The sequence below is a fragment of the Perca fluviatilis genome, chromosome 10 (genome assembly GCF_010015445.1).
Source record: "Perca fluviatilis chromosome 10, GENO_Pfluv_1.0, whole genome shotgun sequence".
Classification (NCBI taxonomy): Eukaryota; Metazoa; Chordata; class Actinopteri; order Perciformes; family Percidae; genus Perca; species Perca fluviatilis.
The window spans coordinates 4,616,172-4,760,350 of NC_053121.1; the positions used below are offsets into that span (position 1 = coordinate 4,616,172).

The window sequence follows — 144,179 nt, forward strand, 5'->3', positions numbered from 1 at the left end:
AAGCACGACAGACGGAACACGGAAACAGGCGGAGAAGCAGCCAGGAGATCGGACGAAGAGACACGGAAAAAGAACCTTAGAGCCCTGAAGCTACAACGAAGAAAACACAAACACGGACAGCTAGCGGAAAAAGTGGGAGAGCGTAAAAAGTCCCTTTTGAGACCGGTGTTGGTGGTGGTGAAGTGTATGAAGCGGTAGCAGTTCTAAGGACGTTTTACTGGCCAGAGTTTCTGTTGCAGGTTCTGCCCCAAGGAAGGTGACCGATGTAAAGGATCCTTCCTGGCTGAGCCCTGTGGACATGTTAAAGTCGAGACTCCTGTTCCTTTTGGAGTTTTTTAACTTTATTTTTAGTGGGTTTTTTTGGTTTATAAATCCTTTTTTTTTAAAGTAGTTTTTTATTGTTTTATTATTTTTTAAATAAATGTGTTACTCCTCAGTTTGTTTTTTTGTCATTGTTTTAAATATACCGTTCTTACTGCTCTCCCCCGGTACAAAGGACCTGTTTTAATCTGACTTTTTAATTGGAATTGTTATAGTTTTATTGAGGTCCTAGGCCTCAAGTTCAAAAACCTAGGTGGCGTTATCGGCCCTTTTTTTTTTTTTTAATACCATTTTTAGTATTGGATATTTTTCATTCGCGCCATACCACCCCCCCCCCCCTCCTTTATTACAGTTCCATACAATGCTTTTATAACATTTTAAAGATTTAAAAAAAAAAAAAAAAATTGTTTCAAAACAGTATACTAACCAAATGTTGTGACAATCCATCAACATCCTCTGATCTTAACTATCAATCAAAATAATTAACAATTTCTAACTCAAAAATTAGGTATAATTTCATATAAATGAGATTTATCGACAATAATTCCAAGTGTAAAACTTGTGGTAACAAGATGGGGTTAGTGGTGCATTTAAGTGACAAAAACGTTTTTTAAAGTGCCAAAAAAGGACAACCTATTCATGGTTGACGGGAAGACAACACAAGGGTTAAGTCGTGCAACAGAAAACTCAGATTGGACCGATAGTCTAGCTAGCTGTCTGGATTTACCCTGCAGAGATCTGAGGAGCAGTTAGCCATAGTCCTCACAAATCCACCGGAGGTTAGAACGCCGACACAGAGAGGAAGGTGACGGACATCCAGCCGAAAATGAGGGACATCCGGCGGAATTTCCGGTGGCACCTGAACAATCCCGGAAGTGAAACGTTGTCGATATAGACTAGCGTTGAACCAACAGGACACTCTTTTGTCACAATGACATGCTGTCAGAACAGTGTGTCAGGGTTTCAGAAATTCATGGATTAAAAGTGAAATAAAAGCTGAGGGTAGATAAAAAAAAATACCTTGTCAGTACAACCTTTGAAGCAAACAGCAACAACAAAACACCACTTAACATATTTTTATTGTCTCACTGTCTTTTGCCTTTTTACATGGAAACACAAGTTAGTGTGTGTTCATCTCAAAGCAGGAAGGCTACAGTATATGATGCATCAAACACAGGTCCAGTGCAAAACAAAGAAAACAGTATCAATGTTATAATGGTAAAGAAATTAAATGGTCAAAGGGGAATATATATTCTTAAATATATATATATATTTTGATATCTTACAACATAAGAACACAACTGTCCTGTGTGTTATATGTATATATAAAAAACACTATTGCAAGCAGTGTCTTTTTCGAAGAGTTGGGTCAGTATCAAGAACGTCCACAAAATACTGATAGTAATAATGAACTGTTGGCTAAATCCACACTTTTGGGAAATATCACTCATCAACAGACAATACCAGTCTGGCGTATATCACTAACGGCCTATTGGTGCTTTACAATGAACGCTATCAGGTTAGACTCATTGGGCCAATGGAGGGAATAAAGGTAGAAATCTACACCTTAACAGGATATAATCACTGTCTCTCTCCTTCACATCCTCTTCCTCCTTCTCCTCCTCACCATTCTCAATCCACGTGTGCAGTTTGGCGCCCTCTGTTGAAATGCGGGCCCCATTATCGGCTCTGTTAGCAGGCTCAATATATTGCTTTCAACAAGTTCTTTTCCATCGAGCTTTTGATACCAATGATCACTGTAGGCTACGGCAAAAAAACATTACAAATAAAATAAAAAAGCAACGTTCATTTTCCTTCTATTAACAGACACTTGACTCAATCCACTAACTACCTCCCTCTAGCTCTATCCTTCCTTCCCTTGCAAGACTGGATTCCTGCATTCTGAACACTTTTCCCCATCTACAGCACACCCTCCCACACTAACACAACTTTGTTAAGAACTGCACAGCTCATCCACAGACTTTTGCTCATACACAGGCTGGAAAAGAACTGTAGCGCAAAACAATGCAACTTTTGGAACACGTTTTTCCTCTAATTAATAAGCAATGAAACACACCATTGATCCCTTCAATGTACTCAGGGGGTTTGTCTCTACAGCCTTACTCGCTCTGCTGTGACCAGTGGCTAAATGGTAGCTAAATGGTAGCTAATGTTAGCGAACTTCAGATAGATATTGCTGTGTAACTGGCATTACAGTCAGTTCACTAACTTCATAAGTCTTGTGATTATTGCGCTGTTTGTTGTGTAGCCACAGTTTAAAAACTAGAACTGCAAGCAGGTATGATTATGAACGGGGTCCAAGCCCCCTTGGCGCAAGTCGCCCCCAGCGGACCGAGTAGACTTATTGTCATGAGGTTCCACCGAGTCTACATGCAATATTTCATGCAGATCGGATTCACGGTTAAGGAGATGTTTCAAAAAGTAGGTTTCACATATGTCGCAATTTTGCTAAAAATAAAATCAAAACAGCGCCATCTAGTGGCCGATTGATGCCAAATTTGGTACGGAGCCTCAGTTGAGCATCAGGAAAAAGTGTGTAGAGTTTCGTGTTAATCTGAATAATTGTTGCCAAGATATGCAATACCCAGCCCCCTCAGGCTTGGACCCCTGATCATTTTTGCGATTAGAATAGGGTTCCCAGCTCCGCTGGTACTGGGAACCGTGTTGCCTTGCATTCGCAGGTTCCCAGCCCCTTGGGATTGGACCCCTAAAAAAAGTTACAGTCTTGCTTTAACAGAACCTTTTGCAGAATATTTAAACCGCATTGGGTTTGTGTTTTTCTGCATCGTGCTTCATCCCACTTCAACAATCAGCAAAAACCAGGGTCTGGACCAATCCTGTGGTCTGTTTTAAAGACTCTTGATACTCTTTAGTTGGTAAATTCCTTTTTTTTTTTATATGAGTGTATTTTGGAAAGTGTGGTCAAACAAAACCCTCAAAAAACTTCCTGAATTGATTGAAGAGTCCAACAGGGCTCGGGGGGTGAATGGAGAGACTTGAGACGAGAGAAAGAGAGACAATGGAAAACTATAGAGAGAACAAGACATGGGGACAAGGAGCCATATGATGATAGAAGATGTTAGAGAGAGCAAGAGAAAAGCAGATGGGTAGAGAAGAGAGAGTTGAGCACAAGACACAAAGGGAATAAAAGGCAGCGTTGAGAAGAGTTGTGTTGACAAAATGAGAGGAAAAGAGTCGGTGGGAGAGTTGGAAGTCACCCCGCAGGCCTGAAACAGAATCTTTTATCATCGTAACCGGTGGAAGGTGTAGGCGGAGGAGCACAGATCTCTCTCTCTCGCTCATTAGTGTAGCTAGACTCAAAGTGCAGGCAAGACAGAGAAGTTGGTTTTCTACTAACTCACAAAAATGTACTCATTGTGTCTCCAAACTTTAGCTTTAGATGGCAAATGGTTAACCCACATACAGTATGTGACACATCATTAGGTGTGACGCTGGCTCTGGATAGCTTGCAGCAGAACGGATTCCTATGTTGTTTCTTAAAAGCAGGATGAAGAACGATGCAGATAAAACGTGACGTTGAATGGAAAATTGGCACATTTGGAGTAATGGCTTTTAAATGGAACAATGTGGAGAAAATAAACTTTCCTCAGAAACCAAACAACGTAACCTTCGTGCTGAACTATAACTCGACAGTATAAGGACGGCAACCTGTTTAAAAAATATATATACTGTCATGTTTCACTCATTACAAGACTACATTTACAGATTTGCCAAATTATAACTCATCTGATCACGGTATAATTGCATAACAACGACAAACCAGTGGTTCTCAAACATTTACATTATTGCTTTAAAAAGTAGGTGACGTGAAATCAAACTGTGACGACATTCTCACAAACTCTGACCTTGCTTTGAAATGAGAGAATTAAAGAGTTAAATAAAAAGGCAGATTAAAGAACGGACTAATTTTTTTTAGCTTGTGCTCATTTGCAGCATGTGTACTGTTGATCAGCAGACATCTGTGACGGTGTTGTATAGTGCAGCACATCCAGGCATAGCTACTGTACATAACTACTGTACAATGTCTGTGTAAATGTAAGGTGGAGCTGAACAAGCTGAACACACGATGGAACCACTGTGGTAGTTTAGGACTAGTTGTGGTCTGGTCTCCTGACCTGTCTGGACTAATGACTGGGTCTTGCTCAGGGATCTGGCTAAACCTGCCGGTGCTGTGCCGGCCAAGATGTAACCGCTGGCCAGAACTGACCCCAGCTAATCGCAAGCTAGCACGGTGCCTGATTCTAAATATGACGTGTCGTTGACATATACAGGACATCTGGATGCATTTATGTCAAGATTTCAAACTAAAAATGTCAACACTTACAGTAGGTCTTATGTGACATTCGTTTAACATGTATTTTGAGTGCCAAGAATGTATTGGCCCAAATTTATTTTGATCACATTTCATTTATTTTTTATTCATATCGTTGCAACTACACATTGGAATAAATGTATTTCCAGTGTCCAAAATACATTTTGAATTAATGTCTAGGAAAATCCTTTTTCCAATTCTATATCATTTGAATTACAGCTTGTGAAATATAGCTGTCATATTTTTTTTGTCATATAATATTCTTATGTGGAAAACTGTAAACAGCTAAGCAACTGTGTACAAAGAGAAAAAAATTGCAGATTTTGTTGCTGCTAGCCAAACCTCTCTACTATCTTAGCCATTTGTTAGCTAGCAATGCTAGCTACAAACTTCATTGCAAGCTAGCTCGCTTGGTCCTTAAATGTTCAGCCCCTGTTAGCTAGCAAATAAGGTTTACACTCCTGTAGGCTATTCCCATGCACTGTTAACTAGCTATCTGGTCTGGCGTCTCAGTTTCACACTGAAACAAACAAATATGAAATTTGCTAACAACTTAGCATTGAGACGGTCATTATCAGAAAGTTCATTTTCCAGTTTAAATATTCTCACAGAACCAGCTGCAATATTTATACTGTATCAAGTCCATAATAAAAACTATACTAAGTATCACGGAATATAAAACATTTGGCGCAAATTTTGATATTCAACATTCAAGAGTAAATATAATATAGAGGATGATGACGTTAGCCGCTTGAGCAAAATCTGATGAAGGAGAAAACGGTATAATGAAAATGGATCAGAAATAGACAATTCACATTTGAAAGTAAAAACGATTATTTCTTCACCGCAGGACTGTCTAAAGCATACACGTAAGCCATTAAGTATATGAACACTAGCAAAATTTAATTGCATATTTTTTTTGTTGCGATTTAGCGAGACACTTAGCTCCTGGGAGATCTTTCGGGCCTGTGTCGGATGGGTTGGTCTAGTTGGCATCTTTTGTACGGTATACAATAATATATGTTCCACTCTAAGTTTTGAAAATATAGAATATCTTTCCAAATCAAATAGACAGTTGTGACTTGGTAATTACCTTACATAGTTAGATTCAAGGAAGTAAATGTATCAAAGCCTTCTTCTTTGGTTTCTTGAAGCTCATTGTTTAAATACCAAAAATATCAGAGCAAATACTAGACAACAAGCCCAGCTCAATGCAGCTCATCACATCCAGGCCAAAAAAAAAAATATATATATATATATATCTCAAGATGACCCATCAAATAACAGGTGTGCGTCCCATGTTGGGTAGTGTAAGAAATACTGATCCAATGCCAATGGCTGTCAGTTAAATCTTCAATACTGACTACAGAATGGCTTTAAACGTTTCCACTTTGAAACATCATTTCAAAAGGAGGACAGATTACAGAAAACATGTACAAGGTGGCCATTGTGCAAAGAGCCTGACTTCTACACGTTGGTAGAAAATCAACCACAAAACAGAATTCCCCCGATACATTATTGGATCTTGAACACGTCGACCAGGAGCCTTCAAGTTCACTGTCAAGTAGCTCGTGTTCATGTTCACATGGAAACAACATGTATGAACTCTGTTCTGGGATGGGGTTTCACATTCATAAGCCTATAATTCTGTACACATACATAATGATGGCTTGTCAATTATAAAATATTTAGAAAACAGTCCATCTTACAAGAATATATACATCCTAAGGTGTACGGAAAAAAAAGATGCGGAAAATAATTCTAAACCTGTTACTGTGGAGTTGTTTTGCATTTTTTACTTGTGTAAAAGTACAAGGCTCTTGAGGTACTAGAAATAATAAGACTAAAATGACGTGGGAAAGATCTGTGGTGGACAGAATGCTTAAAACTGGGACCGAAGAGGACTGGTGAGGTACTGTGTTGACTGTGTATTGTATATATATATATTTAAGACTGTTACAAAATACACTGCTCACATCATTTTAATGCCAAGTGTGAAATGCAGCAAGAGATAATTGTTGCCTCATTGGCGACTAATTTCAGGCTAGGCAGAGAGCTGATAATAAGGAATGAACTAATGTATAGTCTAAAGTTATTTAACTGTCTTCATGACAATAATTCAAATTTGACGTTTTGCCTTATTAAAAAGGTTCACATGGACGATATATTTACAGCTATGATACAGTTAAACATAACTGATTGGCTCTATACTGTGTGGGCTGCTATACTGACCAACTGTCACTCTCAGACGACAAAAAAAGGAAACTCTTCTTTCAATCATATAGCATTTGATAGTGCATGACATAATACTGTCTACTAATACGATATGGAAATCAACAGAATAAGGCCTCCTGCACACTGCCTGCGTGGCGTGAGCGCGGCGTTTCTGGTGCGTGGATTTTTCTATGTCTGTTGCACACCAGAAACGTGTCTGATGCGGCGCTGCTGCTGCTAGCCTTGTCTGTACACATGGATGTTTCCCATTGATAAAATCAAACATTAAACATTAATATATACTGATTTGATAAAAGCAAAGACAACATCGGCAGTATTGACGGCAAAAAAGGCTACAGAATATTTCGTTCTGTATTGACAATCGACAATTATTATTATTTTTTTTATATTACATTTATATCTGCATTTATGTCAAAACCTAGTGACTTTCAAACATCAAAATGTCATTTATTACTACGTATTCGTGTCAGAATGACATATAAACATCTTTTTGTATTCTATTTTGCCTGGAAATGCTTCCAACACGCTTGCGTGTCGTGTGATAAATAGGCGTCGGTTCCATTTCTAGCATGCACGCGTTTTCGGCGCGGCTCGAGTCACGCAGGCAGCGTGCAGGAGGCCTAAGGATTCAGTACAGTAATTGACCAATTTGTTTGGGTGTTTGATATATGATTATAGCAATGAAGAAGAAGAAGATACTACTGAAAGCCTTCATAAAAACACTGCTGAGGTATTGGAGACACGGGCGGTTCATGGATCTAGAAATTGATTAAAGAAAATCAAGAAATAATGGCAAGCAGTAGCGACAAAATGTAGAATGACATACAGTTCTTGTCCTACTTGGTCCACGTTTTGGCCCCAAACCCAGTCTTTTTAAATGCCCAGATGATGACAGATGATGTCCGTGGAATGAATGATGGATCTCGGTTTTCTTTCTCCCCTGGTCTGCACTAGCAGAATAATTATCCAAGACTCCATCAGACCAAAAGGAAGCAGTTGATCCAGTAATACACAGAGGCCTGGCGTTGTTGAAGCAAATATGAGTAACTGATTTACACAAAATTAGCTGATAGGACGGAGTTCTTTAAAGAAAGAGAGAGAAAAAATAGTTAACCGATCCAGGAGAGATGAATGTGGAACAAACTGAGCGGACTGCTGTGGTCTCCAGCGCTGACAGATGTTAGGAGGGACGGGATCTTGAGGCCAGATGTTCGCCGATGATCAGGTGTTTATTAGAAGTCGCCACACAATCACCTGAATCAAGCCATCGGTTTTGCTTCCAGGTAGATTTGGATATAGCAGGACACAAAAAAAGGAGTCTTGATTCCGGCCAACACCGGTGCGCCGCTGGTAGGGTGACCTTGCACGGCAGCTGGATTCTCAAAAGATCACGCGTGAACCACCAAAACAATCCATCTTGTCAGGCTTCAAGTAATGCGTTTGTGTCCGAACTACCAGCTTACCGAACCAATCAGCGTCCGGTAAGGAGCTACGGGCAGCTACGGGCGTGGTTTAGGTGTGTGTGACGGCCAGTGTTCAGTCAAAACAGTGGCGGACGTGATAGACAGATGGTTCATCCAATCACCTGCCAGGTATTTTTTTTTTTTTGAAAGTGCCTGCCCTTTTTCCAAACTGTTTCCAATGACGAACGCATCTGGCGCGTCAGGTTAGCGGTGATGGTTTGCAGCCTGAATCTTACTAGGAAAAGGCTCCAGCTAGCTATGGAGTGCAGACATAAGAAAAAGGCTTTGTGTGCTTTTCACATTACGGATGCTGACACTGCTAGTTGTACCTTTTAATAACGCTTAGGTGGATGGGTGAGGTGGTGGTGAACTAAAGCTCTTATTTTGCCGAATTTCCGGTGCAGATGTTTTGTGTCGCTGCAGCCGAAGGAGTGATGATTCAGGCTTCAGCGTTCATGGAGGGGATGCATTCAAGCTGTTTTTCGCTGCAGCCGGAGTTATAATCAACTGCTGATCCATGCACATTTACACAAACAACTAGACAAGATCCAGTATCCATGGAGATGAACATCAGTCGGCAGCATAATAAAAGAGGCATCACCAGGCAAACCCAGAGTAATGAAGGCAGACACCACCAGCTGATCCCAGAGGGGACCTGTTGTCCCCTCGTTACCAGTTGAACAGTGAGTTCTGTCCAAGCGTCATGAAGTAAATCTGACTGCTGCCTCCGGACTGCACAGAGGCAAAGAAGACCTGCAACGGGAGAAAAGACGCAGGTTTAGGAATTATGCTACAGGTTTACACTATTTTCGTGAATACATCTTACTGTGTTGTAGATTTAAGCAGATGCTTAAAAGTACATCTAAACAGACTTGAACTTGTACCTTGTCATTCCTTTCACAGAGGAACTTGAGTTTCTGGGCCTTCTTGTGCATGAAAACTCCCTCCAGGTTCCCTGTGTTGGCTGACCTCAGCTCTATGGCCTTCTCTCCCCAGCCCATCACCTGGTTAGACTGAAGGTAGGCTGGGGAGAGGGAGAGAGAGAGAGAGAGAGAGAGAGAGAGAGAGAGAGAGAGAGAGAGAGAGAGAGAGAGAGAGAGAGAGAAATCAGGCACAATTGAATCCACTCCTCCTGATTCCTATTTAAGACGGCTGGGGTTGTCCATTCTCTCTCTGTCCACACAGCCAGCAGGGCTTGTTTTTGGGTTTAGGTTGTCTTTTCGGTTCTGTTTTGCTTTTCCACACACTATACATGTGTTATTCTATTTTGAAGTAATATTTAATGTGGGTTAAATAAAATGGTTTTAATTTAATACTTTGTGTGGTCTGCCTTATTTTGTCGAAACGCTGACCTGGTTCATCACACACGCGCGCACACACACACACTTATTTTTAGCCCACCCTGTCCCAAATCTGTCTCCACAGAATCCGGGTCAGGGTTAGTTCTCAGGGCTCAGGACAACTGCAGATCTAGAATCACTAGGTCTGACACTAGGAACTTAGGAATATGATGCAGTTGTTAAAATGTGTGTGAGAGCGAAGCTTACCGACCGACGCAGGCATCTCCCCCCATTGCAGCACTGTATCCTTGGTGATGCGGCCGTAGGTGTCGATGTAGACGCCCTCGTCTTCGTAGCAAACCAGAACCTCTGTTCCAGCGCTGTTGGGCAAAATGATGATGGCATGGGGATGAATGGAGCCCTGGATCTAGGAAACAAACACAATATAGACTATTGAACAAAGTCACGAACAAAACTATTCAAATTACTGCAAACCCAATCAGTTGAGTGTGTTTAAAACATAAAGGCACACCCCGACTATAAATGGTATACAAACTCTGACCGTGCAGGTCCACCTGGCCGTGCGACATTTCTGTCGCGCCACGCTCCACTTTATTCCTACGGGAGACGTCAAGCGACTTTAGCGTGCCTGCAAAGCATCCCGGGAAGGCGGCGCTGCATTTGAAAGAATGCTGCGGTCAAAAAGCTGGCCGATGCCCATCTTTATGCAAATTAATCCGTTGAACGTGACGCGACTATCCAACAAAAGTAGAGCACAGGGGAGACTGGAGGAAGTCTCTTGCGGGCCCTTTGTTCTAGACGTCCTACTACAAAAATGCTCAGGAAACTTTAGTTCCGAGTAGCGAAAATGGAGGAGAACATGTCATCGTCAAATCGGAGCTCCATCACAAAGCGGTGGTACTCCCTACACTCCCGCCGGGCAACTTCACCCCGGATAGGGTGAACACAGTGGCGACGACGTGGCTTCTTCCTGCGGAGGTAGAGCAGAGCAGCTACAATGATCCTTCCCTGTTTTCCATATTTATACGCATCACTTTTCCCTCCAAATTTCAAAATTCGAGAGGGAAGAAGTTGGTTTCGAGCAAATGTTTTAAAAACACAACATTCCCCGCTGGCTCAAAACCACGCCCATAGCGGTAAACTTGAGGAACGCCCATCAACGTACAAATGAGGGGAGGCGTCACGCGACACCCAGCTTCAGTCTTGTTGCCAAAGTGGATCCGCAGCGTGAGATGCAACAGCATTCTGCCAACTGTCTGAGAGTTGACATTAAGATGTTATCTGACAATGACTTTCAGTTGTAGTGCCAAAGAGAATAAGGTCCAATTCTTAGGTCACAACACTTACAACCAACCAAAGTTGTAAGACAGTCAAAGGTACAAGACTACAGAGAAAACATGTTCAGACAAGGACAGATGGAATTTTCCTGAAATACAATGAGATACATTTTTCTGGGAAGAAAGATGACATGTGGTTATTCTTTCATAGATGAGGTCTATGGATTCCTAGCCTGGCTCCGCCCTCCTATGTACTTACGCTAAATTTTCATTTCCCTTCAGTACAACGTCTGGGTTTGCGGTATATTCTTGGGTTTTCTCCAGCAAAATTTTTGGCGGTCCAATCAGCGAACAGAGGGAGTGGCTGAGAACGATGACGTTGAGGTTGTGCGCTAGTTTGAGTTGTAGTTCCGTTATGGCGGCGGAGAAAGATGCGAGCGAAGCCATTCGGTCCGTTGCAGCAACGCTGCCGAATATCCAGAAGTTAAAGCCCGAGCAAGAACAAGCTCTGCTGAGTTTTTTTGGTGGCAATGATGTTGTGGCCCTCCTACCCCAAGGGGTTCGGGAAAAGTTTGATTTTCCAGCTCGCTCCGTTAATGGTGAAGGAGTTGGCTAAGGCGAACGCTAGCGATGCTAAGCCGATGTCACGACCAAACGTTAGCGATTGGTTACGGCAGATCCAGAGTGGCTCTGGGCAGATCCAATAGTTTTAAACTTGAACGGAGTACCCGCCTTCAAGGAAGTTAACACTTGTCAGTGGAGAGTGGCCAGACTCTCTGGACAAATGAGTCTGAGACCAGAGTCTGGTAGGACCAGGCTAGTGGATTCCCTGACTGAAGCACAAAGGTCATTTAAATATAAAATTCACTGGCATTGTGTAGAAGGTGACTAAAACTCTCCTGCGGCCAATCTATTATTAGGAAAAACCTTGTGACAGTATAATAATTCAACAAGTCTTTTGCATGACAGCACTTCTGCAACACTCATCTAACAGAAAGGTCATCAAGGTACCACTATCTAAGTTGATGTTTATCAAACCAGTACCAGAAACATGCATCTAACAGCCCAAATACATTCATCTCAGCAGCTTAGAAACATTTATCTTACCAGTTCAGAATTTTTTTTATCTAGCCTAACCAAAACAACAACACATTGAAAATATGTATCTTACAACTGCTCCCATCTAAACAAGGTCACTGCAGAAACCACGCTCCTCCGGGGGAAAACAATTAAGTTCGGCATCACTGTTTTGTTATGTTATAAAAATGTCAGAATTATAGTTTGGCGAGCGAGCTTCATACATTACCAGAGTGTGAGCCACCACAATCCTGAGCATCAGAACAGGCATCCACAGACGCAACGCAAACTTAATCCTCTGCCTTGGAATCAGCATTGTTTGCAGGAAACAGTGGAAGATGCTTGTGTGTGTGTCTGTGTGTGTGTGTGTGTGTGTGTGTGTGTGTGTGTGTGTGTGTGTGTGTGTGTGTGTGTGTGTGTGTGTGTGTCTTTAAGTGGGTGACTGGTGCATGTTGTGTGTGTGTGTGTGTGAGAGTGAGTGAGTGAGTGTGGCTGAGGCTTGTGAATAGGTGAATTGCGTTTAGCGGTGATAAAGAAAAAAATCAGTGTTTTAAGTGAATATGTAGTTCTGTTGATGCAGCTGTGTGTGTGATTGTGGGAAGATGCGCACATAAGAAGAGGTGTGTGTGTGTGTGTGTGTGTGTGTCTTTCAGAGTATGGATATACCGCTACGAAGAAAGCCCGGGCGTGTGAAGGGTCCTCAGGAGTACTTACAGAAAGTGAACTACGAAGATGTCTGAGAGTGAGTGGGTTTTAAGCGCTCTGTAACTGAGTGTGTGTGTGTGTGTGTGTGTGTGTGTGTGTGTGTGTGTGTGTGTTTGTGCCTGTGTGTAAGAAAGAGTGTTGAAAGCTTGACTCTATATGTAAGAGAAAAAAAGGAGAAGAAGCAAGGTGGCTGGAGAGCTGAAATGATATCACAGCAGCAGCAGCAATGTAAGGCACCAGTGTAGTAGGGAGCTGTGTGCAAACTGGCTTAATATACCAGAGGAGGAGTGAGAAAAAAAAGAAAAAAAAGAAAAAAAAACTCTCAACAGGAGCAAGAACAAGTCAAGGACACAAATAGTTAATGATCGTGAGAGAAGGAGGACAGGAAGGATGTATTTTTAGAGCTTATTTCTCTTTTCGTATGTCCGTCTCTCTACCTCTACATGCTCCAACAGCTCGTGTTTATAGAAAGTAGCACACAGTAAGGGTGGCTGGGGCAGTGTGTGTGGGTGGGTGGGTGTGAGTGAGTGAGTGAGTGAGAGAGAGAGAGAATGAGAGAGGGAAAATTGTTGAGAACATGACTGACAGCTGGAGAGGCAAGAAACCCATGTAGTAGACGTTTTCCGTCATCCATGTTAATGGCATGGAATATTTCAAAAATTGTTGAAGTATTTCCAAAATACACTCCATCCTGGACAACTCCTCCCACCCACTCCACAACACACTGGTCAGTCAGAGGAGCACCTTCAGTGACAGACTCAGACACCCACGATGCACCACAGAGCGCAACATTAGGTCCTTCTTTCCTGTGGCCATCAAACTATACAACTCCCCCCTCTGATTGTTACACACTTGAGTGTTAAAACTGGACTCACAATACATATTTCCATATCACATCTCTAAATTGTAAATACTTTTGGACAATTATGTGCAATAATTACTCAGTGCAATAGTTTTCTACTACTACTGTATACTCTATATTGTATGGCAACATAATCTTTTAACCTAATTTTACTTAAATGGTAATTACCGTTTTTTTCAACCTAGACCCTATTTCCCTATATTTTGGTGTGTAAGTGACTGATAGGAATAACAATCTTTGAAATTGGTCCAGTATTTAGTGTAAACGCTGTAACCGCCAGCCACATACCGGGCTGCAATGTAACCCTATGGGGCAAATGCTCACCATCAGTTTGGTCCAGTAAAAGTGCTTTATTTTGCCACTGAAAGGCTCAGATTATTATTATAAGTGTCTGACAATATTATGGAAAGGATCCCTACAGAGAAAGGCCTTTTTAAAACCTCTTTAAGATCTTTCTGTTTAACCAGAAACAGCTCTGAGGTTGCTAGTGCTAAACCCACCAGACTCCATTTAAAAAAACAATACTTTTAGCGTGTATAGAGCCAACATATTTTCACATGTAAATCGGTAAATTATGTGTTATTTCAACCAAAACTAGAGTTGTGATGGTTGGTAAAGTGGAAAGGCGACCCAAAACGCCTTTTCATAGTTTTATTTAGTTTCTGTCGACTTTGTATTTTACGATGCTAAAATGATGATTATTTACAAGGAGTCTGGTGGCTTTGGCAAACGCAATTTCGCGGATGTTTTTATGTTTAAAAAAGGATCTTACTCTTACAGAAAGGTCGACCTCCTTAGAAATCAATGTTGTCAGACACTTTAGTGAACGTAAATACAAGCTGCACAATTGCCCTATTAACTTACGTTGTAGCTTGTTTCTCCGCTGCCGACTGCAGCGATCTCGCTTAACACTGGACCAAAAAGATTGTTGTTCCCATCAGTCACTTAGACACAAACACATAGGAAAATAGGGTCCAGGTTGAAAAAAAAAAAACGGTAGTTACGCTTTAACTTTTTTTTTTATTTCTGCACTTTAACTATGTTACCTTATACACTTATTGGCTTGTTTCTTCTTACTCATATTTTTTATGCCTTAAATCTGACTGGGCGCAAACTGTAACTGAACATTTTCCCTGAGACGATCAATAAAATCAGATCAGATTGACCCCTATTTAGCTTGCATTACATTAGCTTGATTGCCACACTACCACAAAATGATTGAAAGATGAGGAAAATCTTTATATAAATTATTAAGAAGACATACTTTATTGATTCCAGGGGGAAAATAAATTTTTTCACTCAGCTATTTTTTACACATGACGCACACAGGCTTGAAACACACACACACACACACACACACACACACACACACACACACACACACACACACACACACACACACACACACACACACACACACACACACACACACACACACACACACACACACACAACCTATTAAACCATAGAAACCAGAGGAACCTTGTTACCTGCTGAAGCCACCCACTCAACACCATATGTACTGTATGCACAGCACTCATAGGGCACAAACAGTGTATGAACCAAAACAACTAACTACCTTGGAAATGCTGGTTTATACTTTTTACTGTATGTGAAAAAGAGAAGTGTTAAGTTAAAATACCTCGTCATATCCTGAACCTCAAACCTCTGTAATTCTTTCTAAAAAAATAATTATTTAAATAGATGTCAGAATGTGAATGTGAATATGACTCACCAGAGCCTACACAGCGGAATTTACATGCCTACAGACGGAAGAGGAGAGAACAAAAATGACATGCTCCATCTCTGATTGTACCGGCGGTGGGCGATTTTGTTCACATTTAAACACACAAATTCATTCACACAAGCGTCTTTGGAGAAGGAAAACACTTCCATGACTTCTATAAGCCATCATTACTCAAGAAAGTTTGAATCTTATAATTACATTTCATATATTACCAAGACATATCATAATGCTGGGGAAATGCAAGCTGCCATGTTTTGCTAGCAAATGCAGTCAACCCTCATATTAACTAGTCAGTACCAGTACATCATACTATAATTACAGACTGATGTTGGCAGCTCTGGTATTAAGCCCTTTGGTAATTACTGTCCGTCTCTGCTATAGATACTGTAGTGATGGATAAAAAAAATCTCAAACTAGTAATAATAAGCTCTATAATTCATTTTTTGGCTACTATTATATAATAGCAATATATATATATATTGTTTATTCATAGACTGTGTTCAGCACTTTGGTCAACAGTGTTGTTTTTAAAGTGCTTTATAAATAAAGGTGGATTGGATATACATGCTTCTGAAAATTTAATTGGCCGTAACTTGATACCAGAAATGACCACCATGCCAAGTGATTCACAAATGCTTGTACCTTAGAGCCTGAACAAGGCAAAGAGCCACACTAACTATGCTATACTTTAATAGGTTACATTTTGATAATTGTATTACATTTGCAAATCTTAAACTTGTATATAAGTGCCTACATAGCCAGGCTCCCCAGGTGCTCAGTGACCTAGTGGTTCCTCTTACGCCACCTTCACACTGGCACTTGAAATCAGCTCTGATACGGCGGCGAAACGACCGGAAGTCATTCATTTCCTAGATTCACAGACCGCATGCGAATGGGTCAGAACCGATGCAAACGATTGCGGTGCAAAAAAAATGGTGTCCGTTGGTCATCCAGATGCGTTCAAAAAATGTAACTCTTGCGATGGTTCCTATCTGACAATTCGAGCGGAAGTTAGCATTGCTATGGTACTGATAAACAATTCTGAATTCTTTTAATAAAATAAATTATGATTTCATAACGATATGTTGTCATGTAATTTTTTTATTTTTATGATTTCCTAACGTTGTTAGGGCAGTTAATACAATTGCGCGCATTGGCTAATCGACGCTAGTCAGCTAGCCTGAGCTCGCTAGCTGACGTTAGCTAACGCTAACTAGTTAGCTAGCCTGAGCTCGCTAGCTCAAGTGAATTGACGTTATTCATTCAGACAGCATTCAGAGTAACACTTTTCTTCACGCAGCAGCCTTTCTGTTTAAATCTCTAGAGCTCTCAGATGAGAGGTCAGAGAGAACTGGACATTCGGACACTAGCTATGTTTCCATCCACACGTTTTTATCCGAATTAAGTGATATCAAATGAAAAATGCCTTATGGAAATAGTAAAATTCGATTGAATTTCATGAATATCGACTTGTTCGGTCTCATCGGATTTTCTCTTGATCGATATACGGCTTATGCGATAAACGTTGATGGAAACGTTATTTGCCGAATAAATTAATAAATTGTGATTAAGTTTTAGGTCATTTTATGGTTGCGACCTGCCACAAAACGAAGAAGAAGAAGTTTTAGTTCATTTCCGCCCAGTATTTCTGCTCTGTTTGCACACATGACAGGCGTCAACAAAGACAGATGTAGGTGGACGAACGAGGAGACAAGAGACTTCTTGAATTTAATTTACGAGCAAAATATAACGGCTATTTTAGATGCCATAATTTATCAGGAACTCGCGAAGGAAATGACCAACAAAGGTTACGACAAGCCGTGGGATGTCCTGCGGAGTAAATGGAAGGCGCTCAGACAGCGATACATGTCTCAAAATAGACAGTTGTCTCGCAGCGGTGCCGGAGGGAAAATAAAAGGCAAGTTTGGCCAAAGGCCCATCGGAGCTTCCTTGGCCTCTTATATTAACAACTACTTTTGGCTAGCAAAACTTTGTTCGCAAATGTTTGCTTGAATGTTGTGCAATTCAGTGCAAAAATTAATGGAAACCCCTTAAAATGTCTCAAATCAATTCGATATACCAATTCAATCGCAAAACAGCGTGTGACGTCATTACGCACAGGTTTTTATTTGCTTTAAAGCTGTTGGATGGAAACACACTTTCACCAGCTTTATTCGCATGAGTTTTTTTACCGAACTTCAGATAATTCGATTGACAAGTGGATGGAAACTTGGATACAGACAGAATGAGTCGTTCTCTCTGCCATTTTTTTTTCTACTCCCGATTTCTACTATTCTGACGCTTTCAACGGTGTAGTACGACGTCCACTGGGGGGCGCATTGCGTATTACGGAGCGGATTTCAAGTGCCAGTGGGAAGGCGGCGTAAGAGCATTGGCTTCTGTATCGCGTGGAGCATCCAACGGGAACTGTTAGATGCCCTTACATAAATCCTCCTTAGAAAAAACAGCCTTTTCTGTTTGGGGGATCAATATGTGGAATCCGTTACCTACTGAACATAACACTGATCCTGACTGGGATCATTTTAAAGTGATGGTTCGGAGTAATTCACCATAGGGTCCTTTGCACCATGACCTCGAGCCAAACACCCCCCCCGAAGCTTTTTTCACCTGGGTCTAACATTGGGCGAGTTAGCTAGAGTAGCGTTAGCCGCTGAATAGCTTAGCGCGGGGCTAATGGACCCACGTTTGTATCTCTTAAATGACCCCACTAATAATTCCCGAAATGATACCAAAGGTCTACACTAGTATATATAGGTTATGCTCTCATAAAACGATGGATTGTAAAGTTTGTAAGTACACCAGAAGGTTATGTAAATAACACTTGCCTGCTGTCTTCTGCTCTCTGCTGTTGTTGTTGCTGCTGTGAGAAGAGTGCTTAGGGCCGTCTACAAATTACAACACCGAAAAGAGATGCAACAAAAATATTTTTTTATTTAACTTATTTTTTAAAGTAAGTGCTGTAATATAACTAGCAGGAGACAAGTAATAATTGAGGTAAGTTTGGAGACATTACCTTATTTAATCATTAAATTAATAAATATTTTTGTTGTATCTCTTTTCGGTGTTGTAATTTATAGACGGCCCTAAGCAGTCTGACTGCAGGTAGCAGCAGCAGCAGCAGCAACAGAGAGCTGAAGAGAGCAGGCAAGTGTTCATACACTTCTGGTGTACTTACAAACTTTCCAATCCATCGTTTTATGAGAGCATAACCTATATGTACTAGTGTAGACCTTTGGTATCATTTCGGGCATTATTAGTGGGGTAATTTAAGAGATACAAACGTAGGTCCATTAGCCCCTGCGCTAAGCTACTCAGCGGCTAACGCTACTCTACGCTAACTCGCCCAGTGTTAGACCCAGGTGAAAAAAGCTTCTGGGGGGGTGTTTGGCTCGAGGTCATGGTGCAAAGGACCCTAGGGTAAATTACTCCGAACCATCACTTTAAGCTTCTTCTGAAACTGTTTTTGAAGAGGGAGCAGTCCTGTAGTCATGATGAATACTCTGGTATTCCTGTTGTATGTATGAGGAAGAGAGAGAGAGAGAGAGAGAGAGAGAGAGAGAGAGAGAGAGAGAAAGAGAGAGGAAGAGAGAGAGAGAGAGAGAGAGAGAGAGGAAGAGAGAGGGAGAGAGGGAGGAAAAGAGAAAGAGAGAAAAAAGAGAGAGAAAAAGAAAGAGAGAGCGCAATGATAGCTTTTTAAATTAAGCAAAAAAAGAAGATAAAATGTGGAGGAAAACATCTGAACAATGCCACATTGGGTTGGACAGAGTGGGAGGAAAAGAAGAGAAGAATGAAAGAGGAAGAGGAGAGAGTTTGACAGTGATAGACTGAGTGGGAGGAGAGTGGAGGGGGGCTGGTGGTGAAAAGAGGAAAACAGGAGAAATAAAGGAGAGCAATGACTGACATTTGCAGACTGTGAGTGGGAGGAAGAGGAGGAGAAGTGGATCCCGAGAGATTGAGAGGAGTGAGGTGATATGGTTGAATAGGGGATAACAGCTGATGATAGAAAGACAAAGTTAAAGTCAGGTATAATAGAGAGCTCCAGCTACAGAGAGAATAGAATCTATATCATGTACAATCTGAGATCAGAGATCTCTAAATACGTAATACTACAGTTAGTATCTACTGGGTTTTCTCCGTCGTCATAAGGCTTAGGCGCGGAGCATCAAAGCTAACTATATGACTTTTTCTCAGATCTGATGATTGAAGTTGGTCCCCAGTCGACTTCTTTAGCAAGTTTTGTGTTTATATATTATCTGCCCTAGCTTTTCCAACGTTTTAGACACAGATATGGCAATAATAATGGTCCAAAATGACCAAAAATTTTACCTAATGGTCTATATACAATCGCCCCGCTTTCCCAGCATTGCTCGCTAGTGGTATCTCCACTAGCAGTTGTCAGTTTCCGGCTGCTCCTCATTTGCAAAAGGTTGACTGGATTCAACTTTATGCAAATGAGTAGCAGGCAGCTCGACGCCCCGCCTTTTTCAGAGTCCCTGCGACTCTGAAAAAAAAATCGATACACTTGAGTATCGCAATATTTTAAGGCAATATCGATTTATTTATTTATTTTTTTACGTTCAAAAATATTCATGTAAGACGGTGGTGTTAAGTGGTTCACGTTAATGTTGCGTTTAAACCCCCTACTGCTAGATGGCTATGCTGAGACGCACCACTAGTGTCCTTGGCTAACAGCGCCTAACAGTGCAGATTAGCACAGTTTTATGTCGGTTAGCCTTATAACTGGTTTGATTTGCATTGAGAGATGATTTTATGGAAAGTACCCCATGCCAATCTCTAGGTATGGTGAAGGGCATGTGATGATGTGGGGGCTATTTTAATTCCAAAGGCCAAGGGAACTTTATCAGGATGCTGGATCCATGAAATAACTGGCCTTTAAAAATAAACATCTGCCTGCCTCTATGGGAATTTAACATAGGGGTGTACTCAGTTTTGTTGCCAGCGGTTTAGACATTAATGGCTGTGTGTTGAGTTATTTTGAGTTTGAGGGGACAGCACATTTACACTGTTCTACAAGCTGTACACTTAATACTTTACATTGTAGCAAAGTGTCATTTCTTCAGTGTTGTCCCATTAAAAGATATAATGAAATATTTACTAAAATGTGAGGGGTGTACTCACTTTTGTGAGATACTGTAAATGCTGTTTAAAGACTTTAAAAAACATTGGTATTTTTAAAGTCCCCGGGGTCCTTATGTGTCTTCTTCCCTGCAATGCCCAGCCGCGTCCTGCTGCGTCCACCGCATCCACCCGTGCTTTACAGCGCCATGTTACATCCCGCAACGCCCTGCTGCGATGTTCATACACACAGAGTAGTCAGGATCCGGTATAGGAGACTGCACTACTCGATGACACGATGTGCCCTGCTATGACATGAACTACCACGACTACCTTCGAAGTCACTGTTCCATTATCTTTAATGTGACTATTATCGCCACTGTTCATCACACCCGCAACCGGCCCCGTCAGACACCGCCTACCAAGAGTCTGGGTCTGCCGAGGTTTCTTCCTAAAAGGGAGTTTCTCCTCGCCACTGTCGCAACAGCCACTGCTAATGCTTGCTCTTGAGGGAATTACTGTAATTGTTGGGGCTTTGGAAATTATAGAGTGTGGTCTAGACCTACTCTATCTGTAAAGTGTCTCGAGATAACTCTTGTTATGATTTGATACTATAAATAAATTGAATTGAATTGAAAGTGTAATGGCCAAAAATATTACACGGCCCTGATGATAAGATGAACCCCCTTTTCCAACACCTGTTTTTGGAGAAAGACCTTTTTAAGATTAAAAGCATTTTAGAGACCTTGCTCCTTAAATCCTTTTGGGAACATTTCCCCAAGACATTAGCAGTCTTAAATTTGATCACAGGCTCTAATAACAGTAAAACATAACATTCAACTTCACTTTTTTTTTTAAAGTAACCTATTTTTTCAGACAGACGAGACACCCGATCAAATGTATGGAGCAGAAAGAATATGACGTAGACTCTTACATGTGTAGGCAGGTAGAGGTCGTAAGGTGTTCCAGAGTCGACATCGATGGCGTGGAAACCAGACAAGGAGCCGTAGATGACCTTTAACCTCTGGCCTTCCTCCACCGTCAGGTCAACAGACATTGGTTTTTGAGGCAGAGACCTGAATGACTGGGTAGACAAATGCACACACATCAGCAAAACAACTTAGTAGGGAGGTACACTTCAATCGTTACCTTAAAAGAGCCCCTATTATGCTTTATTTGGATTTTTCCCAAATTTTAGTGCGTTATATAGTTTTTTGTGTATGTAAAAAAACACATTTCACGCCAAATGGAGCTTTCTCTCCCACAGACAGCACTGTTTCTCAACTGCCTCTCAACGCTTCGCCCACATTCCCCTTTGAAATTCCTCAACTAGTGATGTCACTGACTGAGAAAGCCAGCACAGTTTTTCATATGTGCCCAGTGGCTTGTTTGAATTTGGCTGATCAATCACAACAGAGTGGGCCAGCTGACCAATCAGAGCAGACTGGGCTTTTCAGGAAGGCGGGCCAAGAGTGTTTTAGGCAGAGGAGCTGCAGCAATGGGCAGTTTAAGAAACATAATATGTTTTTTGAACATCAAAACATGTAAACCTATTCTAGTAGACCCGGAGAGTACAGATATGACGTTGAAAAGGAGTATAATAGAGGCTCTTTAATGACGCATTTTAAAAACAAACAGCAATCTGACTGGAACTAATCAGTAAATGACTAAGAATTTGGAGAGCAGTTGCATTTAAATAGGCATCCTAAGATAGTCATCCTATTACTTCCACAAGGTGGTATATTTTGGGCCTTTCCTGAGGAGAGAGGGTTAAACTACGTAGAAGAAAAAGTAGCTCAGGCCACGAAGGACGCAAAGAAATGGGACACAGCTCTGCTGAGAATGTGTGTGTATGACTCTCACAGCCTGGATGTGTCACGTCTACGTGTATGTGCATGTGTCTGGCTGTTGAAGTGACCCTATTAGATTTTTTATGTCAATGTCTATCAATGTTTTGTCCCAGATGTGCAAAGATGTGGTAAGGAAAGGAAAAGACAACAGAGGACAGCATAGGTAACCTGTTGGTGGTGGTTTAACTACAGCAAAGATCCCAATCAAGGATAAAACTGAAGGAATTAGGAGACTATCTGAGCAAGTTGAATTGTACATGTAACTTCATATGCTTAATTAGGATTTGTCCTCTCGGGATCACGGATGTCTGTATCAAATATCATGTCAATCCATCTAGTATTTCTATTTCTACTTCTATTATATATTTTACTGGTGACGAAAGCGTTGGACAGACGGGGTCAGCCCTATGTTCCCACAGCCCTATGTTCCCACATTTCTAAGATTTTTCTTAAAATTAGGCCCTATGTTAGGTTTAGGGTTACATTCCATTTGTAGTCTATTGCTACTGGATAATAGGTTGGGTGTAATTGGTGAGAAAGGGGGGATAAAATCTGATACAAATTTATGAAAAAGGAACTGTGGGAACATAGGGCCTAATTTTGAAAAAAATCTTAGAAATGTGGGAACATAGGGCCTAATTTTCAGTGACCAAAAAAAAAAAAGAAATCTTAGAAATGTGGGAACATAGGGTTGTGGGAACATAGGCACGCTCCCGGACAGACAGACCAACAAGTCCAACATTGCTATTTCTTCAGCCTTGCAGCTAGTGTAGCTAAAAGAAGATCATTGTATAACTTAGACTGTAGTACACAGTATGTGTGTGACTGATAACACAGAGGATACATTTTCCATTTTATTTAAATGTTACCAACCTTGAAGGCCATGAATTTGTGGTAGGGTTTGGGGGCCCAGGCGTACACCTCCACGGCGTTCTTCAAAGCAATCACTAAGAACTTTATCTTATCGTAACGCACTGGAGAAACAAGATGGACAGAGGACCGTAAGGAGGTGATCGCGGACTCTGCACATGTGGCTCTCAAAGACGTCTACTGAAACAATACTTTTAGCTTACGTTTTGTCTAGTATGTAGCTTGGAAGAGATTGTAGGCCTACCATTTAATGGGCCCTTTGCAGGATGTACTTACCCACTTTATAGTGTACGCAGCCTTCTAGATCCCCTACTGAGGTCCAACCCTGTCTCTTCTCCACCTCTGGGTCATTGTGCAGGATTTTATTCCTTAACCAGGACAGATAGTACAGACGGAGCTTGTTCTTTTTACCTACAGACAAACCGAGAGAGAGAGAGAGAGAGAGAGAGAGAGAGAGAGAGAGAGAGAGAGAGAGAGAGAGAGAGAGAGAGAGAGAGAGAGAGAGAGAGAGACAAGGATGATGGTGAATCCTGTACAGATGAAACTTGACAGAGTCAACGTGAACAGAAAGTAATGCTCTCCTTCCCATTTATCCAGTTACATGCAGTTGTACAAAATACCCTGGAGTATTGATGGTGACAGGAAGGTTATTCATTCCTCAGTGTCTTAATAATAATACATTTTATTTATATGGAGCTACACATGGTACTCAAAGACATTTTACAGTAAAACCAACACATAAAACAAGCATATTAAAAGCAATTAAAAACAATAAAACCAGTAACTATCAGGTGAGAAATTGTGGCACTGACAACTGACTGGCAAAATATATATGTGACATGCTGCTCTGTTACTAGCGTTTCTGTTGCGTGTCAGCTGCGTGGATTGTTTTTATGTCTTTGCACACCAGAAACGTGTCTGACGCGGCGCTGCTGCTGCTAGCCTGGTCATGTATGTTTCCCATTGATTTACTGCACTCAAGCAGTAGTATACTTCATGTTAAACATAAATATATATGATTACGGCAAAGACAATGTCGGCAGTCTTGACGGCAAAATAGGCTACAGAATATTTCCTTCTGTATTGACAGGTGCAATATTTGAAAATCAATAATTGTTTATCATTATTATTTTTTAATTACATTTATATCTGCATTTATGCCAAAACCTAGAGACTTTCAAACATCAAAATGTCATTTATTAATATGTATTTGTGTCAAGATGACATATACGTAAACATCTTTTCCTATTCTATTTTGCCTGGAAACGCTTCCAACATGCTTGCGTGTCGCGTGAAAAATAGCCGTCGGTCCTATTTCTAGCACGCACGCGTTTTCGCCGCGGCTCGAGCCGGGCCTGAGACGTGCGTGTCACGCAGGAAGTGTGCAAACTCTAAGCTGTTAACATGGGAGCTGAAATAAAAACGGACACGCAACGCTCACGCCACGCGGCCAGTGTGTGGCCGGCCAAAGATCATCTGGGACAGGCTTACTCACCGTCCCCGGGGTCAGAACCAAACATGCAGAAGCAGCTTTTAGGTTTTTACGCACCGCATTTATGGAATGAACTTCCTGAACACTTACGATCTGCCCCAACCTGGTGTTCTTTTAAACAAAGGCTTAAAACCTTTCTGGTCGACATTGCTTTTCCTGAGGTCATTTAGAGATGGCCATTTCTCCTGATTTTAAAGTCTTTTAAATTTACTGTTTGTTTGCTTTGTTTTTGATCGTTGAATTTTATGGCATATTTGCTTTGTATGTGCATGCTTATGTAAAGCACTTTGAATTGCCTTTGTGTATGAACTGTGCTATATAAATAAATTGCCTTGCCTTACTGTATGCATGTATTCTACTGTGTCAGTGTGTCGTGTATACCGGAACCTACAGTGCATGTACCTGATATAGTGATCAGCACGTTGAGTCCTTCCAACACATCCATCTGCTGAAACCTTCGTCTGCTGATGAGGGAGTAGACTTTCCCCTGACCACTTCGATCCAGCAGCCACAGACCATTCTCTGTCCCCACCAACAGATTCACACCTGCACAACACAACAGACACACACACACCTTACAACCCACACCCAACATGCTGGGTCATGCATCCATCTACTTTATCTGTAAAACACCAGTAACTCTGTATATTGGTGTGAAAATCCAAAATAAACAATATACATATATGGAGTCTGCGCAATGTCAAGAGGAGGACATTGTCCAGAAAACAAATTCAATAAAGACAGACAGACAGACAGACAGACAGACACACAGACACACACACACACACACACACCAATCCTCCAGAAACAAGCAATTTTTAACTACAAACCCCATAGTCCAGCACAGAGAACCTCAGTGTTGAATTTCTTCTTGTACTTGCGGATCTCTGGAGTGTCGCTCTGCGGACGAATGTTGGTCGGGTTCACATTCACCACAGAGCCCTTCCTGTGGTTCTCTCTCTTGATTTGCTCACCCTTACTGCCCACTGCAAGGGGACGAAAAACTAATTGTGTGAGGCCCTTGGTTGCAAAATTACAACATCACTTTGTAGCTTAAAAGTGTAAGAAAAGAAGAAGAAAAAAATCGGTAAATGTAAAACCGCATTTACATAGTCATTTGGTCCTACTGTCCTTAAGTATGATAACTAGAGAGTATTATAGGCTAGCCGGACAGAATTGTGTGAATTTTGTGTTTATGTTTGAATAGGATTCAGAAAGGACTTGGGCTTTAAAGGGTTAACAATGCATGGTGTGGTTACATGAGCCCAGTGTCTGACAGGGCCCAACAGTAAAACTGTGTTCTCTCATGGAGACTACTTTGTATTGTGTATTGTTTATGTGAGTGGATGTATAGTGTGTGTGAGTTGTGTGTGTTTTTGTGTGTGTGTGTGTTTGTGTTTTTGTGTGTGTGTGTAAATGTACTCACCAGGGCTCTGTGGTGGCGATGATATGGGGATCAATCTTGGATCGATGAATGACAGGAAGGAGGAAGAGGAAGATGAGGAGACGTTTTTACCAGTAGGACTGCTGGCGGCCTGATGATGAACAAGAAAAAAAACGGTTTATTCCACACCCTCATTCTTATGGTTTGATTTTGGCTATTTATGGCTTCATACGTCAGTGACAACAACTCTGCCACCTTCTAACATCACCAACAACCCCTGGGTTCTCTTTCAAGCCTTCATTTATTTCACTCTCTAAACATTACTGCTACAAATGCATTCTACCAATTCTCATACGCGATCTGTGCTGCCTGCAGCAGTCGTGTCGCCTGGCCGTCAAACGTTTCAACGCATGCGTGATACAAATAGTGTAGGGAAGCCGTCACAGATCGCGTACCGACAGATACCGTGGCAACTAAACTGTGTCACCATCTCCCTCTGGCGGACAAACGTAACTAACGCAACTAGTCACCTTGCTTTTCAAATGCTCACGAACACTGCTCTCTACTCCTTTGAGGTTTTACAGCCTGCTTTTATTCAAAATGCTATTTCTTGATAATTTCGGGACAAAACTCTTAAAAAAAAATTTAAGTAAACTTATTTTCAGGTCAATGAGCGAATTGCTTTTACTTTCTCAATCAGTGTCAATACAAGACACGATGATGTCCTATCGTTGACTTGGGCTGAAAGGTTAATCGTTTTGAAATTTGAAACTGCGATTTGAAAGAATGTGATTAGCTAACCGGAAGAATAAATCAAATGTGAACTATTTAGTTGAATGTTTGGTGTAAAAATTTTTTAGTCCTCTTTCTATTATTATATTTACTATTTAATGTTACATATCAGAGATTGTTTAAAGAAATGTCCTATTTTCAGCGGATTTAGTTTGTATTACTTTATTTAACATGATCGTAGTAGAAGGTGCAATATGTATTAAATCGTTATCGCAATATCTGGCAGTACAATTGCAATGAGATTTTTTTTCTCCCAAAAAGTTAAATGTGTTGATTAACTAAAATATTCTGTCTGTCTACCTGTGTCTCTCTGACCGCACATTCTTCCAGATAAACTCACATGTAGGTCCTGGTGTGTGGGGGATCGAGGGGCTGTGGGTGACTGCGAGTAGTTGAGTTCACGTGTTTGCCGCTGCTGGCCCAGTGCATTGTGGGTAGGACTGGAGGAGGACGTTTTCTGCAGAAGGTCTGGTAGCAGGTAGGTATCATCTGAACCTAGCCGAGAAATCTGTAGGACATAGTAAGAGACGAAGTGTAACGTAAGGGGGGGTGGGGGGGGCTTGTTGTCATCAAGGTAGGAATGACCCCACAGGTTTAAATGCCTGCGACTCTCTCCCAGTAGAACAGAGAATGGCTAAATCCCAAGTCTCTTGTTTGAAAGCTCCTCGCTTAAAACCGGAAGTTGTTATTGACCTACTTCGTGAAGGCCGTCTCAGAGCGCTTATTCTTGCCCTGGGGAGCGAGGATGGAGGAGGGATCTCTGAGGAGCTATGAGCGAGGATACACGAGAGCAGCCTTCCTGAAAGCCGTGCTAACTCCCCCCATACAGCCGATGCGCTCACGTGACGCTCCAGGGGAAAGGACGTCTCCACCATCTAAAGATGCATTTCCTCGTTTCCTCTCTCCTTGCATGATTTCCTTGCGTCTCTCCCTTGCCTCCTTGTGGGATTTCTTTTTAAATTTAGTTTATTTTGGCACAGTACAGGCAAAAACAACAACAACAAAAAAATCCGCACCAAACACATCTTTCAAAAATTAGTGTAAATGATTCAAACAAGGATTCCCATGTTCAAAAAGTAGTAGTTAAATAAACTGTTCTTGTCCTACCACCTTTTTCTATTTTTGTACTTTGGTTACAAGTTAATTCTTCCCCTAATTGAATGTGTATACACACACACACACACACACACACACACACACACACACTCACACACACACACACACACACACACACACACACACCTAACATTTATTTCTTCTTTCCATGATGGACTAAGACGCAAGGAAGAAGCAAGTGAAGGAAACGTGGATTCAATTTAACGAACTGAGACATAGCCTATGTGTGGAATTCATCGTTCCACCATCTACATCAGTCACCCCCCTCGAAGAGTACGACTATTGCACCCTCTAGCTAGTGAAAATATCAATGCAAAGGGGAATTTGGAGGAGAAACAGGGGAGCAGTGTGTGTGTGTGTGTGTGTGTGTGTGTGTGTGTGTGTGTGTGTGTGTGTGTGTGTGTGTGTGTGTGTGCGTGAAGGGTACCTGGTTAAGATTGTGGTGAGGTTGCAGTACGATGCCATCAGGTATTCCTCTGAAGTATTTTCCCTTTCCATTGGACAGGCCAGACCTTGAAAAATACACACGGGTCGAGGTTATAGACCAGAGCCTGACCGCAGGGACTGCATTTATTAGTTGGAAACGGCATCAAAACATCCTCAAGATCAATGGCCACGAAAACCAGGCTCATTAACTTGCTGGGATCAAAAGTGAAACCAGAAGAGACATCATTTATGTCAAAAATAATAAAACCACTGTAATCTATTTACCCTCGCCATAAGCAGGCCTAAAATGCATTGCGTCACAGTAATAATCCAATTCACTTTAAAAGGGCATGTTTGTGGGAATGTAAAGTGCAAACCAATGACAAATTTAGCTTGACCCAGCCCGATTCAAGGTTTAGACGGTCCAATAAATCCTAAATTAAGACAAGGGATTTAAGCTTCCATTTGAACATGTTCAGTTTTATTTTTTTAAAGGGGTGATAGAATGCACATGGGGACATGGGCACAGAGGGGAACGTGTGTGTGTGTGCGCATGTGCGTGCTAAGCTCAACCAATCAGCATGCAGCTCATCTAAGTATTCATGAGCAGACCATATAAGGCAGAAAAGCAGCAAATGAGACATTTTAAGCCTTAAAAGGTCTCTTTTGCTGTTTTTTTTTTTGGCCCATGACAGCTATCTTTTCCTATTAGGAGACCTTAAGGAACAGCGTGAAATACCGTATATAACCATTCTACCACCCCTTTAAAATATGTCAATTAAATGTGTGTTTTCTGTTTAACTTAGCCTTGGTAGTCAGCATAAACATTTGCACATACATTTCTAAGTAGATGCAGCGGAATTCTGAGTAAACCTAGCGCATTTTTTACCCAAACCTTTCTCCGATTCTTAATATTGGTTACACAACCCATTTTGCAACAGGACATCTTTCATAACAGCGTTGTTTGGAAACAGTGAAAGAATGACTCAATTCTTTGTCACAACTGTCCCCAGCCAATCTGATTTTCAGTTATTTGGATTAAAAGGAAAGACTGGGTGAAATGCAGCGGGGGTTTTATTTTAATTTTTTTTAACAATATGATACGCACAAAGGAATTATTATACTGATGAAGCTCTCACCTGTTCCGCTCTTCATCATCACTGCTGCCGACCTCGTCGCTGGATGAGGAGTATTCCGTGGCCTTGTTAAGCCGACTCAGAGCAGATCTAACACCCTGCATGACAGAGGTGAGGAACATTATGCAAATGAGGTAAGGTGAGTCCGAAGATCAAAGACAGAGCGGAGGGAGAAGAAACAAAAAGTAGACTTTTGTTAAATGTGGTAGAGATGAAGACGCGAATACAGAAAATGGATTCTACATCTAAGGAAGAGGGACCTACCGGAAACACTCTGAGGTCATTTGAAATTGAACATAGAAAGGGAATTTTGTGTTTCGTGAGGATACTGCTCCTTATTGTTAATCAAGATCATAGGTTGATTTTTTTTCTGATAATGTTACTGCCAGGGCTGCAGCTACTGATTATTTTAGTAGTCGAGTAGTCTACGGATTATTCCATTGATGAATTGAGTAATTGGATAAGGCATACTTTTGCTTTATTAAAGAGCAATAGTAAATAGTGGTTTGTTTGGCTGAACATAGAATAGGCAGTGCCCTACCCTTCCTAAAGGGTATTTACAATATCCCATAATACACATATTTAATATTATTACATGGTTTTAAATGCACAAATAAAAAATTCTAATTCAACATTTCACTTTTTTCACTTCAAGTGTATTTTATGTTTTCGCGTGACAAATACATTTGTATTGATTGATGAAATATACAAAAGAGAAAAGATGTCCGGTCTCTTGAAATGAACAACTAACCCAATCAGCCTACCAGTTCTTTGGACCTGCCAAGTCGGCCGGGTGATGCCAAAACTGGGGACCCGCGCCGGACTCGGCGCATGAGCTCTCATCTCAACTAGCAATCATATTGAATTGACGTTAAATGCACGGCCCTACCCACAACACTGTAAGCGTGTTGTTTTGCGGCAATACAAAAATCATCCGTGCGGAAATACAGTGGGCTGTATATATAGTTAAATGGATTATAAAAAGCCCAAACATTGCATCAATAATTTTTTGTGATCGAATTACTCGAGGAATCGTTTGAGGCCTAATGTGTAAAAAATGGCCTAATGTGGCAAAAATTCCAAAAAATAAAAAAAATAAAAAAGCATTTACTTGTGTATGTCCACTGGTCACGTTTTCTTGTGCCCTCCGGTGCTGCTGGAGACGGTGCTGTAGCAGAGGACTCTCCAGTTTGAAGTAGCCTACAAAACACACACACACAAAATTAGTAGCAGTTGTGAAAATAGCAGCAGGGTGTGGTTGAGCAAATTACTGGTAAGTTATAATGAGGCCGTTGTCAACAACATTATCATTCATTTGGATTTGACAAACCCCTGAGGGAAATATCTGACTCTTAAAGGGGGCAACCATTATATAGCATTTTCAGGATTATACTTGAATTTTGTGTTTGTACTAGAACAAGTTTACATGCTTTAATAATAATAATAATAATAATAATAATAATAATAATATAATAAAACTATATATTTTTTATATTTTTCACATACTGCCCATGGCTGCTGCACCTGTATTCACCCTCTGTTTGAGACGCTCTGTAGGAGATCCAGTCTCTTTAATCCCTCCCCCCGAAAAAGCCCAGTCCGCTCTGATTGGCCAGCGCGCTTCCTGGAATGTCCGGAGCTGTAGCTACTGCAACAGGGTATATAGCAGGACTTTGTACCGTGAAAAATCACCAATAAAGGCTTCTAAACCAAGTGCTACCCAATCAGACATGTTTCAGCAGTAATGCGACCCGGAATTGGGGAGAATTCAACAACATTGGCAGCCAAGATGACATTGTTTACTGCCATTAGCCATGTAGCTACTTTAGTTAGCAGTTGACACTAATAGAATATAGCAAATGAAGGATTTTAAAACAAATACCACTAACAGAAAATGTTTCAGGAGTAATGTGACCCGGAATTGGGGAGAATTTAACTAACTAACTAACTGCCGTTAGCATGTAGTTACATGGGACAATGTTAACACCGCAGTGGCTTAAAAAAAATAAAAATAAAACACTCCAGTCCTGTCTTCTTCTTCTTCTTCTGGCCTTCAGGCAGATTAGAAGCCTTGCGGCAAATTGCTGCTTCTCACAGGACAGTTTAAGTTACATACGAAAGTATTGTCAAATTCAGTGGAGTTGTCCTGTTGCAGAGATATAATCCATGACGACATCCACTATCTCAAATTGATATTCAGGGGGATTTAGTAAGGATCTCAATGTCATGTTCTGTATTTCCATGTGACACAGCGCAGTGAACAACTGTTCTCTTTCATTTTTGTATTTTAGACAGTCCAAAAGTACATGTTGAACAGTTTGTTTCTGTTTGCAGGTTCCACAAAATCCATCCTCATGCTTGCCCATCTTTGCCTGATCCCATGCAAGTCCACAATGCCTGAGTCTCAGCCTTGTCATTATTACAGAGTGTCTTCTTTCTTTGCCCAAATAGCACTGCTCTGCCTGTACCCTATTTTGAATTGAAAAATAATGACGACCCCTCTTTTCCTTTTCCCACTGCCTTTGCCAAACTGCTGTAACATTTTTCTTAATGACATGCCGGCGTTCAAATATCCCAACACATACCCTTAAATCAATGTCTCTTTTCTGTGCCATTTTATCTACCTTATCTGCTATCCCGTTCCCATCTATCCCAACACGGGCACGCACCCGCAGAAATCCCACCAATCCTCCAGCCTTCGACCTTATACAACAGAACCATCACTTCCATAACAAGGTCTGGCCTGGCTCCCCAATTGCTTCCTATCAGAGTTTTTCAAACGGAGGCCGAATCTGAACATATGACCGCTCTCCTTGGCAGCACTTCCTCCACCCACTCTAGTGCCCAAATTATAGCTATTAGCTCGGTTGTATAAACTGTCGTTTGAGCTGTACAATTTCAAGTTGAGGGATATAAAAAGCAAAGGCCAGTTTGTGGATCTTGAGATCCATCTGTGTAAATCTATGATATGTCTCCCAATGCTCACCCAGCCTTTGTTTAACCAACACAACAATACACTACTTTCAAGAGGTTTTATATTTTCCAATATACTGAAGTCTGTTTCTGGGGTGGGCAGCAACCATGGAGGTATAACTGCCCAGTACACTTGCGGGGCCACACCGGCCTCTCCTAGTCCCAGTCTCGCCACCTTTTTGCGCATGTTAAACAAAAAAAGACTCTTTCTTCCTCTTCCCTGATGCCCATTCCCAAGCATTATTCAGAACTGCTTTTGCTGGGTGCTCTTCTATATCCCCACAATTTAACAACATACTGCATTGCCAGTTTCTCTCGCCAAATTAACAATGGCAACTCCCCCATCTCAGCCAGTAAAGCTGCAACTGGGGTTGTACGAAGGGCCCCCACAAGTGTGATTCAGCTGCTATTCCATAACATATACCGTACAGCCATAGGCTATTCTTGACCTTGTTATTGCTCTGTAAATCATTAGTAGTGAATCCCTGTCAGCACCCCATGTACTACCTGAGAGGGAACGCATTACATTCATCACTTTCTCACACTAATTAACAACATTATTGATCTGTTATCCCCATGTTAGCCTCTCATCAAAGTGCACTCCCAAGAATTTAAATCCTTAGCCCTTTCAATTGCTTGTCCATTACATAAATAAACCATTACATCACTTTTCTTGTTACCAAATATTACATATTTTGATTTATCCACTGTGATTTTAAATCCCCATTTTTCACCTTGATACCTTGTTTAGGGCTACCTGCATTTGCTCAATTGTTTTTTTGATATTTCTGCCCCTTTTCCAAATGGTCCCGTCATCTGCAAACAGGGAAAGTCCGAAACTGGTCTCAATATCCTGAAAAATATTTTGCAATTTTGTAAGCACATAATGTAATCTGAAAACTGCTGCCCTGATTAAAAAAAAAACAATGCACCTGATGTCAGCTGGTATTCTGTCTGTAATGGAGTGGAATGGAAATTTCTAAGTGACCCCAAACTTTTGACTGGTAATGTATAATTATGTGTAAAATAATGAAAATAGTTAGTTACAAAATGGAGAGAAATGTTATATTTTAAATTAGAACGGACGAAAACGGTATAGCTACTTGTTTTGCGCAAACACGTCAGCTCTAATTGTGCGTAAGAGTGCTCTTGAGTGTGCGTAGATTCTGTTCTTACCCAAGAACAAATCCCTAATAAGAAAACATTTGGTGAATGCCAGAGTCTTCGTGAAAACTGCGTAAGTGGGGTTTAAGAACACAATTGTTCCTAAGAACATTTGGTGAATGAGGCCCATTTATCATAGCAGCTGTACAGTAGGTTTTTGGAGTGACGCAGTAAAGCTACCGGAAAACCAATCAGCTGAACGAGTGCACACACTAACTCCGTAGCAGGTGAGAGGAACTGAGAGAGAGTTAGGAGATAATTCTTTGTGACCACTCTGTCAATTCCAACAAGCCCTTTCAAACTACATTCAAGTCATTTGATTGGAGCAGCTTTAATGTGTTGACAAATGGGGGTCACATTAATGGATTTGTTGGCCATCAAGCTGTTTGAGAGCTGGCCACTAGATGGCACCAGAGTTCCTGTCTCTGTCGCTGCTACTACTGGACACTGGCTTCAAAACTCTGCTAGCACAAAAATGATGGCCACTGTCCTTCCAGCACATACCAAGAGTTTCTGGAAAAAAATAAGTAACACCTTCCCTGGTTACACAAATCATATATACAGTATATATCAACGCTGCCAACACCCTTTCCAAGAACAGCATACTTCAAAGAGGAAAGCTGCTTTTTCTCAGTTCCATCATGAGCAGATAAAAAGCTGCTATTTTTTTTTTACCACGGTACATGTGTGTGAGTCTCTAGGAGAATCTGTGATCTGTGGCTCCGAATAAAGAAGGTCGAGGCCCGCTGCCAAACTGAGTGGGCGGCATCAAAAGCTGTTACCTCTCAACTACACACGCGCAGGGACACTTTGAAATACTAAACATATTCTCCCCATCGCCCTCTCTTCCTTCTGTCTCTTACAGCCACAACAAGAGCTTTGTTGCTGCTACGCAAAGATGACACGGAGAGCAGAGCTTTGAAAGAGACGAGTTGCTTCGAGACACACAGGTATAGCTTTGAACTCATTACTCTGCTCTCGCTGCTTTATACTAAGTGTGATGTGGTGCGGTGGGCTTTGGTGTGGCTGCAGAAAAAAACTAATGTGTATATGTATTTGTGCATGCATGTATGTATGTATGCATGTGTATATGTGCGTGTAAGTATGTACAGTATATATGCATTTATGTGTGTGTGTAATTCTTCACTAATTGATTTGTATTTACCTAAAGTACAAAAATAGAAAAAGGGGTAGGACCTTAAAGGTTTTTTTTAACTCCATCCTACTCCTTTTTGATCTTCATGTTCATTTACAATAATTTTGAACTGTATGTTTGTTGACGATTTTTTTGTTGGTTTTCTTGCCTGTACTGAAATAAACATGTTGTTATTTATCTTTTTTTTTCTTTTTCTTTTTTTTTTTTTAACATGTTCAAAATAAACTAAATAAACTATAAAAGCTTATGGATGTTGTAGGTGTATGAGCATGTGAACTGGGATGGTAGATTGTGTGTAAGCAGAGAACCGGTCAAATTCAATGCTTTTTAAGACCACGCCAAATATAGTATATATAAGACCTAAAAATGTTGGGGAAAGTATTTGACAGGAAAGATAATTTATTGAGTCATTAATAAGATTGTTAATTAACTTAATAGCTTAACAATGTCCTTATAGTCCTTGTGCATCCCTCAAAAACAAAAATTATATAAGTAATTTCGAAAAGGCAATCTGAATGGTCAACTAGACACAGCCAATAAATCCGTGAAGACAGCACACCGTGCTCATCACTTAAAATATTACTCCGCCATTTCTCATGTCAACATCACAGAATTGAATCAAAAACTATTTTACAAACATGTGTATTCATGACAATAAAATAAAATAACATCCTAAATAAAATAAGGATGTTAAAAATAGCTTCTACATGTGAATTTTCTAAGACTTTCAGAGCTAAATCAGCCAATGAAAAACAAAAAGAATCTGCAGATTTCTTAGTTACACCACAATGGGTTAGCAAAGCAGTTTTGTGTAAATATGTGCACTATTTATTCGGTTTGGGAAATCCCACGAGCTCTACAGAGCTAACTTTTATTTTGTTGGTAACGTTAAACGTTGTATAATCGTGTCTGCTTACCGCATGAAGAACCCACAACCGCTCTGCCCTTTGAGTTTCTGTGAGTTGAGAAGCAGCGAGGCAGTCTGACATTTTAGCATAATAGCCCCACTAGCCACTGCTGTGTACCACTTATTTTAGCTATTTTGTTATTCAAGTGTTTTTTTAACAGCCCTAAATTGCACCTCGTTGTTTCCTGCCGACTTCAACCGCCCCTGAAACCTATTCTCATCAAACCATTTTTCATTAAACTTGCACCGTCCCATCCTGAACGTAGCACACACTGCTATATAAAATAAGGTGAAACATGCGTCACCGTCACTAGCTAGCTAACGTAACATGAAACTCCTGAAAATGCCGCAAGGCCTCATCTCTAATAGACTACAAATGGCTACCGAGGTGAGGTAACCAAAGACGTATTAGGTGATTTACGCGAGCCCATCGGCGACAAATTACCCCATCATCTTAAAAACACTGTCAGCAAATGTAATACCTACAGCAAATGTATCGTAAATTTAAGACATTTTATGACCTTAATTTCAAGAAATTTAATTTAAGACATTTCAAAGTGTTCATATTATGCTTTTTGACTTTTTCCCTTTCCTTTGTTGTGTTATATGTCTTTTTTGTACAAGTTATAGGTTTACAAAGTGAAAAAGCCCATCACGAACGTGCATCACTTTGTAACACACGTTATAATGCTCGCCTAGCTGCTAGCGTGGCACGCCCTCATACTCTGTTTCTGACTGGCTAGTAGTCCTTACCTAGCTACTGCGCATGTGTGACTCCCAACAAAGATGGAACACAAGTGAGATGTCTCACTCTGTAGCTAAAACAGAGAGCTCAACACACAGAGGAGCTGCAGCAATGTGCAGTACAACAAAAATATGGTGTTTTTTGAAAATTAAACCATGTAAACCTTTTTTGATATAACCTCTAAATACAATTATGAACCTAAAAATTATGAACCTAAAAATTAACATAATATGAGCACTTTAAGACTTTTGAAGGACCTGCGGGAACCCTGACTCATACACCGCATTGGTTCACACCTGTGCAACATCTGCATTATTACTTTTACATCTTGAATCTTGTATCACAGAAAAGAAGACTGTATATGCTCAGGCTACTGTCATGAATGCATATTAATATAGAGTATATTATAGAGTTCAATTCTGATGTCAAAACAATTTAGGCTCTAGTTTTGTTATATAGAAACCCAAACAGAGAACTGGGACCCTATTGTCCTATGTTTTTGTGTGTAAGTGACTGATAGAAACAGCAATCTTTGAATTGGTCCAGCATTTAGCGTGAATGCTGGAACTGGCAGCCACAGACCGGGCATTCTTTTGCCACTGAAAAGCTCAGATTATTATTGTAAGTGTCTGAAAACAGTATACAGTACAGAGAAAGGCCTTTTTTAAAACCTCTTTAAAACCTTTCTGTTTAATCAGAAACAGCTAGCAGGTCGCTAGCGCTAAACCAACCAGACTCCATTTAAAAAAAAAAAAAAAAGCAATGCGGGGTGCCTGGATAGCTCACCTGGAAGAGCATGCGCCCCATGTACAAAGGCTCAGTCCTTACCGCAGCGGCTGCAGGTTCAACTCCAGCCTGTGGCCCTATGCTGCATGTCATTCCCCCCCATCTCCCCTTCCACATCTTCAGCTGTCCTATATAATAAAGGCCTAAAATGCCCCAAAAATAATCTAAAAAAATATATACTGTATGTATATACTTTTAGCGTGTATAGAGCCGACATATTTTCACATGTAAATCGGTAAGCTGTGTGTTTATTTCAACCAAAACTAGAGTTGTGATGGTTTGAAAAGTGGAAAGGCGACCCAAAACGGCTTTTCATAGTTTGCTTTAGTTTCTGTCGACTTTGAATGAAGTGTATTTTACAATGCTAAAATTACTGTTTATGTACTGTGGCTTTAGCGAACGCAATTTCACAAATATTTTAGGTTTTTAAAAAAAGGATCTCACTCTTTAACAGAAAGGGCCACCTTCTTAAAAAGCCTTTCCATAATGTTGTCAGACACTTGGAATATTAATCTGAGCCGGTCAGTGGCAAAAACAAGCATTTTTTTGAAGGTAAATACAAGCTGCACAATTGTACATTGTAGCCTGTGTCGCCAGTGCCGACTGCAGCGATCTCGCTTAATCAGTCCTTCCAGAAAAATGCTTTGTTGAGTTTTTTTGCGATTGTTGCGGGCAAAAATCCTTGATTATGCAGCACGTTTTCTTAAAAAATGCGATGGAATATTCGGGATATTTATGCAATTTTATGCGATGAAATTGTGGGAACTTGCAAATATTGCGGGAACTTGCAAAAACTGCGGTTTGATGAAAAAGAGAAAAAAACAGTGATTTCCCAACACCCTGCTTTTAGATGATATTCACGTCGCGTAATTACGTCACTTCATAACATTCCCATGGCAACAGGGGAAAATGGCTGCTCTTGTGTGAAGTAAACGCAACATATTTCAACTTTCTGCTAAGATATATTATGGGACTTTTTTGCAACGAAAATGCGGGGATTATGAAATCATGCAAGCCCAGCATATTTTGCGCGGAAATCGTCAATTTATGCGGCGAAAGTGCGCCGTATTTGAAAAAACGCGGCCCCTGCATACATATGCAGACTTTGGCTGATTATGCATTGAATTTTGCGATCGCATAATCACGTTTTTCTGGAGGGACTGCTTAATACTGGACCAACATCAAAGATTGCTGTTACCATCAGTCACTTAGACACTAAAGCATGGGAAAATAGGGTCCAGGTTCAACAAAAAAAAAAAACTGTTGTTACCCTTTAAGTCTCATTAAAACTTACTACGTCAAACATTGTCATTTCAGAAGCCGCCAGAGATGACATAACTACTAATTTGTATATCTATGAGCAGAGTTGATGAGCGTGTGTTTGTATTACTCATACAGCAGGTAATGGCATGTGGCTAACTGAGCGAGGTGCTGCACAGACCTGGGTGGTTGCTGCTGCTGGAGGGGACTCCGTGAGACACAGACCGTCCACTCTTGTCTGCGACAGACCCGGGACTGCCACTAGATGGAGAAAGAGACACACGTACAGAGTGGCACAGATGGAGAGTGGATTGCACGTTACTGTATACACTTCTATACGTTTTCATCTTGAGTGTGTCCTTCACACTGCCACCGCAATGACCCGATTGTCTCGGCGTTCGTTTCATCTAATTGGAAATCATCATCCAAGCTTAACTAATCCGATCTACCCATGACCGATTGTTCTTCAATAGTGTATGCCAGTATGCTGAATCGTAGTGTGATATAAACCCTCACAATAAGTAAGGTTCCCTCTAGCTGAAAGGATAACGTGTGTGCATAGGATGGTTACAATTAGGGGTGGGACAAAATATCGATACGGCAATATATCGTTTGTCCTTCGTGTGATACGAGAATCGATACGCTGGCGCCAAATATGGTTATTTTAAATAATGAAATAAGGTGCTTTAATAGATTTCCCTGCTCTCGGCATCGCTAGATCATGGCTCCTCGAGGTGGCACTCGACACATGAATGAGGGAAACTTGAACAGAAGTTAACTCGCCGAAAGAGGAGGAGGTTTTCAACAGGATGGCGCACAGCAGTTGGAGGAGAATAACAGACGCCCCCAGCCACGTCTAAGTCCAAAGTCTGGACCCGTAGTAGCTCTACAGTTGTTTCATTTTAATTTACGGACTGAAAAACGTGTGCTGAAGAATTGTGCTGTTTTCTAAGAGTTTGGACTTCTTTGCGAATGAAGAGAAAAAACACTTTTCACAGGCATTTTGTATTCGTGGTTAGACGGTTATCGCGATGTATCCTTATGGGATTGTCTAGCAGAATTGCTGTATCGTGATATTATCAGTATTGTGAGCCATACAACCTCTAAACAGAACATTTGACATGTTGACACGGCATAAAGTCGTCCTGGCTAACGTGTTAGCAAACAGTTGCCTATTTACATATCCAGCAGACATGGAGCTACATTAGGGTCATTTGGAGTCGTGTTTCTGACCACCTGACAAATGGAAGTAAATATTCACTCTCTTTCAATATCCGACTGGCTCACCACTAACTCCTGAGGGAAATATCTGGTTCTAAATGCTCCACTAGCTACTCCTGACTTTGGGGGTTTGTCATTTGGTGCTGAGCAGGTACCGTATAGTAGGTTCTTTAGAGCTTTTTTTGTTTCTTTTGCTGAAAACAGCTGACTGCTGCAGTCAAACAAACACCGAACCGTTACAAGGACCTGAAAGATGCTAAAGACGGTCTGTAGAACTAAGTCAGGGGATGATTCAGTTCCATCCACTGTCAATCTAAAATACTCATCTCATATAGATTTGTTAAGCTCATGACAAAAAGTGACATTACTGTAAGTCATTGGCTTATGCACAAACAGTCCAACCTTCATGAACGACACATATCTCTGGGTTGCGTGTTTAGTGTTTAGAGCCCTACATGGACAGACGCCTCAATATATCGGAGACATGTTGACCCCTTACTCTTCTTTCCGCACTCTTCGTTCCTCAGGTCAAAATCTCCTAATGGTTCCTAAAACCCACCTTAAAACTCGGGGACACCGCTCTTTTCAGGCAGTTGCTCCCAAATTGTGGAACGCCCTGCCCCTGTCGCTGCGTGTGGACGATTCTACGGTTTCTTTTAAAAAACAGCTGAAGACACTACTATTCAGACAAGCTTTCAGTTGACTGAGCTATCATTTTTTATGTTTTGTATGATGTTTTTCAAATTGTTATATTCGTTGCTTGTGAAGCACTTTGTGATTTTACCTGTGATAGGTGCTATATAAATAAAGCTTACTTACTTAGTGTGCATACAGTGTAATAATAATAATAATAATACCTTTATTTATGTAGCACCTTTAAAAACTGAGTTTACAAAGTGCCTTGGCAGACAAAGCAAGGATATCCACAGTTCAACATAACAGTGGGGACAAACAATAGCAAGACAAAATATGGGTAAATAAAAACAAGAGAAAAAAACCCCGCAAAACATAGAAGAGAGAAGACTAAATATAGAAATAAGAAACATGACAAATAAGACAAAAATATGCACAAAAAAAAAGAGTAAAAGCAAAAAAATCAATACGTGGATAAAAAAATAAATAAAAAAGGGCAACAAAAAGATACAAAAAAACAAAGCGTGTAGTTGTGTTCTACCTTGAAGCGGCCCTCTTGTGTCCCATCACCAGCTCTCTACAGTAGAACTTCGAGGTAGTGCGTTCTGGGACCTGGAGCAGAAGAACAACCAATTGGACCGACTTGACAGGAACACACAGTTGGTGAAACTTGACAGAAACTCATATTAAGTGAATACACAAAGACGGCAGTCTCCTGGTTGTCCTGATTACTTGTTTCACTTTTTATGTGTTTGAGAGGGCTCTTTACGAGGCTCTCACGTCTAGCCAAGCAGGGTTTCGGCTAATTATAGGAAGGTTTTTGCAGTTAGGAAACCTTTATGTACAACAATCTCTAAACTGCCTGGAAAGGCAGGGAGACATTTATTACTGAGAATCTAATGAGACCATTTGGGCTTTGCTATTTATTAACACGACCGCATTTGCTCCTTGAAACTCTCCAAAGCAGTGTCCAAATCTCACATGTGGTGTGGAAATGTGATCTGACTCAGGGATATTTCTTAACCTTTTTCTCTTTTTTTTTCCCCCAACAGTGTTGCATTCATGATATGTCAGCATTGTGAAATCAATACCAGATCAATCTGCGTAAGTGTTGCAAAGCACTGGGTTTCGACACTTCACTCATTCTTCTCAAACTCTCAGTCGTACCGGCCAGCTGGTGACTTTTTCACCTCTCATCTCCTGGGTCGCATGGCCTACTTACAGAGAGGAAGACACACCCAGCAGAGCAGGAAGTTGACTGTGGGAATACCTGTCATCTTTCGGACAAGTTGCCCACATCCTGCATCTGGATCCCCTGAACACGTGCGCACACACACACACACACACACACACACACACACACACACACACACACACACACACACACACACACACACATACACACACACACACACCGCAAACTGGGTGTCTGTTGTTTCCTTTCTATTATTGCGGCACACCCACAAAATCAAAATGAGAGCCTTTCGTCTACGAAGAAGGAGCATGGGGTGAGATATGTCTCATTAAGTTTGCGTGAACAAATTGGCAATCTGTGAATCCATGGGTAATCTGTGAATATAAGACACATATTCCACTCATATAAAAGTAAGTAAACTCACAAAATGTATAATAATTTGCAAATATAAAAAAAAAAACGGATCTGCAAAGAAAACAAGCAAGTTCCACAAATTAAAGAAATATCTGCAGGCGCGTCACACAATTGTGCAAAAATAAATGAAAAGCATTTGTGAACGCCTCCCTAACGTTTGCAACTTTTCAAATGGACATTTTGTGAGTCCGGGGGATGTCTGAGTGATCAAAGAACCCTTAGATTGAGCGTTAGACTACTTAAGCTTATACTTAAGATTATTTGAATTTGTAATAATCATTAAATGCCTGGCTTTGCTACAGCAAATTACCAGCAAACCATATTGTGGTGTAGGTCCCCGAAATGTGAGAGCTTTAAAGCCACGCCAGCGGTTTTAAAGCAGCCACCACACTGCAATCACAGGAGAGAGTACAGAGTTATTAACTGCTCTAGCGACTCCATATGGCCTCCAGTTAGTTAAACAACATAACACAGCAAACAGACCGCTTTACTGGGCTCCCCTCCTCTCTCTGTAGCAGTTATTAGTTGTGTATTAACTCCATATGGTGTTCGGTTAGTAAACACACCTAACAGCCTATTCGGTTTGTCAAACACCTAGTGGGGGAGCAGTGATACTAGACAGTGAATGTTGTGCTTTTTTTTAATAAGGTGTGTTCATCACAGAGCTGTCGTTAGTTAAAGGCACTTTATAACAAGCCTCGAGGTAAAGCACAACCCCTCTCCTCCCCCAAGCGCACACACAGCGTTGGGAGTAACGCAATTACAATGATGGTTTGCTTATTGTTGTAACGCGGTAAGTGTTTGTTTTTTGTTTTTTTAAAGAATTCACCAACGCCTGCAGCTTGTCCAGAATGCGGCTGCTAGATTGTTGACTGGTACCAGAAGGTAGGGATCATATCTCCCCGATATTGGCTTCTCTTCACTGGTTACCGGTCAAATATAGAATCGGTTTTTAAGGCATTACATGGATTGGCCCCTTTATATATTGCTCTAGATAGATCTCCTTGCACTACATCGCTCCTCCAGGAACCTAAGATAGTGTAATCGGTTCCTTTTAGCTGTTCCACAGTCTCGGATGAAAACAAAGGGTGATCGTGCCTTCTCCGTTGTGGCCCCGAGACTCTGCAACAAACTCACCCATTCAGATTAGGTCCCCCTCTACTGCCGAGATCTTTAAATCTCATCTTAACCCTTTTGTTGTCTTTCCGTTGACCATACAATGGCCTTTGTGTTTTTATGGGTCGAAATGTCAACATTTTGTTGTTCTTTTCTACACTTTTTTTGTCGATTTTATTAAAAAAATTTTGTCACTTTTTCCTCTTTTTTTGGGTCACTTTTTTCCATTTTTTTTGTCACTTTTTGGCGTTTTTTCCACTTTTTTCAACAAGTTTTGTCATCTTTGGCGAAGTTTTTCTTTGTCCACTTTTTTCAGTGTTAAAAAAAAGAAAGAAAGAAATTGTCACTTTTTTCAACGTTCTTTTGTCGTTGTTCTGATATAGAAAGTTTTTGTAAACTCGTCAAATTTGACCCGAGAACAGGAGGATTAAAACACATTTTTATTCTTTGGCGTATGATTTAGTTTAGGGACATTTGTATAGAAGTGTGTTGTTTGTATGATGTTCATTGTGTCTTCCTTTGTTTTTATAACATAATATAACTTTGTACGGCACCTTGTTCAGCCTAGGTTGCATTTAAATGTGCTCTATAAATTAATTGACATGACCAACACCGTGAAATGTTTCGGCACCAGAGAAAGAAAAGCTGTGAGTAAAAGAGAAACGTCATTTCCTGTTGCTGCATTTTCAATGGTTGAGGTGATTGCAAAGACCGACTCTACATTTCCGAGATGGACACACGAGCGTGGGTGCTGTGCCGTCACTCTTCCCGTGGTCAGAGCCAGGACCAGAGACGGTACGGACAACCGTGTCCCGCGGTGTGGATGAATAAATAAAAGATGAGACTTTGTTGATCCCGTGGTGGAATTCACAAGCTGCCTGCTCACATTTTACTTCCACTGTTATTTTGGTGAAAGTAACTCAAAAGTAATGCAAAAGTAGTGTAAAGCATTACAATTCAAAGACAGCTATATTGTAATATAACCAATTACTCAAATGACAGTAACTAGTGATCTATAATGTATTACATTTTGGAATCTAGGTTGCAACATTTCCATGTCCCTAGAACAAACACACAAACACACACACACTGTCCCAACCACTTGCTACGACCACAACACAGGATGCTTAGCACACACAAACACATAATGCCAATCTCATGTGATGCAGGCTACATCTTGCGACTGGCATGACTCGGACAACAACTTCCTCTTTCGATCGCTTTAATTTTTGCCTCGTTTATGCGATTCCTCGAACCTGCTGGCATGTGACCCTGACGTGTCATCCAGCGCATAATAGGCCAGTCGTTGCTCACCTTCGGTGGCGTCCCGGAGTCCCAGAAGACATCATCAGTTGGGGACGTGGGGGAGAATGGGGACAACGGGGAGATGGCCATATCTGACATAGAGCTGCTGTGAGGGGAGTCTCGACTGGAGCGCAGATTGGCATTCTGGGAGATTAAAATAAAAGGTTCACCCGTGGTCATTTGTTACTGCAAGTCATACATTATCACGTTTAGCCACATTACCAAAATTAAATATTCACCTGCAGTATTGTGAGTGGTAACCGTATAAAGGATCATGTGTATAAAAACATCCTAACACTCATAAGTGAAGCGGGTAATAGAAAATAATTGACTAGATAAAAACACTGCTTAAATATATGAAATAGAGGAAGAGGAAAGCACGATGCATTCAGTAGAGAAATAGTGAGCACAAATAACTGTGTATACCTGGTTGAAGTGAGCTCTCTGCAGGGCTGGAGTACAAGGACTAGAGCTGCTCCCCGAGCCCAGCCTAGAGTGCATCTGGCTGGGCAGACCAGCAGCCAGAAGCAGCCTGGCTAGGTTTGATTCTTGGAAGTCCATCTAAAAGATAACACACATGTAAGGCGCGTGTGTGTGTGTGTGTGTGTGTGTGTGTGTGTGTGTGTGTGTGTGTGTGTGTGTGTGTGTGTGTGTGTGTGTGTGTGTGTGTGTGTGTGTGTGGATTCATAGAAAGATTGACTCAGTCCTCCATTTAATCAGTTAGTCACACTAAGATCAACATTTCTTTTTCTCATACACAGTACAAGCCCAACTGTACCACACATATATATACACCTACATGCACTTCATACTACACACGCACGCAAATGATCGAACGAAGTGTGCATAAAACTGTAATGCAGCCATGACTTGAAGGCTCACAATTGGCTGATTCAGTGTTTAGGGAGGGTATTGTGGGTAGACATGATTGCAGGCCATAGTTTACAACACTTTGGAGTCACTGTAGTCAGCACTTTAGAATGACCTTAAAATTGGTGTTAAAAGTTACTCAACTACTTTATACAAATTTTCTTGGCCCAACTTTTAGTACAAATTTTTCTGACTCCTAGGTCAAAGTTTAGGAACATTCTTAGGACTATTTCAAAGAAGTTTTAAACATACTGGCACAGACATGAAGAGAGTGCCACTAATCATTGTCACATAAACAAACAGCTAACAGCTCAGTGGTTTTCTTAGTTGCCAATTCCAGTTGTACCGTAGGTTTGCTGCTAAATCAGGCATTAACATCGTCTGCATGAACAATAATGGCTGAATTTTGAGCACTTTGATGCTGATCACTGGAAGATAAGTTACAGGGGACGAAAGCTTGGATGTTCGAATAACCACATACAGTCACAATAATCTGCTTGGCCAAGCAGCGTTCTGGATCAAGTAATACATAAATAAATAAATAAATAAAACCAGATTTTTTTTTTAAGACTTAGTCAGCCATTTAGTCGGCTGTTTAAAAATGCCTTCTTCTAGAAATGGCACCTTTGGTCTGTTTCCTGTTCAAGTTCCCTGTGTGGTTTAGCTACTCTTCTAAGAATAGAGTGTATGGACCACACGTTGTCTCCCTACACACACACACACACACACAGTCAGCATACGCAACCATGCATATACAGTACATGAAAAATCTAAAAAAAAAATACAGGAAGCTGAGGATAGCTTCGTGTCAAAAAATGGATGCTTTGAATTGAGATTTTAGAGATATCAAAACAAAGCCAACAAGTAGAGAAGTCAGCGCTGGCAGCATTGTCACACGGTGAGCACCGGTGCCAGGCTCTGCCCTCCGGTCTTCCTTGGGGAAATGTCCTGGTGTGAACTCTGTCTACATAACATTTGACTTTCTTCCTCCAGACCTTTGTGACCTTTAGGTGAAAGTGGCCCGTCGACTGAGATAAAGATGACGTGACAAACAAATGGTAAAGGAAAAGGATTGAGAGTACACAATAACACAAAAGAAAATGAATAAATATGCGAGAAAAATCGGAAGAAATAAATCCTCAAACTCAATCAAGTGAGAGACAGACTGAAAGATGTGGGATGTAGAGGTGACAAAGGGTTCTAGACAGCTGTGGAAGGCAGGCTTTTACCGCTGAGCGCTGGCTGTTTGCAGGGCGGCTGGGCGAGGAAGCAGCAGCAGCAGCAGCAGCTGTGCTCCCACTATTAGCTGTTAGCTTCTGGACAGCTGCCACCGGCTTTTCTCTCTGCCTCTGCCTCTCCCGCTCCCTGTGTCTGTGGTCGTGCTGCAGCGACAGGAGCTGGGTTTGGTCCTTGGGCAGGGTGCGGTGCGATCTCCTGCCCGCTGAGGGCTGCTGATGCTGAGCCAGAGGCTGGGGCTTGGCTTGTGGTTGGAGCTGAGGCTGGGAGAGCTGGGCCTTGTGCTGAAGCAGCTGGTTTGGAGCAACGGCTCTCTATGTAGCAAACATGAAAAGCACACATAGAAACTGACAGAGCCTGGGAGTGGATATATGAAATAACATACTGTATGTACTGTATGTATGTATTCATGTAGAGCTGGGCGATATGGAGAAAATGAAATATCACAATATCTTTGAGCAAATACACTACCAGTCAAAAGTTTGGGGTCTCTTAGAAATTTCCATTCCACTCCATTACAGACCGAATACCAGCTGAGATCAGTTGCATTGTTTTTTTAACCAGGGCAGCAGTTTTCACATTACATTATGTGCTTACATAATTGCAAAAGGGTTCTCCAATGTTTTCTCAGTTAGCCTTTTAAAATGATATCAGATTAGTAAACATAATTGGATTTGCTGATAATGGGCAATGTAGATATTGCATTAAAGATCAGCCACTTCTTTCTAACAGTCGAGAACCCTTTTGCAATTATGTAAGCACATAATGTAATGTGAAAACTGCTGCCCTGGTTAAAAAACCAATACAACTGATCTCAGCTGGTATTCTGTCTGTAATGGAGTGGAATGGAAATTTCTAAGTGACCCCAAACTTTTGACCGGTAGTGTACCTCGATGTCGATATTGTGACAATATTGTAGGTTTGACAACTGGTGCTTTAACAAAATATTTACACAAGAGAGTTTTGATAAGTAATGATCAGTAATGTGAATATAATAACTGTTGGTTATTGGGCCAAAAGTGGTTAAGGGCCAATAATAGAGCAGCTAGTGTCAGAAAACAGTCTGGTCAGAAAATGACATCACTTTACTGTACTGCAGCCTTTAAAACTAGAAAAAGTGCCATATTACAATATCTGAAATTTAAGACGCTATCTAGCCTTATATATTGATATAATTTCGATATATTGCCCATCCTTGTATGTATGTATGTATGTATGTATGTATGTATGTATGTATGTATACTGTATTGTGAGGCAATAGTGAATGCACATTTGTGCCCTCAATCTTTCTAGCTAGTTTTGCATGAACAATTTGCCAACACATGCCCTATCATAAAACATTCAGTTTTAACTGATGTAATTCATTTCATTTAATCAGATTTAATTAAATTTTCCATATTTTTGTTGAATGGCAATATTTTCAAATGGCCTACATACTGATACGGTAGAATAGCCTAATGTTGCTAATCAAATTTGACTTCAGAAGGAAAGTCACTTTAGATACAAATCACAAGGATTAAGAGAGCGACATCATGGCATTTCAGCTTCAAGAGTCATTATGTTCTAATTAAGGAACAATTGACAGCGACAATAAGAGCTAACAAGTTCTAACAAACAGAGTGTAAATTATAATTTCCCCATTGGGGATCAATAAAGAGTATAAAATTGAGAAACATGTGGTGAATATGCTATCCCTAAGTTTTCAGTTCAAAGGAAGTGGATGTTGTGCATGTGTATGCTAATTTTGAACACAATGGACACTCCCAGGTTCTGTAGAAACTGACAAAACAAGCCATGGTTGTTGCATGAAGACATTATAGAGCATACATTGGATCATCACGCTTGTTGTGACACACAATCAAAGAAGCACATACAGTAAGGAAGACAAGGCTGATTTGATTCACTTCTTCGGTGTAAAACGGGGACAAACAGAAAACATTCATTAAATGGCAATCAGTCGAGCGCTGGCGATGCAGCGTGGACGTATGACAGCAGCTGGCTCTCTGGCTGGAGAATCTGATTTGCAAGCACAACTTCCTCCAGAGGAAATGCAATAAGAGCACAAATAAAGAAGCACTGCCGTCATCTACATCTCACAACTCTTGATCGTGTTAGGGTTACAGCTGTAAAATAACAGCCATTTTTTATTTCCAGGAGGGTGAATTAAAAAAAGAAAAAGAAAAAAGGATGGCACATTTTTCATAGACGTTGCATTTATGTACATTAGTCATAAAATGATTTGAAGTTTGTGCAAATCAGCACAGAGACTGAGCTCCAGGTTTGCCTAAACAGCCCAGTGGATATAAAGTTACACAGAAGCCTTTTTGGTTTGATTTGCCCCGAGGCTAGGCACATAAAAATGAAAAATATATTAATGCAAGACACTACTGTATATCTCAGTTAGTAGGGCAACAGAGGCAAACTCTCGGAAGGAGTCTGTGTACTATACAGTATGTATGCACTGCACTATGCACAGTATTCACTCATCCAGGAAGTTCAGAGATACACGCACACTCCAATTCATCACTACTATCGTAAGTAGTTTCTCTAACACCACTAGAGTGGAGAGAAACACTTGAGCTCTGTTTGAAATCACATACTAACATAACTAAGATATTCATACTAAGGTTGCTGGAGTACCTAGTGCCTTCCAACGGCACAGTATGTAGATTATGTGTATGCGAGAAATGCCCGGCTGTATCGGCATGTGTCCCGGATTAGCGAAAATGTCTAAGTATGAGACGTGAGCCTAATCGACATTCTCAACTGCCCCAAAACGACGAATGATGGTGAGTGGCGTTAAGGTACAGTAAGGGGAAAAGCGTGGGAGTTCACATATATGATGCACTGTCGCAAACATATTTAACACTTAAATAGTTAATCATTTTAATTTGCCTGAAAATAATACTGGAAAATATAAAATTGAGTGGAAGAGGTAATGTTGATGTACATTTGTGATCTACATTACTCGTCATTTTGCTTGAGTATACTTCAATGTAAACTGTATTATTCGTGACATACAATCATACAATCTCTGCATTTAACCCATCCGAAGCATTAGGAGCAGTGGGCAGCCACATACAGCGTCCGGAGAACAACTTGGGGGTTCAGTGTCCACATGTGGCCTGGTGGAGCCTGGGAGGGCCGACCCACTCTACCTCTGAACCGCAGCCACCCCCAAAAACGAGCCATGCAAAAAGATTCTAATCTTGCATTAATCATTAAGGATATTTTAATTTTAACAATGTATTAGTCTCCTTAGAGGTTCGGTATACTCGCCGTTTCCGACGTGTCGCGCGCCAATGTGACGTCACGGGAGCGCCGTAACTGTTTATAGTCACGCGTGGCGATCGCGACGCTAGTTGCAGTCTTCTCCTGAACAGAGGTGGCACAACTGAGGAAAGGCTACCGACTTTGCCATTTCTACGGACTAGAAGAAGAAGAAAAAGGTAAACAATGGCGAAGAGAAGCACTTTGAATACTTCAGAATGTCTGCACAACGATTCGATGACCTACTTCGTTAGATCGAGCCTTTCATTCACCATAAAAAGAACTCTTCTTAACCCAGTAAGTTTACAAGAGAGACTCTCACTCTGAGAGTCCTGGCATCCGGTTGCCCTCGAACTCGTCCATGCTTCCCGTTTCCGCTTCGTGATGCGCCGCTGAAAAAAATAAGAGTGGTAAATCCTGGCGCACCAGCGAGATCTACGTCATTTTGACGTCATGTTGGGGCGTGACAGGTCGGGTGCGGCGACTGTAAAGAGGCCTTTAGAGCGAAACATTGCCAACTATATTTCACGTCGTCACGGCAGGGTATTGGGTAAATTTTAACTAGGAATAATCGCGCCTCGGATAAACCTTATAGGCCAGGGATCTTCAAGAGGGGGTCCTCAGAGTCAATGCAGGGGGGCTGCCAAATTATTGTTTTTAAAGTTTATTCAAAAATGTAAAAGTCATATTATTAGCTAAATATATATCCCCACTGATGATAGGCTGTGTGGCGTATTGCCACGGTAGTCACTAAGACAGCCATCAACAGATAGTTGATTAATTAATTAATCCACTGTGCCACATGTATGTTTTAACATTAAAACATGATTTATAAAATCATGCCAACAATAATTAGGCTACCGTATTTTAATAGCTTAGTATTCTATGCAAAAAGGCTACATATAAAGGCTTTAGGCCGCCCTACAGGTTATTGTAGGCCCAGTTTAACACAATATATGTAGGAGGGGGTCCCTGTTCGGTCTCTCTTTCAGTTAAGGGTTCCTTGGTTTAAAAAACATTGAAGACCCCTGTCACAGGCTACGATACTGCCTCTGCGCAAAGCTCTTTTAGTATGCAGTATGCAGTAAATGCTTAGAGAATGTAGTACGCAGTACGTTAGTATGCAATTTCAAACACAACCCTTGTGTGTCATCATTCTGTCCACTTCAGGCATGAACATGGCTGCCACATACCAACTAGATGAGATGAGATTCACGGGAATGCTGCTGTAAATGGGAAAGCACCAGATATTTAATGCCGTTTCTTGAGAATGAGAGGACAAACAGTCAACTAACAACAGCACCCTAGCCATGGTAACGGGACAGCTTTCTTGGTCCCCGGGAACAAGACCTTTTTTCACAACTATATTACCAAACACTCAATGGCAGCTATCTGCAATGTAGCATCCAAATTACAACTAAAGAATGGTGACTTGAATAAGAATGCCAACTTGCTCTTTATGGTAACTTACACAGTGATAAAGAATTAAAAAAATATATATATATATATGGGCTAATACTCAAATTAGTCCATCTGATATTTAATTTAAAAGGTCCCATGGCATGAAAATTTCACTTTATGAGGTTTTTTAATATTAATATGAGTTTCCCCAGCCTGCCTATGGTCCCCCAGTGGCTAGAAATGGTGATAGGTGTAAACCGAGCCCTAGGTATCCTGCTCTGCCTTTGAGAAAATGAAAGCTCAGATGGGCCAATCAGGAATCTTGCTCCTTATGCCTTCATAAAGAGCAAGGTTACCTCCCTTTTCTCTGCTTTGCCCACCCAGAGAATTTGGCCCGCCCATGAGAGAGAGAGAGAGACATCATGGCTTGAAAACAAGCAAAGCATGGCAGTTGGTCAAGGCCACACCCCCACCCTCCACCTTGCCCCCCTTCTCTCCTCCTCAATAGCTTTTAAAGGTAAAGACACAGAAATGGTACATCCTAAGGAAAGCTCATTGTGGGACTGGCTCTAGTGGCTGTAATTCTGCACCAAGGCTGAATTTCGGGAAAGAGACTTCAGATACAGTATTAGGGGACCACTAAGGTCTATATAAAAGAGACTTCAGATACAGTATTAGGGGACCACTAAGGTCTATATAAAAGAGACTTCAGATACAGTATTAGGGGACCACTAAGGTCTATATAAAAGAGACTTCAGATACAGTATTGGGGGACCACTAAGGTCTATATAAAAGAGACTTCAGATACAGTATAAGGGGACCACTAAGGTCTATATAAAAGAGACTTCAGATACAGTATTAGGGGACCACTAAGGTCTATATAAAAGAGACTTCAGATACAGTATTAGGGGACCACTAAGGTCTATATAAAAGAGACTTCAGATACAGTATTAGGGGACCACTAAGGTCTATATAAAAGAGACTTCAGATACAGTATTAGGGGACCACTAAGGCCTATATAAAAGAGACTTCAGATACAGTATAAGGGGACCACTAAGGTCTATATAAAAGCATCAAAAAAGCAGCATGTCATAGGACCTTTAAGGCTAAATTACGGTATTCACAGCTCATGTGACACACACTGATATTAGAGCTGTTAAACCTTTATGCATACAGAGCTTAGCAGTTAAAATTAAAAATACAGAGCCTCCGTGTCTCCATTAACAACGGCAACAGAGGACAAACCAATAATTGATGGTGTGGTGACAACGGAAGCAGCTAAATATGCCATAGCTGGCATGACAAGTGGGAGAAATGAAAGTCAGAGAGAACAGAGGGAAGCCCCAACTCACCACGCTACTGTGCATGTACAAACTATCTTCAAATAAGTTGGGTAAGTATTAAAAAGGACACACACTAAATGGCAACAAAACTCTCCAAAGAAGAAACAGCATATATGTTAAGTGACAGTAGTTTACTATAATTATTGCATATTAGAGATGAAAATCATACAGCCAAATGAAGAGTAATCTCAAATTAAATCCCTTTTTTCAAAACAGTTAGACATAATACTGTATATCCATGCTTCCATCTGTGTAGTTCTGCAGGGGGCTGGAGCCATAAAAAATAATAATAATCACAAAATGAATCATCCTTTACCACTTTTTTTTTTTTAAATTAATGATGTTCAATTTCTTTCATGTTTTGAATCTACAGGAGAAATAATCAAAAGGAACTCTCATTATACCACGCAATCATAACACCGGGGCTCGACGTGTCAGACAGGAGGCGAGAACAGAAAGATGAAGGACTTGGGGATGAGAGAAAGTGTTTGAGAACGAAAAGAGGCACGGTTTAGGGATTTGTATGTCTGAAACACCTACTGAGTTACATAGTCACAGTTTTGGAAGGAAAAACCGAGAGACGAGTCGAAAGAGCGACGCGGAAAATAAAAGAGGTGGCACGCTGTGAACGACGGAGGGAGGGGATAAAGGGAGGAAATGAGGGAGGAAAGGAGAGAGAAGGCATGCTGGGATCAGTGGAGAGACAGACAGAGAGATGGAGAGGGAAGGCTTTAAAACAAAAGTGATGGCATGCTGTGATAAGCACTGGCTTAAAAGCTTGTCAAGATCCGACTCTGCCGGTACAGTGCCGTATATGTCATGGTTGTCTGCGAAATTTCAGACTAATAGAGAATTAAAAACTCCGATCTTGTACTGCCTGCTCGAAAGAGAACTTCAAAATGCTGAACTTTTCCAGCCCCAGCTGGGGTTTCAGGCATCCAGAGGCTGACTCAAACACACCGTCTGTCTCTTTATCATTTAAAACATGTACAGTATAAAGACGCTCGGAGATTATTTATTTAGCTTTTCCCTTTTTATTCTCTTCCCTGCTCCACTGCAGGGTCTTATCATCCTTTCCTCTTCGTCTACCAGCACCCTTTCAATTCCTTTCATTTTACTTAGGGGTCAGTGACAAAGTGATCTACTCGTATCATCAAAGTGGGAGCATCGCTACTTCAGAAGTCACTGCATCTTTTTTTTTCCATATATAAAAGCCGCAGATCATTTTCTACAATAATCGATTAATCGTTTGATCTATGAAATGTCAGAAAAATGCTCATCTCAAACTCCTTAAGCCCCAGACGATGCCTTTGAATGTCTTGTTATGTCCGACCTAAAGTCCAAACCCCAAAAATGTTGAGTTTACTATGGCAAGAGACAACCAAAAGCAGAACAGTCTCACAATTCAGAAGGTGGAACAAGAGGTTTGGCATTTTTGCCTGGAAAATAACTTAAACAATTCAATAATTATAAAACTGTTGCAGATTTTCTGTCGATTAACCAATCCATTATTCAACTGATTAATCATTTCGCTTGTACTTCTTGTTCCAGCTGGTTAAGAAAATGCAACTATATATACTATAGTTTTTACCATTAGCATTACATTGTTCCTTGACACACAAACGCAGCATGTCCCTTGTTACGTTAGGGGTTAACGGGTAAAACCGGCAACATATAAAGTAGGGAATTAGGCCGTATATGAAAAACATAAATGTTGGAGGACATGCAGAACTGATGAAAAACAGAAAAGAAACCATCACTAAGAGATAGAAACCTTCCAAAAAAAAATCATCCACAAAAGAAAGAACCAAAGTAATAACATCCACCTGACAGGTTTGCACACACACTCGCATACACAAGCCCACACCGCAATGTGTGTTACTGACTAAAACCATCAGCAGCATGAAGAATCAGCCCGCAGTCGGAATATTTAAAAATAAATTCCACCTTCCCTCACTCATATGAAAAATGGAGGAAGTCGTGACAAGTACGTAAAAAAATATAGAGTGAAGGTTTGTTACCTGCTCTGTGGCGGAGTCCAGAGGCCTCACTGACACATCGGCACTCGGCTGTCTGCCTGCCTGGTCCTGTTGAAGACACACACAGACACAGACATTCACACAGACACACACACGGTTGACTTAAGACTTGGATGAATTTTTTTTTTTTTTTAACCCTAACAACGAAATTTCACCTTAATTCAAATTCTAAAATCCTCTCGTTCCACACTGTTGTATTCCTGTACGGTCCTCGCAAGAAGAGCAAAACACTGGCAACAACAAAACAAACACACGCTCAGAGGCTTACTTTAATTAGGGTATACTGAGGTCTTGAGCAGAGTTCTGAGAGGTGGGAACTAAAATATTCAGAGTGTGCAGGATGACATGCAGCTTTTAGCCAACGCCCTCAAATCTAAATATTTCATTATGACCTCTTTTTTGAAATTTCTCCTGAAAAATTCTTGTAGGTTATTAGTCCCAAAAGGATTATATTCACATTTACAATGTTTGATACAATCGACTCTATTTAAATATTTGCAGTTGCTGCACTACATTATGTTCATGTTGATGTTATGCTACTGGTGGGGGCCTCTAAATAATGTTTGTTCAGCTTGGATCTTAAGAGTCACATTCGACAGAGCGTACGCTGAAATGGCAGCTTAACTGGATGACAAAAGTTCCATGATGAACTTTGTACTTTTGATGACAAAAGTTTGAGTCATAACCCAAGGTGAGCATTAGGGCTGCAACTAAAAATGAATCGATTAATCTGCCGATTATTTTCTAGATGAATTGTTTGGTCTATATAAAACTATAAAAAGTCAGAAAATAGTAAAGAAATGTCTCAGTTTGTCAAAGGTTCAAGGTGAGCTAAATGCTAACATCATGTTCAGCAGGTATAATGTATACCATATTCACCATCTTAGTTTTACGTGTTGGCATCTGCTAATCAATTCTAAACCAAAGTATTGGACAAATGGCTATTTTGACGCTAGATGAAAAGTCAGGGAATCAACAAAGTGATTACAATTCATCATGGCGATCCATGCAATTCTTTGAGACATTACGCTCAAAAGGGCCCTATTTTAACGATCTAAGCGCACGGCGCAGGTGCGTTTAGGGCGTGTCCAAATCCACTTTTGCTAGTTTGACGGCGTAAAAAAAGGGTCCGTGCGCCGGGTGAATGGTTCAAAAGGGTTGTACTTAGTGTCTTCATTAATTCATAGGTGTGTTTTGGGCGTAACATGCAATAAACCAATCAGAGATCATCTCCCATTCCCTTTAAAAGCCAGATTTGTACATTGGCGCATTACTATTATGATGGCGAATTTGCAGCGTAATATTTTTATTTGTAATCTTTTGCATGATCGTGTGCTGCTGCGCTTCCCTTTGTGTGTAACAAGCATAGTGTGCGCGCGCTGTGCACGATCCTAGGCTCATTTTATTAATTTGCTGTTAAAATAACAATGAAATGCTGCGCTATTGACTTTAGACCAGGTTTTTGTTGGTCAATGGCGCCATCACTTCCCGCTGCCTCAAGATAGCAATACGGCAAGAATGCACCTGAACACACCTCCCTGTAAGATGCCCATGGGCGCAAAGATGGGCGCAGGTGCATTTGCTATTTAAACGACGCGGGCGCTGGACGGAAATTGACAACTGCGTCGGTCTTACACTAGCAAAGACACTTGCGCTGCGCCGGGTGCAAGATAGGGCCCAAAATCTCAACCTCAAGGTGGCGCTAGAGGAAAAAAAACTCAGGGGATCACCAAAGTCGGTAGGACACATCCGTCTGTTGAATGTTTGTGTTTCGACAAAAATGTAAAAGCAATCAATCAATATCAAATGTCGTTGATATTTCAATATGACCAAAGTGGAAAGCTGAAAAGACCACCCTACTTCTGCCATCGCAGAGACGTGCTGCTAGCGTGGCTAAAACTGATACTGTTCCTTAAATTAGTAAGAAAGAATTAATTTTATATTTAAGAAGAAGCAGAGATTAGAAAAAAAATGGTTGCATTTGACAAGCTATAACCAGTCAAAGTTGAGTAATAGGCTTGCGTGGATTGGCGATCAGATCGTATATCGACGATTGTTTCCTACGCATACATTAAAGTGATTTGAACTAACTTACTGTCAGAACTAATATCTATAATAATAATATAATAATAATATCTAGTGGCCTATTGTTTATTTTCTGGTGGAGTGGTAGGTCCCTCTGCTGAGCCATGTTAATCAGCATGAGTGACGAGTCAATTTTAAATTAGGGATCGGCCGATCATTAGTAGTTAATGAAACAGATATGCATTTACAGTGAAAATGAAAATCTCTAAGTTAAGATTTTGGAATGTTACGAACTCCAACACAAAACGTAGTTTAAATGCTTTAAGCAATTATTTAATGAATTAGAAACTTTCCACATAATACGCAGATAGAGATAGTCAGATAGTGTTGTGGGCGGGACTTTAAGTCAGACTCAGTTGTAAGTGAAACAGAAGCAGAGGGACAGACAGAGCTGCAGCGGAGACAAAGTAGCACACTTTTTAATGAACTTAATCGGTTATCAGGCAAATAAAACACGGATACAGATCATCTGCAAACTGCCCGATAATCGTCCAGGGGCCGATAATAGGTCTATCCCTATTTTAAATCCTTGACGTTAATTACAAACCAGTTCGCTGTCTCTTTTCCATGGAACTGACACCTGATGGTGTGCTGCTTCCAGACAGCCAGCCAGCCTCCCTAACTTCCCTGCTACTGCCAGGGGACGGGAGCTACATTAGGTCAGACCGCTCCGGTTAACGTTACTGGGGGGCTAAGATACAGCAGCGAACATTATCTGTTATCAGGCAAATAAAACGCTGATATTGCTGCGCTGCGCCCTGCTATGCCTTGCTACACCCTGCTACGCTCTGCAGTTCCCTGCCACGCCCTGCTAAGTCCTGCTATGCTGTCCTATGCCCTGCAGTGCCCTGCTAAGCAGTGCTAAGTCCTGCTACTCCCTGCTAAGTCCTGTATGCCCTGCAGTGATCTGCTACGCCGTGCTAAGTCCTGCTACTCCCTGCTACGTCCTGCTATGCCCTGCTACTCCCTGCTACGTCCTGCTATGCCCTGCTCTGTCTTGCTATGCCCTGCAGTGCCCTGCTACACCGTGCTAAGTCCTGCTACTCCCTGCTACGTCCTGCTACACCCTGAAGTGCCCTGCTCCATCTTGCTATGCCCTGCAGTGCCCTGCTACACCCTGTGACACCCTGCAGAGCCCTACTACGCCATGAACTACTGCAACTACTAACATTTCTAGTCATATTTCCATTATCTTTATTGTCACTGTTCATCACACCCCCAACCGGCACCGTCAGACACCGCCTACCAAGAGTCTGGGTCTGTCCCAGGTTTCTCCCTAAAAGGAAGTTTTCCTCACCACTGTCGCACTAAATGCTTGCTCTTGGGGGAATTACTGGAATTGTTGGGTCTTTGTAAATTATAGAGTGTGGTCTAGACATACTCTATCAGTAAAGTGTCTTGAGATAACTATTGTTATGATTTCATACTATAATTGAAATTGAATTGAACATTAACGATCGAGGTCACCTGGTGCAGAGCTTTGCCTCCAACACGACTACTGTAACAAATAGCAGCTCTAGTGACACTGCACACCACATAACCAACCAGCTATTTTTTATACAGACTTATCTGGGTCGAGGGGACAGGACATCTCCCAGCATCCACTGAGGCAGGGTAGACCATAGACAGGCTGCCTGTCTGTTAAAGGGAATGCACACTAGGCCTACACGATTCGGGGAAAAATATGAATCAATATAATAAAATATGATTTTCTGCCAAGATGTTTTTCTCACGAAGTGTAATGTTTATTGCACACATGAACCATGACAAAACAGAACAAATTGGTAGTACCAAACATAGATTTCTCTTTTGGCACCTATAGCACATTGCGCATCACCACAAGCCTGTAAACATAAAGGCTTCAATGAATAAAGAAAATAAAGTACATACTGACCATTTAAGTACAGCAGGCTACCAAAAATAGTGACATATAACACATTAAACTAAATATGGCCCTGATACAGGCTCTATCTGAACTCCTTGAACATGTCTTTACATAATTAAGACATGTCAATGTCAAATGCTTTCAATAAATTAACTGAAGGAGAAAAAAAATAAAAAAAAAAAATCGAAGTCATTTAAAAATTAAATCGCGAACAGGGGTAAATCGAGATCGCAATTTTATAATGATTTATTGTGCAGGCCTAATTCACACTATCCCGTTTTGCAAATGATAAGGAAGCGGTTAAGGGAGTGTTTTTTTGTTTGGTGTTTCAACACAGTTGATCAGCCACCGTCCCCGAGCAGCGTGGCGATTCCAACCCTGCACCCGGCCACATCACTCATCTTTAAGCCACGGACACGCCCCTGAAATACATTATGTGATGCTCGCCAAATCAATCAATGTGTGAAATGATTGGAAACGCTGCGCCAAGGCAAGTTCTTCCTCTGACAAAATACAAGGCATCACATCACACACTCACTGAACCTGTCACATAATTAAATGCAGATGCATTAAAACTTAATGAAGCGTCAGAGAGATCCATCAAGCATGCTGAACTTAATGACTTAGAGGCAATTTGTGTAATCAGAATTTAATACGTACATATAGCTCTCTGCCACTCACACACACACATAAGCCCACAGACAGACATATAGTATAACTAGACAGATATTAATAGCATTGAAATACAGTGTCTTCTACATGAAGAAATCATATGCACCTATTGAAACGCACTGGGGTGTGGGATAGATTCATTACGCACGTGTTGAAATGAATGACTTAAAAAAGGAACCTCTGATGTAGTAGAGAGAGCTATCTGTCTTTTTTTTTTTTTCTCTCAAATAACTGGAATTGGCAGAGCCACTTTACCCTCACGCACACGTCGTCACGGGCACAGTTGCTCTGTAACACGTTCTCACAGTAAAGGTGATTTTTATTTTTTTGTTTCCACCTATCTGTATGATGTTATAAATTACGTTTTAACAAGGTAAAAAATATTTTCATAGAAACTTTATGGAAATAAAAACTGCAGAATAGAAGCAGAACAACAGGATTTATGAAACATATTAAATTGTTACTATATATGGAGCCGCTTTTCATATATAATGAATTCTTCAGGGATTTTATTCAAGCAGCACCCCACGTACTTGTAAAATGTATTAAAAAAAAAAAAAAAAAAAAAAGAAGAGAAGAACACTCCCGTTTCTTGCATTACGATGGGATTAAAAGGTGATGGAAAGGTGTCCAAAAGGTCACTTTCCATCTCAGAAAGTCTCGTCTTCCAATGTTCATAATTATCAAATTATGAATTATAGCGTCTGCCCTCAAAAACTCTCTTCTGGCTCGCCGCGTCGAGGAGAGAGCGTTTTAATCAGCTGGGTGACAAAGGCCGACAGGTGCAACCGCTGCATCAGTGCAGCATGCATCAAAACACACCTCGAGCTTACAGAGTTTCTGAGCAACACGCACTTATGCACGCACGCAGGCACGCACGTATTTCTAGTGTGAAAGAATTTTTTGGGATAGTTCAGACTTTCGGACCAAATACAGGGAGCTCTGGCAGGCTATTGTCGTGTTATAAGACCGGGGAAGCTCGTGTAGTGTATACATGATAGCGAGAGCGACGGTGAATGCGCTCAAAGCAGACAGCGGTCGGCTATCACAGCAGCAAATAAACTGGCAGTTCAGTAGGTTGTGTAGTGTAGGTTTCAGTGTGTCTCTGAAGAAAAACTGCAGCTCTTCAAAACCCAAGTCAAGTCCCCGTGTCTTGCTTCTCAACAACGCAACAGAACAAAAAAAAAAAGAGCCGCGGTAGCACGGGGAGAGCAGCAGTCAGTTGGAAAAACTGACGCAGAGAGAGGACACGAGTACGTCATGTATTAGTTCTTTAGTGCGCTTGCGTAACTGTGATGTGAAACCAACACGAACCGGATCAAATGATACAATGTAACGAAAACGTGAACCTTGGTCCGGACTTTCGGGTGCGAAAAAGGCCCTGAATCTGACGAGCAAAGTCATCAGACTGAAGTATCGAGAGATTAGCCTGACGTCGTCATACTCAGGGCTAGATTTATCAAGCCGTTTGTGCCTGTTTCCAAGAGCGCGCCTCTATTCTGCGGGGGAAATTCTCCGTCTCTTAAAAGCAGGTCTAAACCAGCCGCAGTCCAGTTTCCTCGTAGACCTTTATGCCGCTGGTGAAATGGCAACAGTAATTTGAGCAAGACGAAGACATAGGCGAGACTGAAAATATTTTTAAACACAAGAATCACACTTTGTCAGTGAACACAACATCATTTAGCGTTACAGATCAAGCAGACATGCAATATTAGAGTTACTGGAAGAAATCAAAGATGAAATTGAATCTCCCACTCAGCGTTCACATTCCATTCCAGCAGTTGTTAAACTCCTCGCTACATTACAAATATTGGCATCAGGATCATTTCAAACAGTCCTAGCATCAGCAGTGGGAATATCGCAGTCTGCACTCAGTCATATCATAGCACAAGTACCGCTTTGCTACAGCGCAATTTACGGTATAGTGGGCGGAGAAAGACGCTGATTGGCTGATGGGTGTCAGGGTTGATAAATACTACGCAAAATGTGGAAGCATAGCGTGCGCTATTACCGAACTCGCATAAACGGACGCAGCAAACTGTGCTAGTGTTAGTAAATCTAGCCCTCAGATTCTAGTCAGAATAGGAGTCTGATACTGCTCCATCGGGCTGTGATTGTGGGGCGTGTTTCAACTGAACCAGGAAAGAAAATGCCTCTGCACTTAATTGGATAGGCCTACAACCAATCAGAGCAACGGAGTATGTGACGTATGCGCCCCATCTTCTTAGCGACCATCGGGGCCAGCTGATAAATAAAATTTTTGCGAATTCCTGTAGGAAGGACGGCAAAAACATCTTTCCGATGGACAAATGCCTTGACCGCGGTTCTCTGTTCCTCTTTTAAAATGAACGCGCTGTCGATATCTTCTACAACAGACGCGATGGCGGAATATCTACACATCTCAATTCTCCAGCGTCAGCCATCTTTGTTGTAAACGAATTCAACCCAAGCGCTCTTTGGTGACGTGGTTGATTACTCTTGATCATCTGTCCATCGTCGTATATAAAGCCCGCCCTGACCAATTTTGATTGGTCCGAACAGCTCCGGTTCAAGCATAGTTGCTCCACAACGGATCGAGTCCAGACCGAACTGCCCGACCTCAAACGTTGTGGGCGGGGCTAAGTTCGGCTGGCATCCAGGCTAACGAGTGATATGTACAAAACCAGAAGTTCATCTTTACCTGTCTCCGGTCACTCCTCCGGTTTCTCTCATCCAATACGATTCTGCCGTCATGGGGATCAGACTCCTCCCCAAGAAAAATCTCTTGAAGCTCCGCCCACTGGAAGGCGCAGTCTGCCAGCTGCCGCCTCTGCTGCTGGAAACAGCAAATAGTACTGGTGATCGCAACAATATACACCGTGACGAGCCGACATCATTTACAAAACTATTTCTTGGCATGTGTGAATGGTATTGTTCACTTGTGTATGAATTTTCTTTTTGTGGGCATTTTGCTGACATTCTTAAGGAGTACAACCTGCTAGGGCTGCACAATAGATCGTTTTTATTGACATCATGATATCAACTGGTGCCATAAACACATCGCCAAAGACACTCAGAGATTTTTTTGTGTTCGTTAAAAAACAATAAAAGCAGAAAACTGCGCTTTAAAATGTAATTGTCATTCTGTTTTTTAGTGGTGCCTTTTATATTCAATGTAATGTTAACTTTGTTACATAAAAAGACTGTTGGAAAGGATTTCCTTTCATTTGTTTTAAATTTGTTGTACGTCAGCAGAATACTGAAAGCAGCAGATATGCAGAACTGGGTACGCTTTAATATCGGTTTTATTTAACGCAAATAATATTGTTAGCGCGATATTCAACGTTATCTCATTGCACATATTTTCCTCATATCGTGCAGCCCCACAACCTACAGTAAAACTACAGCTCACGGATCATCGACATACACATAGGTGCAAGAGTTGCAGGTTATTGTGGGGTCATATTAAATCGTACAAATACAAGCTTCTGAGCTGGTGGATTTTAACTGATCTTCTCGTCCTGTGAAAGTTTTTATTTCCCGCATACTGACTCATAAAAGGCCGAGTGAATACAGAAGGAGAGTGTGAATAAGCAGCACTTACGTCCTCTAGCTTTTGCCGCTGCTCATGTTGCTGTTGGATCCTCTTCTGTCTGTCGGCCAGCAACTGCTGCTTGTATCGCTCCTGCTCCGCCAACTGCTGCCTGTGCTGCTGCAATGCCTCAACAGGAAGTATGATCAGAGTTAAAATACATATAAGAAAAATGGCACAGTAGGCTTTTCACACTCTGAAGTCTTTGATTGAAAAGGTGAAATATCAGGGATGCACCGAATCCAGGATTTGGCCGTTTATGGCTTTTTGACGGGGTTCGGTTTCTGCCAAACCTTCGAATTTTTTTCCACCAAACCCTACGCTGGTCGACGTGATGACGCCGCCGTTGATTATGGGAAGGTGTTTACGTACAGTACAGGCCAAAAGTTTGGACACACCTTCTCATTCAATGTGTTTCTTTATTTTCATGACTATTTACATTGTTGATTCTCACTGAAGGCATCAAAACTATGAATTAACACATATGGAATTAATTACTTAACAACAAAGTGTGAAATAACTGAAAACATGTCTTATATTTTAGATTCCTCAAAGTAGCCACCCTTTGCTTTTTTTGATAACTCTGCAAACCCTTGGTGTTCTCTCAATGAGCTTCATGAGGTAGTCACCTGAAATGGTTTTACCTTCACAGGTGTGCTTTGTCAGGGTTAATTAGTGGAAGTTTTTCCCTTATTAATAAAAAAGCAAAGGGTGGCTACTTTGAGGAATCTAAAATATAAGACATGTTTTCAGTTATTTCACACTTTTTTGTTAAGTACATAATTCCATATGTGTTCATTCATAGTTTTGATGCCTTCAGTGAGAATCTACAATGTAAATAGTCATGAAAATAAAAAGGAAACGCATTGAATGAGAAGGTGTGTCCAAACTTTTGGCCTGTACTGTAGGTCACATGTGTGGGTGGTAGCCTGCTTAGAAAATGTAATCATTGTTTTGCTCGATTTGCTAAATTCTAGGATGGCGGTGTGTTGTTTGGCAGTACTTTCAGTCAAAATGAGGCCATTCAAGTCCAGCTACATGATCAATTTGCAATGCCGATTTGTCTCGTGGTGGCAAGGACCCTAAACTATACACAACATGGCCGCTGTTACAACATTTGGTATGAAACATCCGAAAGAATACGAGTTGTGTATGAAGGAACCTACAGACAGCAGCCAGAATGCAGCAACTTCAGTTACGGCAAAGGAAGGACAGTCACAGCTAAAAACATATATGCATAATGTTGCCTATTCTTTTTTTTTTTTTTAACAGTTCAAATAAAATAAAATGAAAAATGCACTGCTGTGGACGTTGTTTACTTCATTAATGCGTTTACTGTGTTAATGGACTGAGGATGGGAGTAGGAGTCGGTATTCGGCGGAATCTTAACCAGTGGATTCGGTATTCGGTGCATCCCTATTAAATATATATAAATTAGTGCTGTCAGTTAAACGCCTTATTAACGGCGTTAACGCAAACCCATTTTAATGGCGTACATTTTTTTCATTGTAGTTTTTTTCACATGCTGTTGCAACAACTAGTAACGTTAGAAAACTACAACACCACACCGGATCCAGCTAGACCGGAAACTAAACAACTGGCACGCCGCACACACTGGTTTGGGCTCGCGAGATGCCGAAATGGATGCCAATAAGATTCTGAATGGAAAGTTTACTTTTAAAAAGTTGCCAAATGGTTCCATTGACAAGACCAAAGTGATGTGTGTGTTTTGTCGTTGTCAAAGCCAGGCGACAAAAGCACAAAGCAAGCCGATCCACTTTTCCATGTTGATAAGAGCATTAAAATGAGAAAAAAAATAATGGGACAAAAAGAAATCAAGGGACATTTAGAATAGCTAAATATGTACAATTAATGGCATTAATGTGATTAATCGTGATTAAATATTTTAATCGTTTGACAGCACTAATATAAAGTCAACCAAGTTAACTTCTGCACTAGTAAAACCAACAGTGTATAATGTTTGACTTTGATCCAGGGTGAAATGGCCTGCTGTTCCAACTGTGACATGAGCCGGTTACACCTAAAACTTTAGCAAGACTAAATTGTGAAATAGGATTAGAGCTCAGAGTGGACATTCTGGGCGTCACTCTACTTTTCTCACTAATATGACTTTCCACATTTGAGTTGAGATGATTTGTAAATTTCTTGTGCGATTAAACGGCTAACTGAATGAAATTAATAAAACTCAACTTGCTCCTCTGAAAGCACAACTTGTAACTAAACGACAGTGTGACTCCATTACTAATAATAACTAACTAAATTCTTTTTCATCCTTATCGATTCATCTGCCAATTATTGTCTCGGTTAATCATTTAGTCTGTGATTTGCAAAGTAAAAAGTGAAGTGGAACAATGCCATTCACAACTTCTGAGAGACCTCATGGCGTGGTCTTTGATTCGCTTGTTTTGTCCAAAACCCACAGATTTACTGACAAATTTCACCCAAACAAAAACAAAACAGAGAACAGGAAATCCTCTCGATTGAGAAACCAGTGGAGGGTTGACATTCTAGCTTGAAGCGATTTAGCAGTTATCCACGGATATACACACACTTGACTGATGCCATCATCACCAGGGTTGGAAATATACTGCTTATTATGAACGGGGAAAAAAGGTCGCACATGACCTCGACACCTACCTGTTGTCGTTGTTGACCCCCAGCTCCCCCGTGGCCCCCCTCTCTGCCCCCTTCACGATCCTCAGTCTGCAAACGGAGAAACTCCCGTCTCAGCGTCCATTCACCAGGAACATTCACTATGGAGCTGAAAGAGAAAGAGAGGGAGGAAAACGGTGTGAGTGGCAATAACGGCGACTGTCACTGTATGTACTAAAGCGCTGTTAATTCACCACTGAGATGGCCATGGGCACAGTTCCACACACAAATACACACTTAAAGCTCATCCTAGGAGAGAGTGCTCAGCTCCTAGTGCCATCTGCTGTTGGACATCCAGGGACAGCCAGGGGCCCGCTCCTCTCTCCCCCTCTCTCCCCCCCCCCCCCCCCCCCCCCCCCCCCCCCCCCCCCCCCCCCCCCCCCCCCCCCCCCCCCCCCCCCCCCCCCCCCCCCCCCCCCCCCCCCCCCCCCCCCCCCCCCCCCCCCCCCCCCCCCCCCCCCCCCCCCCCCCCCCCCCCCCCCCCCCACCCCCACCCCCACACACCCCCCTAGTAGTGATCCACTAAACTTTACTAACTAACTTTCTGTCATATTTGCTGAAACTGACCATATGTTCCAATAGAACTACATGAAGCTCCCTGTTCAGAAGCACCAATCAGGGCCAGTGGGTTGTGTCTAACTGCGTGTCAATCACTGCTCATGCACACGCATTCATTCTCCCTTGTGGGGGGAGGGGCTTAGGAGACCAAATTTTTTGGGCTCTTTTTTTTTTAATGCTTTTGACACTTTAAAACGTTTTTGTCACTTTTTTCAACATTTTGTTTTTAAATTCATGGTCAATAAACCTAATTTATATGATATTATACCAAATTTTTGAGTTAAAAAAGCAGAAATTCTGAATTATTTTGACTAATAGTTAAGATCAGAGGATGCTGAGTGAATCACAGACTGGTTTATGTCAAAGTGTAGTCACAATACTGTTTAAAAATAATTTAAACATGTTTATAAAATTGAATAAAACACCCAAAATTCAATAAAAGTAATCATTCATTTTACGTGCAAAGATCATCCATGCATCCATGTTATTTTTGGGGCATTTTGGTTCAAAGAAACCCCATTTGACCCGAGGACAACACAAGGGTTAAGCAGCGGGAGAGTTGATAATGAGGTGAGTGGTAATCTACCGATAAGCACTGATAACGATGGTGATTGGCCATGATACATTTTCACACATTTCTGAGACACCGTTTGCATGTTGGCCTGGATTCACTGACCGTGTACGCTTGATACCACATACGCTCTGCATATGGAAATCTGCGGCCACTGCTGCAGCTCTGAATCAGTTACCCACTGCACGGGTGTCTTTCATCACACTCTTGTGATGAAATCTCTCAATCTCATCATGCCTAGTGTGAAAAAAAGGCTTTTACCTGGGCTCTCCTTCCTCCTCTGTCACCTCGTCATCGTCTTCTTCACTGCCACTGTACTCATACTCTGGACCCTCTGAGAGAGACAGAGAGAGAGAGAGTGAAAGATTAGTAATTTATTTAGTAATATCAGGTCATTAAAACCCATCAAATCCAATATCTCTTTGCGAAGATCGCAACTGATTGCGATGGAAATGGAAAGTTAATAATTTACAATGGAGATGCAAAGCAACGGAAATGGAAACTTAATAATTTACTGCCCATTTTTCTCTTCTTCTATTAGAGCTGAAATAAGTAGGTTCAGGTTACTTTATTTGTACCCGTAGCTACATTTGTTTTGCAGCAAGATGATTAGTCAATAAAAATCGATTATTCGATCCAGAGAATATTAATCGGAAACTATTATGGTAATGGTTTTCATCATTGATTGGGCTATTTCTTCAAACCAAAAGGCCGTCCATTTTCCTGCCACAGCTTCTCCAACACAAGGCTTTTTCTTTGTATCATACTATTTTGAACTAAAAGTATGTTTGGGATTTGGACCGGTCAGACAAAACCAGACAGCTTAAGGGCGTTTACACACCTTAAAGTCTGAACCAAGGTCCGGACCAAGGTTCATGTTTTTGTTACATTTTATACATTTGATCCGGAAAGTTTCACACTGTACTTATGCAAGCGCACTAAAGAACTAACGGTGACAAAACTACGTCCTGTCGTCGTCACATCCGTGCGCTGCGCCTCCCGACGGCTGTAACTGATTGGTTTGTAGACGGGCTTCCCCGTCCTCTCGTATCCTCTCTCAGTCAGAGTTTTTGGCGGCTCTTTTTGTTTTGTTGCGTTGTTGAGAAGCGAGACACGGGAACTTTACTTGGGGTTTGAGGAGCTGCAGCATTTATTCAGAGACAAACTGAAACGCTGCACATTTACTACCACTTAACAAGTAAACTGCTGATTTATTCTCTGCTCCGATAGCCGACAGCTGTCTGCTCCGAGCACATTCACCGTCTCTCTCTCACATACACGTAAGCACTGAGCTATTCCTTAAGGAGCTTCCCCGGTCTTATAAAACGATGATAGCCCGCCAGAGCTTCCTGCAATTGGTCCGAAAGTCCGAACCATCCAAAAAGTGTTTTCATACTGCAAACGAACAGAACCGTGATTCAGTTTGGTCCGGACCGAGACCACCTCTTTTGATCGGACCAAAATTTGGTCTTTTGATCCGGACCATGGTCCGAGGCACCTTTCTCACCTGCAATTTTGGCTCGGACTAGAGATGTTCCGATACCGATACCAGTATCGGTATCTGCTCCGATACTGCCTAAAACGCTGGTATCGGTATCGGGAAGTACTGGAGTTTATGCACCGATCCGATACCACGTAATGAAGCCCTAAAGAAAATCTACGTTAAAGTAGTTTATTTATGTTCTTTTTCATTAAAACTATAAAAGAAAGTTCTGGGGCATTCCTTGTTTGCGTTTGTTCATGTTTCACAAAGAGTTTAACCTGAGCCAGACCGACAACAAAGAAAGAAATCATATCACATCCATACAGAGATAGTAGTATACAGATGTTAAAACATAATGAAATATATGACACGCTGGTATCGGATCGGTACTCGGTATCGGCCGATACGCAAGTTCAGGTATCGGAATCGGTATCGGGAAGCAAAAAAGTGGTATCGGACCATCTCTAGCTCGGACCAAACTGAAAAGTCCGAAAGTCCGGACCAAATGAGGTAGGTGTGAAGACATCCCCATGGACTCTGGGAAGATGTGACACTATTTTTTTTTTTTTTTCTTTTAATCTTTTACAGACTAATTGATCAATCGTGAAAATAAGAGTGAAGGCCTCTGTGTTTGCACTGGTGGGGGTATTCTCCTCAGGCGCACGGTACTGCGTCTCTGTCTTTCTGAGCCAGCCACTGTTTGATTAAACATTCCTCCATGCCTGCCGTCTCGTTCCTTCGTCGTCTACTGCCAGTAGCAATTTTGTCATTATCGAAGCCACACAAAAGTGGAGTGTGGGCAAACTTGGGCAACAAGAAAGTAAATGAGAGTCTTGTTTAGTGGAAGACATATGGCAGAGAGTTGTTACACCATGGCTTTCGAAAACAGCAATGCTGAATCATCTCAATTCTGCCCCGATGCATAAACCAAAAAGGTTTTCTCGCTCTTTTGCATGCGCCTCCTAACATGGGAGCCGTAACACATGTGATTTAGTGTCTTTTCCTTCCCACACACATCATAGTTATGGAAGTATTGTTTTGGTGCAACTGTATTTAAATGTATATTACACCTAATAGTTTGGATTGTGTTTCTGAGAGTCTTTCTACACCAAAATCACTGCCCAGGCCAACGCTGTTCCAGCGGGCTTATTGTCCAAAGGCCAGGAAGATGGGCCAGCCAGCTTAGCATAACAACATTTGGCCAACATATGGTGTGAAAGTAGCTCGGGCGAACTCGGAACATTCACTTGACACGCCATATGTTGCCATTAACACGCTGAAAGGTGGGTTTGTTCAAGCCAGAAAAAGAAGGCGGAAGACTGACAAAGTCTGCTTTCGCAATGGACAGAGGAAATCTCTGCTCTGTTGCTGTGATGTCATGTTTTGAAAGTTTTTGGCTTGTGGCGCGTCTTTCTGAGCCAAAGCTGCAGGAGAGCAGAGCAATTTGAGGGTTAATGCCACTTTTGCTGACTGAGAAGTGGCCTCTTTTTGCGTGTGTGAGTGATTCATCTTCCAAAACATACTGTAGACCATCGTTGGCCAAACTACACACTTGGGTATGCTGAAAATGACACATCCTTTTTACATCATGTCCGGAGCGTTGGTTTTCTTTCTGCAGCAGTGACTTTTCCCACACGCACTTCACAGACTACCAGCATTTCATTACTCTGGATGGGCATAGGGACACACACACACAAACACACACAAATGTGGTCTTGAACACTGGCATACACACACACACACACACAACACATGCAGAAAGTCTACCAGTCATTAGTGTGTTTTTATAAGCTAACAGAAGATTAGAACCAGATGGCCATTCTGTTTCCTCCTTCCTTCCCCTCTTAGATATTTTTTTTTTTTTTTTTTTTTTTTTTTTTTTTTTTTTTTTTTTTTTTTTTTTTTTTTTTTTTTTTTTTTTTTTTTTTTTTCCCCAAATAAACATAAGTAAATCTAATGGACAATATGAGGATTTCTCGCACTGCTTGAATGAATGTGAACAAAAGAGGAGCGAATTCATAAATTCTCCTCCCCTCCCCGAACTCTTTTTCTCACAGTATGACTGCCATCACATATTCACCACATGTAACTCATCCAGGGTATGATAAAAATAAAATGTTTGTCTGGCCGTCTCGCTGTCACCCTTCCTCTGTATTCAACTCAATTAAAATATCTGGCATAACTGGTACAGCTCAAATTGGCACAAGAGGGGAACCTGTTGTCCAACTAGTGGTAGTGTTTTGCATTTTTAGAGGCGCAATCATATGCATATGATTGAATAAATAAAAAAATAAAAAAAACCTTCATAACTAAATCAGTGCTTTCATGCCTGAAACTTTCTTTTTACGTTTCAATGCATTGCAGTAATAGTGGACAGATTTAGGGGTTTCTATACTTATAAGTGCTGGGTTCCCCGAAAAAGTGAACAAAGTATAACACACGCAAAATAAGCTGTGTAAATTGTGGGTAACACTAGCAACCTAATGAAACATTTCCATACAGAGCATGCTATAAATTAGCAGAAACACCATGTTTTTAACAGTCTGAGAGAAGCAGCTGCTGTGCCATCAGTGCAGCTGGTGCACTCTCTCAGCTCAAGTCTGGTGTGATGGTTCTTATTCCACTACAAGCGGCCTGAAACCCACCTACTGCGGTGGATTAGTGAGACATGAAGCAACATCTATCTTGCGAAGTGGCCTACTTGTAAAATGTTCTGAAAAGGACTCTTCCAAAGAACTCCAAAAGAAAAGTTGGAACGACGCAGGGCAGAGAATAAATGTGGGTGTTAAATCGGGCCTGGTGTTCTGCACGCAGTTCTCCTTCTGGGTCTCACGGAGTCAAACCCTGTGGGGTTTGGTTTAACAATTAGCGTTTGTGCGTATGTGTTCTATATTCAAAAAGCATGTCTTTATTTGAATTTGTGAAAGTATGCGTTCACTTATGTCTGCTTGAATGCCTCTTGAGTTTTTAAAACGCAGTTCTAGCTGGACCACCCTGTGACTGGAAGTAAATAAAAACCGTACTTTAGTCTCTCCTTAGGCATGATTTATGGTTGCGCGGAGTCTAGGCAAGTGGCCTGAAGTTTATACTTGTGTGTTGGTGTGTGCGTCGATCTAATAGCAGGGCCGGCGTGTGTGTGTGTGTGTGTGGGTGGTAGAGCGAGTGAGAGAGTGACGGGGATTAGCTTCGGAGCGAGAACCGACTCTAGAGGCATGGTGAGAGAAACAAAGTGTCTCCCCTATAGTAGAAAAAGTTAACCCTCTCCTTGATTTCATGTTGTTTATGAAGTAGGAGAACCTGGAAACGAAGTCGGGGATGCAACGCTACCAAGCCACGGCCGAGCGACGTGCGTCACACGTGGTTACATTTTTCGAGAGGTGCACGTCAGGCGTAGATTTAACGTGGAAGCATAAATCACAGAGCTACCTGCCCTCCCCACAAACAAACACGGCATCAAACAGTGAAATAATATCAGCACAGGTTCTCCATCAGGACCCCAGCCCATCGCACATTCCCTAGGATCATCCCCATCCCTGTAAGTCATCCTACAGTACATAAGCACATCAGCTGGATAATTCCACATTAAAATACCAGAACGGAATTATTACTGACTCGCTGGAATCAATTTGAGTCAATCAGTTTTGCTGCTGTGAAGAAAAACTCAGAAAAACACAGTTCAGGTTTTGGTCTTAATAAAACTAAAACAGCAACCATAACAGCTGACTGCATTTAATGTTCAGTGCATTCATCCAGCTACCGTACACGTTAGTCCCTCTAGCCATCCTTCCATCTATCTCCGCCTCATTGCCTTATCCCTTCACACGTCTGTTACAGGTATATCCGTTTCTCCTCACCTTTCTCCCTTTTCTTCCTGGTTCGGTCCAGGTGATCTTTGAGCATGATGCGCACTTGTCTCTCATTGGCCAGATCTCTGATGAAAGCGTGCCTCAGCAGCGTGTCCGTGGCGGGCCGATGCAGATGGTTCTTGACCAGACAACTGTCGGCAAACGACAAGAAACGCTTCGACCTGTCGGAGACACAAAGAGACAGCCGAAGAAAGAGGGCGAAAGGGAAAACAAACCATGTTAGCGTGAAAGAGATTGTTGTAAAAACCTGCGCTATTTAAAATCTGTTTAATGTGCCCTAATAAATGCAAATGTAATGGATTTTTTTTTTATTAATTTAGGCATACTATTTAGGGACTACTGAGGTCTATATAAAAGAGACTTCAGATACAGTATTAGGGGACCACTAAGGTCTATATAAAAGAGACTTCAGATACAGTATTAGGAGACCACTAAGGTCTATATAAAAGAGACTTCAGATACAGTATTAGGGGACCACTAAGGTCTATATAAAAGAGACTTCAGATACAGTATTAGGAGACCACTAAGGTCTATATAAAAGAGACTTCAGATACAGTATTAGGGGACCACTAAGGCCTATATAAAAGAGACTTCAGATACAGTATTAGGGGACCACTAAGGTCTATATAAAAGAGACTTCAGATACAGTATTAGGGGACCACTAAGGTCTATATAAAAGAGACTTCAGATACAGTATTAGGGGACCACTAAGGTCTATATAAAAGAGACTTCAGATACAGTATTAGGGGAGCCACTAAGGTCTATATAAAAGAGACTTCAGATACAGTATTAGGAGACCACTAAGGTCTATATAAAAGAGACTTCCGATACAGTATTATTGAGACCACTAAGGTCTATATAAAAGAGACTTCAGATACAGTATTAGGGGACCACTAAGGCCTATATAAAAGAGACTTCAGATACAGTATTAGGAGACCACTAAGGCCTATATAAAAGAGACTTCAGATACAGTATTAGGGGACCACTAAGGCCTATATAAAAGAGACTTCAGATACAGTATTAGGAGACCACTAAGGTCTATATAAAAGAGACTTCAGATACAGTATTAGGAGACCACTAAGGTCTATATAAAAGAGACTTCAGAGACAGTATTAGGGGACCACTAAGGTCTATTTAAAAGAGACTTCAGATACAGTATTAGGGGACCACTAAGGTCTATATAAAAGAGACTTCAGATACAGTATTAGGGGACCACTAAGGCCTATATAAAAGCATCCAAAGAGCACCATGTCATGGGACATTTAAACACAGCATAAACATGAACCACTGTCTTGCATGAATATTTTTGCACTTAAACAAAAAAAATCGATATAGTTATTGCTAAATAAAAAATTGCGATACTCAAGTGTATCGATTTTGTCTTACACCCCTAATTCTTAGTTCTGGAATCCAAATGTATTTATTCTAAGTGGTCAATGGCCCAATTTAACTTTGAGCTACAGTTTGTATTGTGTGCACTTTTTATTATCATGTTTGGTCAGGTTTTGGTTAGATGCCATCTGTAAAGCACTCTGCGGTAAAATGGCCTACTAAAGCCATCTATGAATAAACTTGAGCTAAGAAATGGTAAGTGGCTTAACCGAGTGGAAATTTAACCCAAAAACCCATATTACATGTTATAGGTTGAGGCGTTTTTATTGACTCGAGTCCTTATCGTGATATTATTGAAAATTTCAACTTTGTTTTTAACCTAAACTCTTAAACATTTGTTTAACAAGATTGGTTTCTTTCAATTTAAACACCTCTTCTATTAAGGGAACGTCTGCATAATTAAAGGTGGACCTATAATTAAAAAAAAAAAAAAAAATTTAAAAAAAAAAAAAAAAAAAAAAAAAAAAAAAAAAAAAAAAAAAAAAAAAAAAAAAAATAACAACAAATATTTTTAAAAAAAAAATCCAATAAAAAAAAAAAAAAAAAAAACAATTAAATGTAACAAAAAGACACGAACAAAAAACCAGCAGGCTCATTAGTCAAACAACATTTAATAAATGACAGCCTCTAAAACATGCCACAAAATTCTTAAATAGTTGTTTATAAACTCACCTAGCATGTGCAAGCTAGTAATCACTTGTTGAAATGTTATCAAGGAAAAATCCTGTCAAAGAATGGTGATGACGTTTTACTCAGGAAATCTCTGCATACTGAAAGACTCCTAAAACTCAAGAGGTGTGTGTTGTCTGTGCTCTGAACACACAGAAAACAGGGTAGGAATATGTGTTGCTGCTTAGTTTTTGGGGTGTGTGTGTCGCCTGCGGGAGGGCCTGAGGTAAAAAAGGACTAGAGAGCACTGGTACCCATCGGAGCTATTAAAAGCTGCCCTATGAACTAGTGCTTCTGTTTACATTAATACTGAATGAAAGACATCCCCGGGTGCAACCTCCAGTTCAATCTGAAGAGTTTATCCATTATGTATGGAAGAGAAGGACACAGGATGACAGGAGAGGAGGAGAAGACGGAGGAGAGAGAGATGGAGAGGGGTTAATAATAACTCTGATTGAGATTAAAAATGGCAGCAACAACTCTGTGTCCATTCTAATAAAGCCAAGGCCGTATGTATTACAGGTTGTTGTCTTGTGGCCTGCTGAACATGCCAGTGACTTTGAGTTCTCAGTTTCAACGTGGGAAGAAAGTGTCGAGATATCTTTTGTCTGATTGCGTGACGCATGAAACCCACAACAAAGACCACTTTCAAGCCCTGTTTTCGTGTGTGTGTGTGTGTGTGTGTGTGTGTGTGTGTGTGTGTGTGTGTGTGTGTGTGTTTGTGTGTGTGTGTGTTTGAATCAGTGAGTGTGTTCCCACGGGCTTACCATTTTTTTGATTTAAGTTTGGGTGGAGGGTTTCGTGGAATCAAAAACAGCGCTCTCATTGGATGCATGTCACACAGAGCTGCAAACAAAGATAGAGATTAAGAGAGGGAAACCGTGTGTGTGTGTGTGTGTGTGTGTGTGTGTGTGTGTGTGTGTGTGTGTGTGTGTGTGTGTGTGTGTGTGTGTGTGTGTGTGTGAGAGCGAGAGAATGGGGAATGAGAAAAAGAGAGGACCAGATGGGGACAGGAGGGGAAAATGAATCCTGAGTGGAGATACACGTACAGAAAAACAAACGGTCTCAATCAACAATGCGTGCATGTGTGAGTGAATTCCTAACTTACGAGGGGCTCCTTCAGCCATCTCTAAAGCGGTGATGCCTAAGGACCAGAGGTCACTCTGAGAACGAGAGGGAAAAGGGAAAAGGGTTAAGACTGGTGCACACACAAAACTTAAGCTCCAGTTCTGTTCATTTCCTGTAAACTTTGGATCTCCCCTTTATATTCAAACAGTAAATCAGTCAGTGCATAGTGTGTGAGAGCACATATCCAGGAGTTGCACAAACCATTTCCAAGACTTCGAGCCAAACGTCTGGCATTTGACAAAAGAATCAAAAGAATCGGTGGATTCCTTTCAATGATGCACTGGATTTTATAAGTCAATGTCTAATTACTTCCAGGAAAGCATACAGTTAGGGGAGATTCCATTGGAGGATGTCTCCGCGAACTCCAATATATCTAGTCAGTAACAGGGAACGGGAACGTATTTTTGGTCAAAAGTTAGGATGACGTTTGCTCGGCATCGCAAAATAGCAGCGCATTTGACAGTGTTTCTGTCAGTGGTGAAAAAATTCTGTTAGGATAAGTATTGGAAACTCTTCTGTTGATGTAGGCTTAGACCCCATTAACACCTCATGCATCTTGGGCAGATTGGATAGATATCAGAGATAAAAAAAAAGTAAATGAATCCAAGACACATTTGAGACGGATTGAAATCCAACTACATACGTAATCTTTACTCCACCCACACCTCACATGTCAGCTGAAGTTGCGCTTGAATCAGCCGTCATTGAGTATGTTTACACGCACACCAACATTCCACTATTTCTCCAAATACAATATTCAATATTCCGAATTAGATACGGGTTATATAAACAGCATATTCCGGTTGGATATTCCGAAAAAGGCCATTTTCCAATTAAGACGTGTGGGATATTCATTCATCTGTTAGCAAACAACAGAAACATGCCTAAAAGCTGCTGTGTGGTGATACTAACCACCAACCGGATAAGTAACCCATGACTTAAGTTTTTAGAAGCTGCCGACCCGAAAAACTGAGTTTTTATGAAGACAAAAGAGAATACAGGCGTGAGGAATCAGCAGGGGAGAATGGGAAAGAATGTGGGATCCTGGCTCTAACCTAACGATACGTCCGACAAGTCAAATATCCAAATGTCAGTTTTAGGCCAACTACATGTGTGTGAGTTAAGCTAGCACATGTAATGTCGGACATAACGTTAGGTTAGAGTCTGGATCCCATAGTCTTCCCATTCTTCCTGCTGATTCCTCACATCTGTATCCCCTTGGGTCTTCATAGAAGCTCAGCTTTTCGGGTCGCCAGCTTATAAAAACGTTAGTTCTGGGTTCTTTACATTGTTGGTAGTGGATATCACCACACAGCAGCTTTTAGGCATTTTTTGTTGTTTGCTAGCAGACGAAATTGACGAGGAGGCACCTTCGCACAATACAAGTCAATGGAGAGAGCAGAGAGTTTTTTTCTCTGTCTATATACATTCAAAAAGATAAAAGATGATGATGAAAAAGGTGCTTAAAAGTTGGCCAGAATTGAGTAATTGAGTACCCTGTAGTCATATGTGGCCTCCGGGTTCTCGTCACAGGCTATGACCTCCGGAGCCATCCAATAGGGAGTGCCGATGAAGGTGTTCCGCCGACCGATGGTCTTATCCAGCTGTGCCGAAACTCCAAAGTCAACTGAAACATAAAAAAAATAAAAAAATAAATATGTGGGACGAGTCCCAAAACAACCACAGTCTTTGCATCTTCATGAGGTGTTTTTTTTGCGGTTGTGTGATTTATGCTTGCGTGTATTTATGACTGTGTGTGATTGTCCCACAGCCTTGCCTGGAGGCATGCGGATGTGCTTGAATAACCACAGTGCATGTGTCGCTGTGTCATACCCAGTTTGACTTCAGCATTCTCTGTGAGCAAAACATTTTGTCCCTTAATGTCTCTGTGAATCACATGATGGGAGTGGAGATGGGAAAGACCCTGGAAGACAAATATACACCCACGTGAACACACAGATACACAGTCAGATGGCCACTATCACTATAAATACCAAGTCGCAAGCATTCCTTTGAAAGAGGAGAAGCATTATGGGTTTATTTAAAAAAAAAAAGGAATAACGGACAAAGAGTAGGTTTTATTTGAAGTTTGTTGCCCTGCTTTTCCCTTCCAGGCAAATTCTAAATATATGAGCTGGGAAGATCTGCCTTTGTCCTGATTTGATTCTTTCACGATACACTGGCGCCGATGCAATTTGTATTGCGATTTTCATTTAGTGCGAATCCACAAGTATTGCGATTCTAATATTGAGAATTTCGATTTAATATAGAGAATCTCCTTCTTTAACAACAACAAAAAAAAAAAGTTGAATAATGAGATATTTCTAAAAACGAAGTACATAACATGTGTTTTCTGCATTTTCTGCTTTCAGTTCCGTTTTGCTGGAAATTGATATGATGTAGTCGCCGTTGGCGGCACCGTATTAACAGAAAATATTTAGCTGAATCATTATTTAAAAAAAATCAATAAAAAAAAAAAATCATCAATTCTTGGGGAAAGAATCGATTTTAAAAATCGTTGCAATCATCATACGTATATGTATCATGATACATATGTGAATCGATTTCCCCCCCCACGCCCCCCACCCCTACTGGATAACTTTGCTTTAGGTAGCAGAGTGTAGCAGAGCAGTAGCACAGGCTACCAATCAGTGGCACAGTTTGAATGCGTGCGCGTCTGTGTGCGTGCGTGTTTGGACTCTCGCTTCTTCAAAAGGAGGTTAAATAAACAGAGGAAGTGAGTCTTATTTCAGACAATGACTTCACCATGCTTTGCCGAGCGTCTGAGTGTGTTTGTTTGTGTGTGTGTGTGTGTGTGTGTGTGTGTGTGTGTGTGTGTGCGCGGATGTTGGAACAATGAAGAGACAGCCAGAGCGCTTTGTCTTTAAAATTAAAAATGTATTTCACTTTTCATTCTCTTCTTGATACTGTCAGCATCCAGGACAGAGATGTTGGAACTGAGTTGATCATTCAGTTTGTGTATGTGTAGGTTTGTTACTAGAGCCACAAACACACAACGCAGAGAGCGGGGCAAACATTCTTTCTCAGGACCTTGTGATCTCTCATAACGATAACCATAACATCTTACAGACGTGTTTTAAACTGGCCTTTTAAGTATATGAATGAAAATAAAAGTCAAGTATTCCCTCGGCGTCACAGAGGGAAAACATGAGAGAGATACTGATCCCTGGGCATAATGAAGTAACGCCGGCAGTTTGGCTTCTTCCCTTTGATGTTTTGGCAAAGGAGCCGACACTAAAAGCAGCATCTAGTTTCTTATACAGCAACTCGGCCAGCCTTTAGTTTGCATCCACACGCAAATTACTACCTCGGTTTTCACCAGCACTAAAAAGGGCCTCTTCCACAACAACACCTCAGAAACAAAGTTCCCCTGTTGGGTCTGCTACACAAGTGTAGTTGTATAGTGCGTACGCATTTTGTGGTAGGTGTGTGTTTATGTCAACCTTGCCCTGAGCGCCTACAACGGTTCAGTGGATAGAAGAGAGGTCTTATAATCTGGCACTAGAAAAACTGACGTCTCTGGCAAAAGGGAAGATTGAGGACATTTATGTGATCTGGACACCCTTTTTACAATTTATCAAAGACTAGTCTGTATAGATTATTAGATTTTTGTTTTTTTTTACTGAGAGTGTGGACAGATAGTCTAGCTAGCTGTCTGGAATTACCCTGCAGAGATCTGAGGAGCAGTTAACCATAGTCCTCAGAAATCCACTGGAGGTTAGATCGCCAACACAAAGAAAGCAGAAGGTGTAGATATAGACTAGGGGAGGCGGGGGGTTACGGGTTGTGTGATGCGTTTTCATGTTTCCCTTAATTAATCAAAATAAATAAAACCTAGGCCTAATTGTGTGAGAAAAAAAATAAATAAAAAACCTTACCCTGAGCACCTCTCGGCAGATGTAAGCTATCCAGTCCTCCTTCAGACAGTTGCCCTTGGTCTTCTTCACCAAGTCTGTGACAGAGCCGGCTCCGCAGTACTCCATCACCAACTACATGGACGCATACAGAAATGTCAGGCACATAAGCACCAGCCAAAACAACTGTTGTTGTTGTTATTATTATTATTATTATTATTATTATTATTATTATTATTATTATTATTATTATGGCAATGATCTTGAAAGAATACACCTAATGAGACAGAAACATATGATTATTTCAGAAAAAAAAACAGAAGGGCAGCAGCTATTTAATAAAAAAAAAAATGTCTTCAATCTTAATAACTTGATGGCAATAACAGATACAGTAGTTTACAAACCCAGAGTTGGTGGTCCTGTCCAGCAGGACCTTTCTTAATAAAAGCTCCATAGTAAGTAGCGATGTTTCTATGGTGGGAATAACTCTTCAACATGTTGATCTCCAGTTTTATCTCCTCTTCTTCTTCCTAAACATAAACAACAGATACAGTAGAAATCAAACTACATGTGCAGTATTTGTGGGTGATGAAAAGATCAATGTCAGAGAAGTTCGATGGGCATTTAAAGTAGTTAAGCTTGTTTGAAAGAAGAATATGTTTCTCTGTTGGGATTAGGGCTGGGTACCAAAATCAATACTTTTTAGGCACCGACCGATGTGCCCATGAAGTATCGAGTATCGAAAAATGACTCTTTTTACCCTTTTTCAATACCATAGGAGTACATCTCACCAGCGTCAGAGAGCCAATCAGCATGCAGCATGCTTCTACCAAGATCTAATAATGCTGGTGATTGGCTGTCTAACGTTACACATGTACTCATACTCATGTACTGTAGTAGGAGCTGAATAATAAATAAAAGGATTTGTGCCTTAATGTGTAATGTTGTAATTTCAATTTGTTTTATAAAATTGGTATCAAAAAAAGGAAGGTTTAGGAACCGGTATCAAAGTCACGGTATTGGTAGCGGTAGCGGTATGGAAGGATACCCAGCCCTAGTTGGGATTACGCTCCAACTCTTTCCCAAGTCTTTCCTCTATGTTGATTTTGTAGCGGCGGCCCGCCCATGGCAAAATTTCTGCCGCCACGGCATCAGCAATAGAGCTGACGCACAATGTAGTCACGGCTGCCTTTCAAATGATCCTGCCGACATAATGCACCCCCCCGTTGCAATTTAACAACAAGTAGAACTATTCAGAGGTTATTGGGTTAACCTCTAGTTTAACTCCACATACTGTTGTGTTGATGTAGTTTATCGTGAAAACGTTCGCTTTCTTCCGAGTCGACGATTATTATTGTTGTTGGGACAGACCTGCCCCCTCTGCTAAAAAAAAATCCTAAAAGGAAACACTGCTTCGCCAGTAACATCTGAAATAGAACTCACAACAGAGTATGTGTGTCACGCAGTACACCATATCAGATCATTTTCTATCAGTGTCATACTTCTGCTTTGAGAGTTACTCCCGTAGATGCCCATCCTCACTTCCTGCTTTTTTCTTCCTTTGAGAATTACATTAAAACTAGAAATACGACATATTTTATCATGTTTACGCTGAGGTATATCTACAGAGGTTGAAAGTTTGTGAAACCTTTCCTTTTCGTTTCCGTCTCCACAGAGCCCACACAACACAAACACGTACACGTCCAGACAGACAGCATCTCCAATCAGACTGTTGTGTAACTTCGAAATGGCCTTTCACAAAGCCATTTGACCTTAATTCAACTACTGCCACTTCTCGCCAAAACAACGCAGGTTGGTCAGCGTTACGAGACGCGAGCGCCACAGAAGAGAACCGAGTGCGGCAGGTTTTTGTTTCCTCGCTGTAAATCCCAGGACGTGACTTGTGACTTCTTTCGATTCACCGAACCCCTAAATCTGCACTGGACTGGAGGGGAAGAGGAGAGGTGGAGGGGAAGAAGAGAGGTGGAGCTGGATGTGGCTGTTAATCAGTGAAGAGGAAACAAAAGAGAGCTTCTCCTAGTCACTGACCTCCTTTAAATCTCCACAGGACAGGAGGGGAGAAAATGACAAGGCAGAGTTTGAACTTTCACCCCTTTCTGAAAGCCTCCTGCCTGTGTCTGCACTCTGTGTGTGTGTGTGTGTGTGTGTGTGTGTGTGTGTGTGTGTGTGTGTGTGTGTGTGTGTGTGTGTGTGTGTGTGTGTGTGTGTGTGTGTGTGGAGAGATAATAGCCAAGCATTTCCTGCTAAAAAAGTTTGTCTGCAACACAGAAGACCAAGAATCCCATCAACAGGAAAGAAACCAGTGCGTGCCCAGTTCAGATGTGTGGCGAAGTATACTGTATAGTCTGAACAGTTTGTAACGCATTTTTGCTGACAATAGAAACTGCACAACTGCAACTACTCACACCAGTGTTGCAAACGTGTTTTTTTTTCAGTCACTCAATACTCATTACTTGGTCTACAAAATGGAAGAAATGGTGAAAAATGACCATCGCAACCCACTACGGCCCAACGGGACGTCTTCAAATTGCTAGCTTTGTCCGACTACAGTCCAAAACCCAAAAGATATTCCGTTTCCTTTCACATTAAACAAATAAAAGCAGTCGATCCTACCGATGCTTGGCATTTTTTGCTTAAACAACAACAAGAGTCGACAGCCAGGCTAGCAGCTCTGTGAGGCTGTACGAAAAGGTACAACTAAATGCTAGCACAAACAAGCTAACATCCTTACTGAGGCTAAGCCCAAGCTTTAAGCCCCTGAGGTGCTGTTCCACGGTAGAGTAATTGTAGGGCTGCACGATTAGGGCCAAAATGATAATCACGATTATTTTTGATCAATAATGAGGTCACGATTAATTATCACGATTATTTGCGGATTTTAACCAAAACAATTTTATTGTCACATAGGCCAATTATAACTGCTTTCACATCCACATTGTGCTACATTCCTGCTAATGTACAAATATGTGCATCAAAATCAAATAGGTCCTCTTATTCACCAAAATGCAGTTCTATCTCCTTAAAGAACAAATAAAAATAAAGAAAACCATAAAGGAAATGTAGTAAAACTTCAACAGGGCACAATTTTCCATTTTCCATTGTGGAAATATATTTTAGGAAGCAAAATATAAACTTGCACTGTACCGTGCGTTTTCTGTACATCGCAGGTAGTGCCACCTTGGAAAAATAATTGCGCGAGGGGATGACGTATTGTTAGTTATCGTAGTGTTGACCAAGAATTTGAAGCCTTCGTTTGTCCCCCGTGTTTACTGGGCACATGTCTTTGGCCAAATGACATGCGACTGCATTTGTTATTTCACTGTGTCTTTGGGAGGTGGATGGGTATGGTGATGCGGTAAAGAGCCTCGCTTCGATGGATGCCTGCGTTGATGTTGTGGGATGATTAGTCTTTGCAACGCATTTCTTGGCCCTCATACATTAAGCGTATTGAACTTTACGGTGTTTTTCTAAGTGGTTAAAAGAGGTTTGTTGTGTTGCTTTGTGGCGCCAACTCAACTTTACAGCACTCTTTTTATATGACCTTTTCTTGTTTAGGGTCACTTGCCTTGAACCCAAAATGCTTCCACACAATGGATGACTATCCGATTCTCGGGACAAGGCCCTCAGCCTCGCCCTCTGCTACGTTAGACATTTTGTATTGTTTTCTTTGTTAAGATAGTTTATAGCCTTACGACCGACTGCTATCGGTTGTGGAATTTTCCTCACGTTACTCTGTCCTCTGTGACGGTCTACATCTAGAAACTAAGCTGTGCGGTGCAGGGAACAACTCTGATTGGCTCATGGAGGCACGTGATCAGACAGTGGTTTACGGAGCGCTAGATTGGCGTTTGCAAAAAAATAAAAGTCATATTTGCAGTTAAAACCATCGGTTCCATTTATTTCCATGATCTTAGTTGGGTTTCCAGACAAATCACTGCTTGTATGTATGCCTGTGTAGTGTTGTGGTGTTGGTGTGTGTGTGCGTGTGGTCAAAAACTGTATGTGCTTCCGGGTTGCACCCGAGGAACCAAAGATTGGTTCCCATTTATACCGAGGGCACTAATTGGCTCTTACACTTACAATGACAATGCTAGCGCGTTTAGCAGGTATAATGTTTACCGTGGTCACCATTTAGGTCGCCAGGTTAGAACGCTAATGTAAGATAATTAGCACTTGTATTTGTTTGGTAGTTGAGTTCAAAATCGCTTACTGCACCTTTAACCCCATTCTGCTGGCCCTGGCGCTCTACATCTGTAAACCACCAGCAATATTCAATAAAACCTCCACACCTCTCCAGTGTTCCCTCGTACAGCTGTAAGTCCACGAGGTACAGCACACAGAGTCAAATCAACTCCCCGTTTAGACCCAAACTAGGAGTGAAAGGTGTAATCCGTAATCCATATATAACCGTCTGGCTGACCCTGCCACTGGAATTCAAAATACAACATCAGAAAGAACTTTTTTCATCCTCAAATTGATTTGCAGTATGAGGAGTTTTATTTATATTTTATATCACCAGAACTATCCAAGATTGTGGCTTTAAAAGTTAACTGAACTTTAATATCAAGGATATTCCCCCATAATCTAATAAAAAAACATACTTCTGGGTCAAAACTGAAATATTGGTGGGACTCCGAGAACTGTAAGAAGAGACTATTTCATGTAATTGAATTTTGTCAGGCTACAGGTATATTAAAGTAGATATGTCTGTGATCTACGCTCTGTGTGTTTGTCTGTGTGTGTGTTGGGGAGGTTGTCAAATGCATTGTAAAAGTTCCAACGCTTCATTTAGTCCAACAATAGGTTTTTAAATGTTTTCGCCACACCTGCAAATGCTGTCATTTGTTTCTAAGGCAAATTGTAAAAGGAAATACCTCCATCAAATAATCTTGCGTTTTTTTTTTTTTTTTTTTAGGGATGTCACTTAAAAGAAAAAAAAGCTGCAATGCAACAAAAAGAGAACTAGAGAGGAAGGTTTCAAACAACTCTGTTAGCTGCTCGTGGTGCCTTAAAACAAACAGGCTGATGGCGTTTTTCCATTACTAGGTACCTGCTCAACTCGCCTCGCCTTTTTTGGTTTTCCATTATGAAAAAAAGTCCCTGGTGCCTGCCAACAGGTGCTTTTTTTTAGTACCACCTCCGTTGAGGTTCCAAGAGAGCTGAGGCGATACCAAAAGGTGACGTGAAAACCTGCAGACTACTGATTGGTTCGGAGACAATCGGCACAAATCACTGCATCATCATTGCTGGCGACAGACGGGGGGTGTCCTGAACAAACCCGCCATTTTTAATAGTTTAGCCAGCTGTGTTTTTTTTTTTTTTTTCTGCTGCCTCCAGCTTCTTTTGAAACTAAATTTGTCTTCTGACACATGCTGAGAATCAAAAACAACACACCTTTGTCGTTTTGTGTGTGTGTCGCGTTAGGTTACGGCAGTTCCCTGTGGTGGCGCTATGACGACCAGCCACGCTCGCCTTATGCATGAGGCGGTACTAAATCTGCAATGGAAAAAGGAGGACGGGGCACCGCGGCCAGCCGAGTCGAGCCGAGCAGAGCTGGTGATGGCAGAGGGTAAGCGCCATAAGTACACTCATTCCTGTGTGCATCCTGACAGTTTGGTAACACTGCTTGTCTCTGTCACTACCCGATGTGAGTCGAGTGCAGATGTGAGTTGCGCGTGCTCAGATTTAAAAACGGTTTAGGGCATAACGCCAAGGGATCCGGATCCGGCAAACGTTTTAGCTATCTATGATTATTTGATTGCTAACGTTAGCTCAAAACGCCATTCAAGTGACAGCCTTTGTTGTGTTTGATTGCTAACTTGTAGCAATCAGTGAACGAACTTCGTTATGTAGGTCCATTTTTATTGTATTGACATTACAGAAGTCTCTCGTTAGCAGGTTCTTGTCGGCTACTTCAGCCTCTAATCTAGAACTGACATCAGGGATCGTGCTGTGAAAATGTGATGCCTTACGCTAAATAATAAATTACTGCTATGTAATGTATCTATGTCATTATTCTGTGGCTAACAGCAAAACAGATCGGCGTCAAGTCCCAAAGTGACCCATGCGCAACTCACATCTGCACTTGACTCACATCGGGTAGTGACAGTCTCTCTTTCTCTCACTTCACTCTTTTCCTCCCTCTCTTTTCATCTGATATTTTAGGGCTCTGTTGAGGACCCTCCCTTCGTTTTTTAATATGCGCTTGAACATACTGCAATATTGAGTCAGCAGATCCTACAAAAACATAATCATTGTCTTGTGAAATGTTTTTACAAGTACTGGAGGTTCCTTTGTGTCTTGCCTATTATGTAATAATCCGCTTGGTGGAATCGCTACTTTAAACTTGTCAAACCATTCCAACTTTTAAAACCAAACGACGTCAGCAAGTGCGCTTGAATTGTCGGCCTTCTACGTCACAGATAGATAACGAACAACATGCCAATGCATGACATGTAAATGCACCTCCATGAGACCTTATATTTTCCTGCACAGGGAGGATACAGGAGAATGGATTTAGACACTGTAGACCTATATCAGAAACAAAAATGCAATTTAAAAAGGAGTACTCCAGCGATTTGGTGTTGCATTTCCAGAGAGTTCGGGAACTCACAAGGGACAGTTTAGAAGAGAACGGTCAAAATCGATGCAGCAGAGGCAGAGATATCCTGACTTTGAGTCCCTCCGATGGGTCAAAGTCCAAAAACACCGGATCCTACATGTCCCATCATTCAATTTGATAGCATATTTCATTAGAAGCCCTGCCTCCCAAATGCCAGTTTCTGTCAAACCCCACGACAGTTCATGATGCATTCTAAGCTTCAAGCCCAATCCTTTGGAACTTTGGAACGCTGCCTCCAGAGCCAAAGAAGATATTATACAACTGTTTTTACAGGCTGAGTTGTACTCCTCATGACGAATAAACTGTCCTTTATGTGTAAAATTAGTGGAATGCCCCCAGTTTTTTTCCCCGGACATTTTGAGGACCCATGAACATGGTAATGAACGATGAATGATGTATGAACATTCCCTGGGAAATGCCGATGTACAAGGATCTGTGTAAATGTAGGTTCTACATGCAATGAGACCAGGTCAACTTGCGTGTGGATCATGTGTGTAAAACAATTAATAAAAAAATTTAAAAAAAGGTATGTCATGTACAATTTACATTGACAGCGTGATTATCTGATGGCTCTGGCAATGCAATTTCTTTGAAATTCTATATTTACATTCTTTTCAACAAAGATGTGAAAGAGAAAGAGGAAGGAAGAAACGGCTGGTGACGATAGAGAGAAGAATAATGAGTGTGTAACGTAATGCACTCTTACCTCTGTGACTTCCATGACTTTGATAGCTGCCAGTTGGCCTGTCTTGACATGACGACCCTAGTGAAGACATGAAGAAAAAGTTAAGATCACAAAAGACTTAAAGCACCCATATTATGCTCATTTTCAGGTCATAACTGTATTTTAAGGTTGTACCAGAATAGGTTTACATGGTTTAATTTTCAAAAAACACCATATTTTTGTTGTACTGCACAGCTCTCTTTCGCTGCTGCAGATCCTCTTTTCACCTGGTCTCTGTTTTAGCTACAGAGTGAGACTTCTTTTCTTCATCTGTACTATCTTTGATTGCACTTGCACATGCTCAGTAGCTCAGATGTAGATCATGTCAGCTAGCTAGCTCCATAGACCGTAAAAGAAAGCCTGTTTCTCCGACTTCGGTCAGTTACAAGGCAGGATTAGCTGGGAGACTTCTAAATGAGGGTGCATATGTAAGTAGTTCTTTTGTGAACTTGTGTGTGTTGTAGCAGTTCTTTGCTATTGAGAACGAGGTAGCATGCTAGCGTTAGCATTAGCGTTAGCATGCTAACAAGCCGTGCCGATTCTGAACAGCTCACCCGGAGACTGAAGGCAGGACACATTCAGAAACCGTATCTCACTCAAAACAGCATGGGTGTTTTTTTTTCATAAAATGGGCACTTTTTTTGACACAAATACACATATTTTTATCTTGACATAACATACAGTTTAATGAACATAGTTCAGTACTGTGTACCGAAGCCTCGGATTAGAGGTGTGTCTGTAAGCAACACCCCCCCAAAACCCACAAGAAAACAAAAAGGTATCTATCAAAACCATTACATCTAAAGGGCTTTTCAACACTTTGCCTGCGTAGTCGCTTGGATCCGCTTGGTCTCACTGCGCTCCTCGTGTGAATAGACAGGCAGGGTAGTGCTCCGCGATTAAACGCCAGGCGCTCAATGCCTGGTAGCCATGGGGATTCTGTGCCCTACTGTATCCCTGCTGCTACTGAATGACATGAGTTGACTGTAAACCTGTTTGAGTCGTGACTCACTCGGATCTTTCACCCGACTCTTTAAAATGAACTCATGAGTCACGAGTCTCTAGTATCATTAACTCGGATCAGTTGAGTCCGACTACAATTCACTCTAAAATGATAACCGTGCCACACACAAACCTCTTGCAACATTAGCTACTAGAGCTGGGCAATATATCGATATTATATCGATATCGTGATATGAGACTAGATATCGTCATAGATTTTGGATATCGTAAAATCGTAATATATTAAGTATTGTCTTTTCCTGTTTTTGAATGCTGCATTAGAGTAAAGTTATGTAATTTTCTGAACTCAACAGACTGTTCTAGCGGTTATATTATTTGCCTTTACACACTGTCATTTAAATCGACATTTCTGATGATTATTTATCAAAAATGTCATATTGGAAATAATATTTTGTTAAAGCACCAATTGTCCATCCTACAATATCGTTGCAATATTGATATGGAGGTATTTGGTCAAGAATATCGTGATATTTGATTTTCTCCATATAGCCCAGCCCTATTAGCTAATACTAGTCCTAGCCATCTTAGCTGCCAAAAGCTTCATAACTTACAATTTCGTAGGCGACCACAACTTCACAAGTCAACTCAAGCGAGCAGAGAGACCGTAAGAGATTAGGAATTTCCCGACCCGCAGACTCAGGAAAGAGATGGAAACATTGCAAGCTCGCCTCACAGACCACGCCGATCCTGCTTCTGATTTCGATAATCTAAAGCTCATTTTGATACATTTTCCACTTAAAATCCCAATTGCGACACCCCTAGAGTTTATGCTGCAGTTTGCATGCGAAATGCAAAAAAAAAAAACTGCAGAGGGAGCTGGCCTCTGGCTCTTTACTGCAGCCCGGATTAACTAGATTACACAAAATAAAGATTCCTGACTCCAGATTTAAAAATCAAATATGAAGCAAAAGTGAATCATCACACACTGGGAAGCTCATGGCAATATTCTTTATAGAACAAGTCTTTGAAAGTAATGTTGATGGGAACAACGTGCAGATCAAAATGTAAAATATTACAATTCAGAAACACCAAACATTGGTGGCCCAGATCGATTAGTGTTGATGTTAAAAATCACAACTATAATCAGCCCAACAACTGTAACTGTTTACGCACGCACGCACTCATTTTCTCATGAGGAGGCAGCACAGTGAGAGCAACCAGGCAGGAGGCGAGATGAGAGAGGGAGCGCGCCAGCACAGAGAGCCAGAGCTGTAAAGTGCAGTCAGGTGAGAAGGGGAAAATTGAAAATCTTGTCATGAGTCAGAAAGCTGACAAGATACTAGAGTAGCTACTCTATAAGCCTTTAAGCTGTGATGTATGACAGGGCTCAAAGTGTGAATGCGTCTGTGTGTGTGTGAAATAGATGGAGGGAATGACAAATCTCACTATACTCAATCAGTCAGCTAATATTCGGGTACAGAGACGCAGAGAATCAGAGAAAAGCTGTGAGACAGAGATGGATGGAGAGCCTGAAAACAAACACCTCAGTCTTAATATTTGCCTATTTGTGTTTCATTTGCTTTGCAGATAAACCTTAGAAACCCTCTATACTCCCTTCCAAAGAAATATTTCTGCATTATATAGTTGGCCATGGAGGATAGCAGGGTGTTGAAACCTGTGTGTCAAGTATGTCGACATCAGAGAAGTCATTAGGAGTTTCCAAGAATTCAAGTCAGCAGTTTCAACACATCAGTCCTAACCCAGCTATATGTGTTAATATTGTTATCGTGATTATTATTTTGTAGCGTCGTGTGGGTCTAACATCCCCAGTAAGTCTGTTTCCCTCTTTGGTTATAATGGGGTGACTGACGCTGGGCTGAGCTGAACTAGATGACATGAGAACAGTTCTCTGTTTCATCACTGTATCAGTAGCTAAAGCATTTTAGTTGGCAAGTAATGCAAACAGAGTTAGCTAACTAATCAAAAGATGATGGTACCGCGAATGCTCATTTCCTTCTGACATCAGGAGAGGCGTTCCATATTTTAAAGTGCTCATATTATGCTTATTTTCAGGTTCATAATTATATTTAGAGGTTGTACCAGAATAGGTTTACATGGTTTAATTTTCAAGTGTTTTCTGTTGGAGATGGTAAGTCCCTTTGGGGGGGGACTCTGGGCTTTATCACTTTGTTAACCTATAACATGCACCAAAAAAAATATAACACAAAGGAAAGGGGGGAAAAGCCAAGAAGCATAATATGAGCACTTTAAGGGAGGCTGGGCTAACCCTGAAATGTGTCTGACAATATGAAGAATGACTTGGGGTGTTGGTGGGCACAGTATCCTTGGGAACACCTTATGTGTAAATGGGTGTACATGGTGCGTTTTTCCAAAAATATACCATGGTCTGGGTAAATATTGATCAGATGCAGGGTGTCCATTAAAAAGTGATAAATAAATAATATAAGTGATTAAAGAGTGGGGACTAGAGCTGGGCGATATGGGGAAAAACAAATACCACGATATTTTTGACATAATACATTGATATTGCGGCGATATTGTAGGGTTGACTGATGGTGCTCTCACAATTTTTTTTAAACAATGAGATTTATAATAATCATCAGTAATGTGGACAATATAATGGCTAAGTGTGTAAAGGCAAATAATAGAACAGCTAGAACAGTCTGGTAAGTTCAGAAAATTACATCACTTTACTCTAATTCAGCCTTTAAAAAGGAGAATTCCGGTCGATTTCAACACGTAGCTATGTTGTTTGTTGTCACGTAGTGCTGTCAGTCGGTGTTGTAGTCTGTAGACGGTCCCTAAGCAGTCTTGCCGTCTCACCACCAGAACTAAACAGAGGTATGAATTAGCACAACTTTTATGCATTTCTTTCACATCTACTGCAGCCATATCCACTGTGTTCACTCGGAAGGAATCAGCTGACATGGCAAGGCACTTGTAATGACATCTCGAACATGTTAAGAGGCTAAAAGCACGTTTAAAACCTGCCCCATTTGAGCCGCCTGGGTGTGAAAGCTAGAGTAGCATAACTTGTTGTAGGCAAAACTGATTATTTCCGTTTTCTCGCAACTGACAGCCCTACGTGACAACAAACATATGTATACTGTAACTACGTGTTGAAATCGACCGGAATTCTCCTTTAAAACCAGGAAAAGACAACACTTGTGTCATATTGTGATATTACAATTTCCAAAATATAAGACAATATCTAGCCTCATATATCGATATAATATCGATATATTGCCCAGCGCTAGTGAGGACCCCTACTAAGTAGTTCCGGTGAAACTGTTTACCATTCTAAATGAATGCGCTACATTAAAGGGGTGATAGAATGCAAAACCGATTTTACCCTGTCATAGTTGAATAACGACAGTTCGGTGGGTAAATAGGACATACATAGAAGCTCAAAGTCCCACTGACACCCCTTTACTATGAAAATCTCATATTTTGAAACTGCCGCTGAAAACGGGCGAATCCCAACAAAGCTGAGTTGCTTACGCAAGCGTCTCAAAATCCGGAACCTTAAGAGAACAGTCACGCCCCAACATTTACATAGGCTACACAACTGACCTGAGATCAGGTAGTCTTCTGAATCTAGCTAGGTCAGCAGATCTCTGCTATTCCATTACAAAATTCACTTCTGAAACTTTTTGTGCGCGAAATCAACCATATAAAGCTCAAATATGGGCCGCTTTACGAAAAGGATGGCTAATTGCAAATTTTCTCCAACTGTGTGTCGGAGTTTAGTGCGGTGTTGGTGCTGCCTGGGTTGCCACAACGCCACCCTGACCGCGCAGTGTCAGCGAAGCGTACGCCCGCAATCTTTTACCGCAGCCCGCAGGTTCCAGTTAATCTTATAATGGGTATGTGTGTTGAGTTATTTAAACAAACAATCGGGTAAATAAAGCCTCTTGTCCGCGAGTCTCATTGATAGAGCCGCGGTGAGATGGAGTCCATCAATGAGAGCTAGCTAGCCTCCTCCTAACTCTGACATTCACAAAAATACATTCAATTGATATCCGAAAAGTGTTAGCTAAGCTTTGTAAGACCTTGAGGAACCTGTAATATTCATGCCGTGACGAAATTCAAACTGTAAATATACTTTTAGTTATGTGAAAGTGAGCAAGCTGCAATATTTCCCCATTGTAATGAATGGGACATATAGCAAGCAGCTGCTCGTCCTACAAAGACGCCTCGCGTTCATAAAAATGCCTTAAAATCAAATCGGACACAACGGTTAGTTTTATAAGACATTGGGGAATTATGTTGTATAAGTGGCGTGACGAAATTCAAACTGTAAATATAATTTAGTTATGGCGACAGTGTAGCTAGCTAGCTGCGGTATTTCCCCATTGTAATGAATGGGACATATAGCAAGCAGCTGCTGGTCCTACAAAGACGCCTCGCGTTCATAAAAATGCCTTAAAATCAAATCGGACACAATGGTTAGCTTTATAAGACATTGGGGAATTATGTTATATAAGTGGCGTGACGAAATTCAAACTGTAAATATAATTTAGTTATGGCGAAAGTGTAGCTAGCTAGCTGCGGTATTTCCCCATTGTAATGAATGGGACATATAGCAAGCAGCTGCTGGTCCTACAAAGAACCTTCCAGCGTTCATAAAAATGCCTTAAAATCAAATCGGACACAACGGTTAGCTTTATAAGACATTGGGGAATTATGTTATATAAGTGGCGTGTCGAAATTCAAACTGTAAATATAATTTAGTTATGGCGACAGTGTAGCTAGCTAGCTGCGGTATTTCCCCATTGTAATGAATGGGACATATAGCAAGCAGCTGCTCGTCCCACAAAAGGCATCCGCGTTCATTAAAATGCCTTAAAATCAAAGTGGCGTGCGACGAATTCAAAACCGTAAATATATTAGTTATGCCGGCAGCTGGCCGCGGAGCCCCGGTAGTGCAGTATCCACAAAGGGTGACTTTGCCCTGGGTATGGAGCGCCAGCAGGCTGCCGCTTTCTCGTCGAACTGTGTGGAGCTCCTAAAGTCCGACCGTCTTACCAAATTTCCAATTAGCCATACATTTTTGTAAAACGGCCCATATTTCAGCTTTATATAGTTGATTTCTCGCTTAAAAAAGTCTCAGAAGTGAACTTGGTAATGAAACATTGCAGTGTCTGGAATATGAGATTCTGTCGCTTCTCTAATGTATGTGTATTGGGGATTCGCTCAACCAATCAGCGCGCGTCTCTAATATGTGCGTATGGCAAGTCGCTCAACCAATCAGCGCGCAGCTCATCTAAATATTCATGACCATACCATATTTGGAAGAAAAGCTCTTGTTACAAATAGGGCCAAAACACAGGGATGCATAAGGGCCAATAAAATATCAACCAGGCCATTTTCAGCCCAACCAATGTTACATACCCCATTAGGAGACCATAAGGAACAGTGTGAAATACCCTATATAATCATTCTATCACCCCTTTAAATGAAAAATAATAATATTGGGAATGACATTTCCAGGTATTAGTCAGACAATCACACAGGAGGGAAAAACACAAGACAGTAGGGCTGGGCAATATATCGATATTATATCGATATCGTGATATGAGACTAGATATCGTCTTAGATTTTGGATATCGTAATATCGTGATGTGACATAAGTGTTGTCTTTTACTGGTTTTAAAAGCTGCATTACAATAAAGTGATGTACTTTTCTGAACTTACCAGCATGTTCTAGCTGTTCTATTATTTGCCTTTTCCCCACTTAGACATTATGTCCACCTTACTGATGGTTATTTATCTAAAATCTAAGTGTGAAGATATTTTGTTAAAGCACCAATTTTCAACCCTAGAATATCGCCACAATATCGATCGAGGTATTTGGTCAAGAATATTGTGATATCTGATTTAGTCCATATCGCCCAGCCCTACAAGACAGGAGGCAAAACAAGACATGACATGGGAGAACAGAGAGACTACAAAATAAAACTAGGAAACTAAGCATGAAACATACACCACAAGGTAAAACACAGAACACACGAGACGTAAAACAACAAGGAAAAACTACAACAGAAACCCACAATCGTGACACTAGTGGAATGTTATGACATGCCTAACAAAGTTTACTGAAAATGTTGCTGAACCAGCAGTCGTGAAACAGACCCCTTGTCAGATAGCAACATAGCGTATATATATATATTATTCTCATATTTATTACGCTTTTAAATTGGATGGAAGATGTACTTTGTCAGGCTCACAGACCTCTATTCTTTCCCGGCCTTGATTCTGTCCCCAAGTAGTGGACATTGTCTCCGTAATTGCAAAAAATTGTGGCATTCAAGCAGACACTGGCCTGACTGTGACAAATAAGGAAATGGCCTTCCTGTCCCTTCAGACTTGATGGTGTCTGCTGGCTGTGCTGCCACCGCTACTTACTAATGTGAAATGTTCCGACTCTCAACTGAGCTTCTTACAATATGCAGCGGCGCACGCGCACGCGCACGCGCACACACACACACACACACACACACACACACACACACACACACACACACACACACACACACACACACACACAGGGCTTTCTGCTCTCCACCAGAGTTAATTGGAGAAAGCTTGTTCACTTTTTGACACTGAGGTCCAATGAATGACAACACACAGGCTCCTGCACACACACACAGGCTCCTGCACACACACACACAGGCTCCTGCACACACACACACACAGGCTCCTGCACACACACACAGGCTCCTGCACACACACACACAAATTTATGATGCTGTGAAGTGCTAGGAATCAAACGCATACACAAATACATTCCGATTTCTGTCCGTCGCTTGTCCTTGGACCGACTAACACACACACACACACACACACACACACACACACACAGGATACGTCAGCACTACAATAGTGTGCCAGTGAAAAGGTTACTATAATATATCCATACATATGCTAATTAGATATGAGAGGCATTCATAATGCAGACAGCAAGGGGACAAATGAGAGAAAACACTTTGAGTGTATCTCTCTGCTTGTCTCCAACTTTCTGTTTCACCCCGCTCTCTGTGCAACATCATCTGTCTGTCTCTCTCCCCTCCCGCTTCTGTGTCTTTCTATCTGTCCCCTACAGAACAGTCTGTCACTGGATTAACCCTACATATGTGTGTACTTTGTGCTTGGATGGAGTGCATTACTGATCAGCACTCTCAAAACTGCACATAGGAATGGTGCTATTTAAAGGCTGCATATATGTATGTATGTATGTATGTATGTATGTATGTATGTGTGTGTGTGTGTGTGTGTGTGTGTGTGTGGTGTGTGTGTGTGTGTGTGTGTGTGTGTGTGTGTGTGTTGGGTGTGTGGTGTGTGTGTGTGTGTTGTTTCTGAGTGTGCACATTTAGCTAAAGAAACAACCCATTTTTCCCAGTCCATTCACATGGACCCTTCACTGGCTGGCACTACAGGGTCAAAAGAGCTGGAATGGTTTGACATTATATGGAGTATAATGCTGCTAAAAGCTCAATGATAACTCATTCTGTCCTACTGTCATATGAAAAGAACTGAGAAATGAAGTGCCCCCACCGTGTTTGTGTAACTGTCAGCTAAAAACAATATATATATATATATATATATATATATATATATATATATATATATATATATATATATATATATATATATATATATATATATATTTACCAGTATGACTCAGGGCGGAACCAAAAAAAATAAATACCCTGATGTATGTACAGTATGCATATGTATCAGTTGTATACACAATAGTCTATATCCACGATGTTCCACTTCCGGGATTGCTCCAGTGCCGCAGGAAATTCCGCCGGATGCGTGTCTTTTGGCCGATTTTGTCTGTTGCCTTCCGCATTCTTTGTGTTGGAATTTTAAAGTGCTCATATTGTGCTTTTTGGCTTTTGCCCTTTCCTTTATTATGTATATCTTTTGGTGCACATTATAGGTTTACAAAGCGAAAAAGCCCAAAGTCCACCCCAAAGGGACTTACCATCTCCAACAGAAAACACTGTTCACAAACTGCTCCAAACAGCTCTATAGTCGAGCCTTTACTTCCGTGACGAATGTGCGTCACTTTGTAACACACATTATAATGCTCGCCTAGCTGCTAGCATGGCACGCCCTCATACTCCGCTTCGGACTGGCTAGTAGTCCTTAGCTAGCTACTGAGCATGTGCGACTCCCAACAAAGATGGAACAGAAGTGAGATGCCTCACTCTGTAGCTAAAAGAGAGAGCTCAACACACAGGGTGAAAAGAGGAGCTGCAGCAATGTGCAGTACAACGCCGACGAACACAGTGTAACCAGTAACATAGCTCAAACACGGCGTTCGTTGTTCGACTGGTCATGACTGTTATACCGAACGGTACTGTCTTTATAAAGTCTTTTTAATAAACGTTCTCAATGCTCCGGTTTACATGTAGGGACCCTCATTATGCTACAGTGGAAGTGCGGTGCTATTTTGAGCCTTGTTAGTGGTATAGAAATAGCGATTTCTTTTTACTTTACCCGTGCCCTGACGACTAGCATTATAAGCTAATTAGCAGTTTGCGCTAAAACTGGTCACATTCGATTAGCATGAAAACATATCCCAGAGAACGGTCGACTCGGTACCCATGTGTTATTAACCCCTAGGTTCATTTTATGCTGGAATTGTCCTTTAAAAATTGAAATAATTTTTTTTTTTAATTTATTAAAAAATTAAATCATGATTTAATCAGGTTCAAACATGAATCCTTAAACCAGTCTGGGTATCTCAGCCTCTGCTGCATTGATTTTTGATTCTCTCTTTTTTTTCCCTAACTTCATGTAAGGGCAATACTGAATCCCTGGTGGACTTTTAATGATAGTTCTGGCATTTAGAAAGTACAGTAAGAAGGCCAGCCACTTCTGAGAATATTCTAACTAGTAGACTCCCCCCCCATATTTTCACTGCTCTGGGTCACACAGACACACACTCACGGGTAATCGGCACAAAGCATAGCTCCAAACCTCATGGGGGGCTACTTTCCTCTTCGTTCTCTCGTTTTCATCTGTCTCTCTACCTCTCCCTTCCTCCACTCCTCTCTGTGCCTTTCACCTCTGCCTTCCTTCCTTTTGCCCTATCTCACTCTCTCACTTTCCTCTCTCTCCTTCCTCTCCTTCCCCCCCCCTTTGTCTGTCTCCTATTCCCTTTGCTTTTACATCTGACAAGCACAAACACAGCTCTACAACTCAACAGTGTTGGAGGAGGTTTCCTCTCTTCCCCCCCTCAAACCCCCCACACAGCATTGCTTAGCTTTGGAACAAAGACTTTTATTTCAAAAAGAAGATACAATTCATTAAAATTGTTCTACTTCTGAATAACGTGTAACATTGTAATACTTTGTTTAACTGAGCTCTTCATTTCTTAATATGAAGGAGAAACGGAAGATTTTTTTTAACCGTCTAGTTTAATCGTTTTGGCAATTGTTTTTTCAAAAGACAACCCTGCAGGAGGGGTTGTGCCGTAGTCACTCAAGGGAAGGGGTTTGTTTGTTTGCAACTGCAAGTAGGACCACGCCCACACGTACCAAAACGATCCAACCAAAGACTCAACACGCTACTTCATATGTCAGGCCTATAGGTGGCGCTGTTTCTGCTACAGAAATTCACCAACAAAACGGAGAGGAAGAGGCGCATAAAGCTTGCACGCTGTATACAAACAGACAGTAGAAGAAGAAACCAAACACAAGCTAGCTAGCTATATGCTACCTCCGATGCTACAGTGCCGTGTCGTTGTGGGCATTAGGACGGATGCGTGTTTATGTTGTTGTTGTTATGAGACGTCGTCGCGGGGTTAGAGGTCGAAGGCTAGAGGCCGAGGGGTGTGGCACGAAGCCGCGAGGGCGGTGCCAGGTTTCAGAAGAAGTGCGTCTTCAGGCAGTGCGTTGACAGGATTCGTTTGGACGATCGGCCAAAAACGATGCAAAACATCTTCTCCGCGTGGATGAAACCCTAGGTCCGTCCATCCCATCCATCTTCGTCCGCTTATCCGGTATCAGGTCGCGGGGGGGGGGGAGCAGCTCCAGCAGGGGACCCCAAACTTCCCTTTCCCGAGCCACATTAACCAGCTCCGACTGGGGGATCCCGAGGCGTTCCTAGGCCAGGTTGGTGATATAATCCCTCCACCTAGCCCAGGGTCTTCCCCGAGGCCTCCTCCCAGCTGGACGTGCTGGGGAGGCGCCCAGGGGCCATCCTTACCAGATGCCCGAACCGCCTCAACTCAGCAGCTCTACTCCGAGCTCCCCACGGATGACTGAGCTCTGAGCTTCTCACCCTATCTCTAGCCAAGTTTCCATCCACTTGTCAATCGAATTATCTGAAGTTCGGTAAAAAAAATCATGCGAATAAAGCTGGTGAAAGTGTGTTTCGATCCAACAGCTTTAAAGCGAATAAAAACCTGTGCGTACTGACGTCACACGCTGTTTTGCGATTAAATTGGTATATTGAATTGATTTGAGACATTTTAAGGTGTTTCCATTCATTTTCGCACTGAATCGCACAACATTCAAAGTTTTGTTAGACAAAAGTAGTTGTTGTTAATATAAGAGGCCAAGGAAGCTCCGATGGGCCTTTGGCCGAGGATCTGATCCAGCTCATCAAAAAGGTGGAACTTGCCTTTTATTTTCCCTCCGGCACCGCTGCGAGACAACTGTCTATTTTGAGACATGTATCGCTGTCTGAGCGCCTTCCATTTACTCCGCAGGACATCCCACGGCTTGTCGTAACCTTTGTTGGTCATTTCCTTCGCGAGTTCCTGATAAATTATGGCATTTCTTAGATTTTTGCTATTTAAAATAGCAGTTATATTTTGCTCGTAAATTAAATTCAAGAAGTCTCTTGTCTCCTCGTTCGTCCACCTACATCTGTCTTTGTTGACGCCTGTCATGTGTGCAAACAGAGCAGAAATACTGGGCGGAAATGAACTCAAACTTCTTCTTCTTCGTTTTGTGGCGGGTCGCAACCATAAAATGACCTAAAACTTAATCGCAATTCATTAATTTATTCGGCAAATAACGTTTCCATCAGCGTTAATCGCATAAGCCGTATATAGATCAAGAGAAAATCCGATGAGACCGAACGCATTTCCTTTGAGTTGATATTCATGAAATTCTATCGAATTTTACTGTTTCCATAAGGCATTTTTCATTCAATATCACTTAATTCTATGGTTGCTCCCTCTTAGTCGATTAGTCGACTAATTGGTCGTTTTGGTCTTAGTCAACTTAGATTAATTTAGTCGATTAGTCATGTTTGATGCTTTTTTCATGCTGAATGACTTATTTCCAATAAACGTACGAGTAGGGCTGGGCAATATATCGATATTATATCGATATCGTGATATGAGACTAGATATCGTCTTAGATTTTGGATATCGTCATATCGTGATATGACATAATTGTTGTCTTTTCCTGGTTTTAAAGGCTGCATTATAGTAAAGGGATGTACTTTTCTGAACTTACCAGCCTGTTCTAGCTGTTCTATTATTTGCCTTTTCCACACTTAGACATTATGTCCACATTACAGATGATTATTTATCTAAAATCTAAGTGTGAAGATATTTTGTTAAAGCACCAATTGTCAACGCTAGAATATCGCCGCAATATCGATATCGTGGCATTTGGTCAAGAATATCGTGATATCTGATTTTCTCCATATTGCCCAGCCCTACGTACGAGCACATCTCTGGTAAACACAAGAATTAAAGTGGTGCTTTTGCGTGACTCTTTGCGGAGAAACTCAGATTTACAGATCTGTCGATTAAATCAACTAATCGATTAGTCGATACAACTGAATGAGTGTTAGTCGACTAAGAATTTCTTTAATCGAGCAAAGTCCTACTTAATTCGGATAAAAACGTGTGGATGGAAACATAGCTTCTAAGGGAGACGCCAGCCACCCTGCTGAGGAAACCCATTTCGGCCGCTTGTACCCTGGATCTCGTTCTTTCGGTCAGGACCCAGCCTTCGGTGTGGGTAGAAATGAACGGAAACTGACCGGTAGGTCGAGTGCCTTCTGGCCCCTAGGTGTTGGCCTAAATCTTTGTTTGGATATATATTTACACTTCGGTCAGCAGATCAGTGAACATCAGTAAAAAAAAAACGATAATGATATGTGGGTCACAGATAGGGAAGTGACGCTACTGAAACTAGAAAGGTTTGAGGAAGTGTAAGTGATTCACTCTGGGAATTGAATTACAGACCGCTGGTTTGATGGCTGTGTGCACAGTCCATGAAGTTTCAACATGGTGGCACCAAGTGTGGGAGCAATGCTCTAGAGCAAATTTTGGGAGGCCTTGGTGTTTCACAAACTTGACTCAAATACACACAGAAAGCAGTTCTTCAACTCCTTACCAACAAATTAATTTTAAATATATGTTCAGATTATTATTTTTTTTTCCTACATGCTATTAAAACATGATTTAACCATGCAGGTCGGTTTATGTCGCATGGTCTACGGTCTGACCAAACTAAATATTTCAACTAGTTTAATTTATTAATAGTGTCTGTAAGATTGTCCTGGAACTAGTCACTATTACAGCTTTCATCAGAGCAGCACAGTGGTACATCAGCAGTCAGCGTGGCGCTACGCTTTAGTGGAGTTTGACACCTTTTGACATTGTAACAGAAACATACACCGCACACACACACACACACACACACACACACACACACACACACACACACACACACACACACACAAGCAGTTTGCAAGGAAGGGAAGTTCCTTCTGCAAACAGGGAAACGCCCTGTGTGTTGTGTGTGTGTGTGTGTGTGTGTGTGCCAGTGTGCGTGCGTGTGTATGACGTAAGTGACAGGAGCATGCACAGTGTATAAGCAGAATAAGAACTTAATAAACTGTATGTTTATTTGAAAATAATGTAACAGCTTCAATTACTACACTGTTTGTCCGCACTCTTAAATTGTCTGGGGTTTCTTTGTCCCGGGGGAACAAAACTCCTGCAGACATACCGTACTACTGCCATGTGACTATTACTGCACATAATACATCCTTTAAAACCAATGTGTGTGTGTTTTTGTGTGTGTGTGTCTCTCTCTCTCTCTCATTTGTCCCCTTGCTGTCTGCATTATGAATGTCTCTCATATCTAATTAACATATGTATGGATATATTATAGTAACCTTTTCACTGGCACACTATTGTTGTGCTGACGTATCCTGACACTGTGTGCGCGCGTGTGTGTGTGTGTGTGTCTGTGTGTGTGTGCGTGCACGTGTGCATGTGTGTTGGTCGGTCCGAGGACAAGCAACAGACAGAAATCAGAATGTATTTGTGTATGCGTTTGAGTCCTAGCAGTTCACAGCGTCATACATGTGTGTGTGTGTGTGTGTGTGTGTGTGTGTGTGTGTGTGTGTGTGTGTGTGTGTGTGTGTGTGTGTGTGTGTGTGTGTGCGCGTGCAGGAGCCTGTGTGTGTCATTCATTGGACCTCAGTGTCAAAAAGTGAACAAGCTTTCTCCAATTAACTATGTGTGTCTGTGTGTGTGTGTGTGTTTTTTGTTCAGTAATGATTTCGTCTTTGCGTGCATGTGTTTTTGACCCCAAAAAGGAAGAGGTTAAAAATGAAGTGAAATCTGAGCGTGGTAATTGAGAGTTCCCCAAGAGTCGAAATGAGAGGAGAAAAGAAGGTGATTGTGACTGTCTTGTCGAGGCCGGACCGCTTCCCTTTTTGAACCCAGGAACTTCTCCCAGGTACTTTCTGGGAGGGACTAAGGAACTTTACTTGCATATATATATATATATAAACTGCCCAGTTGGACTGGGTAATATATATAAACTGGTTCCAAGTTCTTGTCCTCAGAATCTCCCTGCTACCATGGCGCTGCTTTGCAGCCTGCCAGAAACTATACAGGGTGGAGTTTGCAGCACTGAATGTCACGGGCAGGACAAACACAACTTTCATTACTGATACATACATGCTATAGCGCACAAATAACCGAAACAAAACTCTTATTATATCCTCTCCCCTGTGGGTGCGGCCTTTCTGCGTGCTCTAAATCAGCACTTCTTTGTTCAAACATCTATTCAAACGTCACCCACAGACAACAGTGCAAAGATTTTTTTTTTAGATTATACCTGCAAACTCAGGTCTGAAAAACCACCACCCCAGAAGAAAGAAAAATAAAGGGAAAACTTTTTCCCGGTGCTAAAACGATACTTTTAAAACGGTGCCTGAACAGACTTTTTTTTTTTTTAAAGACAAAACAACAGTCAGCAACATTAAAGGGGTATGCCACCGTTTGTTGAAATAGGGCGCTTATCACAGGGAGGCCGGGAGGTCGTCGGTTCAATCCCCAGACCGACAGGATAAAATCTGGGTGAGGAAAGTGAAAGAACAGCGCTTGTCCCTCCCTCATTACCACCACTGAGGTGCCCTTGAGCAAGGCCCTTAACCCCAACGGCTCCAGTGGAGCTGCTCAGTGGCCAGCAGATCAGACTGTGGTTGTACTGGGCAGCTTCCAGGTATGAATGTGGAACTGTGTGAATGTGATCAGGGCGTTCCTGCAAAAGAGAGGCTGCCTCTCAGTGAACCTCCCCTGAATAAATAAAAGTTAAATAAAAAATAAAAAAAAATCACGGTCTCCCCTAGCTGTAGATAGCCAATGTATTGTTTTAGTCCAGTGCAACACCAGCAGCGCCACCGCTAGTTAGCTTAGCGTAGTGAATGGAATCCTATGTTGCCGGTTAGCATGTTGTGAGTAAAAGTGAGCCAACAAAAGACAAAAAAAACAACCTAATTACTTGCACTGAGACACCTATCTACAGCCAGGGTAGACTGTGATAAGCCCTATTTCAACAAACGGTGGCGTATGCCTTTAAAGAACGGCTTGTGTATTGCTAAGGCCACCGGGTCAAAATTAAATGATTTATTAAAAATGTAATAACTTATTTCCCCAGTAAATTCCTGTTAAACGACAGAAACAACCATTGGATGGGAAAAGGGTATTTTACAAACACTTTGACTTGAGTTTCAAGCATAGACTGTATACAGTCTATGGTTTCACGTGAACGCAACATCTGTGTTGTTTTTCAGACAACGGCAGCAGCAGACCGTTGTTGGAATCCTCTCCAGTGAAATACAGACACACTTTTACACCGGTTAGCGGTCAGCATTTTCACCGTGTTTACTCCAGCTGCTAGCTAACGGTAGGCTAACGTTACCTGCTGTCGAGTGTAGCGTTAACTAGCGTCCCGTGCGGCGATGTTTCAGTTCCCTCTAAAGTCCGTTTTCGGAGCATCAGAGAGAAGCGAAGGCATTTAAGTGGCACCTTATAAGGCACCGAAATCCGCGTTGCTATTCGGTCCGGTAGATAACGGTCGTTAGGGCACCGGTGCCATATGAGCACCGGGTCTCGGACTCCCCCCCCAAAATAAAAACTCTTCGGATCTACACGATTCACGTGGATGACATTTTCCCATTCAAAACGGCGATTTTCGCCGAAAAAAGCGATTAGTTTGCAGGTATGTAAGATGTGGAGGTAACGCAAAAAAAAAAAAAATCACGTGCCCTGAAGATTCTTTGAGTTCCTGAGTAGTTCCTGACTTTTTCAGTTCCTGGGGCAATTTAGCTAAAAGGGCCTGATTGTTTTCTCCAGCCCTCTCTACTCTCCATATGACTCTCTATTACTTCTAATTGTGCCTGTCTTAGCATGTCAGAAAGATCCTGTCTGCTGGCCAGAAGGCTGTTCCGCTGAATTAAATTGGAAAACGAGGCTAATGGGGATCACTCCCCCCACCCCGTGTCGGCTCCCACTGACACCGAGGGTTCGGTTGACATCATACAGTATCCGACTACTAACTGGCAATTAGTGGATCAAAACATGATTCGTGACATTTAACTCTCTGATGCTAGACACCGGTCAGCCTCTAAGGCTTCAATTTAGAGCAGAACTAATTGGCAACAGAAGCTTAGTAGTGGAACTATAAACCATTTCAGTAAACAACAGACAGTGGGGCAGCGTTGTTTACAGCAGGGACTACGACAAACTGCACATTACTGTGCACAAATGAACATATTGCTCCATCTACCCCCTACGCCTCTTCACCCTTAAACTCTCGCTCTTTCAAAGTCCCACTGCATGTTCCACACTCTGTCCTTCCTCCCCTGCCCTCTGTCCCTAGTTTGGCTCTTCTAGAGATTAGGGCTGCGCTATTAATCAAATTTTAATCGCGATTGCGATTTTGACTTAGCCTGACGTCATCATACTCAGATTCTAGTCAGAATAGGAGTCTGATACTGCTCCGCTGGGCTGTGATTGTGGGGCGCGTTTCGACCGAACCAGGAAAGAAAATGCCTCTGCGCTCAACTGGATAGACCTACAACCAATCAGAGCAACGGAGACAGACGTCACAGAAGCTGCGAGTCAAAGGCAGCCTTCGACAGAGCAAAGGCAGAGGGGGCAGTTTCCGTGTCGTGCGGACGGATGTGGCAATGTGTATACATACGTACGTGATCGCGGTGGGCGGGGCTATGTTCGGCTGGCATCCAGGCTAATTTGGACGCTTATCGATCACAAAAACAACGTAATCGAGAAAAACAACTATTTTGCACATTACGTTTTGCAAGTAAACTCTCTTTGTCTTGTGTTTCGAATGAAAAAGTTCAAACAGACTACAGGTCTTGTAGTCTTTTGACCATCTAGGTTAGGGGTGTCAAACATACGGCCCGTGGGCCAGAACCGGCCCGCCAAAGGATCCAATCAGGCCCACTGGATGACTTTGCAAAGTGTGAAAATTGCACAGAAGTAATTAATTCCAATTCCGAATTTACCACTTTAATCTCAGAGAATATCCAAGTTCTTTTTCCGTAAATTTACGACTTTAATCTTAAAAATTAGATTAGAAATTAGAGTTTTTTTCTCGGAATATTACACCTCTCCCGAGTCCGTAACATTATATTATTTTTTTTCCCCTACAAAAGCCTTAGAACGCTGTCGTAGCAGAAGCAACTTGTACCCCTGATCTAGGCACAGTATAGGTCAATTTTATGTTGGCCTGATGCTGATGTGCCTAGTTCTTGTCTCACTAAACACTTGTACACTGCAGATTATAAATACATTTTAGGTTATAATTTTTTTGATAGTGACACATACACATCAGGATTGTAGCTAACTTTCCTCTGTTGTCCTCGGTTTACTTTCTCATTTTGTAGCTTGCACTCAATGTACAAATCAGCAATACAGAGGTTTACACTGTGTATTTAGATCAGGTTACATTGCTGAATGCTAAAAATGCAATGTACTGAAAATACAACAGACGTATAAATAAACAGAGGACAATCCCAGAGGCTTTGTCAGCATCTCCCGCACCCACGTCAATCCACAACTAAGTGTTTTCTTAAGGGGCCGTGTGTTTGTTTGTGCGTAGCATAAGTCATTGTTGTACGTGCCCGCTTCGATTCCTGTCCTGGTTTCCCATAATGGGACTCACTTTACGGCCCCACACACACACACACACACACACACACACACACACACACACACACACACACACACACACACACACACACACACACACACAGATCTCATTAAGTGGCGTATGTATGACATGCCAATTCGTATGCCATTTTGGCGTGTTATGAAGACGCATAATCGCTTTTTAGCGTGTTTATCAACGCCGTTTGTCCTCCATTGACCTACATTACGTGTGAATAATCGCTGTAGCGAGCAGTATGAAAGGACGGAAGTCCTCAGAGGGACGTTGGTTGGGGTGGCGGATGGGTGCCGGGGCCGCATGCCGCGTGTGGCGTTTATCAACAGTTTTTTTTTTTAATAAAAGCCTTCCCCAATGTTTTTTTTTCCTAAACCCAAATGGGTGTGACGTTGGTCACCGTCAGGTTTTTGTGGCGATGCCACGTGGTGTGTAGGTTTACATCCGCTGTATACAGCGTAGACATACACGCGGATAGCTCAAAATGCGTACAGATAACACGCCATTTGGCTTTAGGAAAGTGGCGTGTATGTTTATGCAAAGTCATGACGCCATGTTGCACACTTAGAAAGTTTCTGTATGTGGACATGCAGAAACAGATCTGCATAGTCCACATTAAGGGTCCATTTGATTGCCTGTTTTTGTTTGTTTTGTGTAGCATTGCACACTATCATTACCACTTTGCCATAGATACTGTAGCAATTTCCATTTCCATGTCATTTCATTCATTACTTTACGAAATGAAAATGCTCTCAGATAAAACACCTTTTCAATTGGTCTGTAGTCTATATTGCCTTGTTCGTGGGACCTAAAAGCAGCCTGTGTAAAGGCCAACACAGGCCTTACTATCCTGTGCATCTCTTGCAACATTTCCTCTTTCAAGAAATCAAGTGGCAATTGAGGCACACACCCACCGTCTCATTCACAGAGAACCATCCAATGGACCTCATTCATTCATAAACCCTAAACTTTTAACCTATCTCTTAATTCATAGTCTTACCTTATAACACATTTTTGGGTGACAACCAAAGTCACTTTTTTCCTAAAATGCTCCGGTCAGCCGCTCTCTCTCCCCTCTGAGGCTGAAAAACTGGAACATGAAAACCGCACTCACGCGGGTCCCGTGAAATATGACAGCTACAGTTTATTGGAAAATAGCGTTGGGCACACTGACTTTGATGAATTTACGGTTTATCAGACCCCAGATGAGAGAAGAAGCTAACGTTAGCAAACACTGTGGTCCCTCTGCCTCTGACGCCCCGCTGGTGGCTGTAGGACACGCTGTGTTAAAAAAAAAAAAACTTTACTGTTTAAAACGCTTTCCAGGTTAGTGGGGATGCATGTGTGTGTTTTGAGAAATATCTTTATACTGCATTAAGGCTATATTTATTTTATTTTTATTTGTTATTTATATATTATGTTATTGCCATTACCTGTTTTCATACATACAGAAGTTTAGTTTGCTAAATATATCAACTTTTTTTGGATATTGGATGTGAAAAGAAGGAAATGGTTCTTCCATAACATTGTACTTTAAATGTGTGTTAATTTCCCACACCAGGAGTAATTTATAGTTCTATTTTATAGCGATCGATTATCTGTTCAAAAAATGTTCTATGTTCTATGCAAAATGTAAAAAAAATTTCTATTAAAGAAAAGATAGAAAATAAATATTTGTGTGTGCTGTAAAGTGGTTAGAAAAAATGAAATCGGTATCGGCTGGTCAAACTCAATGAAAAATCGGAATCGGCCTAGAAAATTGTAATCGGTGCATCTCTAGCCCAAGAGGATTTCTTTTTTAATGCTCAAAACTAAGTGTTCTGCATATGCAGAAACACACAGGTTGTGGTATTGCAAAAGCACATACACATGACTTGCACTGAGGGCACAACCATCTGCACAGACCTAAATAAGACTGAACACCTCCTGTGACCACAAACCACTCATACACAAACAGATATTGCGATAAGGAAGTGAGCCCCACCCAGGGCCTTTAAAAGATGCTGCAGATGCTGGTGTGTGTGTGTGTGTGTGTGTGTGTGTGTGTGTGTGTGTGTGTGTGTGTGTGTGTGTGTGTGTGTGTGTGTTTTCTGTTTGTAAGGGCTACAGGATATTTCAGTCAACTGAGAATTTCTTCTTTTTTCTCCTCACTAACTGGAAATAGCTATAGTTTGTCTGGTTTTACCAGAAATGACGTGTTAGATACTGTACATCATCTTCCATGCATGCAACAAACAACTATTCAAATTCAAAAGCTGGGACAGAAATGCATCATGGGAGTGCTCACCTTGTACACCTGACCGTAGGTTCCATTGCCAACCACCTCCACCAACTCAAAGATACCTGCTGGATCCTAGAAGGAAAAAAAAGAAACACGGTCAAGAAGAAGAAAAGAGGATCGTATTGGAGTGATGCTAAGTCAAATAAAGAGAACAAAGCTAATCAGACAGCAGTACAAGTGAATATAACAGCACACTAACAAACAGTATAGAAAATTGCATTTTTCAGCAAATTCACAATGCAACAGGTTCATGCCGAACACAACTATGATAAACAACTTGATATACTCGGTAGTACTGCGGGCAAATGGAGAACAATGCAGTGTTATACTGGGATGGAGACTTGGGAAATGGGAATGTAAATGTGCATAGCATTGTGAGCTACAAAGATCAAAGTACGGGTTGAAAATCGTTGAAAATGTCATTTTAAAAGGTCTTCACGGACTATAGAAATATTATCACCTAAAAGATGTATAAAATCCTATTACATTACATGACAATAAACATACTTGAAGCATACAGACACACTGTCATTTCCTATAGGGATACTAATAGTGTTACAGAAATATTGTACTATGACCAACGAAAGAAGACAAAGACAGTTAAACTAGCATAAGAACACTAAACACTAGGGGTGTAAGAAAAAAATCGATACACTTGAGTATCGCAATATTTTTTTTTTTCTTCAAAAAATGCAATATCGATTTATTATTTTTTTTTTTTAACGTTCAAAAATATTCACGTAAGAATATGGTAACGCTAAGACGCACCACTAGTGTCCTTGCCTAACAGTGCCTAACAGTGCCTAGCAGTGCCTAGACTTTTTGCTAGAAGCTAACAACGTAGCTACGGCTGAACTTTGCCCTACTTTAGCATATACAAATTTGCTCACTAAGAACCTGTGAACCACAATCCCAAACTGGCAGTTAGATTTTCTGTGTACCTAAAGTAATCTTCTTTGACTTTTATGAACATCATGTCTTTTTTTTTGTTTTTTTATATATTAGTTTTTCTAAAATTATACTTAAAAAAAATCCCAATATATCGCCTTACGCACAGCATCGAAATATATTGCAATATAGTGAATCGTAACCCACGTATCGTGATACGTATCGTATCGCCAGATTCTTACCCAATACACAGCCCTACTAAACACTAGCTGTCAAGTTTTACAATTGTGTGAATTGGGTTAAAACAATGATGTGCCATGAACAAGAATGCATTTTTTTCTAGATTTTTTTCTGTCAACAAACACACAAAGTTTATCTTAGTAGGGTTTCACTTGCTGCATGCCAACTTTTCAGCAAAGGCAGCCAAAGAAACATCCTGTGTGTAAACACTGCAGCTTGTAAAGTTACACCAAACAGGACACAGTGCAGACAGAAAGCACAATGTTACATGGTAACGTTGTAAGACATTGACGTTAAACACACCGAGTTAGGACACGATAAAACGTTTTCTTTTCTTTAAAAAGTGCATAAAGCACGAGCCGACCGTTAGACAAGGGGGAGAAAAAAATCAAGTGGTGTTTTTGCTGGAAACTTAACGTTACCGTTAAGTTTCAAGCAACACCCACCACATCCTCCAATGTTTGCTCAAACATTTCATTAAAGAAGCAAGGCAACACTTTTAAACTTACTCTTAAAGCAGCGAGGTCTATACTGTCCAAACTTCGAGTGGTGTTTTCTCTCGACATTGCTGTCAACAACTTTTTGTCAGCGTGTTGATATTTGTAGACAAGACATGGACGGTCACAGTTTCTCCTCTACAAACTAACGGGTTTTCCTCTTGTCGGGTTCATTCTGAAGTTTAGCTAGCAGCAGCGTCAAGCTAGTTAGCGTTAAACACATGGCTTCCGGACAGCCCTTTCAGAATAATTGCTTTTACTAGTAAAGTAAAGTCTTAGATTTGCGCTTTAATTTCTACTTTAACGGTAAGGAATAGGAAGTACCATGAATATAATATTATATAACTATTATATTAGAACAGGATTACCTGTAATTAAAATAAATTAAATGTAGGCCTTACGTTAGATTCTAGAAAAATCGAAATACACTAGCCTATTTGTGTTTGGAAGTTGCGCTAGCCTTTTGGAAGTTTCCTACACGTTATAATCTATTGTATTAATTCGGTTTTTTTACACTGCCTCAGGCCCAAATCTTACACGACATCAAATGCCTAATTGTGAAAATAGCAACATCGTCTCCGGTTGCATTAACGTTGTTTCACTTGACGCTACTGATTTTTGCTCCTGGGAAGTGATTTTTCTTTTCTTTAGGCGACGCTGCTATGTTGACATCCAGTAAAGGCCCAGAAAAAAACGACAAGGAAGAACTTTTGCTTCGCTACAACGTGCTTATACAGTCCATGTGCAGCTAACTTAAAATAAATTAAACAAATGTAGTAAGGTTACACAATCTCTCCACGTGTATCTTTGTGTGTTCGTGCGCGCGCGAGTGTGTGTGTTTTTATGGGGAGAAGTTCACAGTCCAAATTCTCAGAGAACCCCTCAGTAATCATCCACTTTGCAAATACCTTTTAAATATAAGTGATAAGTAAATAAACAACAAAGGTAAGATTGTTCAATACTAAATTTAGAAAAGAAAATAGCACACACAATCACAAGTAGCCTACACACATCCTCTTACAGAGACTAAACACGCTGACCTGGCTTTCATTCTCACTTTACATTCAACCCAGGGCCCTTTCTGGGCGTTTTACAGGTGCATGTCTCATTGCTGTTCCAGTATCCCCTTAATGTTGCTGTACATGCATTTTACTACTAAAATACTACTATTTTACTACTAAAATACTACTACCCCTTCACCATACCTAGAAATTGGCATGGTTTTATATCAGTTAGCCTAATAGCTGGTTTGATTTGCATTGAGAGATGATTTTATGGAAAGTACCCCATGCCAATCTCTAGGTATGGTGAAGAGTATGTGATGATGTGGGGGCTATTTTAATTCCAAAGGCCAAGGGAACTTTATCAGGATGCATAGTATCCTGGATCCATGAAATAACCATCCATGAAAATAAATATCTGCCTGCTTCTATGGGAATTTAACATAGGGGTGTGTATACTTATGCCCCCTGTATTTTAAGGAAGAACATTTATTTATTTGCGATACATTATTCATTCACAAAGAAAATTGGTGTCCTTTAAAGGTTTGATTTTTTTCAATTAAGGCATTAAGATCAATTTCCAAAAGATGATTTTTTTATTCCTCTTTTTAGTCAACTTTAGCATGGGTTCCTAAACTCATGAGCAGCACTGTAATCGTAAGCTCTATAATAGAACCTGTGTAATTAATAATGTGAATTATTGCTGAACTCGATGTAGGCCTATGTGTCCCAGGGCCATATTAAACATGCTGGCTCACTGGTTAATGTTAATCAGGCTATACCTGTGCCTCCGGCTCTGAGTCCCATTGTAACCACAGTAGAGTACTGATTGACAGTGTTATTTTTGTCAGGACAGCACACAAATCACAGAATGTGAAATTTGAGAAAGTTAAGTGTCTTGCAATGTAGCAAAAATGGGATTTCTTCTGGCTAAATATAACACCTGTTGTGTCCCATCTTTCTGTAATGTGCAGGCTTGACAGTGAGGTTGCTGGCATGTGAGCCAATGTGAGACTTCATGCAGGTGGAAGTGGGGCTTGCTAGCCAGGCTTTGGCTGAATGAAGATGTTGTTCCTAACTCAAGGCAGATTCTCCAGTATATTTGAGCAACCTTGTGTGCTGGCTACTTAACAACTGTCACTAACGCATTATTATGGATCCCACGTAACTTCTAGGCAAGTCCCGCCCCAGGAAACAGCTCGATTGAGCTATGACTATGGTTAACTGCTCCTCAGATCTCTGCAGGGTAAATCCAGACAGCTAGCTAGACTATCTGTCCAATCTGAGTTTTCTGTTGCACGATTAAAACAACTTTTGAACGTACACGTTCCACCAAAACAAGTTCCTTACCGAGGCTATTTTGCAGAGACACCGCAGCTCTATCCGGTACTTAGCTCCGCCCAAGACGACTGTGATTGGTTTAAAGAAATGACAATAAACTCTGGTTTATAGAGCTTTGCCCAAACCCATTGGGTAGTCGGGTTTCGATCTTAATTTCTATCATTTTACACAGGCTCGGGCCGTGCTCGGGCTCGCACTCCGGGTTGCACGGTAAATGAGCAGTCAGGTGATGCGTTTCGATGAGCGTGAAAATATATGCTGAGGAGGTGAAACTGGGCTGGCATCTGGAGGACTTATTTTATTTCTTTGTTCTAACTTCCAAGTGGCCTATAGATAATAAATGATGTTAAAACTGACTCATTCTTGACAAAAAGCAAAAGAGCTGTGTGCGTTCGCACATTTTAATAAAGTCGGGCTGTAAACAGGTTTGGGCTTTTAAAAAGCTGTCAATCAAAATGTACTTGTTGGGCTCGGGCCGAATTCAGTCGGGCTCTGGCCTTGTCGGGCCTAACTTTTAAGGCCCGATTACAGTTCTAAACCAGAGCCCGTTTTTCTCCCATCCCGGATTGCTGTGTGGACTAGCCAGACCTCTGGCAAAGCGAGACTACTAACAGCTATATCTTTACATGACACATTTGATAGAAACATTGATTGACCCAATGCTCATCACCAGTACACCAGTACCGTTAGCTAAATAAACAAATTACCCTGCCCTGCCAATTCAAGTAAAACTACCACTTGACTTACATATTTTTTTGTTTTCACCCATAAGTAATTGATTTTGATTGTTTTATACTGACAAAAAGCAAAAGTTTGGGCTTGAGAGTGGGATTTTGCAGTTGCTAATAAGCTAGCTAATGTCACTTTTAGCTGTTTTGTGTTGTGTAACTTCAGACTATCAGCACATCTAATGTAACATGTAACCAGGGTTGGCATGGTTACTTTAATGCATTTAGACACAAATCCTAATTACCTGTTAAAAAATGTAGTCAGTAACATAATCCAAGTATCACAATATTAAAGTAATGTAACTTGATTTCCTTCCGTTACTTTTTGATTACCTCAGTACCAGATATGGGCAAAACTTGCACTGTACTGCAATTTAGCGGAATACAGTAAAAAAAAATTGGATCATAACTACATAACGCCATTCCATGTATTCCGTTACTCCCTTAGCCTGCATGTAACCCTAATATAAAAATAATAATATAATAATATAACCCAATCACACCGTCATGTTATATTAACCTTGACTGATGTGTGCTCCTTAGTTGCTATCAGAAAATGTGATGGACCTAAAGAATATGTTTTGTGAGAAAACGACGGTTAATATTAGCAATACACAAATGAAACCTAATTAAGGGCAGTGATGGTCCAGTAACAGATTTATGTTCACAATTTGGTGTAGAACACTTGGAACTTCCTTTATTGTTTCCATCAGAGAAAAAAGGTCACGGTTTTGAAAGCGAAAATATGTTACTAGAAAAATAATTGTCATATTTCACCTTGCATGGAAACACCTCTTCCCCCCAGCCCACCTATACCTTTACACATGCTTGCAGGAAAGAGCCTGGCCGATATCAAAGGTGGACATACAGAAGGTGGAGGTGTAATGATATTCCAGTGTCCCTGGAACACAACCTAAATACCTACCTACAAATGAATACATTTTGTTGTGTATTCACACCATGTCCCTATTACTTAACAATATATTTTTTAGCTTTAGCTATGTCATTATGTTTTTAAGTGTAAAATATATTAAAAAGATGGAGCTTGACATTCCATTCTCCTGACCGAACCAGTGAGTCACAGTCAGCATGGTGAAATCAGGGTCATTATGTGGTGGGACACAGTCACTGTGTGTGTGTGTGTGTGTGTGTGTGTGTGTGTGTGTGTGTGTGTGTGTGTGTGTGTGTGTGTGTGTGTGTGTGTGTGTGTGTTTGTGTGTGTGGGGAGAAACAGAAAGCGCAAGACTATGTGGGAGTTGTGTGTGTTAGTGTGAGTGTAGGAGAATGAGAGAACGATGGCAAGTGACTCTCTTGCACCCTCTGTATGTGTGTGTTAGTGTGTGTATGTGAATGTGACGAATTAAGAGCGAGAGAGGATGCGGCTGTGAATGTGTAGTGTGTGTGTGTGTGTGTGTGTGTGTGTGTGTGTGTGTGAGAGTGAGAGAGAGAGAGAGAGAGAGAGAGAGTGTTTGTGTCACAGTGAAGAATGGTCTCTCTGTGGTCTCACACAGTGGCCCTGTTCACACCAGGGTCAGCTGCCTACACACACACTCACACACACACACACACACACACACACACACACACCACACACTCACATTTCTGGACTTGTATCCAACCTAAACAAGACAGCATTCTGAGAAACAATTGAATAAGAAAAATCCAGAGTCATAGAGGCTGATTGTCTGTCTGTCTCTCACCATATCTCCATAACTTATTTACGTGTGTGTGTGTGTGTGTGTGTGTGTGTGTGTGTGAGTGCCTTTTTGTATATTTTCGAATAAGGTATTTTGAGGAAGTTGACATTCCACTTATCTACACCGTTTCCTGAGTGCGCTTGCTTGCATTCACGTACACACACACACACACACACACAGACACACACACACACACACACACGGATAAACATCTATACAGCAGTATAATAAGAGTGTCAGATAATAAGTTCCTCAGAATCAAAGAGAAAGGAGTTTCTTATTTTGCTGGCAAAGCAAACTTTACTTTGTTCTTTATTCTAACTTATAAAATAGTTAATATACAAGTAATTTAAGACATTATGAAGGCCAGTCACAATGCAAAAAAAACATACAAACTATTCCGTTATCACTGTGACGTCATGCTAACACAAAAATAGCTTTCGGTTAGACACATTTTAGCAGTAACTGTAATGATTAAAGATATATAATCAAACATGGTGGTCCAACCCATCTGATGTTTCTGCTGTGCTTATTTTCTGTACTGGGTTGCTGTGCTAGCATCTATGATCAGTGTTGTAGTCAAGACCACCTAAACCCGAGACCAAGTCATCACCAAGACCAGAGTGTATCGAGACCAAATCAAGACCAAGACTTTGAGGGGTTGAGACCGGGACAAGACCAAGACCAGACCAGTGCCAGACAGCCAGCACTTCTTTTCTCTCCGATCTTCACTTTCTTGGGAGTGTGTTTTAAGGGGGGCGGGGAGAGGGGGTTAATAGTCACAGATTTCAAATTAGAAATGAGTTATTGGTTGCATTTGAAGCAGGACGTTTTACATCCAATCACAGTTATGATGTAACACATAAATCAGACAATGCACAGGCAATTTTGTGATATCCCTGCAGTTGTGGTCTTGACAGGTCTTAAAATAGAATCCTGAGTCCATTTTATCCGAGACGAGACATTCAAAAAGTGGTCTTGAGACCGGTCTTAAGACCAAGACCGATCTTGAGTACTACACCGCTGTCTTTGATAAACCAAATCTAGTGTTACACGAGTCTGTGGCCCAACAGTTAAATTAAGTCTCCAACCTAGCGCGTTAGTGAACGTGTTGACATATGAAAGCATAAAACATGCATTTTAGATCAATGAGATGAGAGTATATGAAATTGTTCCATGCCCCTGTTTGCTCAGCGCCGTTAAATTTTATGTACAGGACGCTGCCAGGGGTTTTCTACCTGGAAGTTATTGTAAACAAACATTGTGATTGGGTCTGTAGAAGACAGTACTCACTAAAAGGCGACAGCAAAAAGAAAAGTAATTTAAAAATCAAATGTCTGACAAGAGACTGAACATATCTCCGATCCTTAGGAAGGCCGATCCTGCAACTGGGAACACGGGAGCTAAACTTTGTGTGGACTGTAATGTTGAATGTAATAATACTAATAATGCTTTTGATTTATAGGCGTCTTTCAAAGCACTGAAGGACACCTTACAGGCACAATTAAAAACAAGCAGTGGGGGCTAGGTAGTGAAGGTCCTTAAAGGTGAGAAGCACAAACTTGAAATTGACATTTATCTGTATTTAACAGGAAGCCAATAAAGATGCTGAAGAACAGGAATGATGTGATCTATAGAGGGAGTCCTGGTAATAATATGGACAGCTGAATTCTGGACCAATTAAAGTTTGAGAGGAAGCCAGAGAGGATAGAATTACAGTAGTCAATATGTAGGTCAGTAGGTAAAACTCATAAAACTAGCTTTCTGTCATATTTACTGAAACTGACCCTATGTTCCAGTAGAACTACATGAAGCAGGTAACAATAAAAAAAAATCCGTCTCCTCTGGCACCACCTCCAGCCTGTAGTGCGATTTGCAAAAACCCACCGCTCCCTGTTCAAATGCACCAATCAGGGCCGGGTGGGGGTCTAACTGTGTGTCAATCACTGCACATGCATGCACGCATTCATTCTCCCTTGTGGGGGGAGGGGCTCAGGAGACTGTTTTGGGCTTTAGCGTGATAAAAGCATGCAGACGGAGTAACATTGTTGCTTCAAAAGACAATGTGCTGTCGAGGATGGCACCCAGACTCTTGACCTGAGGAGAAGGGGAACTCTACCTACTATACAACATTAATGTATGTTTTTTAAAGGTTTAATGTGTTTAAATGTGTTCATTTATGTGGACTGTAATGTATAATGTATGTTTTCAAAATGTGGACCCCCGAGATTGTGATGGCCATAGCATGATGCAAACCTGGGGTGCATTGTCATCCAGGAAGAGACAAAGTTCTTATCAGCATTTTCCTTTTAGTTTGTCACCTCAACACATTTACTGAAATCAGTACACACCCAACTTGTGGGACACTATTTGCCTAAAGTACAGTAGGACAGGTTAAAGAAAGAGTTAGCAAGGGCGTCAGTGGGAAGTGAAGATGACACCCTCTGACGCCAAAATGGCTGGGCTCCACCATAACTTGCAATGGATGACAAAGAGATTTGATTCTGGATGCTAACAGTGAGCCAATGTTAGCCTTAAGGCAGCTACACACCGGGCCGATAATCGGCCGTTGGACAGTCTGACGAGTTCGGTGACTTGAGTCTGTTCGGTGTGTTCTGTGCCGTCGTCCGTCTGAGGGTCGTCGGCGTTCATTTTGGCCGACCTAACGTGTTCAGTCGGCGGCAGGGCAGTCGGGACTCACCCGGAAATGGCGAGCGGAATGAGCGTGACTAGAGTCTCTCAAAATCTGACGAAAATCTTTTAAACTGACTTTTGTTGATCTGAAATGAACTGCACGGCCTGTTTCTCGCTTAAAATGTTTTCAGAAACATGTTTCAGCACGTGATGCGTTCGTCCAATCAGCTGCCGGTTTTCATTTTTTGGGAAACAATACAGATTAGCGCCGCCTGCTGTTATGGAGACCTATTACGTCTTATCTATTCGGTGTGTTCTGATGCACTTTTTGGACCAACTCGGGGTGACTGATCAGTCCGACTGGATTTTGGATCTGGTTGGTGTGTAACTGCCTTTAGTGTGGCAAACTGGAGCTGATTAGACCAAAACGGTTCACCACCCGAAACGTAGTCGAATATCTGAGCTTTTCCCCCCTCGACCAGACACTCAGACCCATCTATCTTGGTGGGGATTTTTTAAGAGAGTGGTTACAAAAGACACAAATGGTTGGAGACATTGGGTAACAGAGTGGCTGGATCAAAGACTGTCGCCATGTTGTTTTTGAAACCAGAGGTGACCACATTTAAACGTGAGAGTGGAGCTGAGGAGGAGTGATAAATAAGCTGAACACTAAGTTTCCAGCTAATGCTAAGTTACCAGCTAGCTTAGTTAGCAAGGTGCATCCGTAATACTAATATTGGCTAGCGAAAAAGAGACTTACAACAAATGTACTTACAGGAAAAAAATGAACAGCCAACTCCGTATAGTGTCTTTTAGTACAACCGACACTGAACAAGACACTTTAAGGCGACCAAAATATTACAATGAACTTTCATGACCTGAAAACACACTGTGAAAGGGTCAAAGGTCTAAAAAAGAAAACATTAACAACACCCAAAAAACAAGTTCACGGCTATTTAAATGTACACGGTGCCGTGGATATGCATTAAGCCTCTATCATGATTGAAAGGTCGCCGTGGTCGTCGACTTATCAATCACACGGTAGCCACGCACTAAAGCATCCCCGGCTTTATCGACTATTTGACTCTAAATGGGACCAAAATTTACAAAATGAACATCGTGCTATATTAAAGAAGTCTCTAACAATATACCATAAACTCATTAGGAAAATGTTTACTGAGGTAAACGTACTTTATTATCACATACACATAAATGTAGCGAAATTAATTTTCTGCATTTAACCCATCCCTCAAGGGAGCAGTGGGCAGTCAATCACAATCACAATCACTTTAGAACCTAGTACGTTTTTGATGGTGGGGGAAACCAGAGCACCCAGAGGAAACCCACGCAAACATGGGGAGAACATGCAAACTCCACTACATGCAACCTTCTTGCTGTGAGGCCACAGTGCTAACCATTGGGTCACCATGCTGCATAATAAATCAGAAGGGACATGTACTCTTAGGGCCCTATTTTAACGATCTGAAACGCAAGTATGAAACGCAAAACGCAAGTAGCTTTGTGGGCGCTGTTGCTATTATACCGGCGGGATAAATGACTCTTGCGCCCGACGCAAATCTAAAATGGGTTGGTCTGAAGTAGCTAGGTGTGGTTTGGGCGTAACGTGCAATAAACCAATCAGAGCGTCATCTCACATTCCCTTTAAGAGCAGGGCGCTTGTTCCATGGCGGATTGCTATTATGACGGCGGATTTGCCTGGCGCACGCCAGCGGGAGCTGCCGATGCGAGATGCGGCAAAGTAATAAATGCCCGTCTTGGCTGGGTGGCGATGTTGCTGTGGCCACTCGGGTGCATCTCCTCAAGTCTGGAGAGGATTGCTGCAGCCATGGAGCGTGGGCCTCCAAACGCACCACCTGCACCTGTTGTGCCCTTCCTCTTCCCCCCCACTCCATCTCCGTCCACCCGCTCCACCAGGAGCGCATCGCGCATTACTCCAGATTCACCAGATTCCAATCCCGCCGTAGTTCAACATCACGTCTCCTTAAGTCCTCTAATATTTCCTCATTTATGTCATCAACACATCCATGATTCATGGAAATGTGTAAAACACAACAAGCCACAAAGAATGCTGCGACTTTTTGAGGACTGTAAGTGCCTCCTGATCTATCCAAACACATGAAGCGCATTTTCAGTAATATTTTCCTTTATAATTATGTATGGTTTTCAAAAATGGGAACTGCTGTAGATGAGAGAAGTGTATGCGTTGTGCACACGCTACATTATGGCCAAGGTGCGCGCCCTAAAATAGCATCTGAATAACGCGCTACTGACTTTAGACTAGCGCCACTGATTTTTAGACCAGGTTTTTCCTGGTCAGTGGCTGAATTGTTTTCTGAAACTGCAGAATAGCACAAAGTAACGTTTGCGCCGGAACACGCCTCCTCTTTTCGCTGAACCGCCCCCGAGAGCGCAAATACATTCCCTAATTTACCGACGTGCGTCTGTGGAGGGAAAAGTCCGCTGTGCGTCGGGTGCAAAATAGGAATGATACATGCGTCGGTGTACAAAGGCAATTGCGCTGAGTGCAAGATAGGGCCCATAGACTTCTTTACACTCTGATTTCTTTCAGTTGCCTCCTGCTGGCCATCAGAAAGAATGCAGGTTTAAGGCACTTCCGCATTGGCTTCACTTTCCAGGTCTGGAGGTTGCTGCTTGGGCTGGAAGTAGAACAGTAAAAAAAGTAGTTAGCTGCTACAGCAACATGTCTTAACATGTATTTATGCCTTTTATCCATTTAGGAATATTTGGTCTTTGTAAGTAGAAAAAAATAAAACACACACACACACACACACACACACACTCACACACACACCATTCAGATCCTGCAGAATCATACTGAAGTGATTCTGATGGGCTCGCTGAGCACATCTCTTTATCTGTCTCTGTCTCCCTCGGTGTCTCTTTATCTGCATTTTTCTCATAGTGGAGCCTCAGACTGATGTTTTCAAACTCTTATAGACACAGAAATGAATTGACAATTGAAAAAGAAACAGAACCCATGCGGCAGGATTGTTACCCAGTACGTAGTGTAGAGTTCTTTACCTGTCCGAGATGATTTTGGTGGTGCTGTGGTGATTTTAGTATCTTGTAACATTTAACATCACTGTCAAGGAAGGTGAATACAGGATCTTATTATCCAATACACATATTAGGTAGCCATAGCAACACAGCGCATCAACATGTGGATGCAGGATTTCCCACCACAATTAAAAAAAAGATCAAAACTAAAGTGTGTTGTGCTCGTATGCTGCTACATGTTATTTGTCATTGTCAAAGTTATTAAAACGTAATTAGCAACCAAACTCTTCATTTGACAGCCAGTCCCGTCCTTGTTTTTCTGCTTCTCATCTGCCTGCTTACCACAAGGGAGCGCTGTTGTTCATGTTTGCGCATCACTTGACCCTTGTGTGGTGTTCGGGTCTGTGGGACTTATGCCATTTATTATTTCTTCTAACTCAAACTCATTGGCCTTGGCTAATTTTCTGTGAAGAACATAACAAATAACTTATTTTCAATGACTGCACACAGTACACCCCCCCTACACATAACTATTACATATGAGGTGTTCAGGTCTACTGGACCCGAGTGTATTTAAATGTAGGTGCTTTGAAACTATGTTGTCTTTCTGCACCTGCTATTCCCACACAAAGTTACACAATTGTTACATTTAAAGCACTTCCACCTGTTCTGATTGAGTTCTAAGAAATAAGCACCAATAATGATCACAAATCTTGTTTCTATTTTTTTTTTTACCTTTTTTATAATTGAATTTCCTTGTTTTCTCACAAAAAAGCAAAAATTATCAAATGATCATAAATGTGATCTCACAGGGGTAAATGGCAAATATGAACCATAAATGATTATATATATCATATATATATCATTGGTAACTGAGCTAAAGTAAACATCTGTTAAGTATTTTTACATAAATTGTTATGGCTGTATTGATTTAAAAGCCTAATAATGTGGTGGGTCCACCAGACCCGGGGACAAGGGTGAAATGATGTTTGACATTACGTTGAGAAACAAAAACAGAGGTGTTAGACCGTTCTGCTTTTACATCTCTGTGAAGTCAGTCACAACAGGAAGTGGCTTTTAGAAAAACCATTCTATTTCTGTTTGAGTGTTGATTCTGTCTTTTTTCTTCCTCTATAAGCATACGTCTGACTGTCTGCTCCACAAACAACATTACAATCCTGTACAGCTTTGATTATCAGGTGGAATTACTGTACGAGAGATTTGCCAAACGTAAAATTTGATTTTGAATTATTCAAACACAATATTTATTGCTTGCCTGTTCAGCTGTTCTCAAGTAGAGTAGATCTTTGGTACATCAAGTATAGACTAAACCACAGTTTTAGTCAGTCAGCCACAGTGCTGCTTCAGTTCTTCTTGATAAGGATGCTAAAGCTGAGAGGGGGGGGGGAGAGGGACACCAAGGTGGAAAATTGACAATGACAAAATGTCAGAAAAATCATTTCTCACTGTAGAAAGATTAAAAAGTAACATCTCCTTATAAATCTAGATTTGGCTGCATGCTTATGTGATAAATGCTAAACAAATTACTCTTTCATTGTGGAGCTAGAAACTAAATTGTCAACGAATGGCTCCCAGAAGATTTCCTGAGGACAGGAGATAAGACTTTTTTTTTCGGTAACACTCTACTTGAAGGTATTGTTGGGTTTTAAAAAGTTAAAACATTGTTAATATTTGATACCAATGTATGTGGATTTTTTTGAGGACGAAAGGAAAAAAGGCAAATTGAAAGGACCGGACTGGTTACTGCTGAATTTTCACAAGGGCCCAGAATGAAATGGTAAGCCAGAGAACCCATTTTATCAAAACTCTGCAATAGCTTATTTAGGAATATTTTTTAGGTGTGAAAATTCAGCAGCCATGAACTTGTAAGTAAAATTAATTTAAAAGTAATGCCCAATTGAAACAGCATTGAAAGTGATAAGTCAAAACAATTGTTTTTGATTGTGTGTGTTGTGTGATTGTGTGAAGCTTAAAAAGACTACGTAGAAAGTCCATGGTTATAGTGCACATAGAAGCACATTTTTAAGCGGCCAGGTTTAGAATCCTGTAAAATTTTAGTGTTAAAGGTCCCATGGCATGAAAATGTCACTTTATGAGGTTTTTTAACATTAATAATAATAATAATATTCGTTCCCCCAGCCTGCCTGTGGTCCCCCAGTGGCTAGAAATGGTGATTAGGTGTAAACCGAGCCCTGGGTATCCTGCTCTGCCTTTGAGAAAATGAAAGCTCAGATGGGCCAATCAGGAATCTTCTCCTTATGAGGTCATAAGGGGCAAGGTTACCTCCCCTTTCTCTGATTTGCGCGCCCAGAGAATTTGGCCAACCCATGAGAGAGAGAGAGACATCATGGCTTTCAAACGAGCAAAGTGGCAGTTGGTCAAGGCCACACCCCCACCCTCCACCTTGCCCCCCCCCCTCTCCTCCTCAATAGCTACAGACACAGAAATGGCACATCCTAAGGAAAGCTCATTGTGGGACTGGCTCTAGTGGCTGTAATTCTGCACCAAGGCTGAATTTCGGGAAAGGGACTTCAGATACAGTATTAGGGGACCACTAAGGTCTATATAAAAGAGACTTCAGATACAGTATTAGGGGACCACTAAGGTCTATATAAAGAGACTTCAGATACAGTATTAGGGGACCACTAAGGTCTATATAAAAGAGACTTCAGATACAGTATTAGGGGACCACTAAGGTCTATGTAAAAGAGACTTCAGCTACAGTATTAGGGGACCACTAAGGTCTATGTAAAAGAGACTTCAGATACAGTATTAGGGGACCACTAAGGTCTATATAAAAGAGACTTCAGATACAGTATTATCCCATGTCATGGGACCTTTTAAAAAGACCGAATTGAGACGGCGACAGAGTACCTAGGCTCTGTGCGGTCACAAGAGTTGTGGCCATAGTGTTAGAAAGACCGCGACAGAAAAATTCTCTGTGAGGTTAAAGAAGTTAACCTAGTCTGTGTGAAAAATAGGAAACAATTAAATATGGGGTTGTACATAGGCTACTGTAAATTAATTCCAATAGGATTGGTTGTGTGGAAATTGGGAGTTTGCGGCCGGCGAATCAGTGTGGTTTGTGTTTTTTTTAAATTGAGAACACGCAGCTCAGCAATGTTGTTTAAATAAGGAAGCATTGGAAATAGAATTGGAATGGAAATCTTACTACTAAGTTTCAGTTATTCTTTCAACAAACAGACTTTTAGAGTATTGTCTCCTGTGTTGATGAAGGACTGTCTAGGAGACGCTGGGGGTTTTCACACCTCATTCAACCACAATAGGTGCAGACAGATTGAATCTATGTAAATGTCTGTGAATGAATGCTTGTTGAATCATGGTAAAAATTTTTTCTAGAATTATCTTGGTGTTCTCTAATGTCTGTAATTGACATGAGTGCATTTTATTTTTGAAGATAGGTGCATTTTATTTTGATTCACTATATGCTATTTTTTCTTTTCGGTTTGTTTTAAGTAGGATTGTGTCTGTGTGATAAGCCCATTGCAAGTCAAAAACTGTTAGAACTTTTTCACACGTACGTCACACTCTAATTTAATTCTAATAATAATTAATAATTCTAATTTATACTGTTTATTGATCTCCAGTGGGGAAATTACAATTTACACTCTGTTTGTTAGAAATCACTACACACAGGCCTGAAATACACACAGACATGCTCAGGACCTATTCATGCACAAATGGAGAGATGTCAGAGTGAGTGGGCTGCCAGTGCTGGACCAGCACCCTGAGCGGTTGGGGGGGGGTATGGTGCCTTGCTCAAGAGCACCTGGCAGTGCCCAGGAGGTAAACTGGCATCTCTCCAGCTACCAATCCACACTCTGTACTTTGGTCCGTACTCTGATAGCCATCAAAGACAAAAGGTGCCATTGTTCGAATTCCTGCTATCACCAATGCAACTCCCCCATTCTGCCTGTGAAGAGAGCACAAGGGGGGTGGAGATACATTTAGCAAAAATGGGTAAAATAAATTGAGCTGTTTTAAGCAATGTAACATTAGCTAAAATTGTACCAAAATTAATTTAAGTTTCCTAGGGTTTTTCCAAGACTTAATTTAGTACATGCATATTTGGCATTTTGGTGCATCCTGACTAAAAATGGATTTGTTTCTAACTTGAAATGGGGAATAATATGCATATGTTGGTTTATTCGTACATTCTTTGATTAGTTGCATTTTTGTTCATTCTGATCCTTCTGCTTTGTTCCTTTATTATTTTTTGGTTTGCTGGTTTTTAATATTTTTGATTCGATAGTTTGTAAATATTTTGTTTCATGATCTTAAAATTAAAAAAAAAAAAAACCAAATCCTTTTCTCAGAATGTTGAATGTGACACACAGAGTGACACATGTTAAAAGAAGGATGGTGACTGATATAAGACATTGATTTGTTAAGATTAATCAAGCAGCCCATTCCCCCCCTTGAGAGACTTTGGAAAATACTAAGATAACTTTATACAGTGAAAAATTGCGGTGATCTTTGAATATACGGTATGTTTTTGTAATTGGTGATATGTATGTCTAATTTCAATGGACGGATGATATTTGGGATCATTTATTTTGTTTTGGACCATTGTCTTAAGGACTTTGGAAAACACAGATGACAAAGGAAACATTTCTCCTCCATGAGAAATTAATGGACAAATCAAGGACAAACTCATATCCAATTATTTTCGTTGTTTTCACACCTAGACATTGCCCGAAATGAAAACACTAATATGACTTTTGCAAAAAGTCAGTCCGTCAAAGCCATTTGTTCGCAGGTGAAAGCAGCGCAGTCGTTCGCCCTGATGGCTTTATGGCTTCAGCTGTTCAGGAGATCCAGATCCAGGAAAACGGGTTCATTCCAGGTGCTGCTGTACACCAACATTGCAGTGATCTGTGAAGGACGCCACATGGGTCCATGCTCACACTACATGGGATCAACAGCCCAGCAGAGGGCCAACAAACAGCTGACCAGACGGCGACGGAGAGCATGGAGCGTCGCTGCTGCAGACTTCCTGTGGGGGCTTCCTGACCTGCTGATGCACCGGAAAAAGCTGAGGATGGCTTTTTTCCTACAGGCAGCCCACCCAGCGCACCCACATCTTGATTGTTTCAGAAACAGGAACTGTCCTGTTCTGAAAAGGAGGGAGAGACGTTTCTGTGATATGAGAAATACTCATCAAAAGTCTGAGAGGGTGTTCAACTCCTGTTTTTTTCTGCTGGCAAGTCTTCATTGCATTTGGTGGGATGTGGCCTTTGAATGCAAACACAGCTAGAAGAACACCAACGCCAATACAAAGTTGACATTAAATTAGTTTGGGATGTCTTTGTAATGACAACTTGACATTAACCAGGATGACATAACCAGAAGATGTATTTGTCATGACAACTTGACATAAAATTTCTTTGGAGTGTCCTTATTAAGACTACTTGACATTAAACAGGATGACATTATGTCAACTTGTCATGATCAAGAAAACTTCTGGTAATGTCACTTTGATTAATGTCATGTTGTCATAATTAAGACAGCCCAAACAATGTCAACTTGTCATGACAAAAACCGAATGACACTTAATGACAGAAGTCATAAATGTTTATAACTTGTTTATAACGTTTATGACACGTTCATGACAGTGTCATGTCATAGTTATGACAGTGTCATGTCACGATTATGTCGATACCTTCAAGTAAAGTGTTTCCAATGTTTCATACTTTTTTGAAAAACCTACGTACATGTGCCCACAATGTTCATTGACTCTTATTAAGGGTCAGTGTTGTTACCATCATTCCCCATACACCATATGACAATAGTGACAATTCTTCATAGAAGACTTCAAGATGCTTAGAAGTGGGTATGTGTTTGGTTAGGAAAGGTCCTTTTATTGCTTGCAATGCACTTAAAAAAATATTTAAAGCTGATCAAAATATCACTACACCACTGGATAGAAAAATGTCCAGTTTTTCCCACTTTGTCAACTGAGAAGACCTCTTTGGATGAAGTATTGGCATTCAGTTATTAGGCTAAATGGAAGGGCATTACAGTACATGTAATCTACCCGACCTACTACAAATTTTACTTCAATATAATATATTTTCTTTTTTCTTTCATTATACCCTAAACCCCATTATTGGACAATGGACTTTTTTTTTTTTTTTACCTGATGATGATGTTATATGAAAAGTTATGTAATCACTAAAGTTATTACAATGTATATCCTCTGGGGAATAGAAAAGTCCATTCCAAATTTTTAAGGCAGTCAGTCCAATAAAAGAAAAGACATTTCACACGGAACCAAAAATATCAACCTGCTGATGGCGATAGAGGAAAAGTCGAGGGATTACCCCAGTAATTAGAAAACATCCTCTGGGGACCATGAGTGTCTACAAAATTTCGGGCCAATCTGTCAAGTAGATGTTGAGCTATGTCACTGGATAAGTAAAAACATTGATCTGCTGGTGGTATTAGATAAATAGTGAATACATCATCTGAGACATTAGGATGCATCCTCTGTGGACATTGCATTAATTTTCATGGCATTTGATTTAACAGATGTTGAGACATTTCACACAAACCCAAAAATAACAACTGCACAATGGTGCGAAAAAGAAAAGGCAGAGGATCAATAAAAGCCAGTAGGATTTATCCTTTGGGGACAATAAATGATGTACAAAATTACATAGTAATCCATTCAGTAGTTGAGACATTTTAGTATGGGCCAAAGTGATGGACTAAGTGATTGCCATCCTCAGAGCCACGCCTCTAGAGTAGCTAAAAAAACTCATTAATAAGAAATTAGAAACAACTCTCAGTGTAGCGTGATGCAACTCAACAGCACCACAAACTGCAACAATTAAATGACCATAATGTTGGTCAACTCTATTTTCTCTAAAACAGCTCCTACAATAATTGAACCCCGTCTCCTGAAAAAAGACATTCCCGGAACGATTCTGCATTTTCAATTGCGTTGTGAGGGAAATGTATTTTCCAGCGTTCATGCAGAACAGTTGCTGTTTTAAACACATGGTTAACGCCGTGAATTGAAACAAAACTACTTGGTTAGGTTTAGGAGAAGATGGTTGATTCGATGGATTCAAATAAGTACGTTTGTTACATTATATGATGTAAGTCGACGATGACTGTTGGGTTCACACAGGACATGAACAGCGGTCTCCTGGGTGAAAGTCTTTTGTTTTTTTTAACCGTCCATCCACCCCAACCTACTCCCTATGCAGACTTTGGTGGACTTTGATTAGAAACGTATTTGTGATATGTCAAATACAAACGTTATCAGGGACAAAATATGTTTCCCTTAATACATAATTGAGAATGCAGCTTTGTTGTTTGGAATGGTCATTTTTAGGACAACTGGGAAAAATATGTTAAAGAAATATATTGTATTCCATTATTCATAATTATTTGCACAATTGTTACTGTACTGCGTATTTCTTCTCATCCATTTAGCTGTATTTTCAAAGACAAATACCGTAGATTAAGCACAGAACATACAGTCATGACAGTACCTAAGATAAAAGGCAAACGGCACGCCAAGTCTTTCACTCTGATTCAAGCACTTTACATCACTCAGTAAACGAACACATCCTCACTTTATCAGATCTTTGCGAAAGATAATCTGTGTGCAACACATGCATGTCTTTAGTTGGAACTTTAATGAGCAACCAAGGAAGTGTGGGAAATATTTTTTTGTTCACTGACCGATATCATGCATGCTCGTGTCATAGTCAGTGACGCTATCATGCTCTTCCGTTTACCACTATACAAAGTTAATTTGCTGGTGAATATTCTGGCATTTCTGACAGTTAATGCCATTAATGTCGTGGTTATTCAGATTATTCCAGAGTTGTAGTAACTACAGCTGTTCTGCAGCAGACTGTGTGAACTGTCTAATGTGTGCCGTTGTGTAACTTTCAATGCACTCTGCTACGCAGCGGCAGTGTTAGGTCGGCCTCTTCCTCTGAGGGAAGTTTCAGTGGTGAACGTCTGACACGCAATCTTAATCATGACTATTTGTTTGTGCTAATCATTTCCCTTTGACAATCATTTTCCTTCATACCATTAAATTACAATAATATGCTACATATAGGTGCTTTACTTCCAGACAACTCCATCCGTTCACAGTGTGGTAACTACCAGGCCTGCTAACTCCCTGTTTAATTACATTTGTTACATTCTATGTACTGCATGGACACAAGAGCAATTCATAAAAAAAACTGATCTCCATCCCAAAATCTTAATATTATTGACATCTTTACAATTATTTGTGCAATCTTCGCAAATACCTAAGATATGAACACATTTTGCTAAGCCTGAAAATGTATATCTGTCTCACAATCTCTGTTGTTTAGATCTCCAAAGTCCCGATCGTACTTCAAAGATGAAAAAAAATATGTTATCAAGGCAGCAACTTAGGATATAAACAGAGTGGTGTTGTAACTGCTGTGCTGTGCAACAGGGCTATGCAGTTACATAGTTTTTGTAAGGCACGGGCAAAAGTGTTAACAGCCACTCTGTGCTTGAGTCTGGTATGTTCCCCATACATCTGAAAGTTGGTTAGAGTTCTGCAGTAACGTTGTAATGACAGAGGTCCAGTAACAGTTGCTTGACCTAGTAGGCATATATGCCCTAAACAAATTACCATGAGGAGGATCTGTCAGTGCGATTCTCAAATGCCTCATACACAGTCCCACGTACACATCTTCAATGTAAACAGCTTTAACATGTGCAGACGCCTCCAGTATCTTTTTGGGTAAATCCAGTGAGAACACATAGCCCAGTCCCAGGGCATACGGTGGGTAACTAGACTCAGGGAAGGCAGACACCGGAAGAAACCACTTTGAGTTTTGGTCTCTGAGAACAGCAGCACCCCTTGCCACCATTCCTGTCATGTAGAGATGTCGGGGGGCTTTCAAAAGCATGTCGACGAGGTTGTGGACATTGAGGAACATGTCCGAGTCAATCTTCATGGCGTAGGAGGTGTTGGGGCAATGGGAGCTGAGCCATTCGAACATGACCATAGTTTTAATGGTGAGGTTATTGTAGCTGTCCAAGAAGTCACTCTGAAGAATATCATGATGTCTCTGGCTTTCTTGTAACACCTACAAGAGATAGGACACTGAATTTGAAGCAGCAATTAAATAATTTCTTGGCCACGCCCGAAACAAGCTAGCAACCAGTATATAATTACATGTCCAGCAGATACAGAGCAACATTAGCATTCATTTGGAGTCACGTTTCTGGTAGTCTATATCCTTGACATTCCACTTCTGGGATTGCAGGGATGTATGTCCATTTCCTTCCACTTTCTTTGTGTTGGCGTTCTAAACTCCGGTAGATTTATGAGGACTATGGTTGACTCCTCCTCGGATCTCTGCAGGGTAAATCCAGACAGCTAGCTAGACTCTGTTTATTCTGAGTTTTCTCTCGCACGACTATTTTACAGCGGCTCCGTGCAGAGCTTAGCGCCACCGATGACGATTGTGATTGTTTTCAAGAAATGCCAATAAACCAGAGCATGGTCTGGCAAAGCGAGACTATGTTTCTGGTGACCTGGCGAGTGTATATACCTGGTTCATTAGTGCTAAATGCTCCACTACCCACTTACCAGCTAGTCGCTAACTTTATTTGGTGCTGGGCAGGTAGCGTGCAGTGAGTTTATCAGAGCTTTTTCGCCAAAAATGCCTGCCTGCTGCTACAGGGTAAATGAGAGTGGTGAGACTGAAACAAAGTCATTGGCCTGAAAACCCAAACTGAAAGACATGGACCATAACGGTAGCCTATTAATCAGATCCTTGTTCCCATCAACATAGTTATGGCTTAATCCAAAACTCCCTTTAAATAAGAGACATATAGGCCAAAAAAGCTATTATAACTTTAAAGGATATGTATATGGTGGTCTTATAAGTCATTCACTTTGCTAAAGGAGCAACATGATATACCTCCGAATCAAATTTGGAGATACCAGGCTGCTCCAAATCGTCAAGTGACTCTGACACACAATTTAGTGAAATACTCAAATGTCATTAGTTTCTATGAGGAAGCTTCAATATACTACTCTTTTTTGCCAGACAGACTAGGCGAGCAGATAAGAGGCTTCAAACAGACAACCCTTAAATATCCTCTCGCAAGATTAGAACTAGAATAGCTCAATTCAAATATCTGAATAGGGGTTTATTGTTAGTGTACATATTTTTACACTTTACACTGTTCTCTGTTTTGTCTGTGTGTGTTGTGACGTTGGAAATATAGGAAAAAAATAAAACTTTTGTCATAGAAAAAAAAAAAAAAAAAACATTAACCATGTACGGCTGAGGGGAACTGCAAAGTTGGGTAATAATTTGCTATGAGTGTGTCAATGCTTTCACATTACTCATCATGATAAAAATATTGATTAGTGCCACTCTAATGTTTCAGTGCATTAGGAGACAGACAGCAGACACACATTCTTTATGTTGTCCTCATGCCACAGCATTCACTACACACAAACCCATTTAACCAGCTCAAAATCTTACCCATAACCCCATAGCTCTCTGAAGTGCATTTTGTTTGGCTGCAGCTCTAACCTCAACCTCAATTTCCTTGCTCTGATTACCTTGTGAATTTCACATTCTCTGAAGCATCTGCTGTAGTGCATTCTCATGCTGGTCTCTTTATTTTGCAAAGAGCAAGAACTGAAATGCACTAGGATTTCCCCCCAAAGGACCCCTGGAATGTCCCTGGAATGTTTTGCCCCTTTCTTGTTTAACGGTATGTTTTTTTCAAAGTAGAAAGGGATAGAGAATTCAGTTATTTCAAAAATCAACTCACTTGCTCCTTAATGGTTTCTGTCCCATCTTGCTGTTTGGACATTCCCAGCAGGAAGTAGTGGCTGACCACCCTGCCAAGCACAGTAGTTTCTTTGCCCCACGTGTTGCGGATTACGTCACGGGCCTCTCTGTTGTGGGGTGCGACTTGGATCATAAGAACCAAGAATGGGCTTTCCTGCTGACATCTATGGGGTTCGTCCAAAACGAAACCATACTGGTGCGGGTAAGCAACAAAGTACGCTGGAGGGCCATCTGGGGCATCTGGGGCCTCTGGGGAGACCTGTGCAAACAGAGGTTGGTATTTTGAGTGTTGCACCTTAATAGTACAGGATTTGTCGTTGTTGTTTTTTTTTCTTGTCCACATTCTAATATTAGCTTCATATTGAAAGACAAAATATGGAGCTACCAAGATGTGTTCAGACAAAAGTTTGCGCAAATCTTACTGCTGGACTGTCCAAAATAGCCAATTGTACAGTCTGTACAGATGTTAGCTTTAGCTAGCTAGCAACGTACGTATGTGGAAAGTGTCTGTGTGTGTCTCATAAGTTGTAGGGCAAAATTATATCTATTTGTGCCCACTTGCGTCTTTCCATCGACTTTGTATGCAATTGTGTTATGTCTAAAGCACGGTATGCGTTCTGTGTGAACACACCATGTTAGACAATCTCCTGTATTGGCACTAAATAGCAACTTGTTAGCATTTACTTGAAAATTGACAGCTGAGTGTTAACGTTGTCTTGACAAGTAAAAAGTATCGCTGGATTCAAACACAATTTTATGGTACTATAACAGCAGCATGACGACATTTTAAACAAAACAGCATGTTAAAGGGGAACACCACCTAAATAAAAAATTCCAATATGTTATTTCCATGGCCTAGGGAAGTTCAATCAATATTTGTGAGCACGAGCTTCTCTCTCTCAGAGCCAGAAACCAGAGAACTAAGTCTCAAACTTGTGATGCCATCAAGTATAAAGTCTGGAGCTGCTCCATAGACAATGAATGAAAGACTGATTGTGTTTTAGTTTTTATATCCAAATGAGCTTTATTCTATATTAATCTTCTCAGTTCAGTATACTGTATACTCAGAACATTCCCCTGGGTGCTCTTAGTGTCAACATAATTCCTAATGCATTGTCTCTGGAGCAGTTCCACTTTATACTTGATGACACAAATTTGAGTTTCAGCAGTCTAGTTTTTGGATTTGGGAGAGAGTTTTTCATTTTTACAAATATTTTTGGACTTTCTTAGAGCATAGGAATAACAATAAAGATTATTTTTGGCCTTTATAGGACTGCTGAAGACATGAAAGCGGAGGAAGAGGGGGAATGACCTGCAGCAAAGGGCTGTAGGTCAGAGTCAAACCTGGGACCACTGCATCTATATATGCGCACGCTCTACCAACTGAGCTATCCAGGAACAAGGAGGAAGTGTAGTTCCTCTTTAACAGTGATGCGTTACTGCTGATGACTCACCTAAATGACATTTCTTATTAACAGATGTTTTGGTTTTTTCCTTGGTCATGTTGACAGCTGCCTTTGTTTCAACATGACACTAAATATACTTACACTGTGGACTGTAGTAGTCTTATTGCTGTAAGATTGGCTTGAATGTGAGCGTGTCCTCCAATACTTCAAAGGCCATGATACTTTGGGGCTCGAAATGTAGAAGGTAATTAACATTACCATCACGAGTAATAGTATCCAAAAACAACACCATCTTCTAGGTCTTGTCCATGTCTTTTCACTGCCAAGACAAAAATGAAAGTTGATATCTTTAATGCCTCGTAACTGCATATCAGAAGCACTTTACTATCCATTACCGGATTGGAATCAGGAAGCACTTTGCTAATATTACCAGTAATGTAGGCGTTCCTCATTAGCTGTGATTAATGTGTAGCTGTTTAGAGCAGGGATCTTCAACAGGGGGTCCGGGACCGCCAGGGGGTCCTCAGAGTCACTCCAGGGGGGCCTCCAAAGTTTTTTCAAAATTTAAAAAGTCTTAACATGATTCCAACATATTATTAGCAAGTATAAATCCCCACTGATGGTAGGCTTACTGGCCAATAGGTAATGTAGTCACTAAGGTAGCCATCCACAGATACAGTTCATCCCAAAGGATTGACCGTTTCACATTTGTTTCACATTTAAGATTAACATTAACATTAAAACAGGATTTATAAAATCATTCCAACAGTTGTTAGGCTATTTCAATAGCTTGGTATTCTATGCAAAAAAGGTATCTATAAATGCTTTAGGCTGCCCTAAAAGTTATTGTAGGACCAGATTAATATGCAACTTCATTTTATACAATTGATGTAGTAGGGGGTCCCTGATCCGTCTCTCTTTCAGTTAAGGGCTCCTTGGCTTAAAAAACGTTGAAGACCCCTGGTTTAGAGCAAAGGAAGGAGGCTCTGCAGGAGGCATGAGATCAGAAACCACCACAACCACAAGCTTACTGCAAGCACTAAAACATTTGCAGAGTGTGATGTATGTTAACACATTGTACGTATTGATGCTTGAACTTGCTTTACAAGCTTTTCTATAGACTGTGGGCATATTCTATTTACTACGTAGCCTTCACAGAACATATACAGCAATCAATCAACAGAATCAAGAAGCTCCAACACGACATTAACAACGGACTGAATGTGAAACCCTGATAACGCTCTGGCTCCGCACATACCTGTCAAGTTTTGGATTTGAAAATAAGGGAAATTTTCCGGTGCCCACCTCAAGCAGTCCAACCACCCCAACCAAGCTCCAGTATCCCTTACATTTTAAGACAGGTGTACAAGAAAGCTAAAATCACCACTTGATGCAGAATGCTGAAAACATTTACAATTTATAACATTGCTTGTCTTTACATTTACATTTTATTTTCATTCCACACATTCTTTTCATTATATATCATATTGCTTTTCTTTTACAGTTTTTCTTTTAATTTCACATAACTTTTCTTTAGTGAGTTATTGTACAAATTTGTTGCAGACTTTGCATTCTTTAAGACTGTTTTGGAAGGAGTGTATTAGTGGGCTGGGCCAGAGTGGTTCATTTTACATGAGAGTAGAGCGCAAACAGTTCTGTTGTCTAACGTCTTCCTATTCTCTGGAACAATCTTTCGTACCATGCTAAACACCCTTTCTCAACTTGCATTGCTATGGGGAATTTATAGTAAAGCCTTCATAAGTTTTGGCAGCGCACCGTCTCTGTCGTAGCGTCCATCATCCGTCTCTGTTTTTTTTCCCCCGCGTTGTCACTCATCATTTGACCTCACACAGTAACCTCGCGACAACTGCCATCTACAGTACCTGTAGTAGGCTACTGCACGTGGCAGTTATCGCGAGGCTAATGACAGAGCTCGGGCCCGGGGTATTATTATTTTTTAATAACGCAGGTTAAAATACGGGAGATTTACAGGAAAATACTAATACGGGAGGACGGCGGAAAAGAAGGGTAAAATACGGGACTTTCCCGGCCAAAACGGGATACTTGACAGGTATGGCTCTGCACCGATATGCACCAAAATTGGCTATAGTGGGAGACATGGGATGGGAATCACGCGAGGCTCGTAGGAAGCTACGTATAGCTCAGTGAAGGAAGGGTGGCTACTTTTAGGAATCTAAAATATGACATGTTTTCAGTTATTTCACACTTTTTTGTTAAGTATATAATTCCATATGTGTTCATTCATAGTTTTGATGCCTTCAGTGAGAATCTACAATGTAAATAGTCATGAAAATAAAGAAACACATTGAATGAGAAGGTGTGTCCAAACATTTGGCCTGTACTGTATATGCATGTTGTATGGGTTTAGTGAGTCCACTTTTTATTAACCCTCTGAGGACGAAAGACGCACCGGCGAGTCCAAACTATGTTTGACAAAACTCCTACTCAAGAAGCAATATTACAAAATTTCATTTCAGACATGTATTTACTATTTTAATCACATATAACCTAAGACTCATTTCAAGCACCGAAACAATTTGTACAACACATCGTGAGTTAAGGTTTGTTTTCAAAAGAGATTTGAGGAATTTCAAAAAGCGAACATCAACGTTTCAGCTTTAGCGCCGAATGATCTCTTTACACATTGCTCTAGAAAAAAATGTGGGCGTCACTATACGGAAAGTTTGTTTTGAACATTTTGATATGAAACGCGTCGGGATCAGGCCGTGGGCTGACGATATACTGTATGGACCAAGCCAAAACGAGACTAACAAACGAGACAACGCGCCCATAGGTCTGGAAGGCACTAGGATTAGGCAGTGGTTAAGGTTAGGGTTAGGTGCCTTGAAGTCGACGGTCGCAGCGCTGCCTTGAAGTCGACGTTGGGGGCTAAAAACACCAGTGATCGCCCCCTACTACATAGATTGTATAAAATTAAGTTGCATATTAAACTGGGCCTACAATAACGTGTAGGGCAGCCTAAAGCATTAATACATACCATTTTTTTTTAATGCATAGAGTGCTTTTAAAAAATTACCAATAATTTGGTGGCCCCCCTGTAGTGACTCTGAGGACCCCCCCTGGACGGCATCACGTTAGAAGAAGAAAAGCGGATCTGTATGATGTGTCGTCGAAACGATATAAAAAATTAGTTCCAATTTGTTTTCTACTGTTCTTTTTATTGTGAACAGCGTGATGCTTTGTTTAGTAAGATAAAAACACATATTGATTTTGTAAATAATAATATGCTCAACAGCTAAGATGGTGTGTGGATGATGTGAAACATAAATGAGTTATCTTGAGAAAGCCTGGGTGAAGAGTAAAAAAAAACCAACCTCTTTACCGAGATGATCTGTTTGTTATGTTTCGGTTTTGTTTTTTTGTGGCTCTTTTTTTTTTTTTTTTTTTCCACATGCTATGCACTGATTATGTGAGACCGGAAGATGCATGTAAAATAGCGGTGTCTCGTAATTCCATGCGGCATCAGCCAAATGTTTGGCATGACACAGAAAGAAAACTAAATTAATGTTTTACAAATATAGTACGACTCCAATGACCCCTCTTTAAAGTGCTCATATTATGCTTTTTGGCTTTTCCCCTTTCCTTTATTGTATTATATATCTTTTTTCTGCATGTTATAGGTTTACAAAGTGAAAAAGCCCAAAGTCCACCCCAAAGGGACTTACCATCTCCAACAGAAAACACTGTTCACAAACTGCTCCAAACAGCTCTATTGTAGTCCAGCCTTTACTTCAGAGACAAACGTGGTCACTTTGTAACACATGTTATAATGCTCGCCTAGCTGCTAGTGTGGCACGACCTCATACTCTGCTGCTGACTGGCTAGTAGTCCTTACCTAGGTACTGAGCATGTGCGACTCCCAACAAAGATGGAACAAAAGTGAGATGCCTCACTCTGTAGCTAAAACAGAGAGCTCAACACACAGGGTGAAAAGAGGAGCAGTACAACAAAAATATGGTGCTTTTTGAAAATTAAACCATGTAAACCTATTCTGATATAAGCTCTAAATACAATTATGAACCTGAAAATAAGCATAATATGAGCACATTAATAAAATATATAAATATATTTAGACATTCTCACTCCAGCACAGCTGCTCATTTTCCCGTCACATGGCACTTCCTTGTATGTCGGTTAAGGTCTACTAGCTTTGTGGTAAGTCTTTCAACAACAGAGAACAAGTTCACCAGCCTGTAGTGTGCAGACGGCTAAGAAATTCCTCATTTCCACATTTATCCAAACATGCAGTATTACTTCTCATGCAGTTTTTTGGGGCATAAATTACATGCATGTGGAATGAATATGTCATACACTGGCAAAACAATCTCCATGTATTTGCACCCCAACATGTTGTGCTCAGGCTGAGTTGCTGCAGTATGTCGCCACACGTTTTAAGGCCATGTAGAGAGGGCTCACATGAGGTGAGCTGCACAATTATCTTAAAGGTGCTTTTTTGACGTGTTTCGGCGAATGTTTGCTAAAGCATATCATTGTAAATAATTGTACATTGTATGTATTGTACAGATAGAACCAAGGAAAAAAAAATCCAAAAAAATGGAAAACATGAATGTAATAAAATTAAGAAAATATCACCAAAAGATATGGTACTGTATGCTAATTATTATTATTATTATTATTGTTGTGTTATGTGCTTTTCTCTGCAGAAAAACAAGATTGTGTTGGTATTATTCATTATCAGCTAGGAAATGACATTTCCTTTTCTTGTTGAATACTCGATTAAAGATTACATTTAAGTCATAAATGTACATTAGACATGAGCTCTCATGTTTGTGGGGAGTGGAGTCTCTACTGCAATCAATCGGACTGATCCATTTTAATAATAAGCCGGACAAGATTCCTTATAAAAGCTTTCATCTTTATGAAGCACACTCAGCCTTGGACTTTACTGTACTGTATGATCCTTTAAAGTCGATACATTTTGAACAAACTAAATTAAAATGTGGACTTACCCTTTGGAAGCAGAGCTCTCCTGCATTTTCGAAAAGCCAGAGAATGATTTCTGACTGTCGTGACAGCTACAGCGAGCTAGCAGACAGACAGCAGGTACGAATGAGGATGTGTATGTGGAAGTCTAACTGTACATTGCATTGTGGTTTTTGTGGTGAAGTGTTTCAGACAAACACACAGGCACACACAGACAGCTCTGCATGTGACGACAAGCACAAAAACATAATATGTATGCTGTTGTTGGATATTACTTATAATGACTGCTGATAAAGCCTGCTGAATGTGTTTTAAGTGGGAGCATAGATAACATGACTCAACATGCATCTTTCAACTTTGAATCATTATTGTAACACCATTGCATTTACCAGGAACTACTTCTCTTCTTTTTTATCCTGCTTTTAACTCTATATCTCTTATGCCATCCACTAAACTCTGACACCATCGCATGTCTAAAGAAAATCTGTCATTTTGAGTTTTTTAGTCACAGACTAGACATTTTTTCTACCAAGGCTTTCTGTACGATAATATCAAACACGTTTGATTTTTGTCGGAACGCCAAGTCGTTGGAATCGCTTGAAAAGCTGGTCGGCATTGCAGATGTTAACCCTTGTGTTGTCTTCCCGTCAACCATGAACTTGTTGTCCTTCCTGGTCAAAATTGAAAATTAACTTTTTTCTGGCACTTTTTCCAATTACTTGACGCTTTAAAAAGTTTTTTTTGGCACTTTTCTCAACGCTTTTTAATTCATGATCGATAAACCTAACTTATATGACATTATCCTTACTTTCTGAGTTAAAATTAAATTATGAATTATTTTGACTAATTAAGATCAGAGGATGTTGAGTGGATAACCACAGACTGGTACATGCCAAAGTTTGGTCAGGATGCTGTTTTGAAACCATAAAAAAAACAAAACATTAAATGACATTAAATTAAACACAAGTAATCAATCAATTTTACCCGTGAACAATGTTGTATCAAGGTTCCATACAGTGTTCATGCATGTATCCAAGTTATTTTGGGCAATTTGGTTAAAAGAAACCCATATTGCTGATATAAAAAAAACTTAAAAAATCGGTAAAACATTAACACATGGGTTAATACTTGCAATTTCTAGTTTTTTACATGTTCAACTCAAATCTTCTATTGTTCAGTCCCTCCAGAAAAATGCGATCGCATAATTCAATGCATAATCAGCCAACGTCCGCATATTTATGCAGGGGCCGCATTTTTTCAAATACGCTGCATTTTCGCTGCATAAATTGCCGATTTCCGCACAATATATACGGGGCTTGCATGATTTCATAATCCCCGCATTTTCGTTGCAAAAAAGTCACACATATCTTAACAGAAAGTTGAAAAATGTTGCGTGTTCTTCACACAAGAGCAGCCATTTATCCCTGTTGCCATGGGAACGTTATGAAGTGACGTAATTACACGACGTGAACGTCATCGAAAAGCAGGGTGTTGGGGGGGATCACTTTTTTTTTCTCTTTTTCATCAAACTGCAGTTTTTGCAAGTTCCCACTATTTCATCGCAAAAAATTGCATAAATATCCCGCACATTCCATCGAATTTTTTAAGAAAACGTGCCGCATAATCTAATTTTTGCCCGCAACAATCACAAAAAAACTCTGGAAGGACTGATTGTTGTATTTAATGTAGCTCAACTGAAGCCTTTTCTACGTTGAAAGACATAATATTAAAGGATAGCTTCAGTATTTTTGAACTTGGACCCAACATTTTCTAGAGTTTGTCCTGTATTGAGCACCGTCAATTACCGTCCACTGAAAGTTCTTGTTTTTGACACTGACAGGCTCATATTATTGCTTTTAAGTGTCTGACAAAAGGAAAGGAATTTCCTACATCAGTCAACATTTTTGTTAAAGAGTAAGATCCTTTTTGTCTCACTTAATACTGGACCAACTTTAAAATTTGTTGTTCCCATCAGTCACTTAGAAACAAAAACATGGAAATATGGTCCAGGTTGAAAAACACCAGTTATCCTTTAACTTAAAAATGATTTCCCAACTTGGGTTTAGGTTCATTTTACTTTTAACTAGGTATAAAAAAATAAATAAATCATTGAAATAAATGTCTGTTAAGTCTAAGGGTGGCTCCCGGATCATGGAAAGTGAAACTTGAATCTGTCATGGGGCGGTTAGATTTACTGACTCACTTTAAAAAGATTTGTTCAAAGTTCCAAAGATTTGCGACAAAACCAATTTTGAAAGTTGCATGGAATATGGTTGAGCGACCTAGAGAGTGACTGAAGAGAGCGAGCGCCATTAAAACAAAGCAGTGAGTCAAAGAAATACAACTTTTTCGCCGTTTCATCACTAGGTATGTAACGGTGGCGAGCATCGCACTATCACTAACGTTATCCACATTCATATTTAGACGCAACAACTGACATATTCACCTACAAAAAAGCCTGAAAGTCGGAAGTTAGGATGGAAGTACAAAGAGTCGTGCTATGAACTTGATACAGCGTCTCGTCTCGTCTCATTGGTGTAAACTGGCAGGTTTCAGAACGGAGCAGACTGGCGCGTTGCAAGTTGCTGCAAGTTTATACTCGTCTCGTCCAGAATCTTTGTTCTGAACTGGACTTTAGTCGAATCAGGCTCTTTCCATTGAAGCATCGAATATTTGACTATTTAGGGTCGCCCCTAGTTAAAGGTGCCGTAGGTAGGATTGCGAAGATCCAGGACTTAGCCAAACTTTTTTAACGTCGACAACTTCTCAGTACCTCCCCCCTTTCAGGTAAAGCCCAAAACAATCTCCTAAGCCCCTCCCCCCACAAGGGAGAATGAATGCGTGTCCATGAGCAGTGATTGACACGCAGTTAGACACCCCCCCCCCCTACAGGCTGGAGGTGGTGCCAGAGGAGACAGATTTATTTTTTAAATGACCTGCTTCATGTAGTTCTACTGAAACATAGGGTCAGTTTCAGCAAATATGACAGAAAGTTAGTTTTATAAGTCTTACCTACTGCACCTTTAAGTCACTATTTATAGCTGAATGAGATAACACAATGGTGACTGGAATGGAGTGAACACTTTTGCATTTCCAGTATTATTATCACGAACTGGTGTCTGCAGTTACATTCCTGGGCAGTTTGTAATCACAATGACATTTTTTGGAGGGGAGTTTCTTATTGCTGTGTTTCTCCCACCTCTTATCTGCACTATAAAGATAATGTGTGTAAAATTTTCTCTTAGTAAAATTATGGCATCAGTGACATCTGAGTGACGACATTTGAGATAAAATGTCACAGATGTCACAATCAGCATACATTTTTCTTTGAAAATACAATGATACGTTTGTAATATACAGTAGTTATGAGTTCTTAGTAACTTCAGTTGTGTGTGGTTTATGAGTAATATATTAGGGACTCACTGGATGATGTGTATGTGAATATGTCATATTCTGTTTGGCTGGAAATTTTTTCTCTGGCTCCTCACATTTCATAACTTCAAATATAATTTGATAATAGGTATATATGAGCTATCATACATAGCTCACATGACAGAAGTACATGCATTAGGTGAGGGTTTATTGTTTTTTTGAAATACTAGTGTCAAGCGATTCGTGGAAGGAGGCAGGTTGAGGCGGCGGATGGTTCAAACAAACCGGACTTTCACCCAGGAGACCGGGGTTTGGGTCCCATTTGAAAATAAAAGTTTGGCGAGTATTTCTTTTACTTTACAGAACAAACGGAGCTAAGTCACGTTCAGCATCACGTGCGTAACCCAAAGTTATGTCTGATTTCAACCCCAACCCCAATCTTTTTCTAAACTCAACCAAGTAGTTTTGGTGCCTAAACATGACCACACTGCAACGTTTTACAAGTTTACGGAACAACGCCACATTCTGCGTCACGTTCATACTCGGACGTGAAGTGACGCAACAGATTATTTTAACCCGAACCAAGATCTTTTTCTAAACTTAACTAAGGAGTTTTGGTGTCTAAAGCGGCCTACACATAATCTGCGGTAGAACCACAAGGTAGGGCGAAGAGCAGAGCGGCAAATCGCAGCACACGTACGTTCTGGAATTGGTTGCGCCTTGAAAGCTCATCGGTAACTAGGTCAAAGTTGAAATAATTTTTAAAATTTGAGTGCAGCGCTCGGCGTAAATCCGAGCAGTGGCAACACCAATGGTAGCGCTGAGCCTGCACTTAGTTGGGCGGCACCGCTCTCCCCATAGGAAAACCATGGAACGGCCAGCGCAGAGCAGTTTTCCCGCGGATCATGTGTAGGCGGCAAGTAGGTTTTGTACCAAAACATAACCAAACTGTGAACGTTTCACAACGTTAACAATGTGTTTTAAACCACGAATGTTTTGTTGTTTACATACGAGGACGGAAAATGCTCGAATTTCCTGCCACCGCAATGGGCGCCAACTTATGAAACGCTCCCTGTGGGTTGTATTAGGCCGGTTACACACTGGCTGCGTGGCGTGAGCGTGTCAGCTGCGTGGCGTGTCCGTTTATATTTCGGCTCCCATGGTAACAGGTTAGAGCTTACACACTACCTGCTTGACACAATGTCGTCGTATGGTTTGGAAGACTTGTTGCAATTATGTTTTGGTTGGTTTCAAACCATTGGTCAGGACTGAGATATCTCAACAACTATTGGATGGATTGCGATTCAATTTTGTACAGACATTAATGGCCCACAGACGATAAACCCTAGTGCAGAGATCTTCAACAGGGGGTCTGGGACCCCTAGATTAATAATTACCCCAAATTATTGTTAAATTATTGTATTTTATGTAAAAAAAAAAATTAAAATGGCTTAACATGAGTCCAACATATTATTAGCAAATATAAAACTACCTATTTGTGATGATAGGCTTACTGGCATAGGTAAGGTAGTCACTAAGGTATCCATCCACAAATACAGTTCATCTTAAGGATTCACTTTGCCACGTTTAATATTAAAACATGATTTATGAAATAATGCCAACAATCATTTTTTAATAGCTTAGTATTATCCACTAAAAATTTATGTATAAAGGCTTTAGGCTGTCCATGTTATTGTAAGCCCAGTTTAGCTTAATTTTATACTGTATGTAAAAGGGGGGTCCCTGCTCCCTGCTCTCTTTCAGTTCAGGGGTCCTTGGCTTAAAAAACACTGAAGACCCCTGCCGTAGTGACTTTGGTGATCCCCCAGACATTTCACCTAGCACCATCATCAGGTCATAGCTTAAATCTTTTCAGCATTTTGGTTTATGACCAAAAGTTAAAGTAAAAGCTAAATATATATATATATATATATATATAGGTACAGTATGTAGCTCAAAGTACCGCTGTGCCTAAATACATTCTCAGAGCTGCTAGCATACCTGCAGACTTTTAGTGTTCTAAGTGGTTCTGTTTAGGCAATCACAGCACTAAAGGTTAAGGTAGAGATGGAAAAAGTCAAAAGTGATGTATGAGATAAGACATGTTTTCCAACACATCCGAAACTTAACTGAAACCACAATTTGTTCCTAACCTAAACCAAAGTGCTTTTTGTTTCATAAACAAACAGCATCTACATGCATGACTCAACACATGGACCCTGGTCTCTATATATTGTCAAGGTCCCATGTTTCCCTCAGTGGAAAATGTATTACCATTTAACATAATCCAGGCAGTAATTTCATTTCCTGACATAATGTAATTGGCAAAACAAATGAGTAGTCATTAAACATAATTTCAAGGAGACAGGGTGTCTGTATTTCTTACTTCTTAATCGGTTTGTTAATGGAAATAGGCCAGTGTCTGATCCATTTATAGTGTGGTCAAATCAAGCATCCTCACTATCTGGTTAAGCCACAACTCTATGAAGGAAGAAAAGAACAGTTATGAAAACAGCAGAATGCAACTTAGTTTTGGTCTCCTATATCTTTCCGTACAGCTATTTTTGGAGGTAAGCATGGGTCACCCTTGAAGGGATAGTTTTGATTTTTTGAAGTGGGGTTGTATGAGGTACTTATCCATAGTCAATGTATTACCGACATGGCGGTCGTTATGCCCCCATTTTGGAGAAGCAGAGGAGAGTACGGACACGAAAGCTAATGTACTGTTATCCACGGGGGCAGCAGCTTATTTAGCCACCTAAAAAAAACAATATCAGTTAAAGGATACACTTTATTTAACTGGACATAAGGAACGCACTTCAGGTGTCACTGTTTTCATATATATTATTAGATATTTGTTTTCATGCTGGTCGTATCATTTTATTTTGTTGCGTTTATCCGCCACACCTTGAAGACCGGTCTGTGAAAATACAGTATGTCTTACGTGAAACCGGTCCATGGCGCAAAAAAAGTTGGGGATGGCTGCTATAGGCCATCAAAATTACCAGTCCTTGCCTGACATATCCCGACATATTCCCTGGGCAGTATTTACTAGTGATGTCCACATAAAGCTTCATGGACCATAAGTTGTTTTTGTTGACCCAACTAGATGACTAGGTGCTCTTGGTTAAAAGAAGGAGGGCTAAAAGAGAGGCTAAAAGGAAGGCAATTAAGTGTGCTTTCAAGAGCTTTAAAGAAAATGCTTCACAAGCTTTTTATTTGGACATCACTAGTATTTACCATTGATTGTAAAAATGATGGACAGAGCTTCCGGGTCTTAAAAGTGAAGCCAACATGGAACTGTCCAATCTGAGTTTTCTGTTGCACGACTAAAACATATTTTTAACATACACGTTCCACCAAAACAAGTTCCTTCCCGAGGCTATTTTGCAGAGGCACCGTGGCTCCGCTTGGCGTTTGGCACTGCCCAAGACGATTGTGATTGGTTTAAAGAAATGCCAATAAACCAAGAGCACGTTTTTCTCCCATCACGGATTGCTGTGTGGGCTAGCCAGACCTTCCTCCGCGGCGCCGTGGAGGAAGGTCTGGCAATGCGAGACTAATGGCAAAATGACCCGACTTCTCACTTGATTTATTACCTCAGTAAACATTTTCAATCGTTGATGATCATTTTGAAAATTATTGTCCCATTTATTTGAAAATGTACGATACGTAGGGGATACTTTAGGGCGTGGCTACACGCCGACCTGTCAATCATGACAGATGCTTAGCATTGCCAACCATGGCACTGTGTAAATGGACTGTTTTTATATAGCGCTTTTCTAGTCTTAACGACTACTCAAAGCGCTTTAACATAGTACAGGAACCATTCACCAATCACACAATTTCATACACTGTGGCCGAGGCTGCCGTACAAGGTGCCACCTGCTCATTAGATAAACATTCATGCACATTCACACTCCGATGCGCAGTCACTGTGTATTTTGCGGAGCCAGACTGTCCTTATTTATTCCCTATAATGACATGTCGAGTCCAACGGTTATGATTACCACTTATAACAACTGAAACTCCTTATGGCTTTGAACATTTCAGCAGAATGGAAACCGATGAACCACAACGTAAATGTAGGACATGTGAATGTACACTCTAAGCAACACATCTGTGAGACCTGCAGCCATGAACTTTTGAACTCATGCTCAGTAACAGTCCTACTTCCTGAAATGCTGCTGAATGACTCCAAGAAAATACCAACTGGTGGAATTTTTTGCTAGATAGATTATTTTCTCATTGAATAGATTAGAATTGGAACCACTATCTTGCTAAGTTCGATTGAACCATGTAACAATAATAATTTAAATTGTTAAAGTGTGATACAGGATGGTATAAGGTACTTACTTAATCCTTTTTATTACCTGGGATATAAGGCCACAATTGTATAAGGTAACAGTTATACA

General features: G+C 41.0%; 2 protein-coding genes across 6 annotated transcripts; both read right to left on the reverse strand.

The window, feature by feature from the left end:
• Positions 1 to 7,402: 7,402 nt before the first annotated feature.
• si:zfos-2326c3.2 (mitogen-activated protein kinase kinase kinase kinase 4) lies at positions 7,403 to 108,887 on the reverse strand. Of its 4 annotated transcripts, none has more exons than XM_039812906.1 (33): positions 108,708 to 108,880; positions 107,077 to 107,142; positions 86,317 to 86,373; positions 79,372 to 79,497; positions 78,992 to 79,102; positions 76,926 to 77,016; positions 76,589 to 76,719; positions 75,073 to 75,127; positions 74,732 to 74,810; positions 71,892 to 72,064; positions 66,816 to 66,888; positions 65,411 to 65,534; positions 62,765 to 62,881; positions 61,862 to 61,993; positions 54,522 to 54,587; positions 46,480 to 46,800; positions 44,807 to 44,941; positions 44,390 to 44,524; positions 40,892 to 40,962; positions 38,678 to 38,757; positions 30,617 to 30,705; positions 29,509 to 29,603; positions 28,371 to 28,455; positions 27,168 to 27,335; positions 26,078 to 26,186; positions 25,482 to 25,637; positions 25,054 to 25,197; positions 23,436 to 23,570; positions 23,163 to 23,263; positions 21,374 to 21,523; positions 9,921 to 10,080; positions 9,258 to 9,397; positions 7,403 to 9,126 (listed from the first exon to the last, which is right to left on the reverse strand). In XM_039812906.1, exons 1-33 carry the CDS (start codon positions 108,762 to 108,764, stop codon positions 9,043 to 9,045), a joined length of 3,816 nt encoding a protein of 1,271 aa, XP_039668840.1. In that variant the 5' UTR covers positions 108,765 to 108,880; the 3' UTR covers positions 7,403 to 9,042. The 4 variants fall into 4 exon arrangements, with proteins under 4 accessions (XP_039668840.1, XP_039668839.1, XP_039668841.1 ...); XM_039812905.1 differs by having other exon boundaries at positions 61,862 to 61,996; XM_039812907.1 differs by lacking the exon at positions 46,480 to 46,800 and having other exon boundaries at positions 61,862 to 61,996.
• A 16,891-nt stretch (positions 108,888 to 125,778) lies between these two features.
• On the reverse strand, positions 125,779 to 136,662 carry LOC120566320 (beta-1,3-galactosyltransferase 2-like). Of its 2 annotated transcripts, none has more exons than XM_039812677.1 (4): positions 136,419 to 136,662; positions 131,548 to 131,725; positions 129,981 to 130,259; positions 125,779 to 128,272 (listed from the first exon to the last, which is right to left on the reverse strand). In XM_039812677.1, exons 1-4 carry the CDS (start codon positions 136,442 to 136,444, stop codon positions 127,673 to 127,675), a joined length of 1,083 nt encoding a protein of 360 aa, XP_039668611.1. In that variant the 5' UTR covers positions 136,445 to 136,662; the 3' UTR covers positions 125,779 to 127,672. The 2 variants fall into 2 exon arrangements, with proteins under 2 accessions (XP_039668611.1, XP_039668612.1); XM_039812678.1 differs by lacking the exon at positions 136,419 to 136,662 and adding an exon at positions 131,837 to 131,887.
• Positions 136,663 to 144,179: the final 7,517 nt, after the last annotated feature.

What these genes read in the sequence shown, in the direction of transcription:
- si:zfos-2326c3.2 (XM_039812905.1), bottom strand. Translation starts at nt 108,764, where the DNA reads ATGTCGAGAGAAAACACCACTCGAAGTTTGGACAGTATAGACCTCGCT. An exon ending in GAGGAGGAAGGAGAGCCCAG is followed by an intron (nt 65,535 to 66,815) that starts GTAAAAGCCTTT and finishes TTTCTCTTTCAG; the next exon opens with CTCCATAGTGAATGTTCCTG. An exon ending in CTGCGTACACTATAAAGTGG is followed by an intron (nt 23,264 to 23,435) that starts GTAAGTACATCC and finishes TTGTTTCTCCAG; the next exon opens with TGCGTTACGATAAGATAAAG.
- LOC120566320 (XM_039812677.1), bottom strand. Translation starts at nt 136,444, where the DNA reads ATGCAGGAGAGCTCTGCTTCCAAAGG. An exon ending in GAGAGCTCTGCTTCCAAAGG is followed by an intron (nt 131,726 to 136,418) that starts GTAAGTCCACAT and finishes TTGTCTTGGCAG; the next exon opens with TGAAAAGACATGGACAAGAC. An exon ending in CAGAAACCATTAAGGAGCAA is followed by an intron (nt 128,273 to 129,980) that starts GTGAGTTGATTT and finishes TATCTCTTGTAG; the next exon opens with GTGTTACAAGAAAGCCAGAG.